Source organism: Diabrotica undecimpunctata, chromosome 1 (genome assembly GCF_040954645.1).
Source record: "Diabrotica undecimpunctata isolate CICGRU chromosome 1, icDiaUnde3, whole genome shotgun sequence".
NCBI lineage: Eukaryota > Metazoa > Arthropoda > Insecta > Coleoptera > Chrysomelidae > Diabrotica > Diabrotica undecimpunctata.
The window spans coordinates 35,430,640-35,537,076 of NC_092803.1; the positions used below are offsets into that span (position 1 = coordinate 35,430,640).

General features: G+C 32.9%; 2 protein-coding genes across 2 annotated transcripts; one reads left to right on the forward strand and one right to left on the reverse strand.

Moving 5' to 3' along the window:
* Nucleotides 1–8,068: 8,068 nt before the first annotated feature.
* Nucleotides 8,069–58,114, forward strand: LOC140438557 (lysosomal acid glucosylceramidase-like). The gene is made up of 9 exons (XM_072528221.1): nucleotides 8,069–8,182; nucleotides 13,513–13,846; nucleotides 26,042–26,192; nucleotides 28,478–28,762; nucleotides 30,169–30,282; nucleotides 34,340–34,487; nucleotides 36,274–36,350; nucleotides 42,370–42,647; nucleotides 57,949–58,114. Exons 1-9 carry the CDS (start codon nucleotides 8,074–8,076, stop codon nucleotides 58,052–58,054), a joined length of 1,602 nt encoding a protein of 533 aa, XP_072384322.1. The 5' UTR covers nucleotides 8,069–8,073; the 3' UTR covers nucleotides 58,055–58,114.
* A 33,377-nt stretch (nucleotides 58,115–91,491) lies between these two features.
* Nucleotides 91,492–91,911, reverse strand: LOC140437920 (uncharacterized). The gene has a single exon (XM_072527720.1). The coding sequence runs from the start codon at nucleotides 91,909–91,911 to the stop codon at nucleotides 91,492–91,494; it is 420 nt and encodes a 139-aa protein (XP_072383821.1).
* Nucleotides 91,912–106,437: the final 14,526 nt, after the last annotated feature.

Below are 106,437 nucleotides of genomic sequence, written 5' to 3' on the forward strand. Positions count from 1 at the left end.
AGGATTCTGACCGACTTCTATATTGTAAGGTATAGAAGTTGTGTCGCCTGATACAGATACCTTTACTGGACAGTCTTTTGCTAAGTGCTTGGTGTTTTTGTATATTTGGCAAGTCTGGTTATCTAAAGAAAAGTATATTCTATATGATGTTTCCTCATAGGTAATAACAAAAGAATCGGGTAAGGTATGGTTGATTAGAGGGGATATGTAGGTTTGCCGCCTGAAGCTTAATATATGCTGGAATTCAGAACTTGAAGTCCCTATCCGTAGAAATGATAGTGGTGACAAAAGTTTAACACCAAGTGCTAGGAGTTCAGATTCCAAGATTAAGTGTGGAATGGACGGACATACGTTAGAAAGTACCAGTCGTTAGCTGGGGGAGATTAGTCGACGTGCTTGCAAGATTTGTTGAATAATGTTGACTTTTCCGTGGTTGGTAATAAAATCATCGACCAATTTTTCATTTGCTAAGTAAATGCATATTCTGTTGTTGGATAGCCTTGAACAGAAACTAATATTGATTGGTCGAATTATTAGGCTTAAACTGTGAAGGTAATCTTCAATTTTAGTGTTGTCTTTTGCATCAAATACGATTGCTTGATTTCTTGACGGAAAAACACTAGTAGTTGGTTGTCTGGTTACGGAAGAGTAACTTTTAGGTTGTAGAGGTTGTTGGTCTGGTACAGAACTAGGTTGAGTTGACGTAGATGAAGATGCCATGATGTGAAAATTAATATTTTGTATGCCAATTGAGGCACTAATTGGGGCCAGAAAATACTTGCCTATTTAAGGTATCTTACTAATGTTTATCATTAACATAAAACACAGTCACCAAACGCGTTTTTAACCTTTGCAAGAACAGATTAACAAATAATTAGAATTTAACGTGTTTACTCGTTGGCTGTTCTGATAAGACTCCGTTCTTGAAATCTGATAATTAAATAGAACTATATACTACGAGTTTTATACGTTGAAACCAAACTACTAAACCCAAAGTATATGTCAAGACTGAAAAATAGGTCTGGTAGTACAATGTCGCCTAGGGCCTGTTTTAGCCTAAGGCCCCCACTGCTTAATTGCTAGTAAAAAAAGGTTACACCACGATGAATTGCCCTGTCTTAAGTCCTTGCTTAAGCGGATTCATCAATGTAGATGAGAAAACGTTTGCGTGGGTAGTTTCATATTGAAGGCAAAAGCCAAGTCTTTTGCACATTCTCTTGTGATTAAAGCATTTGCCGAACGGAAGGGATGGCTCCCAAATTTCAAAAACCAACCCGCCACTTATGACATTTAAAAAAAGTCTGCGGAGGGAACACTAGCTTGGTTATTTCCATTTGTTACGAACGGATTGACGAACCACACCAACTTTTGAATAGTTGAAAAATATTAAAAATCAACAATACCGGGGGTTTTTACTAAATGTCTCCCTGATTGCACTAAGCAAGAATAGAATAACTGTCCTTATTTCATGCAACACATACGGATCTTTTTATAGTGAAACCACCCAATACAGTAAAATCTGCGGAAACATGCTGCTACAAAAAAATAAAGTCACTGCTCACACCTTATTGGTTAATTATAATATTATAAATTACGACAGAGGTATTTAATGATTGGCTGATCTAAGTTAACAGTGACAAGAAGAAGTAAAAAACTCAAAATGTTGCTATTTTTGGATAGCCGCACTGTACATAATAAATCATTTTGTCTCGTAAAATGATTTTTTTTTTCAGCCAACAATATATTGCAGCTGCAGTTTGCAAAATACAGATTGCCATGATGATCGCCAACATCCGAAAAGAATAGGCACTACAAGAAGAAGAACAATATATCAAGCTTACAGCCATTAGACCAAGACGTTACTTAAAAGATTAAAACTCGCTAGGGTAAAGAAATGGGTTTAACAATAAACACGAACAAAACGAAGTACTACTACTAACGAAGCACTTTTTATAGAAAATGACGTCATCCAAGCAGTTAACGAATGTTTATATAAGTGAATATTTCGAAAGACAACTACTAAGGCGAATTTATGAAGGGCTGAATGACAATGAAGTGTGGAGAAGACGATACAACTTCGAACTTTATAGAATATACCATGGAACCAGCTATTGTAAAATATATTAAGATAGGACGTCTGAGGTGGGTTGGAACAAAATGACCCAGCTAGAAAAACGTTGCTTGATAGACCGATTGGTCAGAAAAGAAGAGGAAGATCAAAAACCCGTTCCTTGATAAAATAAATGCAGACGACAAATATGAAATATGGCAATAAGTGCTTGGCGGAGAATGGCGAATAGGAACGACTGCAAAAAAATTCTTGAGGAGGCTAGAATACACACAGGGATGTTAAGCACATTATTAAGCACATTAAGTCCATATTTGTGTTATCTTTGATGTTTGATGCTAATATCCTAATTCATAATTCATAACCACTAAATTTTACTGTACATATGTCAATGATCTTTCTAGTCAAAACACGATAACTTAATAAAAATTTAAATAGTTATTTAAGCAGTTATGTTAGAACATAATACCAATTTCATTAATAATTTTTTAAATAAAATGCTGTTTTTGGCTGTTTGTTTTTTGCTTTAATATTCATGATTCAATAAAAATTGATATCTTAAATACGTAAGGCATGAATAGTAGTATGAATAATCCTGAAATAATTAGCCTTATCGCATAGTTAAAGTTCAGGTTCGTACGTGTTTTGTTTTAGAAAAGAATGTCGCATCAACCACAGGATATTAGCAACTACATAAGATATGTTATACCTTGTGATTTAATAGGTATAGATTTAAGATTTAAGATTAAGTCTTTTAAATTCTCTATCGGATATATTTTATATCACCTAGCATCTCGGATAAATTGTTGGATAGGAGATACCGAGACCGTTGTTTGTTATATCGTTGGCAGTCTCTTAATATATGCTTGATGTTCAAAGATGTGTTACTATACACAGTTCGCACCGGGAAGGGTCACTCTTTGTGAAGAGGTATGAATGTGTTAGTCTTGAGTGTCCTAGGCGTAGTCTGGTTAGCACTGTTTGTAGACGACGGTTGTCAGTCCTTGACACCAAGGTATTATATCGTTTTTGATAGATCGAAGTTTAAAATGAGATTGGGACCACTAGCGTTTCCATAAGTATAACACTTTCGACTTGAGCAACGATTTTAAGTCACATGGTGAGTATTCACTTCCTATTTTACTATACTTACTCGTTGCTGACCTTCACGCACTCTTATCTGCTGCTTCATTACCCTCGATGCCGATATATAATGGCATCCATACCAATTTTATTGTCTTATTTGTTTACTGAGCAATTAGAAGTTCAGATTTAATTTTCTTTTCTATGGGGTGTTTCGGATAAAGATGTTGTTTGGCTGAGATAAAGCTAAGAAAATCGATAAGAATAAGAGCTCGTGGAATGTTAGAGGTATTAAAATATTTTAGAGCTTAGTCTAGCTGTTACTAGCAACAGAAATGGACTTCTGGAGAAGAGCAACAGGAAAATCAAGAAGAGATCGGATACCAAATAAGAGAATACAATAAGAGAATGATGTGAGTCAAGCATACAATAGTTGATGACATAAAAACAAAACAGTTAATATGGTACGGCCATGTACAGAGAATGCCAGAGGACAGGATTCCAAAACAGATTTTGACGTGGACACCACAAGGGAGAAGGAAAAGAGGAAGGCCGAGAAAAAGCTAAAGAGAGGGAATTGAAAAAGAACTAGAGGAAAGAGAAATCCCTCCAGGCCTATGGCTGAATAGAGAAGAATGGCGGTTAGGAGTCGGAACGCGTCGGAGAACGCTGTAAACCGATAGTAGTAGTAGAGCTTAGTCTATGGCACAAAGTTCTACCGTCAAGATGGATGTTTTTGTGGCAAGTTTGAACATAAGATTAGATTTTGGGAAAACTATAGCCGAGCCTACACATCATTAGATTTAGATGCGTCTGTTAAGATAGTAATAAAATTTTTATGTGCGTCTAAGTTATTTATTGAGCTTTTAATTTAAGTAATGGGAGTATGTATTACGTTTATCGAATTAAGTAAGAAACGACTCATAGTGGGGTGCTTTTACTATCCAGGGGGGAGGATGTTATTAGAACGATTAGGAACTAATGTTTAGGTAGTTGAGTGCTATCCTCAGCCGCTGGTAATATGGTTTTGTTGTTTGAGGTTTATTATCGTAGAGAGAAAAATGTGAGACTTATTACAGACAATTGAGGAGCATTATTCTCCTCAACATAAATATTGGAAAAACAGTTATTTACTTTTGTTTGAAAAGTTCTTTGTTTTAGAATGTTTTGGATGTAAGCTAAAGTATGACCTTTTATATTTTAGGAGTGTAGTTTTTCCAAAATATTATGCCTCCAAGATGTATTAAATACTCGTTTTAGGTCAAAAGTTATAGCAATACATAATTGTTTAATTGGAAACGGCTCACGATTTTTGCTCTCTTCTTCTTCTTGATGTGCCTATCCGTTACGAATGTTGGCGATCATCATGGCAATCTTTATCTTATCTGCAGCAGCATGGAAAAACTGCACAGATGTTGTATTGAACCTGATTCTGAGGTTCTTTAACCAAGATGTTCTTCTTCTTCCTAGACCTCGTTTTCCAAATATTTTCCTTGCAGGATGGCTTGAAGGAGAGCATATCTGGATTCATTTTGCATAATATGTCCGAAGAACTGTAACTTTCGAGATTTGATGGTGGTCAGTACCTCTCTCCTTGGCTTTCTTGGTCAAGGATATTGTCGATGGCAGAACGATTTTTTCGAAATCCATTTTGTTCCATTATTTAAAGATTTGATTTTTCCACAACTCCACAGTAGCCTAGAGTTTATTATTTTTCACAAAAGTTTTCCCGTAACGCAGATGAGAGAAATCTTTCTATAAGATTCTGGATCGAGACGAGTTTTGTTGGGTTTTAAAGTGCGAAAGATTATGGATTTGGTCCAGATTATTGGCAACCGCGAATTTAGCCAAACAAAGTTGAGTAATTTGGGAGGATAATGTTTTGAAAACGAAGAAAGGTGTTTTAAAAATATGACCGGAATATCATCAGCCGTCTACGTGAATAACACAATACTATACTACTTATGGTTATGGTTATAGGTTCACAGAATTATATAATCAGTAACTTAATTTCTGAGTATTGTTTATAAACAATTTTTAAAATCGTTATGATTTGATAAAGATCAGATAAAGGAAAGGTTAAGTTAGGAGAAGAACCAAAATGACTAAAATCATCGAAAGGATAAACAAACTAAAATGGAGATGGGCAGGACACATAGTTAGAATAACGGATGGGCGATGGAAAAAGAGGTTATTGGAATGGAGATCAAGCGAAGACAATAGCAGCGTCGTTCGACCAGCTACACGATGGGCTGACTATTTAAGAAGAAAAAAATAAAAACTGGATGAGAGTGGCGCAAGATAGAAGGGCTTAAAAACACGAGGAAGAGGTTAATGTTATGTAACAAAAAGAGTTTGGGTTGCAGTAAAGCAAAAAATACATACATTAAAATTTTTTTGTATGATGTCAACATTGTAGCTTTTTGTGATCTAGTTACTGGACACAGCTCACTGGGATAGGACCTCTATAAAACTTCTAAAAAACATATCATCTTTAACTGCAGGACAATTGTTTTGAAACGTCACGTTCAAGTACCTTAAACAGGCCATTTTAGAACTTGACCAGGTAAGAAGTATCTTTCCCTAACTGATAATAAGCTTTCTCAGAAGCCTAGATTTGTTGTGCTGACTCTTTTTATTTCCCTTATTATTTGTCTTATTTCCCTTATTTCTCTCTATCTTTAGCCTTAAGTAATTTAACTTTGGACATATGCCTCTCGCAAATCAATACAGTATTTTATATTTTGCGCCACTTGCTTCCAATAGTGTCCTCCAATCTTCTTAATGTCATCAACACATCTCATTTGTGGTCTTCCTCTGCTTCTCTTTCCTAGCCATGGTCTCCATTGTTGTATTTCGTGGTTCCACCTTTTATCCTTCAGTCGAGCATTGTGTCCTGCGAAGCTCCATTTTAATTGGGCAGCATGTTCTCCTGCGTCTTTTACTTTGGTTTTGCTTCTAATCCATTTGTTTGGTTTTTTTGCCTATAAGTCTCACCTCGAGCATTGATCTTTCCATCGCTCTTTGTGCCTTTACTATTTTATTCATATTAGACTTGGTGAGTGTCCACGTCTGTGAACCATACGTGAGAATAGGGAGGATACACTGATCGTAAATTCTGGTTTTCAAATATTGTTCTATTTTGGTGCTTTTCAAGATCCAACTCAGTTCCCAAATCCTGCCCACGCTAACTTTATTCTTCTGGTAATTTCGGCAGTTTAATTTTCTTTGTTAACTTTCATTATCTGTCCCAGGTAGATGTATTCGCTTACTGTTTCTAAATTTATGTCGTTCAACGTTATTTCTCTAATTTTCGGTATATTTGTCATTATTTTTGTTTTTTTTTTTTCAAGTTCTTCTTAAGACCTACTTTTTCCGAAGCTTGAAATAAAGGCGTCATCATGGTCTGCAGCCCTTCGAAACTTGTAGCGAATATTACAATGTCATCAGCGTATCTCAAATGACTCAGTTTTCTTCCATTAACATTTATTTCTTTATCTGCCCAGTTAATGTCTTTGAACACGTCTTCCAGTCCAAGTGTGAATAGTTTTGGTGAGATAACATCACCCTGGCGAACTCCTCTGTTGATTTTATATTATGTAATATTATGTATGAGCATTTTGTATCTGGAGTCTATCCTGCAGTTGTTCATAGCTCTCTATATTGCCTAAAGTTCTATGGAGTCGAATGCCTTTTCATAATCAACGAAGCCAATGTATAAGTTTAAGTGATATTCATTGGCTTTCTTTATTAGAGTTCTGCCTGTAAGAAGATGATCCGCTGTACTTTAACCCTTTCGAAATTCTGCCTGCTCTACCGGTTGATAGCTATCGAGCTTTGACGTTAACCTGTTAGTTATTACTCTCATAAACAGTTTTTACATCTGGGACAGCAGGGAGATTGGCCTATAATTCTTCAGATCTCCCCTGACTCCATTTTTGAAAAGAAGTATTGTCAAACTTTCATTCCAATTATCTGGGACTTCTCCTCTGTGAAGACATTCGTTGAAAAAAATTTTCAATTCTTCGAGAATAATTTCACTCCCCTACTTCAACATTTTCTACAAGTATTCCATCTGGGCCCGGAGCCTTATTATTCCTTAGTTGTGTCATAGCTTGTTTTATTTCGAAGGATTCTATGTTAGGGAGTATTTCTGAGTTGACATTCGTTATATTTCCCTTAAGATCTTCTTTTGCAGTGTTATCTGGGTTCTTGTTTGAGGAATATAAATCACGGTGAAATGTTTGAGTAACTTTTAGGATTTCGTTCTTTTCTCTTTTCTTTTCCATCTTTATACTTCAATGAGATTATTATAGGCTTTCCTAAGTTTGATCTTAAGCATTTCAGGCCTCGGTCCTTTCCTATTATTTTTCTATCTTGTTTTCATTGTAGATCCTTAAATCTTCCTTTACTTCCTTCTTTATTTGTTTATTTTATTCTTTGAAACCATCGGTGTTTCGCTTTCCTTCGCTTAGAAATGTGCCTCTCTTTTCCATCAACCGTTTTGTTCCATTAGGTACTTATTCTATCTTCGATATTTTTCGTTTTCTTGTTTTCTTTGCAACAGTCAGTCCTGCTTTCAAGAGCTTTCGTTGCATATCTTTATTAATTGTGTTCATGTCGGAGTATTCTTGTTGATAATATTCTACAAATTCTTTTCTTAAGACTTCTCTGTACTCATCTCCCTTCTATCGCATTTTATTTGTGACGTTATTTACGAATTATTATTTGTATGACGTTTCTTTTCCACTCACAGACCTTTAAACCATATGTCAGCCTGTTTTTCCAAAACTATTTATTTTCGTGTATGCAGAAATGACGATTTACGATTAATCGTCCTTTCGAATACGAATTCTTTTTTTTTGTCACGCCTTTGGTTTTAATATTACATTAATATTTAACCATATGAATATTAAGTATATATGTATTGTACAAAAGACCACAACATATGTTTTATTTTGTGTCTATGGCAAGTAACTAATATGTTGAAAACAGTATTTTATTTTCAGTGCATTTTGTTTGTTCAAACAGGTAAATCTTTAAAAAAGATCTATCTCTTAAAATTAAGAATAATTTATTCCATTTTCATTTTATTCATTTATAACATAAATGCCACAAGTATAGGTATCGTCTTTGTCAAGAAGCATTGATCACTGTAAAACCAATCAATGAAATATATTAATGGACAAGGGCGGATCTGTGAAAAAACGACCTAAGGTAGCACTCGGATTTTTGCAAAAAAGTTGTGTAATTACTTCAGTATATAATACAAGAAAAGAGAGGGAAAAAAGCCTTTTCTTATTAAATATTTTTCAACCATATAATTAAATTTCGCTTATGACCTTCATAATTCGGCTATAAAATATTTATAATATAATAAAACAGTTCATCAAGTTTTTATTTAAATAATATTTTGCAATCTAAATTTTTTTTTAAAAATTGAAATTTTTAATAATCTTGTACAACAAAAACTAGACCATATAGAGGTTTGACAATTTTTTTAATTATAAAAACACATTTAACTTATCTAAAGGCCCGTTTTCAAACTAAGTCTTATTGTACGTTTTGTGGGTCATATAAAACGTACGACAAAATGTACGTTTTGTCCAGTGTATACACACTACGTTTTTCCTTCCGTTTTCTACCTCATTTTTAATTCAGAGTCTTGAGTTGTGTGAAGTTTGTTTAGTGTTTTTTTTTATTATGAAGGAAACACGGCTGCTTTCTTTTATTTTTTCAACTATAAAGATACTACGACTCAGGAAAAAGGGAATGAAGAGGGAAAAGACAAGATGGTCAAGAGAGTGGGCTTCTAAAAAGAAGCCAGTATTCCCACGTTTTGTTACTAAAAGAGGCGAACCAGATGACTGGCGCAATTACTTGCGAATGGACACCTCAGCCTATTGTCAATTGCTAGAGTTGGTAACACCATACATATTGAAATAAGACACCTCATGAGAAAAGCCATTACACCCCATGAAAGATTCACAGCAACTCTCAGATATCTTACAACAGGACGCAGCGTCAAGGACTTGGAGTTCACAATCATAATATCCAAACCAGCGTTAAGCCAAATAATTCCTGAAACCTGTAATGCAATCTACTTGGTTTTAAAACATAACTACTTAAAAACCTTTAAACAATTCAATAAATTCCCCAAAAAATCGTGGGTGCATTGCTGCAAATCTGACACTATTAGGCTTTTTTTGGGAAAAATGAAACGAACTGCAGTGGAACTAGTCGTCAAATAAGTCAAGATCGGACGACTTGTCTGAACATGTATTTTCACGTAACGTTTTAGAATATCAGTTCTCGCAAAACTATGCTTCTCCTATCATTTCTACGATCTGACCTTGGATTTCATTTCGATTCGACAAGACGTACGTTTTGATGTTTACATGCCACGTTTTATTGTATAGGATTTGTCTTATCCAACAAAACGTACAATAAGACGTAGCGTGAAAACCGGCCTTAAGGAATGTTTTAAAATCATAAACAATTTTTTGGCTTACAAACAAATAGAATATATCGGTAATTATTAGCTCAAATTAAATTTAAAAAACAGCATTGAAAAAAAACTTGGTAAGGTGCTTCTTTTACAGAAAAATTAGAATTACAAGTAGGTAGTGGTTCCTTAGATACAACCTGTCAAAGTTGACCGCATTTGCAACGAAAGTAGAAACAATAAGAACCTTTAAACCTTTCGTTTTTTTTTTCGGAGTTCTTTCTGGATAAACATTGTTATCTTTAAGATATTTATAACATATATAAACTAATAATAACCATCGGTATCGCACGTAACAAATACCAAAAAAATTAAGTTGAAAAAATTGAATTTCAAAGTTCAAAATCGGTATACGTACAAAAAATGTATTTTTTTTTTCGGCTTCCAATAAAGCGTTTTTTTTTCATTCTTTTTTATTCCGATGTAACTCCAATACATACACCTAAAAAATGTATTGCTAAATCCTAAAGATGTCTTTTTCTTGTTATAAATAAATTAATTTATTTATACGCCAATCGTCAAAGACGAAAATGCCACTGAAGCTCTATTAATAATACCAACACGCTAAACTTTACTGAGAATGTAAATTTTTGAACCACAAAAAATAGGCAAAAAAGTTTACTACTCCTACCCCTCGGCTTTCCCCTAAAACCACCCCCTCGTAGGAAAGAAAAACGAAAAAAATATATTTACCTAGAATTTGTACGTCGTGCAACTTTTTTATGCAATTAAGGTCAGTTTCTATAAAAGTGTTAAATAAATAAACGTTGCGCGATTTTTGCCATTCGTTGAATTCTTATGAGATCTTAAAATTTATCACTTCAAAACCCAATAATGCCCAAAATTAAATTTTTATCACAACGAAATCAAAACTTCAGAATGAAATAGAGGTCGTTTTTAATAGAAATGTGCAAAATTTACGTTTTTTTTCTTTATAACTGTCTCTTTTAGACGTATGATATATCATAAGCTGGGTAATGAAGGACACAATATTTCATAAAACATTATTTATTTTAAAATTTGTATAATGTGTGATATTTGACAAAACATTACTCGGAATGAAGTCCTACATTAAATTTATTGCATCGATATTACACTATAATACACTTGCCATATTTGCCGCACCTTCGTTGTTTTTCAATTTTGTCCACCAAGAAATTTCGTCAGCCTCAATTGCCTCAATGTTGCGGTAAAGAAGCCACATGTTGACTATTGCCCCATTCAAGTAAAATATAAATATCGCCCAATGCCATTTGTTAGATCGAATTCAAATCCTATATAAACCTTTTAGCTTATCGAATAAGTCTACACCACCCATTTCCTTGTTATACATTTGCGCAACGTTTGGTTGAGGGACCGCTATAATTTTTCTGTCTTTTCTGGACCATCTGTCACAGTTTCCCATAGTAAATATTTCTGAAGTTAAAATATTAGTTGCTATAGTAACTTCATTATTGTCATTCCAGAGGACAAGAGTGAGCTGATGGTCTTCGCTATGTAGAGCGTGAGAAGTTCCACGAATTTGTTTTTTTATTTCTTTGATTAGGTCTTCTTCAATCTTGTCTTTTCTAATTGTGCCGAAAGAGTGTATCTTTTGATCTCTCAACCTTGTCAGTAAATTCAAAGATGTAAAAGAAATTATCTATATAGATAACAGATTCTTGTGGTAAAAACCCTGTACACAGCTTTTCCGGTATTTTCCGGTTACGGAACTTTCTAATGGATTACCCTATAAGTTATCTTATATAGGGATGAAATTTTGCAAGGTAACTATTATTGGTCGCAACGCACCAGAATTTATATCCGTAACGAATGAGTTTTCCTCGAATAAACTGCTTCATTGAATGATGTCCATTCTGTCCTGAGAAACTTTCGTTCACTGGCTGGAGGTAATGATGGAAACATTCATTTAGATGGTCAATTAGGGGTTGAGCTTTAAACGCTTTATTGGTTTGTTGGTACAACGTATTATTGTTAAAGTGTAATAATCTTTGAATCTGTTCAAATCTGTTTTGACTTATAGTAGTACTAACTAGATATGAGTGAGAGTCCCCTCGACATTTTTAATACATTCTCCTAGAAGGCAATGGGTGGTATCCAGAGAGAATAAGGATACCAAAGTATTTATATAAATCATTAACGGACAAAGAGAAAGTATATTTTGTGAAGCATACTTTACCGTTTCTTTACAAAGATAGTCCATGATTTTTTTAAAATAATTTAAACAAATTGATTGGCTTCAAATTGTGTTGTTTCCATTCATTTAGTATATGAGGTTTCCACAGTTCCATTCATTGTTTTTGAAAATATCATTTATGCCTCCTTTTTCCGGTTTTTTCTTCGTACTTACGATCGATTATTTTTATAGATTTTTTTCTGTTTGCAGAATATTGTGAAATTTCTGCAACCTCCCTTTTTCTTTTGTTACCTGATTCGCGAGTTTTAGTCATAGTAGTATTTGACAGCACTGTTTTTTCAATTGCTGTTATTTATTTATTTATCGTATGGCATACAATAAGAACACTTAATTAAAAATCAATAAAAAACGTTAGATGAAGTATTACAAACGAACATCTAGGGCCGATTGTTCGAACGCTAATCAAAACTTGATTGTAATCAAATATTTAATTGCAATCAAATACGTCACAGCAGCTGCCAAAATTATTAAAAATTGCTTAATATTGTTGTTATTGATTTGTAAATAAAAACATGAAATTAACATTAGAAAGAGTTTAATTATGGTTTATTTTAAATTAAAGCGTAACATAATAAAATTAAATAAAATAAATCAGTCAACATAACCTCAAAATGTGACGTATTCGATTTTAATTAAATATTTGATTACAATTAAGTTTTGATTAGCGTTCGAACAATCGGCCCCTAATGTGTTATTAATATAATGAAAAACATTTTCGGTCGCATTCAGGAACTTATTGAAAAGTCACCCAATCTTCTCTTCGTGAATGTATTTTCCGTGACCTGCAATCGTAAAAATTTATAAATTTATAAGAAAAGATATTAAAATATTTTTATAGAAAAAGAGCTTTAAAAGAAAAAGGTGATGGTTTAAAGATTATCATCCTATTGTTTATAACTTCGTCGCCAATGGCGGTCAACTTTGATCGGCTGTATCTCAAGAAATACTACTCGTAATTAACTTTTTTTTAAAAGAAGCGTCTTGCTAAGTATTAAATTGATTTTAATGAAATTTGATGAGCTGTTTTATTATATTATAAAGATTTTATAGACGAATTATGAAGGTCCTAAGTACAATCAAAGTGGTTGAAAAACATTGAACAAGAAAAGGCTTGTTTCCTCCTCTTTTTTATATTTATTGCTATTTTGCAGCAAGGGTGATAAATTAAAATATTTTTAATTGGCCATATCTTATAGAAAATTTAATTGCCGCTTTTTTTACGCTTTTGCTCCATAATGAATCGTTTTAAAGTTATAAGCAAGCAAAGTAGAAAAAAATCGATTTTTCCTGTAATTTTTAAATATTCTAATTTTTTAATTAATGTTCACAACCAATTTGAAAAGTAGAATTAGTCAATTATTATTACTGAAATTATCACAAAAATTTTTGAAAAAATCGGAATGTCACCTCTTACATCCACCTCAAAACAGATTCACCCTAGTCAATAAGGTGACAATAAGGTTTAAAAATCCCAACTTCTTATTTAATAATAATGATTCACTTCTGCTTCTAATCATGCTTCTTATCATACATTCTCTTCGGTTTTGTGCTAGAGCTATTATTTGGATCTTCTGGTATTTGAAACGATTCCCGTAGTTTTGTTAGTCAGTGATTAGGGAATATTCTCTTTATAGTATAGCTACGTACTTTAATTTTCAGGACTTTTTTCCGTCACAACCCAACAATGCATCAGCAGAGATTACGGCAATGGTGGTACAGTTTGTGTGTGCAATGCTACCTACTGCGAATTTTTACCAAAAATTCAACCTGTTGATAAGGCACGTTACTTGATATACACCTCAAACAAAGCAGGTCTAAGGTTCGAAAAAAGTGAAGGTAGTTTTTTGCCAGAACAAACAACATCTAAAACCAAAAAATTTTATGTTTATACCAAAGAATATCAAGAGATACATGGTTTTGGAGGTGCCTTTACCGATTCTACAGGGATAAATATCAATTCTCTAAACGAAGGGGCGAAAGAAAATTTAATGAGGTAAGCCAAGTTACATAACTATTCATCCATGACTTTAAAGTGATATTCCATAATATAATTCTAATATACATATAAAAAATATTTAAAAAGCACGAAAACGTTTTTCGATTAATCCTAATTGGATTTTTATAACCAACTTATCATTATAATGAGGGATTAGTTAGTAAAGAACCAATTTTAATTTTAGTGTAAAATTTGTCTTTGAAATATTAAAAAAAAAGATAAAAGTTTAGATACGAATTTAATAAAAATAATTATTGGCTGAATGTAAAACATAAAAATCTAAATAAATAATCCCGCAACAATTACAGCTTACCTCCGTCTTGAGATACATAAAATTATAAGTTCTTGTAAGAAGATAGTGAACATTTTGGTCTAAAAAACGACTATAGGTATACCTCGGAATCTCTAGCTGATCAAGAGGAAAAGATAATTAGAAATCAAATTGACTACGTTGTTAGTAATGAAATGTTTAGACAGTATTACATCCATTAAAATATATTCGATTTAAACTAAATCTAAAAAGAATAAAAGTTCCGACCACTCAAAAAAAAAGTTAATACTTATAATAAGTTTCATCATCATCACTGGCTCGACAACCCTTTTTGGGTCTTGGCCTGTTCCAGGATTCTTCTCCATTCTGATCTGTTTCGTGTTTTTTATTTTTAAGGTTGTTATATCATTTTCTATTTGTTGTAAATATCTCAGTTTCGGTCTTCCTCTTTTTCTTTTTCCTGCTGGCATCTGTTTGTATATTTTGTTTAGTATTTCGCCTTCTTCCATTCTGTCCTATATAACGCAGTCGTCCTATTTTAATGAATGTTATAATATCCGGATCCTGGTATATTTTGTATAGTTCAGAGTTGTATCTTCTTCGCCATATTCCGTTTTCTTTTGTGCCCTTATATATGTGTCGCAAGATTTTTCTTTCGAAGGTGGCTAACAACGTTTCCTCTCTTTTAGTGAGTGTCCAAGTTTCTGAGCCATATATGAGTACCGGTCTTATTAGGGTTTTATATATTTGGCATTTTGTTTTTCTTGCGATGTTATCTGATCTTAGTTGCCTAATTAAGCCATGGTAACATTTATTTGCAATAAATATTCGCCTCTTCACTTCCTCCGTAACGTTATTATCAGACGTGACTAGGGATCTCAAGTATATAAAGTTTTTTACCCCCTCTATGTTGTATTCTCCTATTGTTATATTTTGTGGCTACCTTATTTCTGGTTTTGTACTGACCTGCATATATTTTGTTTTGGTCTGATTGATTTTAAGACCACTATTTTGTGCAGCTCGTTCTATTTGGTTGTATGCCTCTATCATTTCTCTTCTTGATCTTGCGATTATGTCAACATCATCTGCAAATGCTAGTATTTGCACGCTTTTATTAATGATTGTTCCTCGTGTATTGACTGTTGTGTCCCGCAGTATTTTCTCGAGTACGATGTTAAACAAGATGCATGACAGAGCGTCTCCCTGGCGTAGTCCCTTTTTCACATCTATTGTTTCCGTTAATTTATTTTGTATCCGGATTCTACTTTCTACTTTTAGAGATTATTTTATCAGTTCTATTAGTTCTTTTATTAAGAATTCTCGGTTTATATTGTCATATGCGCTTTCAAAGTCTATGAAAAGATGATGTGTGTCGATGTTATATTTACTTGTTTTTTTGAAGATCTGTCGCAGAACAAATATCTGGTCTATTGTTGACTTCTGTCTACAGAAGCCACTTTGGTATTTGCCAACTATTTTTTCAGCGTGTGGTCTAAGTCTTTCATAAATGACATTGGAAATTATTTTGTATGCTGCATTCAGCAGCGTGATTCCACGGTAATTTCCACATTCTAACTGATTTCCTTTTTTATGTAATGGTACAATAATACCGCTATTCCACTCCATTGGTTGCTGTTTATTCGACCATAGCTTTGTTATCAATTCATGTATTGTTTTTTGTAGTGCGTCTCCTCCTTCCTTCAGAAATTCCGACGCTATTTGATCCGATCCCGGTGCTTTATTGTTCTTTAATTTGTCTACTGCTGCTCTAATCTCGGCTATTGTTGGTGGAATCTTTTCTCTGTTGTCTGCTTTGTCTAATGGTATGTCAGGCTTCGTCTCTCTCCGATCTCCTTCAAACTTTTTCGTAAAATGTTCTGTCCATCTACTTAGTATCTCTTGCTGTTCTGTCAATATATTACCTTCCTTATCTCTACACATCGTTGTTCTCGGTTTAAAGTCTTTTCTGCTTTTGTTTAGTCTCTGATAAAATTTTCTTGTCTCTGTTGAGTTACTTAGTTCTTGTAGTTCTTGAAGTTCTTTGTTCATATATTCTCTCTTTTTTCTTCGGTGAGTTTTCTTTTCTTCTTTGCGTAGTCGTTTATATTCTTTCTCTGGTTGTCGGGTTCTGTGCCCCTGTTGCATCAGTAAATATGCTCTGTTTTTTTGTCTGTTATGATCTGACATTCTTCGTCAAACCAGTCATTCGTTCTTGTTCTTCTTTCTCTACCTTCTATGCTTAGTACTTCTTTAGCTGCCTCTTTTATATTATATAGATATAATAAGTTTATAAAGATTTAATACAAGGATACATTGCAAAATTAAAACTTAATTCTTTAACTCCATAGATAGATGATAGATTTCCATACCATGCATAGAAGAAATCCTAGACGCTTTATCTGGAGCGACATATTTTTGCATTTAGATTAAGAAATAAAACTAGATTCAGACTTAAGACCATACAGGCATTTTCAACAAATATAGGCCAATATCAAATGACACGACTTCCCATGGGATTAAAGACAAGCCCGGGATGTTTCTCAAGAGCAATGACAATGGCAATGCCAGGCTTAAACTTCGAAAACATGCTCATATACCTTGACTACCTGATAGTATTTGGCAACAATTTACAACAGCACGACCCAGTAAAGGCACTAGAAAGACCGAGGAAGTTCAATTTAAAATTAAACCCGAATAAATGTAAGTTTGTAAAAAAGGAACTCTTATACTTAGGACACAGGGTATCGAATTAAGGGATAGTACCGGATCCAGAAAAAATGATAGCAGTGGAACAACATCCTATACCACATAAAACGAAAGAAGCAAAGATATTTGTAACATTTGCAAATTAAAAAAATATAAGGTTGAATGCTCGAATAAATGAACTTTAATCAGATAAAAGGCATATATCGAGCACAGTTTAATTTAATCTTGCCCAAGTACTTTCGATCCCTAGATCATCTTCAGGGGCATTTGCCGCTGAAATGCCATGACGAAATGCCCCTGAAGATGATCTAGGGATCGAAAGTACTTGGGCAAGATTAAATTAAACTGTGCTCGATATATGCCTTTTATCTGATCAAAATTTGCAAATTATTATAGGAAGCATATAAAATATTTCAGACAACTGAAAGAGAAGAAGAAAAGAAACATTTGAGAAGCTCAAGACATCTTTAACAAACCCCCCCAGGGATAGAATTCCTGGATTTATCAGCAGAAAACAAATTTATTCCAAGGATAGATGCTTCAAGATTAGCATTGGGAGCAACACTTTCAAATAGTAATAACAAACCCGTAGCATACGCTAGTAGAACACTCAACAAAGCAGAATTAAATTATAATACAATAGAAAATACATTATTGGCAATGAAGTATCTCCAAATGGAGGCATTCTCTACTACAGAAGGAATTTATTATTCTGACAGACCACCGGCCACTAGTAAACGTTTAAACGCCCAGGAAGAGATATAGAATTCGAAGGACGAAAGGACTGATCAATCGGACATTGTTCAGTGTTACAACATAGCTTGATTTATAAAAATATAATCATAGTTTCTGATTTATTTATACATATTACTCAATCCATAAATTAGCCTAAACTGGCATACATTTATTTTGTATATATGCCATTTTGCCCACGTCAACATATGCCATTTTATCCGGAATAGATCGTTTTCACATAACCCCACTTTTTAACTAACCAACAAATGATACAGATCTCTGTTAAAACACAACTTATACTAGAGCATGTGTTGTTGTGACAAATACGTTGAAAATTTCAACAAAACTTACATCCACCAAACAATTAGCTCGTAATCAAAAAGTGAAGGCAAACTAATTACTCAACTAATTATAAACACACTGTTATAGCACAATCTATAACCACTGAGACACGCAGTTTCAATTGTCAACAGTTCTACTAAAGAATATAGACGCTTCTATATTCTTTGGTTCTACCATTACGGTTCTGAGATAGAATGCAACTCCAGATTTGCGCGTTCACTCAAAACCGGTAATGCGCCGTTGTATCCAAGTATGCCGTTTTAGACCAGCCTCTCTTATTATTAACCGTTTAGAACTTTTGAACTGTTGTAGCTATATAGACGCACACAAAAAATATCGTGAACTGTTAGGCAGACAAATGACGCAGTTCTCAACAGAGCAGAAGCTACTGGTCAGTTGATTGATAGCTTCAAATGCAGGAAAATACCAAATATTTGATATAATGCGAGAAAAACATTTAATATTCTTCTACTAATTATTGTGGGTAAAATCAAAGGACGCAAAAGAATTGGTAGAAAACAATATTCCTGGTTAAAAAATGTCAGACTGGGATACGGAAAATCGAACAACGTTCAGAATAGCTCATGATATAGTCTCGTCTTGTTAATCGCCAACGTCAAGGAAACTTGATAAGCCACGTTAAGAAGAACAGAAAATATATAAAAAAATCGCGAAATATTGTCAACTGAAGGTATACATTGTTTACTTGCTTATTTTTGTAACCTATTTTGTAATAACACAGACATAAAATATAGAAAATAACTAGATATAGAGAGTGATCAAAATAGTCTACATTTCTTAATACGTAGCCCGATATAAAACTATATTGGAATTGTTATTATTTTAAAGGACTTTTTACTGTTTTTATTTTCGAATTGTTTTAAAGATGACCTTTATCCAAGTAGCTATGTCGTTTATTCCGTTATTACGATATTCATGATTTATTTTTATTTATTTATTATTACATATTGTAATAACACATTTTTTGTGGTTATATCACTACTTTCTATAATAAGACTCGTTTAAAACATAATGTTGCATCTTACTATAACAATAAACTCGAGGGTGTTTAAGTAAAGGTGATAATTACAGAACATATTGTGAGGCATAATCAGAATATAAACTACAACGACAATATAAAATATTGATCTTTTCGATACAAAGCTAAGACACTTAAACATAACAAACACAAATTAGTTAAAAATTGTATATATTTAGAAGTAATGGGTTTGCTACAAAGACGAAATAATACCTACATAAAAAGGTATACAAAGTTGTGCATAATATGCAATTTTTTGATTATTAACAAGATTATGACAAAATTAATTGGAATGAAATGGTTCTTCTTCTTCTTTTTATGTAGACATGATTATCTGTTTTCAATCTACCTGAAGTAAGTTATCGTTCCATCGTTTTCGCGGTCTTCCTACTGATCGTCTTCCTGTTGGGGAACCCTCTCTTGCCGTCTTTACTACTCTATTTATTGTTATTCGGCTTATATGATCGTCTTACTCAGTCCTTGAAATTCTACACCGTGCATCTATGTTGTATATCTGTACTTCTAGCTCTGTTCCATTCTGTTTTACCATCAATTTTTAATCTTTGCTGTTCCTAACATCCTTTTTGCCCTGTCTGTGTCAGGTAGTGTTTCTGCCGCGTATGTCATTATTGGTCTGATGATTTCTTTTTGGATATTTTTATTTCTCCATATTGTTTCATTCAGGCTACCTGCGGCTCTATTTGCTCTATTCACTTGATCTTCCACTTCTGTTTCGAGCTTTCCGTAGCTATATAATGTAATGGCCAAATATTTAAACTCCATCACTTGTTCTATTATCTGAGCTTCCAGGACCAATTTGCATCTTAGTAAATTTACTGTTATAACCATGCATTTTGTAATTAACATGTTAAATTTTCTGGCTGTTATATTGAATTGGTGCAGCATACGTTGTAAATTATTTTTACTTAGAGAGAGTATTTATTCGTCGTCTGTCTAGCAGATTGTTTTAATTTGGTTTTCTCCCATTTGGAATCATTTTTTAGTTCTTTCTTTTTTTATTATTGCATCCATAATCAAGTTAAACAATTGAGGACTCATGGGATTTTCATATCTTATCCCATCTCCAGCATTAATAGAGTCCCAATGGTATCTCTCTTGCGTACAATAAGTGGATAACGTCGTTTAATTTGACCCTGTCAAATGCCTTTTTAAGGTTTACGAAGTATAGATATGCCGGTTTGTTGCATTTAAATGATTTTTCTTGTACTTGCCTTATTATAAATATACCGTCCGTGCATGATCTTCCCAACCTAAAACCTTGTTGTTCTTCTGCTGGTATTATAATTTCTTACTTTAGCACCTTTAGGAAATAGGAATCGGAAGTAGTCTGTCCATTCTTCCTTCTGAATGGAATTCGTTTTTAGTAGTTCGCTTATCTCTTTTCTTTGTCCTATGATCCTATGTCCTGTGATGTTACGTAGAAGTCGTGTTCGATTTGTTTTGACAAGCTCTGCCAGTGTTCCGTTTTTATTTGTCTAATTAATGTATTCGTTTCATTTCTGAATTTCGTTTATAGTGGTTGTATGGCTATTGTCATGAATCATGATAATTGATAGAGCTAACAACAATCAAAATCATCTGGTCATGATAAACAATATTGCTGTTGTAGATAAATTTGTGTATCTGGGCTCATTAATAACCAACAAAGGAGGCTGTACTGAAGAAATAAAGCGGCGGTCAGCAGTCGCAAAAAGCGCTATGGCAAAATTAACAAAAATTTGAAAAAGCCATTAAATAACTACCGATACAAAAATGAGACTAGTAAGAAGTCTAGTTTTTCCAGTTTTGACTTATGCATCGGAATGCTGGACCCTTACTGGGTGGAGAAAGACAAAAAGAACATAGATGTATTTGAGATGTACTGCTGAAGACGAATGCTGAGAATACCATGGGTGGCAAGAAGAACAAATGAATCCATACTGGACCAGCTAAACGTAAAGAAAAGACTAAGAACACAAATATCAGAACAAATAATAAGCTATTTTGGACATGTGCTTCGAAGAAATGGTCTTGAAAAACTTACCATCCAGGGAAAAGTAGAAGGCAAAAGAAATAGAGGTAGATCGCCCACACGATACACGGACCATATTGTTGCTACCATTGGCGCTCCATTGTCAGAATGTGCTAGAATGGCAGAAGATAGAAAAACGTGGAGGAACATTGGAAAATTTAGCTAATAGCTTCATGATATCACGATACCTGCATCAGGTTTACGACTAAGAAGAAGAAGAAGATGCATATTGTGTTTGTTGTGTTCTGTATTGTAAAAAGGCTTCTTCTTTTCTTTACATTTTGTCTTCGCTTCCTCTCTAAATAATTGGGCTATTTTTTTATATGTTAGTGTTTGTTACTTTTCTCTCTCCAAGTGATTCTGTTAATAATATTATATTTAAGCTCTTTCCAGCTCTCCTCGATGTTATCGTTTTCTAATATTTCTTTCCCAACAATCTTGATGATATTCTTTTTCTGTTTAAATATTCCGTGAATTCCGTATTTAGTCCTTCGACTCTGATTTTTGTTTGTGTTGGCGCCGATCTCTTACTAGTAAAGTATTTCATCATGATTATTATTTTACATAATACTAGGTTATGGTCGCTACCTACATCGGTTGAGTTGAGGCATCTTACGTCGATTATTTCTGGCAGATGTCCACTGGTATTATTTAATGTATTTTGTGTTGGTCTTTGTTGTCAAAAAATGTGTTGTTTACTCCAAGTTCGTTATTTGTGCAGAAGAAAATGGTTAATGCGATGAAATGCTAAGAATATCTTAACAGGATTATACTGTAATGAGCTTAGAAAACACTCAGGACTAACTAATATAGTCCAAGCTGTAGAGACAAAAATGAATGATTTAAGCATTAATTAGTGAATTTTTGAAACCAGCACAGCGTTATGAAGGACGTCGCAATGCTGAATTGGCGACTCTCTATGGCACTGAAAACATCGTCAGATATATTAAAGCCAAGCGGATAGGATGGGTAGGTCGTGCGGTAATATCCGAGGAAGACAGAGTGCTAAAGGCAATGCTTTTTGAGAGACCAGGCCGTAGAAGATCAGTAGGTCGTCCTAGAAAAATGGGAAGATGATGAAGAAGCTATCTAGGATTTATCTAGGATTGGGTTACAACAATGGGAAATGGAAGCGCAAAATTGTAGAAGATGGAGGGCAATAGTCGATGCGGCGAAAACTCACCCCGAGTTGTAAAGCCAGTCAAGAAGAAGAAGTTATTAAGGGCAACGTCTGCAGTAACCGTCAAGTGTTTGCAACTCCAATTTCTTGGTTATAATTTTTTTATGACATTTTTTAAGTGGAAAACGGTATTTTTTTATTATTTTTATTGATTCAAATCAAAATTGTATGGTAAAATGAGTAATATATTATAAGGCTTCGTAAAAAATGGTTTAATTTGAGCTATGAAAGCTCAAATTAAATTGAAAAAAAATTATCATATCTCCGTTAAATACTAACCAATTTTGTACTTTTTGTTATTTTGGACAGCGGAAAATTTTGTGAACATTGACGATATTTTTTTTGGCTGCGGTTAAAACTTTAGTGACTTAACAGTTCTTTTTAAATTACTCTTGATCATCATATTTAATATTCCACGAACTTAGTAAAAAAAAGATTATATGGAAAAAACCAGTCTGATATATATATATATATATATATATATATATATATATATATATATATATATATATATATATATATATATATATATATATATATATATATATATATATATATATATATATATATATATATATATATATATAGGGCCTGCGTAGCGCAAGCGGTAGGATGCTTGCCTCGCAAGCCGGTGGTCCGGGGTTCGAATCCCACCGCCGGCAAGAACATCTAGACATTTTAAAAATGTCTATAGGCCCCAGGTCGACTCAGCCTGAATAAAAATGAGTACCTTGGGTAAAACCAGGGGTAATAATAGACGGTTAAAGCATAGCACTGGCCATGTTACCTTCCTTGTATACCGTAGGCCCTAGATATAGCAGACTACCCTGCTATACTCCCAAAGCCGCGACAGCGGTATAAAACGGGAGACTATTATTATATATATATATATATATATATATATATATATATATATATATATATATATATATATATATATATATATATATATATATATATATATATATATTGCGGTTACCATAACTCTTAAATCAATTAAAATCAAACAAAAATGTCATTTACCTAGATATGTTAACAAAATTTAAATTTTTACTCTTATAGTTGTAAGTATTGAAATATTCACTTTGTTTTGAAACAAAATTTAAACCTAAAGTTAATAAAGACCATCAGTCAAACGTTATTTATAAAATAAATTGTAAAGACTGCAATTCAACATATATTGGACAAACACACCAATACCTACATAGAAGAATTGTTCTCAAACATTCTCTAGAAAACATTCTCTAGAAAATAGCCATCCAACCTAGTACAGATTTTGGAAAAAGAACAAAATTACAACACAAGATCCATATTGGAGATGATTCACATAAAAAAAAGATCCAAATTCCATCAATAATAAGACTGACATCAAAGATCTTTCCAATATGTATCATAATTTGATAAATTAAGTTGTTTTTTAAATGTAATATAGTAGATATTTAAGATACGACCCTGAACCACTCCTATTTTAAGATATCTGCCAGATGTCATCTGTCAATGTCAGATACCAATTTATAATCCATGTTAAACTTTTTAAAAAAGTGTAAACATGAAATTTAATTGTAAAATGTAATGTTTAAAGTTTAATAAAGTGCTTATTGAAAATGGCAAATTTGCCGAAACGTTTAAGCAAAATCTAAATAGTTTTATTTACATCAGACCGACAAACCCTATTTTGCTTTTGGTAGTTAGGTTTCAAAGCATATAGTACCTACCTATGTAGTTCTATTTAATTATCGGATTCCAAGCGAAAATTGGAATGGTTAAATAAATTCTCAGTATTGTGTTTAAATTTGGGAATGTAGCAATAATATTATTTTTCTTAATAAATGACCACATGGATACAGGCGAAATATTATTTTCGTATTAAAATCTCTCTCTACTTAGTCTTAAATTGTAATATTTCATTTTTCAGTTTTTTTAGGTTTAAATCTTGTTCATAACATTTTTATTCCTCCATTAAAGAGTCACTAACATCACTATCATGAAAATTGTTTTTAATTTAATGTTAATCACAGTCAGTGAAGTTTACATGTTTTGACAATTTTTTGTGTACATTTTTCAAATCATTCGTCCGTTTTGTCATTAACGTTTGCTTGGAAAATAATTTACAGACCTAATAGTACAGTAAGTTGTTGATTTCAATATAATCCAAACAATCTCATTTAACTTTTTCTTCGCTATTCATTGTTCGGAAGAAGGAGGCAATAGTTAATTTTCTTGTTATTTGTTTTGAATAGAAGAACGATTTGTTACATCGAATAGATGTAACTAAAGATTCATTTATTGATTTTAATGTATTTTTTATATAATACTCTCACATGGCCGTATCTGGCCACAATGCAATGTCGTTTACAAAACTCTTCGTTTCATCATTACTTTGAGATGATTTTAAATTTATATTTCCTTCTTTTATTTCAGTTTCACAATCGGAATTGCTTGGTTTTTCCTGCTAGTCTTTTTGCAGAATAGTTTCGGACACAAATGATGAAGGTGAAATTTGTGAAAATGATGACGATTGTTGTAATTGTTCTCCATCTCCAGTTTTTCCAATTTTCCAACGTTCTTTTTATTTGTTTTGCCACTTTATCTTGATTTGCTTTTTGTTTAATTTTTTAACACCCAGTTAAATTTTTATAGGAATTCATTTTAAAGACTACGTACTAAAAAGAAAGAAGAACATGATGTTCAATTAAATTTATTTTACTCAATATCACACAATCACAATTTATGGTATTTTATATTATATATTATTTTAATTAAATAATAGAATACTTTTATAAAAACTTACATTTGTTTTAACAATTCGAAGATATTAATTAGTCCAACTACTTTTTCTTAGGAGCAGCAGCTTTTCTAGCCTTTTGGTGAACTTGCGGTAGCCTTGGCGGTTTTTGGGTTAGATGCCTTTGGTTTTTTCATAGGACTGCTTTTATTTGATTTTTCCGCTTTGGTTGGTGTTTTTACTTTGGCCTTTGCGGAAGTCGTAACTGAGGGTGAAGATGACACAGTTTTAGGAGCTAACGTTTTTTCAACTTTCTTCGTCTTGGCCGGCTTTTCTCTGTCTTTGATGGTGCTTCTTTAGCCTTAGTCACTTTCTTTACATATTTTACCTTTTAGCTGGTAGCAGAACGTTTGGCGGCGGTGAGTTAGGATCTAACTTGAAGATCTTGATGCTTATTTTTCCTTTGATAACACTAACGGTCCAGTTGCAACTGCAACTTTTAAATATTTTATGAACGGAGCAACTTTTTCCGCATCTACTTTGTAATTTGCAGCGATATATTTCTTGATAGCTTGAAGAAAAGAACTACCACTTTTTGAATTTTTTGCCTTTTTTTCATTTTTGAATTTGCAATAAGTCTAGAACTTGAGTCTTAATTGCACAATTTTCAATCAAAAACTTAATAAGATGGGATTGCTACAAGATTGATCAAACCAGATAAAACATGCTCTCTTTGTGTGTATAGGGATTTAAGTATTTGAAGTTTATTGCTCATGAAATTTGTTAAATATAAAATTGAAACACAACTTTTTTTCAACTAAATGTTTTTTGACTTTGTGTGGTGTGGTTATTACATAAATTTATTCACCGTGATTACCTTATTGATTTTACAGTTAATATTTTCATATTTCACATTCATTTTATTACATGTACTGTCATTACTTTTTTTATTTCCTTGTTGAAAGGTTGAAAATCATTAACTGAATTCTCACTTTATTGTCACTGAGCGGTATTAATTTATTATCTTCCTTACTCGATGACACAGCTCTCATCATTTATAATAAACATCAACTTATTCTCTCTTTACTTAATACCAGAATTTGAAAAGAATTTAATTATTTAGTAAATAGCCCATAATACATACTTTTCTTTATATTTTTAGGTCATATTTTGGAGAGGATGGCATAGAATATACATTAGCAAGAGTACCAATAGGTTTATCTGATTTCGGATTACGTGATTACTCGTATGCAGAATCCGAGGATCCTTCATTAAAAAATTTTAAGTTAGCTCCTGAAGATTTCCAATATAAGGTAATTATGTTTTTAATCTTAGTTACTTATACGTAGCTTTACCTAACATATTCTGTTTGTCTTGCCATGTATATTTTCTTCAGTTATGTCTCTTTCTTCCATTGTTGCTTTTAATAATCTAGGACGTTTTTTGCCTTCTATTGGGTTTTTGAGGGAGCCTTGTAACTGGCTTCCTACATTCAAGGGTTGGAAATCTTTTGATTTCAAGCCTTACTTTAAAGGACTTGTGAATGGATGTAGCTCCATAGGTTTGGTTCTTCAGTGACCGTTGAAGGATAAGGATTCTTAATATGAGCAAGTATAGCTCCAGAGAAATAAAATCACATTTAAGTTTATCGATTTATAATTAAATCTTTTTAGATTAAGAGAGGCCCAACACGGCCGTAGCTGACTATACAATATCAAAAAATTCTTTCTTTATAACACGTAAAAGAGAAAACCGTATGTATGAGAAAAATGCCCGATTTCGGCAGAGAGAAATATTTAATACGTGAATTGAGAGTGTTTAAAAATTCAATGCCTCCAGGGCGAAGTGTGAGAATGAACTGAACTGATAAAACACTACTTGATGCGTGAAGATTACTCCTATTTTATTTAGGTGTAAAAAAATATTTAAGAGGGTGAGGCGCCAATGAGTCGGGTGTCGCGAACAAATTTGATGAAGTGACTACTAGTTATTCTACACTAAGAAAAGTCTAAAGAATTACATTTTTATTTTATATTTTAAAACAATATGTTCATTTCTGGAACAGGTTTTCATGTCCAAATTCTCAGCGGTATTCTTATCTCGTCTATTCTTCGCATATGTCCATACCAGAGTAATTTTTGCTGTTCTATTTTGTCATTAGGTATCTTCTTTACATTAATTACTTCTCTAGTTAATCACTGTCCATTACTGTTAATCTACAGCGTCTTCCCCAAAGCATTATTTGCATTGCATTTACTCTGTGTTATTCTTTCATTTTTCATCCATGTCTATAAGCCATATAGTGAAAGGCTTTGCATTATTGTCTAAGTTTAGTTATTACGGGAGAGAGCTGACATCTGCACGGAACATTTCGAAACAACAGACCTGTCGTCATCAAATCTCAAACACACCTACTGGTTACGGTGGCAACATAGTAGACACATTAGATAACTCCTTCTCTCGCCTAAATACAATACATGCCAGTATTCAATTAACGATGAAAGTTGAGTCTGAAGCGTTTTTGCCATTCCTTGATGTTCTTATTTAGAAACACCGAACTCACAATTTTTCCTATTCCGTGTACCGGAAACCCAACCATACAAAACATTATCTCGATGCCCAGTCACATCATCACCCCGCGTAACTTAATTCAGTTATCAACACTGTTGTTTCCCGTTCCATAAGACTTAGCGACGACAATTACAGATCATCCGAAATCAGTTCAATAAGGCAAACACTCTTACAAAACGGCTACCACAAAACCCAAATCAATAGAAGCATTCAAAAACATATAAACCCTATTCCATCCAAAAAATCCTTGCCGCCTAATCAACCCAAAATTTTTCTATCGTTCATCAAAGGTGTCCCTTACAAGATCAGTATAACTCTTAGCCCTCTAAACATCAAAATCATCTTCACTACTAACTCCACGCTGTCCAATCTCGTCAGATCCGTAAAAGGTGCCTAGAAGATACCTTGTTCGAGTTGCTCATGAACATACATAGGACAGACATACCGACGAATCCACAACCGTATTTACGAACATTCTATATTTGTAAAACATTTAATAAAACTGTAAAATATTTGCAGAATGTATACCTTTAATTTTTTTACTTTGACACTTATACAAACGTAGCAACAGAACAAAGTTTACGGACCACCAGAAATACGACGTTGTTTTGTTTTGATTTTAGCTGTTACTGAAGCACAAGTTTTAGCTTTGTGGCGCTAAAAAGAGTAAAAATCGGTCACATATAGTCGTTAACGACGATCAAGGATAACTGAACTGTTAACAATGATGGTCTATGGCAAATCTTATTAAGTCACTCTACGTATTAAGTCACTCCAATTGACGGTACGACATTTGAATCGTGGTTACTGTCAAACGCGAAATTATTAATCGCGCGAAATTGAAAAATGGTAAAGTTTTCTAAATTTTTTCAATTTTCTGTGTATTCTTCTCTTCGTAAAAATCTTCTGGACAATATAAGAAAAATTTAAAAAGATGAATAAAATCATTTTAGTTGTTCTAAGTTATAGTGTGACAAATAAAAATAGGGATTCATTTTTATATAATAAATTAATATTTTTATTTTAGATACCATTAATTCTAAAAGCAAATGAACTTGCTGGTCATCCCATTAGATTGATAGGTTCAGCCTGGTCGCCACCAATATGGATGAAAATTATACCGAAATATGTCACATTATTTGGAACTTTAAAGTCAGAAATGTATCAACCATGGGCCAACTATCATTTAAAGTTTCTGGAAGAATACAAAAAGAATAATATTACCTTTTGGGGAATCACCACTGGTAATCAACCGACTATAGGTTATATTACGTTCAATATACCTGGATTAGCTATGGGCCCCGTGCAGTTGGTAAGATCTATTGAGGGAAAAAGTAATAAGTAAAACATAAAATATACAGTAACAGTTCGTAGTAAAAATTATGGAGAATGGATTTATTGCAGAGATTTTGTTGCCTCGTCGTACAAATTTTCCGGAATTTTATATCATATATTATTATGGGTTTTCCAGAAGGGTTCCCTTTTTCTGACAAAAAGCTTTTTTTAATACCTTTTGGGACCATCTGTTTTCTGTACAAATCCATGTAAAACGGGCCATTCTAAAATATTTAAGATATGCATTTACTTATTTTACTTTACTTATCCAATTTAAAAAATTAAATTTTGTCTATCCAGAGAACGGCTGTCTGAATGGTCACATAACTTACATGTAGGAGATCGTGATCAGGGCAAGTCTCGAACAGAGGAAAACTTAGTAGATGTGTTGAATCTTGTACCATCCCATATTCACACAGCGTATCGGAGCCAGCAGGTAACAGTTCCTATTTCCCCATGTTAAAGATTAAGAGATTAAGATGGTGAGGAACCTCTTCTTTCCATTTGGCGAGATGTATTAGGATGTATTATATATATATATATATATATATATATATATATATATATATATATATATATATATATATATATATATTATATATATAGTATATATATATATACATTTATATATATATATATATATATATATATATATATATATATATATAAATATATATAAATATATATGTATATATATTTCTGGTGTATAGTGCATGATATATGGCCAAAAAGCTTTTTCTAGAGTCACGAATCCAGAGTTTGTTTCTTTAGTTTCATAACTCCAGCTACTTGTCTTCATATATCAGGCATATAGACATCGTAGAGCTTATGTATGAGTATGGGTGTTAAATATTTACTGATAATTCTTGATTCTTATTGATATACAACGACGTGTCTGTTGGTGTGTGCTAATGCTTTCCATAATTGCGAGAAATATCGTCCCGGATATCTGGTGTCTTTCATACCCTTTTTCGATATGTTGGGTATCATTTAATATATGATCTTCGCGTTCTAAAGCCACTTTGTTTTTTATGAGTTTTTAGTTAATTCTGGATGCAATTTTCTTAAGGACCATGCCCAGATATTTTGAATAAGTAACAGAGCAATGATATTGGCCGATAGCTTTTGGAGTCGTTGGGATCTTTGTCAGGTTTAAGCAAGGCAAAAACGTTGGCTTCCGGACTTAAAGTATCTGAATAGTTACATGAATATAGCTGTTAATAATCTGGATGAGCCATTGTAGTGTTTTTGGTTCAAGCTTCTTAATTTGCTCTGTGTTAAGATAGACAACGCCAGGAGCCAATCCATATACTATGATTTTCTCCACACTCATATCAGTAACATAGTGACGATAAAAACAATATTATTTTCTTTTAATTTTAGGGAAGATGGATTTCGCAGAACTTGGGTCCAACACTTAGAAAATCTGAATTCTCTGATATAAAAGTTATCACATTAGATGACCAACGTATTTTTCTACCTTTATGGTTAGTAGATGTAAGTATAAGTTTTTGTATTATACCTATTTTCTAGAGTAATTTCTATTTCTTTGTATTTGCTAATGCAGTTCACTTTCGGTTTTCTTATGTTTATTAATTTTTTGTTAGAAATACACTATTGCACATAGTCGCCAATAATCTCTAACATTATTCCATTTGAACAATAAAAGAAACAAGTGGTTAATCGTTTCTTGTATATTTATCTCTAGTTACACTTTAGTTAGCTATTAAGGGACGCGCGCACTTGACCGAACCGGCCGGCAACAGAACGCACCCCGACGATCAGCAATTTAATGTGTTTGTGTATTTAAATAAATCAGCGCGCACTATACGTACCCGTAACACATCGATTTACACAGAACCTTAGAAAAAATTCACAATGGAAGACTTTTGAGGTTATTGTGTAACGTTGTGTTGCCTGGTAATTGGTTATGGTGTGCTCTACCACTACGGAACGAACCGACAAATAAAATGGTATAAGGAATTGTACGATTCTAATAACAAAAACGATTGGAAACAAAAAAGAAAAAACTACTATTGAGTACATAGACCAGAGAGATTAGCAAAAGAAGCATTTTTCGTCACACTCTTTAATACAGGTATTTAACAACTAATTTTGATATATTTGGTGATAACTAATGTAATAAACAAAATATGTAAGATATTAAACGTCCTTTTGAACTTATAAACAAAGTAAAATCGCTATTTGATTTTAAATACTAAGGGTGAACATCCCTAAATTATATTGAAAAGTAAAACAATTTTACTGAAAAAGCAAATCCTAAATAAGAGTTTTTTACTTAATCATCCATCAGTCGCGCTGTTGGATAAAATTCAACAAAAAATTATCCACTACACAAATTTTCTTCAAAGTTTAATAAATCGTTTCCAGGTTTCTGAACACAACACAACATAACACCAATACTGAACAATCCTAGAGTAATACACAAGAAGAAGAAGTTTCTGTTGACAATATTCCTAGAATTAAGGCTTGGAATAAGTGGTGCGAAGGGTTTTCGCGCTGTATCTCGTAAACTAGAAACTCTACTGGAAATTATGTTACACATTATTTATAGAAAATTAAATTGTTTACAGATTTTTTTATATTACTTTCTATGGTAAAATGGAAAATAAAAAAGTTATTACCAAAAATAACTAAAAACTATTCAACAAATTTTCTTTTCGGCCTTAATTTTTTTTTATTATTTTACAATATAATGATGTCAGAGCAATATTATAAAGGTTTTTGCAACGAATCATTTCACTGCAAATTTGTATCATTTCAATCATTTTTCTGGGTTTTACAGCGCTCCGAATTTGATTTGGTTTTTGATTACTCGTAAGAATACGATAAAAACGAACAATTACACTTAGTTTTATTTTTTTTTATTCATATCCTTTTAAATAAATTATTAATTTATTATCGACCAATTTCCCACTAAAAAACTTATCCCACCTCGTGCGCTTGCGTGGCACTAAAAAGCACCAATGGACAGAGATACAGCTAAATAAGAGCACCATAGCAATAATATTCCAAGATAAATTTCTTGGTAATAAAAAGAACAAACCAAACTTAATAGACCTTCTCAAAACTGCTCTATCAGAAAGGGGTTTTAGTGTCAATCAGGCTGACTGTAATGCAGATACAGTCATCATATGTTCTGCGCTTTGTGTACAGTCATCATAAGTTTGTGAGTGTCGTAGTAGAGGACATGAACATTCTTGTCTTGCTCACAGTATTAAAAAGGCAGCAGTAAAATGTTGTGTGTCTAAAGTGTCTAATTTTTTTAAACTTTCAAAAGTGTGTAAGTCGCACCAATTATACTGTCTTTCAAGTTTAATATATCACGACGTTATTGCAGTGAATTTGCTGTTTCTCCATGCTTTTTCAGGATGCGACATAACATTAGTAGCGTACAAGATCGGCAAACTTAAATTCATCAAAATTTTAGAGAAATATCCTGGCGGAGTTACCTAGTGGAACAGCATTATTTCTCAGTGAGAAAGCCAAACTATCTCTGTCCACTGTCGTAAGCGTACGTTTTTTCGTCTCTATATATGTAAATAAAGAAGATTATCTAACAGCGTGAGATACAAAACGATTCGCCAAGACAGTGACTAAAAAACATTTAACTTATCATCGATTCCTCCAACACAAGATGCAGCTCGTTTCCACAGTGTTAGAGTTTATCACCAGAAAATTTACCATAGATAGATAGATAGATATATAGATAGTTTATTTGACTGTAATTTACAACAAGGTTTACAGCAAGTCAAACTAAAATTATAAATATTAATTATTACAACAAAATGAAAACAATACATTAAAAATATTTAAAACATTAAAATACATATAAAACGTACAATATAGACATCATAATATAATTAAAATAACATTAAATTTGGTTATGTTACAGCTTGGGCATTCACAGATACACTCTGGTAATTTTCACCTAATGTATAAGGACACATGGTCACTAGGTACTCTTTGACTTGGTTTTTAAAAGCTGTAGTTGAATGAATGTTTTTAAATTTTTGAGGAAGTTGATTATACCTACAGTAGTAAACCACAGACAGTAGATGACTTCCTACTTATTTCTAAATGTCGATAGGGTACTACAAACTGTCTCTTATTTCTTGTGTTGTGTGAGTGAATATCACTGTTACATAAAAAAGTTCTTTTATTTTTATGAATTAGTACCAATAATTCCAAAATGTAAATTCCATACACTGTTAATATATCCATATTCAATTCCAAATTTGAATACCAATCCAAACTTTCAAAACTCCACCACCCCACGAACTTCTGAAATTAATTTTCTGCAGATACAAGGGAAACTGTGAAAGTATGTGTGGTTGCCGACAAGTAGACCTCAAATGCTCTGCAGTATGCCTCAATTGTTCTGGTGAAACGTTCAGTGACATTATGGAAATATTAAAATTATTTGAAAAATTTGAAGATAACACAATGACGCCAATTCTAACTTCCGTTCTTTCGCAAACATTCACCTTCGATACTGAATTATATCCTGAACCGCAACCTTGACCATCAAATAAAATAAAAAAACAGTAGCTGAACAACAACTCTTTAAATATATACGAGTACTTATGCTCAACCTTATCTCGCCTGGAAATTTTCAGTTAATTAGGCCTAATGGGGATATCGCTTGAAAAACGCGCCTCCAGACTGTACCTCATAGGTGGTCAGGAAAAAGACCGATAATAAACTGATAATAGGAACCATAGGAATGGAAACAAAATAATAAATTATATACCTAAATAAAAAAAATATTCAGTAAAAATCTAAGCCTAATGGTTCGTTTTTATCGTATTCTTAATGAAATGAAATTAATGAAATTAAACACATTTATAGTGAAAATCATTCCTTGAAACCCCTCTCTAATATTGATTTATTGTCTTTTTATTGTAAAATGATGAGAAAAAACGTTATAAGGCCAAAAAATATTTTTTTTAAACATTTTTAGTAATTTTTGTTAATACATTTTTTATTTTCCATTTTACAGTAAATAAAAAGTAATAGATAAGGTTGTAGAAAAATTTAATTTTTTGCAATAATTTTTTATAAAATTTTCTGTTGGGTTGCTTATTTACGAGATACAATGCGAAATCCCTTTGCCTCCGTTTTCCAAAATGGCGGCCGGGGACAGGGGTGGCAAACTTGAATATAACCTTATACTAACCGGCCCCACACAACAAAAAAAAAAATAAATTGCGTTCTCTTAAAAATGTAATCTCAATGTTACTTTTCAATGGACTAATGGGAAAATGTAAAATACTTATACCAGAGTTATTTTTAAGCATTTTTCTGGCGGAATATTGTTTCTAAATATTGAATTTTGTTTTGTAATATCGTTTTTTACGATAAATTAGAAAAAGTAAAGTAGTAAAATCAAATTCCGTGCTTCGCTTTTTACAAATTCCATGCACCCATTTATTACGCTTACTTGTTGAAAGTTTGGTCTGTGTGTTTGTGCATTCCGTTGCCGGCTGGTTAGGTCAAGTGCACGCATACCTTTAGTCTCATATTATTTTAGATGTTACTGTTTAATCCCGGAGCAAAACAGTATATTGATGGAATTGGAGTTCATTGGTATTTGGACTCAATTAGTCCAACTCTGGATTTAGATCTTACTCATATTTTTTATCCAGATAAATTTATTCTTGGAACAGAAGGTTGTCGAGGTAAGTGTTAACTAGTAAAAGTTGTGTTAAGTTTTAATTAATAATGGATTATATTTTTTATACTTGCTTTTTTAAACGTTTGGCGAATTTTTCTTTATACTGACCTAGATGTATGATTTTAGAAGTGATTTACCCGTCGGATCTTAACAGTAATTTAGTACCTAACGGTAATTTTCAAACAAAAATATTTGTGCAACTTACTTCTTTGTTTTTATATTTAATCTTGCAGTAGTCGCACGCGGAGTCTCGCTCGATGAAAAACCATTTTTTTGGATATTTTAATCGTTTCTCTCCTCCCGGATTTTTTATCGGGTCTAGGTATCTTCCGGCATTGGTACTGTCTTGCTTAAGTGGGTACCAAATATTCAATACATTCACCACTTCGAGTATTATTTATGCATTGCACAAGTAGTTGCGCTCACTGAGTACATAGAAAGAAACTACGAGCAAAACGGATCGCAAGTGTTTACGACATCGTAGACCACCAGGTACTCTTATCAAAGATTTTTAAAAGCACTAGAGATAATAATGTAACAAAGTTAATTGCATCTGTACTGCAGAACAGGTCGTTCTTCGTCACCATAAATGGTGAGCAAACTAGGTAGAGAAATCAAAAAACGGCTTGCCCCAAGGAAGTGTAATTGCACCAATGCTGCAATCAGTCCCCCCTGCCTACTCAAAACACTTCCTATATGTAGACGATCTGATCACAGCTGTTCAAGATGAACTCCTGAGCAGCAGAGACTAAGCTAGAAGAGGCACTGTCCATTATTATGAATTCACTTCCACTTACTGTTCACTGGTAGACATTTAACAAGTGGACCCATGCATTATTGTTCTGTACCTATTTAATTGTGATAGTTTATTTTTAATTATTACACTTTTTTTAATTAACTGAATTAATAGAACTATTCTTTTTTCTTTTCCAAACTATAATTTAAAGTGTTTCATATAAATTCTTATATTATATGAAACACTTCCCTAATTGACAGGTTGTTTCTGTGTTTTATCCAGTACACGCATCGAATTAATTCTAGTAGGCACCTTATTTTGTTATTACTTTGTGCATGTCCTGCTGCTGGTCTACCTTTTTTCCCATTCGCTTTTAATTGAAGTGTAGATTTCGGTACTCCATGCTCCATTGCAGCCTCCTTAAGTGAAGATTTTCCCAATATCACATCTCTTATTGCCAGTTCTAATGTTTCTTGTGAATACCTACTTCCGACACCACGATTAATAATATTTTTAATATATTTTCTTGGCATTTTTGCACCCACAGAATAAGTTAAAACAAACCAACCTAAAAACTCTTGGAATCACAGTTGCCCCATTATCGCCGTCCACAGTTGCACCAATCACGTGTCATGCCAGGGTAATTGTGGACCCCTTTTTAATTAACAAACTATTCTTCTCATACTCCGGTTACCGAGCCAGTGTATATAATAAATATAACAATGATTGTCATCTAATTTAAAGGTTCTTAAATATATTTTACTAGCTAGTTTTAACTATTTTTTAAATCGTTTTACTGATAATGGTCCGACTGGACCGAAAACGTTTTGGAATAATTTTAGTCCTTTTAGATAAATTTTAATTATTTTTTAATAAATAAAATAAAAAAATTCACCAGAAGTTTTTACTTCTTTGTAAGTTGCTTTGTAAGTTGCTTTGTATACTTGCTCTTTATGTAAACAGATTTTTATACTTTACAGAAGTATGTAACGGACACCTATATAAATTAATTATATTAAAAATATATAATCTATCCTTATATTCTTTTTTACAGGTAATATACCATTTGAACCAGATGTAAGCTTAGGATCTTGGCAAAGAGCCGAAGATTATGTGAAGGATATTATGGAGGTTTGTAGTCAGTATTACTTTAAAATGTTTTTATTAGCTATTACATTAAATATGTATTTCGTTAGGGCCCCTGTGCATACTATCAATTTTTAGTCGCACAATTATTTAGTTGTTTGTCAAAAAACTACTGGAGCAAATGGAAGCTCGCATACTATCGTCGAAATGGTGACTCGACAGAATAATCATAAAACCCCGTCGATCGCCTTTTGACTTAAAAATCGCACAACTATCAATAAGCACATCTCAATGTCCATCGTACTAGATGGCCTCACGCGTACACTCAACTCTAAACAGTTGAAATACATCATAACAGTTCTTTAAATCTGTTCGTATTGCCAGGGGACAGACCCTTTTGGGAAACAAAATAAAACGACAAATACTGATGAACATTTAAACCCTCGATAACATTTCTTCCTATCCACAAGGAAAATGGATTCCTGCAGCAGGCTGTATAGCATGAATGACAAAAAATCCTTTATAAAAGGTATATTAATACAAAAACCTTATCGGGCTACATCAGAGAACGTTTTCGAAATGACTATTTCATCATCAGTGTTTTCTAGGTTTACATATTTAAAGCCACTAAATACATGGGTAAAAACCCTTTAAGTATAGGTAAATTGTTTTAAATTACATTTTTGATGATAAAATACTAGGATGTTTAAGTAAACTTAAACATCCTTAAACGCTTAGTATTTAGAATTTTCTTTTCCTTTTTTTATTATCTTCCATGTAAAGTAATGCACAAGCAAGAACAAGTCGAGAACAAATCACAATATCCTCACGATTTGACTAAACTGTTTGGTATCGGGGTAGTGTATCGATAGTATGCGGGGGCCCATCTGCAAATATAAAATTCGCCAATGCAGAACTTAAAATAATGTTTGGAAGTATAATCACCAATGACGGAAAGAGAAACTTAGAAATATCAAATAGTGCAAAAAAATCTAATAAATTGAACTACGTGCTAGCTTCAATTTTAGGAAAAAAATGGATTTAGATACCCAAGAGATCAAGAGAAAAATATACAATATAGTATTGATACTATTATTACTATAAAATCTTTAGTGATATGCTAATACTGAATAAAATAACAAATAGAAAATAATGAAAATGCAAGTAGAATAACAATGTACAATAAAAATTAAAAGGAAAATTCCTAGTGGTTGGCTGTATACCATAGTTTTAAAAAACTTACTATGAAATAAAAACTTCTTGAGTAAATTGGTATAAAAGGGTATAACCGGATAATAATGTCATAACTGCCCCAGGGAAAACTTTACTCAAAATCTGTATGTATTGTTCGACATCACATAACATGAAGATTCACCAAATTTTAGCCCAACATAAACCTTAAAATTCCAGAAAACGTCAAAAATTGTTTTTTGGTCATAACTCACTTGAATTTTTACCAAATTAAATTTGTTTTTCTTATAATTAAAGGTATTTTTGTGCTCTACAAAACTGTTTGAACAAAAATGAGAGTTGGTGGGCAATTTATATTGATTTGAGCGTTTGAAAATTTCAAACGCCTATAAAAAAATAACAAAAAATATAGAAAGCTCGGTAAAAATATATATAATGTATGATAACTAAAACTATGTTCCAGATTTTTTTCAGAATTTTTAAACTGTTTACAAGGCAGTTAAAAATCGAAAAACCGGTTTTTGATGTTTATTCGCTGTGTATTGAGTTACATTTTTAGTTAGAGATGAGATATTCTTTTAAAATTATTAAAGTAAATTTTTCTTCTTTTAGTACCTTGTCCGATTCATATTGGCAATAATAACTTTGTTTACGGCGGCTCTAAATAAATTAGCGGTGGTCTCTTGATACCATTCTCAGAGATTTTGGAGCCAGGATTTTCTTCGTCGACCTGGGCCTCTCCTTCCGGCAATATTACCCTGTATTATGAGGTGTAGAAGGTTATACCTCTCTGGATGTCTCATTACATGACCGAAATATTGTAACTTTCGAATTTTTATCGTTTTTGTTATTTCTGTGCTCTTTTTCATTATATGTAAACCTATTTCATTTCTTATTCGATCAACCCAACGTATCCGCAATACTCGTCGATAAATCTACATCTCAAAGGCCTCTATTTTTTCATTAATGTCTCTGTAAGGGTCCAGCTTTCCATACCATACAGCCATGTGGAGAATATGTAGCAGCGTATTAATCTGATTTTAAGGTTTAACGTAATATCTCTATTAATTAGAATTTTCTTTAATTTATAGAAGGCGGCTCTGGCTTTTTCAATGCGTATTCTTATTTCTTTATTTATATCCCAGTTATCGTTAACGTTTGCACCCAAGTAGGTAATATTGTGGACTCTTTCTAACTCTATTCCATATGCTCTGATGTTCGTTGGTTGTAACTCCGTTTTGCTGACAACCATAAGTTTTGTCTTAGAGGTATTATTAAGAGGTATATTATATTATTATTAAGTTTTAGCCCATATTCATCACATGCTTCGATTACCCTGTTTATAAGTCGTTGCAGGTCTTCTACATTGGACCGTGTCGTCTGCATATCTGAGATTGTTGACATTAATTTCGTAATTTTCACTTAATGCCTGTATCTTCAACTAAGGCTTCTTTGAAAATAAATTCGGAGTAGATATTAAAAAGTAGAGGCGATAGAATACATCCTTGCCTCACTTTACGTCGTATTTCCACTGCTTTGGTCGTGTTGTGTCCAGCTCGTATGTTTGTACATAAATGCCACTACCAATTTTTGAGAATACAGAGGTCTCGGTCATCAATTCCCACCTGTTGCAAGACACCTATAAGTTTGTCATGGTTTACTCGGTCAAATGCCTTTTCGAAGTCGATAAAACACATATATATTGATTGTTCTATATCCATACATCTTTAAACCATGACCTGCAAACTGAAGAGTGCTTCTCTGGTTCCGAGGTTGTTTCTGAAACCAAATTGTGTTTCACTTAGTTGTACTTATATTTTGTTGTAAATTCTCGAGTGCAGTATTCTTAGGAAAATTTTCAGTACATGACTCATCAGACTGATAGTGCGATAATCACTACACTGTTTGGCATTTATTTTTTGTTGTTATAATATGTCCTGTTTCGTATATTTTATTAAAGAGGCTTAGAAGAGAATGTTTACCCTTAGTTATGGTCGAGTAGTTTGATTATTTCGCTTGGAATTTCATCTGGACCGGTGGCTTTCCTATTTTTTAATAGCTTTATAGCTCTTTCCATTTCATCAAGTGTTATGTTTGGACCAGTCGATATGTTTTTGATTTGAATTTATGTTCTATCGTCATCAAACAGCTCCTTAATATATTCTTTCCACCTCTCTAATCTGTCTTGTTCATTGACTATAATATTTCCTTGTTTATAAAGTAAACTACTTGCAGTTGATCTATATGTTCCAGTTATTTCTTTCACCTTTTTGTACCTATTAAACGTGTCATTCTTTTTCTGCAGTTCTTCTATTTTAAGACATTTGCTAAGTAAAAAGCTGACACCAATATCTTAAATTTGGGGTCCTGATGAACCATTTTGGAACCTTAGAATCAGAGTTATAGTGATTTAAAAGACGAAAATCTAATTATAACCTTCGGTTCCTACGGCGTTTTCACCGTTTTTATGCTGTCTTTGAGTTATACTTCAGTTAGAGACACGATACTCTTTTGAATATTATTTGAGCCATTAGCTGACATCAATATCTTTAATTTGGACTTTGAATGAACTACTTTGGACAATTAGAACTTGAGTTATAATGATTTAAAAGCCGAAAATCTAGTTTTTTCTCTTCGGTTTTCCGGATATTTCGCCATTTTTCCATTGGTTTGTGTTATATTTCTAGTTAAATCAATAGTTAGTTACCCTTTTTCAAAAACTAAAATCTAGATTTTAAGTTGAACGCTGGACTTAGCTCTCTTCAACTAAAAGTATAACTCAAAAACGGTGAAAACGCCGGAGAACCGAAGGTTTTAATCAGATTTTCATCTTTTAAATCAACATAACTCTGGTTCTGAGGGTCCAAAATGGTTCATCTGTGGTTTAAATTAAAGATATTGATATCAGCTGTTTTCAACTTTAAAAGAGTAGCGCATGTCTAACTAAAAATTTAACAAAAAACCGGTGTTTTTGATTTTTAACTGTCTGTACTACTCTAAAAACATAGTTTTGGTGATCGTACAGCGATCGATATTTTTTATTATTTTTTTATATGAGTTTAACATTTTCAAAAGCTCAAAAATCAATTTGAATTTCTCGCCAACTCTCATTTTCGTTCATAAAAAATTTTGGTAAAATATGTTTTGGTTAAAAATTAATTGAGTTATGTTATAGTCAAAAAACGATTTTTGACGTTTTATGTATGATAATATGAGATTTGTCTAGAATTGACCGAAAAAAGTGGATTCTAATAGAATTCAATGGAGTATTAATGGTTGCCTATGTGGGTGAATTATAATTAAGTAAATATTAATATGTCATGTACTAAGGTGAATACATATCATCGAGTTAGAATCTATGGAGAAGCTATGAGCATATTAACGTGTGTATTAAAAACGACGTCAGAAAGTGTGGTTAACGATCATACCAATATGGCGGTCGGATCAGGGCCGGACTCAATAATAGTAAAACTACTATACAAATATGACTAGTTATTCAGAAGATTTAATCATAATCTAAAAAAGTGCAATACATTTTTAATAAACTATGATTTATTTATCCCGCGGTAAACACTAAAAACACGACATATTATACATAAAGATAAATTAATACAATCAAATAACAAGTTGTATCTGAAAGAGATAATAATAAAAATAATATTGTAAAGGTTAAAATGAATATACGGTATGAAATAAAAGAAATACGTCCGTTTTACGACTTATATATTTAATAACTACAAATTAACTGACATCATAAAAAAACAAAATTGAATATCTGCCGAATATCACAATGGAAATACTGTGTAGAAATAAAAATAATTATATTGCAGTAGTTACCTAATAAGAAATTTTAAGATATTTAGTATAAAGGTATTTGAGTATTCTCAAGAATAGCACGATCTACCTTACTTATAAGATTTTTTATGAATACTATTAATATATTTTCTGAAGTACGGGCCATTACTTTGTTTACATATTTGTATACTAACCTGTGGAACGGTATTCCTGAAGAATTTTTATTAACATTCCTATTGTTACTGCAACTACGTTGAGAACAAGAAACCATTATTATGCACTATCACAATATAATATTACAGTTTTTATAAAAGTATTATAAAACTAAAAATATTCGAAAAACAAAAAACGTAAACAATCATACACGGTCTGTCAAAACAATCATAACAATATGGCCGTAGTGAGGTGGTTTTTAGTCACGTGATGCCCTCTCCATAGATTCTCGATGATACATATCCATGAAAGTACAAGTTCATAAGTATGGACAACCTGTGAAGTTTCAAAAAAAGATGTCAAAAATGTCAAAAGGATGTTTGTATATTGTGGGAAAATATTTAATAATATTTCAATTATTGTCGTCTGGAAGTGAAATTCAAAGAGCAGCTTGTAATGATTAAATGACTATATGGTTCAAAATTGGGGTAGAAATTATTCTGGTTTAATGCGCAAAAACGTGAAAGTAATGTGATTTAAATCATCTAAGGATGTATTTCATAAAAAGGGGAACATATACACCACCAACAAGAATGTTGGTTAAATAGTACTTTGGGCAATTTAAAATTAAATACTATTTAAAGATAATATCTATAAATTAGTATGCCAAATATGTTTACAAAAAAAGCAAATTATTAAAAATAAAGAATTTGATAAAACTTGCAGGCCCTATTATTCGGCAACAGACTGTGACATGGAAAAATAAGTTAATATTTTGCTAAATATCAGAATACAAGAGGGAAGAAGATAAATTTCAGATAAGATGAAAAAATTTAAGAAACATAATGAAAAATAGCACTGGATATAAATCAGGATACAATTGGAGACGATATTTAGGTTAATCTTAATTTTAGATTTTTTGTAGAATTTGCAACACTGGGTTACCGGTTGGATAGACTGGAACATGGCGTTGGATTTAGTAGGCGGTCCTTCCAAATACAATTCAAACGCTGATTCTCCAATTATTGTGAATAAAACTGCTGGGGAATTTTATAAGCAGCCCACCTATTATGCTATGGGTCATTTTTCAAAATTTGTGCCTCCAGGGTCCAAGTTTATTGAAATATCTCAATACGAATTGTCTAAAACAACTGTAGCGTTTAGAAGACCGGATGGAGGAATTGCAATACTAATAGCTAATACGTACGTAATTATATCTATTAATGTTTCGTTATAATATATTCGATGATAATTTGTCTACTATAAGATGTTAACATTTTTATTTAGTTTTTGTTCCCGATTTTCTTTCATTCTTCCATTCCCTCCATTTCTTCCATTATTTTTAATTTTTATCCTCTTTTAAATTTTATCTAATCTTAACACACTCTTTATTGATTTTGTGAGTCTTATTCGAAACCATTAAAAGTTACTTGGAATCATTTAATTAAACTTAAATCTTTTTTTGTTCCATTATACAACATTTTCAATTCTATACCAGATTGGACTTATTGTGCTTTAAAATATTGTTTGTAAATTAAGATTATTTTAAACTATAAATTTATAATCATTCATTTTAAAACCTTTATTAATAAAGTTAATTGTACCATTTGGTTACACCGCTTGGAGTAATTCCTGGATGTATCGAGTAGCTCTGCGATTACCACAACCACTACTACAAGTTTAGCAACCTATCAATCCAAAAACGATACTGCTTACAAGCAATGTGAAGCCTCGGAACCAATTTGATAATATGAAGACGACCACGGCAAGAAAAAATAACAAGAGAAAAATAACAAAGCCCCAGATGAGAACTACTACATAGATGATCATAATCTACAGTCGAGTAGCAAAAAACAAAACAGGGCAAACAAAATGTAGCCTTATTAGTACACCAAAGATACCAAAGTCACATCAAAAAGTGTCAATACATATCAGATGGGATTGTAACAATAAAGACAGGAATGGAGAAGGAAGACCTGAACATTATCGGAGTATATGGCCCAGAAAATAACGAGCCTCGAATAACAAGGAAAACATTTTATGACGAATTACAACAAGTAGTAGATCAAGTTATAGGGAAGATGATAATACGGAGGGATTTTAACGCTCGAATAGGCAACCAAGTAATACCCGATATTAAGGAAAAACATAAGCAGAATGTTAAAACCAAAAATGGAGAACTGATAATAAGCTTCTGCCTAAGTAACGACCTTAGAATAAACAACACATTTTTTGACCACAAAGACCAACACAAATATACATTCAATAACACCCGTGTACAAAGATCCATGATAGATTATGTTATAACTAACATCCATCGACGAAGATGCTTTCGTCGATTTAGCAGATGTAGGTAGCGACCATAGCCGATTATTATGTAAAATACGAATCATCATGCCATACTTCAAACCCAAAAGAGCAGCATTAACACCAACAAAAATCAGAGTCAAAGGACTAAATACGAAAACCATAAATAGTTATACAGAAAAATAATCATCGAGCAAAAAGACAAAAGAGGGAATCTAATCGTTATTAAAAGGAGACCAAAAAAGTGGCCTCTGATGGCGGACATATCCGGAAATGCGAATGCGCCAAATTTAAATTTCATGACACTACACAATAATCATACAGTGGTGTAGGGGTTCTAATTTATCTATTTATTTGTTATATTACATAATATTAATATTACATAATATTAATACATAATACACTTAAAATACTTTTTTTAACACTAGAACACAATAAAGTTTTAATTAAATAATAACAATAATAGTTTAAAATGTGAAACAATTGTTAAAAAACTTTAATACAAATACAAATAATGTTTCATGTGATAGTTGGGACAAACAATAACATCAACAATAACATAACCTAACTAAATTTGATTTCTTTTTCTCTCTTTCCTTGTTTAATGTGGCCTCTCAAGATGGCACTTCCTGTCTAACAATGTTTTTGCCCCCACTATTCAGAAAAATAAAAAGAAAATGCTGAAAAAGCTTCTTAAAACAGATGGAACACGACGTCCATGGAACACATAAAAGATTTGAAGAATAATTAAAGGACAAAGAAAAGTGATGAACGAACTAATGTAAACATATTTAGTAGGAAACATGGGTAAACTACTTTCTGTTCCTATTTGCTAAAGATTACGATAATATTTCACCAACATCACATGTAGTGACGACAAATGAAGAAATAAACATTGAAGGGGAAGGGGTGAAGGCAGCAATAAAAAAATAAAAAAATAGAAAATTATCAGGAAAGGAGAGAAAAAAAAATATAACAAAACAGAATACCTCAAGAATGGATTTCAAGCATACAACAGTATAATTAATAACCAAAGTGGTAACAAATAAACTGGGACATAGCTAGAAATACAAATATACAACGGAGATGCAAGGTGGAGTACTTCAAGGACTAAGTAAAAAACACAAGAGTTGAATGGATGTATCATATAAGCGAAATGACAATATAGAGACGGTTCCTCAATAGAAAGACGATCAGTGGGAAGACAACGAAAATGATGGAACTACAACTTACTGGAAGCATATTGAAAAAGAGACAGAGTCATGTCTACACAAAACAAAGAAAAAGAAGTGTCATTGAGTTTAGTGGATTAAAATATATTGTGTCACTTAGGCAACCAAATCTCTCTTCACTTTATCATATAAAAATCCTTTGTGGTTCAGCATTCTATAATTACTTTCATATGTTAATAAATCTTTTAATTTTATATGTCAATTATTCAGAAATTCTCTTTCTAGTAAATTTTATAATTTTGTATGATTTTAGTTCTGGAAGTATATGTTAAGTATTGCATTTGAAGTCTATCCTTTAACTGAAGAGAGTATATTGCATTCTATTTCTGAGTTTTCTATTAAATTAGTCATCGACTTAATCACCAGGTCATCCGGATAGCCCAGAACATGATTTTTGTCGTTACTGAATCTAGAGATGAACCCATTCTTCCTGCGCGGAGAGTTTCTGGTTACCTATGTTGACATTGTATCCCCTTTTTTAGTACTGTAGCCAATTGGCAAAATATTACTTTTATAACTGAGATTCATAATTTTAAAAAGTCTAAGTAAATATCTAAACATAAAACTAGAATTTTTTTTCCAAACAAACAATTTTCTTCTAAGTACATACAAGGTGGTCCAGAATTATGTACATTAATTTCTAGAGCTCATAGTACGTTCAAAAATAAGGGTACTTCTTTATGTACACTTTTTTATAAAACTGAATAATAAGGGAGATACAACCCTTTAAAGGGGTGAATTGAAATTCTTATTTTTTCAAATATTTTCCAAACGGTTTTGAATACGGAGTTCATATTTTGGGAGTGATTATAAGACATTAGGATAATTAATTTCATGTTACCACCTACCACATCCTATATTAATACAGGGTAGTTTTGGAGGGTAAGTGGGGGTTATTGCGTCACATGTTTTTTAATTTTTACATATTTTAAAAATTGTTTCCATAGACTTTTCTACGCAAAAAAGGTTCTCTTGTAATATTTCGATAGATATCACCGTTATCGATTTATTTAAACTCGAAGGGATACATGCATTTTATTGTAATCGTTACATTTCTTAATATTCATCAAGTATGCTTTGGAATTGTCACTTGTGTTAGCAATAATATTACAAATTAATGGAAAACTTAATTAATACTTAACATTTAATTAATGGCGAAAATAATATTTCACAACAACTGTTCAAAATGTCCTCCATTTTGTTGAATACATATTCTAATTCTGTTATTTAGCGAAAGCATTTTTCCATTTAATGTTACTGGATCGTTTTGTAAATCGGTAAATACTTGTTCAATTTTGTCTCTTAACTCATTTACTGTATTAATTGGAGTGTTATACACTTTTGATTTCAAATAACTCCATACTGTAAAGTCCATTGGATTAAGATCACAACTACGAGCAGGCCAATGAATCGGTGCATCCGCACCCCGGCCTATCCACCTATCAGGGAAATGTTCATGTAACCACCTTCTACAAATTCTTGTGTAATGTGGTGTAGCACCATCATGCATGAAAAACATGTTTCTTCGTATTTGTAATGGAATATCTTCCAAAATATCATGTAAAATATTGTCTAGAAAATTGTAATACATGTTACCATTTAAATTTCCGGGAAAGATGTGGTATCCTATGAAACTATTTCCTAAAGTAGCTGCCCAAACGTTTATCTTGAACGTGTGTTGGAAGTGAGTTTCCATTGTAGCCCTTGGATTTTCTTCAGCCCAGAAGTGCATATTTCTAGAATTGAACATACCTTGTCTTGTAAATGTGGCCTCGTCTGTAAACAGAATGTTGCTTAAAAAATTTGGTGCATTTTGAACTTTATTTTGCAATACTTCACAAAAATCAACTCTAAGTGGCATATCGTCAGGTAACAATTCCTGCACCTGTCGATAGTGGTAAGGATGTAATTGCTCTTCATGCAGAACTCTTAAAACATTTTGATGGGAAATATTCGTTCTTAATCCTAACCTGCGTGTACTTATTGTGGGGTCATTTATTACAGCATCCAATATTTGCTGTTCAACGCGAACATTTCTTGCTTCTCTACGACGACCAGCATCTGTATTCCTTCTTTGAAGACAACCGGTTTCTCTCAGTCGTCGTTCAGTACCTACAAAAGTCCTGGCATTGGGAATATTTCTGTTCGGATACTTCTTTCTGTAGCGTCTTACAGCGGCAGCAACATTTCCCGAACATTCCCCTAATACTAAAAGTATGTCTGTCATCTCAGAATTTGAATAGTGTGCCATATTGCGGGCAAACAAATTTAAAAATATAACAAAAGAGACGTGTTAAACAAATTTCACTGTCGAGTACAATAAAAGTGTAGACAAAATAATTTAATTGTTATTAAACGTCACTGACAATTCATAGACTACTTAAGATTAAAGTTTTTTTGCTAACACAAGTGTCAATTCCAAAGCATACTTGATGAATATTAAGAAATTTAAAGATTACAATAAAATACATGTATACCTTCGAGTTTAAATAAATCGAAAACGGTGATATCTATCGAAATATCACAAGAGCACCTTTTTTACGTAGAAAAGTCTAAGGAAACAATTTTTAATATATTTTTTTAAAATATGTAAAAATTAAAAAACATGTGACGCAATAACCCCCACTTACCTTCCAAAACTACCCTGTATTAATATAGGATGTGGTAGGTGGTGACATGAAATTAATTATCCTAATGTCTTATAATCACTCCCAAAATATGAACTCCGTATTCAAAACCGTTTGGAAGATATTTGAAAAAAAAAAGAATTTCAATTCACCCCTTTAAAGGGTTGTATCTCCCTTATTATTCAGTTTTATAAAAAAGTGTACATAAAGAAGTACCCTTATTTTTGGACGTACTATGAGCTCTAGAAGTTAATGTACATAATTCTGGACCACCTTGTATATATGTTACGCTCAAACTCCGAATTCGGACAATGCCCGAAATTTTCACTTACTTTGCAATGTACACAACATGAATTACCTAAGTCGCGTAGTGAGCATTTTATTCGGACATTGGCCGAAGATAAATACTCAGAACGCGTTGTGGGTAAACGAAATTACTCAATTTCCAAAATAAATACGTTCACCGGAGATTGAGCAAAACCATAATACCCATAACCCGACGTGTATAATCTTTTTTACCCACGTCGGGTTGTGGGTATTTCTAGTTTGCGCAAACGTCGAAATCTATTTCTCACGGTTCAGACATGCATGTCGAGACATGTCACCCCCGCTATCCTCACTGTTAGCAACGAATAGGCCTACTGTCTATTTTCATTGACATTAGTGCACTGTCGTTATACACAAGCATTTAAGTTTTTTTTGTTCTGTGCGTAAGTGCTGTGTGTTGATTAATTTTAAAGTGCTGTTGTGTTTTGTGATTTTGTTTGAAATAAAGGAATCATTTTACACCAAATTGAAAGACCCAAGAAAGATGTCCAAGAAGGATGGTCTCACAAGTTGATTTTATTATCGAGTAGCCACGCTATAAAGAAATTATCAGCGAAGTAAAGGAGGCAAAAGAGGAGAGAAAAAATGGCCAGTCCTTATTCTCTAAAGATCATCGCCGGTTTAATCGGTTTGATGTCATAAACAATGCCATAGAAACAATACGAGAAAACTGTGTAGCTGCATTAAAAAGTCAGTCAGCCAAAATTTTAAAGCTTACTGAAAGAAAATTAACCCCAATTTCAGGCGGCGATAATGTTTTGGTAAACATCTCTGATGTCGACCGGGGCCGACTAGCTACAGGAAATGCAATGGCTGTTGTAGTAAATAAGAACGATGATTCCTATATCCTTGGTACTGTCCTCCGGAGGCGTGTCAGCCGGGAGCTGACAGCCGTGCCGGACGCATCAAGGAATTTGGATGTCGGTCAAAATACTTGGGAATTCCAAGTTTGGCCAAATCCAAATTTCTAATTGATTCGATGCAGGGAAATTCCACTTTCGCTACGTAAAACAAAGGATTTGTTTTACATAAAAGCAGGTAGATTTTCTCTCATCGATCAGTCGAGCTTGCCTCTTCTACTGTAGACCTAGTCGGTGCTATTATTGTACCTACTAAGTTATTGTTTTATTTCTGATTTCCTATATACCATTTTTATTTTAGCATTATTGTATATTCAGACCTTTTCAGGTTAGAATATTACATTGATCTATATTTATTCATGTACTGATTGTTTGATATTTTATTTGATTGTTTATTTTTCTTGTATTTTGTGTCTAAGTTGTTCTTCCGTAAGTTAAGAACACTTAGAAATATTTATCTTGCTTTTTTTTATTTTATATTTTGATTTGTACTTTGTCTAAGTAGTTCTTTCCGGTATGTCAAAGAACTCTTAGAAATATTTCTCTGAATATTTGACTTGTTATTTTAATTGTGCGTCTAAGCCGTTCTTTTCCGGTAAGTCAAAAGAACACTTAGAAATATTTTCATAATCATTGTTGCATTATTATTTCCGATATTTTATCTAAGATATTTTCTTTATTAAGTTAAGAAAATACTTAATACATTTGTCTCTTTCATTTTCTATTTTATGCTAAGTAGTTTCTTCCGTAAGTCAAGAAACACTTAGCAATATTTCCACTTAGCTTTTCTATATTTGATTTTTCTTATTTTCTATTATAAGTCGTTTCTTCCGTAAGTCAAGAAACACTTAGCAATATTTTCACATCTTTTCTATATTTGATTTTTCTTATTTTCTATTATAAGTCGTTTCTTCCGTAAGTCAAGAAACACTTATAAATATTTGTGCATTTATTTTACTATATTTGATTCTCTTGTTTATTTTCTGTTGTAAGTTGTTTCTTCCGTAAGTCAAGAAACACTTAGCAATATTTCCACATCTTTTCTATATTTGATTTTTCTTATTTTCTATTATAAGTCGTTTCTTCCGTAAGTCAAGAAACACTTAGCAATATTTTCACATCTTTTCTATATTTGATTTTTCTTATTTTCTATTATAAGTCGTTTCTTCCGTAAGTCAAGAAACACTTAGACATATTTCTATAATCAGTTTCATTTTTGCATTTCTCGTTTTATATTTTGAGTATTTTATTTTTCCACTCTAAGTCGTTTCTTCCGTAAGTTAAGAAACACTTAGAAATATTTCCATATTTTACTCTCACATTTACATATTTCATTTATCTATATTTCTGTCCTAAGTTGTTTCTTCCGTAAGTCAAGGAACACTTAGAAACATTTTTCTTTGCATTATATTTTTATACCATTTAATTTACTTGTTTACTAAGTTATTCCTTCCGTAAGTCAAGGAATACTTAGATCATTTTTACCTATCTGTTTTCCATTTTTGCTCTGTTACTTTGTAACTGTTCCTTGGAATCGTTACCTATAACAGATATTTGTCACTGGAACTGTTATTTATAACAGCGGTGGTATTTAACCTTTCTACCAGCGACAAACCAAAGATGGTGAATACCCGATCCAATTCCGGGGATAGGAAGAAGCCCGAAGAGCCGGCGATGGGTCCTACAGGCCCAAATGCCCCCTCACGGCAACAGTACAAAGCATGGAGTTCTTAAAAAACAGTTTTCTAGAAACCAGTTCCAGGTAGCTCCTAATAAATTTATTAATAATATCGATGTACATGATGAACAGCTCAATGTCTGCATAGAAGCGATGATGTCATCCGGGTAGTCTAAATATCACGGGTAGTACTTCTTGGGCTATCAAGTAAAGTGAATATTTTCTGAAAAGAACTATAATAAACACTGAAAGTGGTACACTTCCCGTCATATAAAACTGGTACACTTTTTTTTCCCAATGTAAACCTGTGTTCAGACTGGACACAATGGTTCGTGAATCAATTCGTTGTTGCCATCACAGATAACGGAATTTCAGTAAATTTAAATAAAACTTAAAACGTAAAAAATAACGTTTAAAAATGTATAAAGTATTTAGATAGGTATTATTTTTATTATTAACAACAAAAAACCGTATCTAATAAATTTAATAACCAGAGAGAGGATTAAGTTAATGTCCAAAATGTTGAACGATATTTAAACGTAGGGTATTGGCACAGGAAACATTGGAATGCATCTACTGTAATTTTATACTTTACTTAATTACTTACCGAACACAAACTGTTGACTGCATGTTATGTCAATAAGTTTAGTAACAGGCAAACTACTTAAATTAATTTAATATTTTTTACATAAACGATAAATATGAAAAACTAACATTATACTTTATCCTACGTAGAAAAATGCTTTTCAAAACGTGACAGTATTACATTACAATTCAATATCTCACTGTAATGTTACTTATGGAGGTTGAATCTACACCCTAATTGTAATCCGTTTTTATCTATAAATAGACTATTACTTTTTTACATTATTATGTATAAAATGTAAACAAAAAACATTTACCTACCCATTGACATGCATATTTTTTTCAAAATTAAATGATTTACGGTGTATAAATGATAATGAGAATAAAATTAAGCGGAGTAAGATATCATCGTCTGTCTTAAAAAATCCTCTTATAACAGAACTGAAAACTTTCCGAACATACCCGAACGATTAAACATAAAAATTAAACATAAAAAATATTGCTTGCCATCAGTCACATTTGACAAGTTTGTCAAAATGAAATATTTGCACAAATTATAATTAAACACGAATCAATGTATGGGTACTGAGATAATGGAAAATTTCAAAATTAATAGAATTTTTTGAGATGTATGCTTAAATAAATGTTTAAATATAAATGTGACTGACTTATCGAGAATGCTCGATATTGTTTTAGATTTTAATATACTAAAAACTTGCGACCTGTCGCACAGCCCTGCTTTTAGCTGGTTTGATATAATATTTTCGTTGAACTGGCAACGTTGCCTTCGTAATTACAATGATACATGTGAAAAGCTCAATTTACACAACTTAAAAAATACGATTTTCGATTATAAGAGTTGTACCAGTTTTTTATGACGCGAACGGTACATACATCAAAAAGACTGATATAAAAGTTCATATGTATGAACACGTTTTTTAATTTTTTTTATTTCCAATAATAAAATACTTGTATATTACTGTTTAGTTTTTTTTTAAATTGAAATAAATGGAATTTCAAGCAAAATTTGATTTTATTTTACTTTTTATTATGGAATTAATGTAGTGTATGGTTGTGTTTGGAGGCTTATCGGCGTTTGCACAAATTACAAATACCCACAACCCGACGTGGGTAAAATAGATTGCCCACGTCGGAATATGGGTATTATGGTTTTGCTCAATCTCCGGTGAACGTGTTTATTTCGGCAATTGAGTAAGTTCGTTTACTCACAACGCGTTCTGGGTATTTCGCCTTGGTAATGTCCGAATAAAATGCTCACTCCACGACGCGAGTAAAAATTTCTAACATATGTACTAAATATGATAATAATTGTGATATTATTTTTTTTTGTTTCTTGTTTAGATAATTTGTCGACGATTTTTACATTTAACGTCTAATTAAAAACTTATTCTTTTTAAAATGATGATTACTCTCTTTACTTTAATGAATGTGGTTTCAAAATTTACGCAAGATTTGAATTAACCTCCATTTGTGCAGTAGAGTTGGCAACAAAAGAACAAAAACAGTTTGACAGCTGAAAGTTAGGGTTAGTAAAAATGAAGCATTACACGAGAGAATAATTTTCAATGCTGAATAATATTTTAAAAATAACGATAAATTTGCAGCCAGAGCTTAAAAATTTCGTACAAAATATGGTTAAAATACCTATTAATTTAACTTCCCCAACTGTAAAGAGAGTAATGAAAAAATTCGGAGAGACTAGATTGATTGATTGTGCCAAACATAATGGTTGTCCAAAAACAAGCTACTAAAAGTTGTGGGAGTGTTGGTGAAAGAAATATTAATTCGGCGTTATATACAAGAATTCCAAATTTCAAGAAATTCTGTACAAGTTTTACAACTCTACAAGTTCAATTAACTCAAGAACTGAAGGTAAACAACATTTTTACCTTGATTGCTTGGTTAATCGTCAAATTGCCGGATTTGGGTTTCTGGAAACCCACATGTGACTGCAAAAAAAACATACATCCACAATGGGTCACTGTGTAACGATGTGCATCGCCAACTTTCGCTATCGGCTTGTCACTGTTCTGCACGCACACACTTCCACCGCTACCTTCCACTTCCATCGATGCGTACTGGAGATAGATCGCCGGCAACGGTATGAAACGAGGTCCGCAGCAATAGAGAACCGAGTTCTACGAGAGTATTCTCCGTCACCGAACCGTCCCGCGACTACACCAAATTTAACTTAAAGATGCAGTAGAAGTAAACAAACCAAGACATGTTATCAACATTATGAATATTACGAGGAGCACTCCCAAATCACGATTTACAATGTATAAACGTACATAATATCCACCTCATAAACTATATAAATAGACATCGTATACGAAACTCAAGTATTTACAGCATACCATATCATTTAGTAGTCCTTGTACGCGGAAGAATTGCTATAACTTCATTGGACCACTGTTGTTCTAATGATAATATTTTAGCCAGGGCGTGCGTCAGGGAATACAGTGCTTGAATTTATTCATTTATATTTATAATAAATGTTATCATTTATATTTTATGATCAGAAGAATAACAAAGATAAAATTAAATTAATAAATGTTAGAATGAGGTTTTCCAACAACATAATATGCGAATTCGTTATTGTAATGCATTGAATTAATAAAATTAAATTAAATATGTAAAAATTGTTTTAAAATTAAATGTAATATCTAATGGCGGTTTCCCACCAAACGGACAAAATAAAAACAAAACACAAATTCGTGTCCAATAAAACAAAATAGCAACTTTTCACAAACTTTACTAAAGACTGGCGTGTTTTGAAACAGTTCGTTTTGTTTTTCGAGTCCCGAGTTTTTGAAACACGAGTCTGTTTAGTGGAAACGGTCAGTTGTGTTTATTAATGGACTACCTCACCTCTGACGTCACAATGGGCGGGGCTTCGAAAACCTTTCTAAACATTTCTACACTAAATACAAGATAGATCTGCACTAAGTATAAATAAACCGTCAACAGTATGAATGTTACGAGGGGCACTCCCACATAGTATGAAGTAGACATCGTAGCATAAGTCGTTCACAGGAATAACAGAACTGAAAATAACTGAATAAACATGTTAGAATGAGGTTTTCCAACAACATAATAATGTGAATCCGTTATTGTAATGAACGGAATTAAAATACAATTACATTAAATGTTTTAAAATTAAACGTATTATTTAAGGTTAAAACGGAGTTGAACTGAGCTCTTAATGGCACTCCATTCGTTGGTTTAAGGAAAACGAAATTTCAAAGCAAAAACCTATGCAAAGGTCAGAAAAATCTTGTCAAAAATAAAAACATTCAACATATCTGACTAATAAATAAAACAAAAAACTCAAAGTGTAACTTGGTAATATTTTACTCAGAATCTACCTCGAGTGCCTGTGAATACCTTCTTTTTTCTTTACCCATTTCATCTACAATATGCTTACAATAGTGTATTTTTTTTATGTTTATTCACAATAGTCAAAAGCTCGACTTTTAGAACTGAATTGTCAAAACTTTTGATCGCCGCAACTTTTGAATATCCGCTTTCTTCAACTCGGTTGTCCATATTTATTAAACGGGGAGTATATAACGAATATATTAAGAAATGGCGACTACCAAAATGGCACTACACAGGATCTTGATTATATAGAACGTATAGTTACGTACGAGATATCATAAGGCACTATGAATGGAAATAAATTTACTACAGACAAATTTTGATTTATTGACTTAAGGAAGGCCTCTGGCTGAGTTCAAAATAAACAACTGATTAAACAGGAAGCCCTTAGATATTAATACTCATAATTTCAACGCAATTTAAGAAGTTTTTACTTCTGGCGGCACTTCTCCAAGTGCAATACCTTATTTTTTTTAATACAAAATTTTCGTTTATGAAAACATTTTAAGTTAAGGTATATCTGTATTCAAATTTACGAAATTTATGTAAAATGAGATTTCAATTTCTGGTAACATTTGTAATCTGGATCACGTGCGTTTTATTGTTTTTCAAATAAAAACTGAAAACATAATAATAAGTTACTTCTTTTGAGGCGAACTAACACACAATTTACTTTAAAACATAAGTGTATTTGATGTTTCGATTTCGATCGTTTAAGTGTCAAAACAACGTTGCAATTACTGCTTTATTATTTTTGTCAAACCATAAGTTTCTTTTTATTTTACAGTAGTGAAGCTAATTTTGAATTTCCTTGAAAATAATACTAACAGTGTATATTTTATCTTCGTTGTTCATAGTAAACAAATCTTTAATTTTACATACTGTTTTATTAATTTGATAGGAAATATGAAAGCAAAACCGCACGCCTATGGAGTCTTACGTAGCATAGCCTGGTTTTGTTTACTTTTACTGCACGTCGTATTTGAATGAGGTGTAAGTACTAATTGGTCGCTTTTTGTATCTCGTCCGGATCGAGTTGTGATAGATTCGGTCACCTTTAACCCAGAATAAGTAGCGATTATTCCTTCTTTTGATGTTTAGGTACTGACTACTACATCGTCTTTTTTCTGGTATTGTCCGTATTTTTCGCAGGTACCAGCAGTGGATTATAACGTCGTCGATTCATTTATTATGATTGGTATTTTAGTTTTTTTATTGTAAAGGGTGTTTTTTTTAAAGGTGAAATTTGAAATGGAATAAAGATAATTTTTATAAATTGACATGAAATTGACTTTATTCGAAAAATAATCTTTTGGCATTATAATTTAAATATGACTTCTGGCATATGACCGTCATGGCTGGCTCTGACGTAGTCTAATCTAGAGGTCCAATTGTCGATCACTTTTTTTAAATTTTTTCGCAGTATACCGGCCATAAGACGGCGAATGTTGTCCTCCAAGTGGTCAATCGTTTCATGCTTATCGGCGTAGACTGGCACTTTCACATATACCCACAAAAAATAGTCTAGCAGTGTTAAATCGCATGATCTTGGAGTCCAATTCACGGTCCAAAACGTGAAACTATGCGGTTACTAAACGTTTTCTTCAATAAATCAATTGTGGCACGAGCTGTGTGACATATTCTGCCGTCTTACTGAAACGACAGCTCCTGTATATCATGGTTGTCAAACTGGGGAATGAAAAAGGCAGTAATCATGGCTCTATAACGGTCATTGACTGTAACGTTCTGGTCGGCATCGTTTTTGAAGAATTACGGTCGAATGATTCGACTAGACCATTAAGCACACCAGTCAGTTTTTCTGGATGTAATGGTTTCTCAACATACATTAAAGGATTATCTAAACTCTTACAGGGTAGTTTTGTTTGTTGACGTAGCTATGCAACCAAAAGTAAGCTTCATCGCTAAACAAAATTCGCTTATGAAAATCGGAATCAACGGCAATCTCGTTTTGGACCCACTCACCGAATTTACGAATCTACGCCTTGCTAGGTGATGATGTACCTTTAATTCTTGCATGAGTTGGATTTTGTAAGCACGTAAAGTAAGATCTTTCTGCAAAATCTTCCATAAAGTGGATGGACACGTATCCAACTGCTGTGCACGATGGTAGATAGACTAATTCGGGTCTTCCTGTAGGCTTCGCTCTACAGCAGCAACAACTTCTTCTGTACGCACTATACGATATGTTTGTGGATGCATATTATCATTTAGAGTAAACGTGGTGTAAAAACTTAGATTAATTATGTAAGGGAAGATACGAAGAAAGAGAAACCCAGGACGACGCAAAATATCCTGTCTAAGAAATTTGAGAGAATGGTTCGGTTGCAGCTCATTAGAATTATTCAGAAGCGCGGCCAATAAAATTAAAATAGCGATGACGATTTTCAACTTCCGATAGGAGAAGGAACCTGAAGAAGAAGGTGTAAAAACGTTCCATGTTTAATTAAATTACTTGCTCTGATGGACTATGTTGACCATATTATGGATGTAGTGCGCGATACATATTTCGAACAGAACCACAATTTTCAAAATAAATTTGGAAGCGTTGTTCAGTCGTCAAGTCTATTCATGCTGAAATGCCAAACCAAACTTAACATAAATCACTTACCAGCTGTCAAAATGGCGACAAGTACTACAACTTACACTTCTATACCTCTAAAAAACACCCTTTACATATTGCATAAAAGTTAATTTTATTTGGTTATTTATTTATTTCTAATATATTTTTATTTTAATTAAACTTGTATTTTACTGTGTCTGGTGTCTGACAAAGTTACCCATTATAACTGTTTGGTGCTGGTTTTGGGCTGGAGGCATCATTGGACCATACTTCTTTGAAAATGGGGCTGATCAAGCAGTGACTGTTCCTGGTGCTCGATATTGCAATATGATAACAGACTTTTTTTCTGCCTAAATTGGATGATATTAATGTGAACGACAAGTTGTTTTACCAAGACATGCTACACAGCCTGTGAAGCAATTCAATTATTGCATGAGATATTTCCTGATCTTATACTCTCTCGATTTGGTGATCAGAATTGTCCCTCTAGATCGTGTGATTTACCACCATTATATTTATTTTAATGGGATTATTTAAAGTTAAAGGCGTATGACTGTATGATAACAAGCCTGCAACCCCCCGTGCATTCAAAGAGAAACTTAAACGCTGCATCAACGACACTCAGCCACATCTATGCAAAATTATCGTGAAAAATTTCGACAAATGGGTGCCTATGTACCAGTAAAGCCGTGAAGGCCATTTGTCTGATGTGCTATTCTATACATAACCCTATCCTATGTACCCTAATAAGAAAATTAAAATATAAAGAAGACAAACAGTGTTAAATATTTAATTCAATTCGTACGTTAATTTTGGGACACCCATTATTTTTATCTCTTTTATATATGAAAACATTAATATGGTGTTAATTGCCACATTTTATTAAAATTTTAAATGGTTTTTAGAAAAGATTATGATATAGATGTAGCTATAATTGACAGAAATAAGAACAGAGGACAAATAAATATTCATCTAACAAGACATTCCTTATCGTCCATAGTTTACTGGTAACAAAATATCAATCTATACGAAGATTTAAATTGTATTTGATTTATTTATATGAAATAAAAATATATTTTAAATATTTGTCTTGTCATTATTAATATGGATTTTGATATTGTATAATTTTAAACAATTCATCGTCATATCTCGATAACAAGATAAATCTTTTTGGGTTGATAGTGTAGGTATATGGGAACTGTTAACTTATTCATCTATATTTGTAGTAAATTAGATTTTTGTGACTGGGGTAATATTTTTACACTACTTAGGTCTCTTGGGCCCAGCTAATTCAATCAACAATCAGGGCCGAGTTGTGCTGGGGTGTAAGGGGTGCGTGACACCCGGGCGGCGCTCGCTTAGGGGTGGCAAAATTTACCCAAAAATATAAAAATACAAATATCAAAAAAATAAAATCAAAACGGCAAGCAAGCAAAGTGCAAAAAAAATAACTGGCCAAATAGTTGCTATTAAGAAGATAGCGCGGCCTTTCCTTGTGATGTATAATATACATTAGTATAATAAAAACAATAGTACCAAAATTGTGCGTAGCTGACGCTAACCGATGGTATTACATGCAACGGCGGCGGCGTTAGAGAATTCTCCGATATTTTCGGGATTTTTGACAATGACAAGTTGTCTATTAATGTAATTTTTTTAAATTTATTTCTGTTAAACATTATATTATTACTGTTATCAGTGTATTGTGAATGGTAAGTTTATTCCAAATAGCTTTTTATTACCGACATATATTATACCATGCGGTCCATATATATGGAATAAATTCATTTTTAGCGTTATTATGTACTATCTGAAAAAAACCTGAAACAGGTCGATTTTTATTCTTATTTTGATAATTTACAGTATAAAAATATCATCCCCTTCCAGCACCCCCTCTGAACTATAAGCACCCCCTCGAAAATTTTAAGTAACAAAGGGTGTCGTGTGGCACCTTGTTAGAAAGGGATTTTAGTCCTCTGTTCAGCAATATATAGTTTTTTGAGTTTGTACAATCATAACTGAGACAATTGATTTTTACAATTAAATTAAATGTTCAACTTGGCCACCATTATTCACTTCTTGACAATAACCGAGGCAATTTTGGAATTCTCGTACAACATTTTGTATGACCTCGGGGGTTATTTTGTTAGTTTCTATCGTTATCCTAACTTTTAAATCAGCAATATTACCGGGTCTATTAAAATATACTTTGGAAATAATCACGTATTTTCGTATCTGTTCTGCTAAACATTAGATAAAAAACTGAAGATAATATATTAGTCAAAAAGCCAAATAAACAATTGATATGAATCTAGTAGGCTGCGGTCATTTAGGTATTTAAAGTTACTAAAAGACGTCAGTATTTGTGCGCGTATTAAATTTAATTATGGCTCATTTGTCCGAGACTCAAATAATAGACATTTTAATTATGATTGGTTTTGGTAATAAAACAAGAACTCAAAAGGAGGTTTGTGAAATGTTTAATAATAAATATGGTCAACAAGTTTCGCAGTCTACAGTTAGGAAAATTGAAAAGAAGTTTCGTTATACTGGACAGTAAAAAATATTGAAAAACCAGGTAGAAATGTTAAATTTACTGATGAAAAAAAGTTAGATGTACTTCTAGAGATTGAGAAAAATCCGCATAAGACAACTCGAAAGCTGCCCGCCGTCAATGATGTAAGTAAATCATCTATTTTGAGAGTTTTGCGTAAAGAAAAATACCACCCTTACAAAGTTCAGTTGGTTCAGGAGTTAAATAAAGATGATCCCGATAGAAGGCATGACTTCTGTGAAATGATGATGGACAGACTGAACGCAGATTTGCAATTCATAAACAAAATAATTTTTTCTGATGAAGCGACGTTTTATTTAAACGGAACGGTTAACAAACTCAGAGAAAATCCTCTCTTGGTATGTGAGACTCACGCAATAACCTAAAAAAATTAACATTTGGGCTGGTATCATTAACAATAAAATTATTGGTTCTTATTTTTTTGAGGGCACAGGTGATGGTGAGGTTTATCTAGATTTTTTGATTAACCTTTTAGTGCCTACATTACTAAGATTTTTTCTTGATGTCAATCATACAAATGAGATAGATCGATCTATTTACTACCAACCAGACAGATCTCTTCCGCATTTTGCACGTATAGTTAGAAATTATTTAAATATAATAAATATTATAGAAATAGGTTGATTATAAGACGTGGAACGATCGAATGGCCGGCTAGATCCCAGATTTGACTCCTCTCGATTACTTGTTATGAGGTTATTAAAAATCTAAAGTATATTTTAATAGACCAAACAGTATTGCTGATTTAAAAGTTAGGATAACAGAAGAAATTAACAAAATAACCCCCGAGGTCGTACAAAATGTTGTGCGAGAATTCCAAAATCGCTTCGGCTATTGTCAAGAAGTGAATGATGGTTATTTTGAACATTTAATTTAATTGAAAATTACATTGAAAAATACATTCTAAATATTATGTGACATTATTATTTTCATTCAACCTACAGTTTTGTGATAAAAAATTATCAAAATTTTACATCTTAAAAATCAATTTTCTCAGTTATGGTTGCACCAAACTTAAAAAACTTTATATTTCTGAACAGAGAACTAAAATCCCTTTTTAACAAGGTGCCAAACGATCTCCTTTGCTGTTTAAAATTTTCGAGGGGGTACTTATAATTCAAAGGGGGTGCTGGAAGGGGATAATATTTTCATACTGTAAATTGTCAATTTAAGAATAAAAATCGACCTGTTTAAGGTTTTTTTCAGATAGTACATAATAACGCCAAAAATGAATTTATTCCATACATATGGACCGCATGGTATAAAGTTAAAGTAGTATTTTGCACTTTTTAGTGATTCGATTTTTTTAGCATAAAAAATATCCGGTCTTTATTTTTGTTCAAATTATAAACTGTTATTTACTGATTTACTGATTTAGATGACTGATGGTAGAAGAAGACTTTCTGGTTAACAATATTGAAAAAGAAGAATAGAACAACAGGAAAACCACAAGCGATTAGCTGGCTCACTAAAAAAGATTTTTGTATCCACGACGAGTACGCAACCTCAACCTTCAACAAGCCAAGCCCTAGATGTTCAACCTTTTAAATTAAGTGAAAACGATGCAGAAGAACAGGACCAAAATAAATCGACCGCCGAAAACATTACACTGGACCAGGATACAACGAATACTCCTTCATCAAATAATACGCAAGGCGAAACCGTGGATATTGATGTAAGTGGAGAGCAATTTAAAGATCCAGCACATTGGCCAGAAGTATTGATAGATACTGTTAGACTAATAATTTTAGACATAGGTCCAGTACAATTAAAAAATATTATTTATCCTGTAAATAATTTGAACAGATCTTTTAGCTCTACTTACTTCGTAAAATGTTAACGAATAATGAAAAAGTACCTACAAACTGGCTTATTTACTCAAAATCTAAAGATTCAGTATACTGCTTTTTTGCAAATTATTTAAAGTTTCTTTTAATAGTTTTAGCGATAATAATGGTTTTAGGGACTGGCAACACTTGTCTCGGGCTTTAGAAAGACACGAAACTAGTAAGGTTCGAAAGTGTTAAGAAATGGGTTGAATTAAAAAAATCAATTGATAATATGCGAATATAACTGTCGGTTATATGAATTAAAATTTATTTCAAATAGAAAAAAAAGGATGAAGGTTTCTTTTTTAAAAAGAATTATTTTTGTGATTTAATTTTGGCTGGACAAAATTTAGCTTTTAGGGGCAACAGTCAAAAACTATTAGAAAAAGATAATGGCAATTTTATGAAATTAATTGGGGCAATTGCAAAATTTGATAATGTAATGGCTGACCATATCCGCAGGATTTAAAAAGATGGCAAAAAAATGACACATTATTTAGGCGACAAACTGAAATAATCACCTTAGTAGGAGAAAAAGTTATAAAAATATTATTGAATCCTTAAAAATGTGCAAATATTTTTCAATTATCCTTGATTGCACATCTGACATTAGTCATCAAGAACAAATTACAATTGTTGTTAGTTTTTTTTTTTGATGATTTTTTTTAAACTGTAGAGGTTCGAGAACATTTTTTAGGATTCTGCGAGGTTAGCAACACTACTGGTCAAGGTTTAACTGATTTGATATTAAATTTTTGAAAGGAATCTGGTATAAATATTGCCGATATGATAGGCCAGGGTTATTAAGGCACACAGCCTTAATTTAGTCGTGAATGATGAGGCAAAAAACTCGCTTAAGGTTACCAATTTTTGAAGCTATACTTCTATACGCGCGCTGGACGTTGGAAATTTGTACGGGAGTGAATCGGCAAAATCATTACATATGTAAGATATAGGTAAGAGAGAGACGGAAGATATATTTTCTCTTTCTTTCTCTCTCGAGAATAAAAATGTTCCTTTTGTAAATATATTTAAAATTTATTAATATTATTATTATTTTTTTATTAATATTATTATCATGGTAAATTAAACATATGCTTAACTAAGTTATGTATATTGTTATTTTTAAATACTATGAATATCGCATTTTAATTTGTATTGTATTATTATATTGAATTATGTTGCAGTGTATTTTATTGTATTTTTATATTAATAACAAAATAAACAATGAATTTTACTGCAGAGTATGTGTAAAATTTTTTTTTTGCATTCAACTCCTTTCATACATATATGAAAATAAAAATATACATTTTCATCAAAATTTTGATTCAATCCTTCATTTACTATACTCCTATTAAAGGTCACATGTTGTTTATATACAGCAAACGATGCACCATATACCTATATACCTAATTCTGTTTCTTTTTCTGCTCTCTCTTACCTATAGTAATGCCTATGGAATTACCTATGTAATGATTGTGTAGATTGACTCCCATATAAATTTGTAACGGCGAACGAGTGTATAGAAGTATAACTTCTACCGACAGTCCCACTGGACTGCCACACCCGTTTTTTTTATTATTTTTCAGGAACTATATGTCTCTTTTCGGCATTAACATATCGATGGAATATTCTTTTAAAATAAGTGGCTAGGTTAACGCTAAAACCGGTCTCTGATACCCGGTAGGAGAGTCGAATTGAGGCTGTAAAGACTCTAAATATGAATTGGAAAAAGTTTATGATGCACTGTTCGCCCTTTATAATGATACATCTAGAGATAATAACACAAGGAATACTTCAAGTTCCCTAATTAATAAAATAAAATCATTTAAATTTATATATTTCTTAGTTGCTTGGTACAATATTTTATTAAAAATTAATGTAGTTTGCATGCAGCAAAATCATGCAAAAATCTGACGTTATTTTACCAAAAGCTGTACAAATGTTGGAATTAAAATATGTTTAACAGACATGAGATCTGACAATTGGTTTATAAATTTGCTCAATGAAGCAAAAAAAAAGCTCAAGAAATGGGTGCAGAAATTTTCTGCAGTTCATACAGTTCCACTAAGAAGTAAAAAGACTTTTATGAATATGAACATAAAGATGAGCCAATTCAATCTCCAGACTTAAATTGTAAAGTAAATTTGTATTTTTAAATTCTTGATATTGCCATCTCAAAATTAGATGAGAGATTTCAAGAGTTAGAAACACATGTTGAATCTTTTGGTTTTTTAAATAACTTAATTGTCTTTTCTAAAGAGGAAGTAATGAAATATTATACCAATTTAGAAACTAAACTAACTGACCCGGAAACAAAAATTTAGATATAAATGCAATAGATCTTTACAATGAGATTGATATATTGTCTATTTACATTACTAATAAAAATAATACGTCATCCAAAGAAGTGTTAGTCTATCTCGTTGCTAACCAGTTAAAAGGAATATTTCCCAATTTATTTGTTGCGCTTAGAATATTTTTAACTATGCCAGTCACTGTAGCTCATGGGGAGCGATCATTTTCAAAACTTAAATTAATAAAAAAAACTACCTAAGATCTACCATGAGCCAATCCAGGCTTACAAATTTAGCTATAATGAGTATCGAGGAAGATATTTGTTTTAATTTAGATATGACTGACCTAGTTAGGGAATTTGCAATTAAAAAGGCATGAAAAGTCGATTTTAGTATTTAGACGTGTATACCTACCCAGTGTTGTATTTCTTTTTTCTTTGTTTTACTTTATTTTTCAGAAAATAGCTATGTAGATTTTTGTATTTTGGTTATATCAAATTATGTTTATGTACATAATATGTTGTATAAGCTCATATTTATATTATAGGTGTGTAGGGGAGAGTGTATGTGTTGTACCTTTGGGCGCTTGTACCTCTGGACAATGTCATTAAAATGAAGGCAATTTTTATCGCTCATGTGATTTATTAACCTCACTGCACTCGGCTAATAAACTCTACAAAATTAAACTTTAATGCTTTTTTACTTAAATAACAAGTAAACTGACACCAAACTACTTTACAGAAAAAATGCCACGAAGCAAAAGTGGAATAAAAAGAGACAAAGTGGATGTAGGTGCTTTGCAGAAAGCTGTCGAAGACGTCCTCGAAAATAAGATTCCGGTTCCACAAGCTGCCAAAAAATATGATATTTTTCGATCAACCTTATTAAATCATATTCAAATTCATGTAAACTCCGAACGTTCTACATTCGAATACAACGCGAACAACGATGTTAAAAAAGTGTTTTCAATTGAACAAGAGTCATAAAACAAGATAAAATCATCAGACAATTGGACTTCAAATGCAACTGCAGGCAAAGAATGGCTAAGACACTTCATGAATCGGCATCCATCACTGTCATTAAGGAAACCCGAGGCTACAAGCCTGGCAAGGTTAACCAGTTTTAACAAAGAAAATATCCAAGCTTTTTTCAACAATCTTAAATAAAACAGTAATGTCACGCTATAAGTTTTCCCCTGCCAATATTTCTCAGTTAGATGAAACAGGGAATTCTTCAGTTCATGCCCCACCTAAGATAATAGCCTTAAAAGGTATAAAGCAACTGGGTAGTATGACATCCGGAGAAAGAGGGATCAATGTAACTTTGATTGTTGCGGTTAATGCCATCGGTAAACATGTGCCGCCCATATTGATATACCCTCGCGTGTTTTTCAAGGACCACATGTTACATGGTGAACCACCGAGTTCAATTGAAGGCGCAAATTTATCAGAATGGTCAAACGAGAAGCTTTTTTTACACTACTTGCAACATTTTATAGTCCACGTTAAACCGAGAGAGCAAGAAAAAGTGTCCCATATTGCAGCTTCCGTGATTGACTTGGCGAAGGAAAATAATATTGTGCTATTAAAGTTGCTGCCACACACCTCGCACAGAACTCATCCTCTTGAAAGAACTGTTTTTGGACCATACAAAACCTACTACAACACAACACATAGCTAATGAGTGTGGATGATGACCCATCTGGACGTCATATAAGTTTGTATGGCGTAGGTGAACTCGTAGGCAAGTCATTTTCAAAAGCATTTACCCCTGCAAACATTGTCAAAGGATTTGAAAAAAACAGAATGGTCTGTTAATGAAAATATATTTGGCGACCTCGAATATCTGTCATCCTATGTAACAGATCGCCCAAATCCAGAATCAGAAGATAATCCTAATACAGCATCTTGCTCATCAAGCCTTCAACTATCTGTAAATCCATCAACATCAAACTTGATACCGGCACTTCCACTGCAAATAACGCTGACTTCAAAAGCCCGTTTTTAGTGCGCACATTCCCCAAAGCCGTAGCTCAAAAGACTTCTCAAAAGGGACGAAAGCGTGGTAAAACAAGAATTTTGACGGACACCCCGGAGAAAGAGGAACTATTGCAAAGTTAGGTGAAAAAACCAAAGTCAGTCAAAAGAAAGGTTCTCTACGATAGTTCAGATGAATCTGATGAAGAGATGAAAAATATAACAAAAGATTCAAGTTACGAGAATTTAGAAACTTTTCTGGCAAACGAAAATGAAAATTATTCATTAGAGCAACAGAAAAATGAAGAATTACTGAGCTCCTCTAAGTTAAAAGAAAGTGATTTTTTTCTCGTAAAATTGGCCAGAAAAAAGAATATTGCACACTATGTTGAAAAGATATTTAAGATAGTTGAAGTTTTAGATGACGAATACATGATCAAATATATAAAAACAGTTATTGGAAACAATAAATTTGTCTATTCAGATGAGGAAGTCTCTTGTGTCTCCGAAGGCGACATAATAAAAAACTGGCTTCACCAGATTTGGTTGGAACATCACAACGCCAACAAAATATGATGTCTTTTAATGTTAAATTTGATACATACAATGTAAAGTAATCATGTTTGTCATCTTATAATTCATGTAATAAATAAGATTCCGTTCTTTTGACTTGTTTCTTCTTAATTGAAGGTAATTTGTTCTCTGACCACAGGTACAACATAATGTGGACAAAAGTACAGTATGGCCCAAAATAAACAGTACTGAACTTGTAATTATTTAATTGTTTTGAAAAATACATATTATTGACACTTTATAACATGTTCTAAATGAGCTCCTCCTCTCTCAAGACAGACTTTATACCGATATTCCAGATTTCTCGTAATGTTATGGAATAAAGGTTGTCTCAAGTCCGCGAAGAAGGCTCCTTTAACTCATTGATGGTTTGTGGTGCCCGTTTAAAACGGCGGTTATAACCATGCGTCAAATTTATGCGTCTGGAGAGGTTAAGTCTGGAGACTGCACATTCTAGGGGAAGTCAATAAATCGTGAAATGAATATGTTTGGAAAATTTCCCTGAAGAAATTGACGAACTGTGACCGCAGTATGACAAGTTGCTCCATTCTGCTGGAAAAATTGGTCTCGAAAGGCCAAATTACGTGCACGACAAAATTGATGTAGATCAGGGATAAAGCGTGTTAAAATTTGTATGTACCTCTGTTGATTAAGTGTGACTTGCCTACCATTTTCTTCGATAAAGTTTGGACCAATGATTCCGTGTCCCGAAACTGCATACCAGACACTCACTTTTGCGCTATGTAAAGGAACTTCTGGAATATCTAATGTGGCAAAGCCCAGAAATCGATATGTGCGATGATTTACATGGCCTGAAAAATGAAAATGTGCTTGAAAATGTGTCTGAAAACCATACATTTTTCAAAAATTTAGGATTTTCATACTGTAATGCAAGAATTCTGGTATAATATTCCACTCTACTGTGATAATCCCTGGGATATCCCAGCTCCTTCAGGATTCTTTACAAGGAAATTCGTTTTAAGCCAAGATGCAACGCTGTTCTTGTCTGGCTGGCTTTCGGATTCTCCAAGATTCGCTCAAAAACACGTTCATGGTTATCGTTGTTGTTAACTGTCCTGGAGCGCCCTCAGTTTCATTTTTGTTGGCACCATACATTACCCGTATTTCTAAACTTTTCAACAACCTTCAAAATTACAGCATTACTTGGAGAACGTCGTTTATTAAACCGTTGTGTGAGTTAATCACACACGTATTGCAGACTTGCACTATTACGTCGGCCGATTCGTATGAGCGAAAATAATGCTCCACAAGAAACATTCTCTCCTGTGTACTTAACACCATTTTTAACAATTAGGCCTTAAGAATTAATTGTTTAAGGATTACTTGACAGGTCTAGACTGGTTAATTTGAATATGACAGCGCTCACAAAGAGATATCTATGTTTCAGTTTCAGTACTGTTTATTTTGGGCAATACTGTACAACACAGTGTCGTACCTTTAGACGAACTGTCAAAAAAACTTTGTTATTTATAGATAAAGGTTGTATCTACTTTTGTATGCTTAAATGGTCGCTATAAAGCATTTTTAAACATTTTGAGCCAAACGACATGAAATTTGCCCAAAGGTACAACACTCTTCACTATCTATTCGTTGACTTAATAAATATATTTTTATAATTTAAATGTTCAAAATTGTGTTTTTAATAATTTTCCCTAATTTGCTATGTTTTCTTATACACGTTTTCCAAAACTGCTGATGAGGTGGCAAATTAGGTTCTTGCACCCGGGCGGCAAAACCTCTAGACTCGGCCCTGTCAACAATTTCATACAAGCAACAAAGCGCATACAGATTTTACACAATATCATTACGTAAAGACAAATACAAAATTAGTAATGGGGATAAAAGTCATGAAGGAGTCAATACGAAAGAACAAGTACAAGATCAACATTTGTTGATCTTGAAGTAACAAAAAGAGGTGCTCATAATTTTGTAAATGCATCCGTTCAAGTCAAAAATACAAATCTAAGTAGTTTTCAAAACTACCGAGAATAAAATTTATATAACATTTTGGTTTATCTATTGTGCACAATATATCATAAAGCTATAAACAATTTGTTTTGTTATGAAAATTCTAGTAATATGTCCACAATTGTATAATATATTAGCTGTTTTACGTAATAATTTGGTACTTTGTATCCTGTTTTCAAATAAACAACAACACAGTTAAAAGAGATATTAATTTTTTTGTATTTAAGTGTTTACCAAAAAATAAATTAATCTGTATATTATTTCATACATGTAGTATCGAGAACAACAATATAAAAAAGTGTCTAAATTTGGCAATAAATATTGTAAATTAGCATGATAAAATTACATATTATTTACATTTTTTTTAACGGCTGATATATGTACAATGTACATATATATCGAGGTATTAATTAATCATTTTACATTATCTTACAGATGGAACGACAACTTTTAATTTTACTAATTAGAACTACACTAAATTAATAGTTTATTATTGCAAATCATATACCTCTATTTCAATCTACTTTATTTACTATCGTTAAATAAGTATAAGGTGTATAAAATTATTCTTAAGTTTATTAAAATGTGTAAATTAAAACTTTATTGCAGCTATTAACCCTGTTACCTTTGTGGACAGCTCACCTCACCTGACAACATCATAAGGAATCAGATAGATTATATAGCAGTACCAACAAGATATAAAAACATGATAAAATCATCAAAAACGTACCCAGGTGCCGATGTTCCTACGGACCACAATCTGTTGGTATGCAGAATGGTCATGAGAGTAAAACGGCTCGAGAAAAGATCTAATTTAAACACAATTGATATTAAGAAACTCACTAACCCAAAAACCGAAATAAAAGTACGAGAACAACTAGGAAAGAAAATAAACGACATTAACACGTCGGACATAATAGAGAGATGGGATAAATCGAGGGAAGCAATCCAAACAACATGCGGACTCTATTAAAGCGTGACAGACGGAAGAAGAAAGAATGGATGTCTGATGAGATAATGGATATGATGGATGAAAGACGTAAATTCAAGAATAAAAATGAAGAAAAATACCAGCAGATCCACAAAATCATAAGAACGAAAATTCGAGAAGCCAAAGAAAAATGGTTTTCCAACGAATGCAGGGAAATAGAACAATACGAACGAAAATACGACAGTTACAATATGCACAAAAAAATAAAATCAATGACAAACAAGAGGAAATTCAATAAGTCACCCAACAGCATAAAAGATGGCGATGGAAATCTTATCTCGGAGCCATCAACGATCTTAGAAACATGGAAATCATACATAGAAAAATTATTTGCATCTGACAGGACTGATGATCACCTATATGCAGAAGGAGAAACAGGACCTTCAATCCTTAAATCGGAGATAGAAGATGCCATTGCAGCACTAAAAAACAATAAGTCAGCAGGTCCGGACAATGTACCCTGCGAAATATTAAAGATCCTATGTAAATCAGACAAACAGTTCCTTGATAATCTAGTTGAACTTTTTAACAACATATATAATAGCGGTAAAATCCCGGAGAACTGGCTACAGTCAACATTTATTACAATCCCGAAGAAACCAAATGCTCAGATCTGTGATGACTATCGGCTTATAAGCTTAATTAATCATGTCACTAAAGCGTTCACTAAGATCATTCATAGAAGAATATATGATAAATGTGAGTCAAATATTGATAGATCGCAGTTTGGCTTTCGGAAAGCACTTGGAACTAGAGAAGCAATTTTCGCTCTCCAGGTGCTTATACAGCGGTGTAGAGACGTTGATAAGGACGTGTATTTGTGCTTTGTGGATTTTAGAAAAGCATTTGACAATGTCAATCATGAACAATTGATAGATATTCTGCGAAAGACAGGTATTGACGACAAGGACATTCGAATTGTGGCAAACCTATACTGGGGTCAAACAGCAAGAGCAAAAATTGGCAACGAACTCACTAAAAGTGTGCAGATCAAAAGAGGTGTCCGTCAGGATTGTATATTATCCCCACTCCTATTCAATATTTATTCCAAAGAAATATTTAATAAATGTATGGAAAATGTCATAAAAATAACATAAAACCGATACAACTACTAAAAAATGGTCGAGCTGCAGGTCCGGAGGGAATTCCAGCAGAACTAATCAAATGCGGTACTAACAAACTGTTTGAACGATTAACCTGGTGTATAAACCAATATCTAAACGGTGCACCAGTCCCGCATGAGTGGAAAGTATCCTTCATATCATCTATACATAAGAAGGGAAGTAAACTGGACTGCTCAAACTATCGAGGTATATCAGTAACCAGTACCTTAAGTCGCCTATATGGAAGGATACTTCGAGACATTATCGAACAAGAATATAAGGAACAAGAAGAAGAGGAACAATCTGGCTTTAGAGCGGGAAGGAGCTGCACCGATAATGTGTTTGTTTTGAAACAAATAATAGAAAAAAGATCAAGTACCAATCAAGAAACCCACCTTATGTTTATAGACCTTCAGAAGGCCTATGATACTGTACCCGCTAAAAAGCTATGGAAAGTTTTGCAGGAAACAAACATTAACCACACAGTAATTAACGCCCTTAAACAGCTGTATGAAGGATCAACGTCGGGAATAAAAATTGGAAATAGACTTTCAAAAAAATTTCCTGTAAACAAGGGACTCCGGCAGGGGTGTTGCATATCCCCCACATTGTTTAAAATCTACGTGGCGAAAGCACTGTATCAGTGGAAAAGAAAGTGCAGAGGAATGGGCATTGACCTGGGAGAAACTTGCCTATATACCCTACAGTTTGCAGACGATCAAGTCCTTATAGCCAACGATAAAGAAGACCTGACATATATGGCCAGAAAACTACAGGAAGAATACAAGAAGTGGGGTTTAGAACTCAATACACAAAAAACAAAATATCTCCCAATAGGCGCAGAACTATCCAACATTCAGATGGACACAACCGAAATTGCATTCTGCACTGAATATACCTACCTAGGAATTGATTTCGACACCACAGGCACAGACAATAGGGAAATTAGAAAACGAATAACCCAGGCCCGTAGAACAATTGGATGCCTTAACGGAGTTCTTTGGAGCTCAGAAATTGGTAAAAGACGAAAATACAATATATATGAATCTCTCATAAAAACCAGCTTAACCTATGGTACAGAGACATGGAGACTAACAGAAAGCAATAAAAGAAAACTCGAAGCAACAGAAATGGATGTATTTAGACGATCACTTCGAATATCTAGAGCAGACAGAATTAGAAACGATGAAATAAGAAATCGGATGGGGGTAGATGGATCACTGGCAACAGACATAGAAAGGAAACAACTTATATGGTATGGCCATGTTCAAAGAATGCCAGAAACAAGACTACCAAAAATCGCCATGAAATGGATACCACCAAATCGTAAGAAACGAGGAAGACCAAAAAGAACATGGAAGGAGGGAATAACAAAGGCAATGAGCTCCCGAGATTTGACCGAAGAACAATGGAATGATAGAAATTCGTGGAAATTAGGCATCGGACAACGACGCAAGACGTTTTGAAACCGATATATATATATATATATATATATATATATATATATATATATATATATATATATATATATATATATATATATATATATATATATATATATATATATATATATATATATATATATGGAAAATGCAAATGAGGGCATAAAAATAAACGGCGAGTTAACGAACAATATAAGATATGCCGACGACACGGTGATCCTTGCCAGTACCATAGACGAATTACAGCAGGTAATGGAAAGAGCTTATTCAGTTAGTGAGGAATGCGGCCTGAGCCTCAACTTCAAGAGGACAAAGTGGATGCTGATAAGCAAGAAGCAACAGCCTGCTCGACAGTTACGGATTACGGATACTAATTGACCATGTAGAATCTTATGTGTACCTTGGCACCAACGTAAATGCAAAATGGGAACAGGCCACAGAAATTAAGGCGAGAATAGAACGAGGTAGAGTAGCATTTAGCAATATGAAAAAGCTCCTCATAAGCAGGGATTTGTCTCTTCCCCTAAAACTACGTCTAGTTAAATGCTACATTTTTCCGATCTTACTGTATGGTGTGGAGACCTGGACGCTGACGGAGACGCTCACGAGAAAACTAGAAGCATTCGAAATGTGGGTGTACCGACGCATTCTTCGTATATCCTGGACCGAACATGTCACCAACACAGAGGTAATCCAAAGAATCGGAAAGGAGAAAGAAATCGTGAATACAATTAAACAAAGAAAGCTTGAATATCTAGGCCACATATTCAGACACGATAAGTACCTTCTACTGCAATTGATTCTCCAGGGAAAAATAGACAGTAAGCGAGGGCCAGGCAGGAGAAGACACTCGTGGCTCCAAAATCTGAGGAAGTCGTTCGGGCTCACATCGGTCGAACTATTCAGAAGCGCCGCAAATAAGATCAGAATTGCCATGTTAATAGCCAACGTTCGCAACGGACAGGGCACTTGAAGAAGAAGAAGACCTTTGTGGAATCGACAAATACACACATCATCTGGACTGATATGATGCATTGTCCATAACAATCACGCTATTTTCTTTTAAATTGGGGAGTAATTAACTTTTAAACCACGATTCAAAAAGCGTCCCTTCGATGTCTTGGTGGTAGTCTAGAGAACTGTCTTTAATACTTTTGGAACTCAACAATAACGCATCGTTCACCCATCCATGTTGTCCTCCGCAATGCAATATGCAAATTCGCTTGCTTCTAGAATGCGGCATCTATTTGGCATTTTCTTGTACCGTTTGTCCAGGCTTTATCTATCGTTTCGTGAGAATCAAACCAAGTCTCGTCCAAATAATAAATTTCTCGACACTCACTGCGGTATTGTGAAAGTTTTTCGATATATTCATTCCTCCATTTTATTAGGCGGCTACTTTCCATTATGGTTTGTCTCTTATTGACAGTTTTATATTTAAAACCATTTTTGGTCAAAAATCTTCCCAAAGTCTTTGTGGAACAATCATCAACAATATGTTTTTCTTTTAACTTTGCCATGATATTGTTTAGGTTAGGTATAACTTTAACTGCATACATATTATTATATATTGTCTTACTAATAGGTTCCAAAAGGTGAGGTTGAATTTTTTTAGAGCTTTTCAAATCCTTTCTTGTTGTTCTACTTATCGAACCTGTCTTTATTAAACGGTACACTATTGCAAAAGAAATTTTTGTTAAAACCGCCGTTTTCTTAACAGTTTCATATTTGGTCATTTTTTTAGAAAGTCCATCAAATACATCTAACACCATATTTTGCTCAGCTACACACAAATTCTTCCTTTGCTGAGTACTTGGTCCCACACTTTCATCTTCATCTTCTAAATTATCCGTAGGTTCATTTTCGTCAGGTAAACGCACATCACTTCCCCATGGCCGCCACATATTTTTCTTTGATAAATACTAAATATATCACATTTTTATATAACACTTTTTTTCGACAAACTCTGGCTGAAAGAACCACAAAATATACTGCTTAACGAAAATGTACTTATTTTGTACTTATATGTTACCGGAAATATCAATTTGTTTGTAAATTTGTATTTAGGTCAACCGCAGGAATTTCTCTTAAATATTTTTAAATGTTATAAAAAAAGACATCATATTTTTGATAACATTTCACAAAAATATTTAATGACGATGATTTGGAATAAGTTTTACTTCTCTTTGTGTATATTAATAATAAGTGTTGACGAACCCACAAAACAAAATGTCTATAGTAGAAACCCTCAATTCAAAAGAGTGATTTCATAGTTTAAACGCCGAATATCCTCAAATTTAAATGTACACAGCGGCCCTCGAAAACTGCCTGTTTTCTCGATTGCAATTTGCGTTTCAAAAGAAATTACAGAATATATAAAGTAGTATATTTATTTGTGCTTCTCTATAGTAGACTTGACCAGAAGTTGTCGTACAGTGTAGCCAAATCTTGTATACAAGTAGTAATTATGGTCATACAAAACCTGTATTCTTCCACGCACCGATTATTACCGTCATAAAAATACCAAAAAACATGATTTTTTCAATAGTAAAAATTAAGCACAAAATTGTAATAAAATAAATTTTATTTATATGTTCCGTTTCGTTACGAATTTAAATTTATAAAATAAAAATCGATATTTTAAAACATTATTTTTCAATCGTTTGGCAATGTTGGAATTAGCGAGGGAACTCGGTTTTACAATTCGGATCCAGACATGCAGTAAAACTAGTTTTTATTATTTTTTGCCGTAGAAATGAACGAAGAAAACATTGGTGTTTCTATGGGTAAATAGTGCATGTGTTTTTGTGAGTATATTTTATGTGATAAGTTTGTAAACTTATTGTTGTCAATACTGTTTTATCAATACTGTATTGTAGTATTGATAAAACGTGTTATTGATAATAAGAGTGTTGTAGTTTGTCGTTTTATAGTAAATATTTAGTTATATTCTTTGAAATTATTGTATATATAGTATATATCCAGATTATTAAAATACAATGGACGAAAAACCGAGTTGTTCCAAGAGAAGACAGCAAAATTCTGATGTTGATTCCAAGAATGAAAAGCCGCAAAAGAGACGGAAAATGTTAACGTCCGAAGAGAAGGTAATGATACGAAACGTTTATGAAGGAATTGTCGGCAGAAAAATGGCATTAAATGTTAGCCAAGCGGTCGACATTTGTAGCAGTTTAACAAAAGTATCCGTTAGCTGTATTTATCGTGTACTTAAAAATACACCGGAAAATAAAAAGCAAGAAAAAGGTAAAACTAGAGGTAGGAAAAGCATTGTTTTGGATGACTAGACAAGGAATATTATACGTCGAAAAATATTATATTATTTTCGGAGTGAAATTCCAACACTGAAAAAAATTTCTCAAGAGCTCGAAAATGATGACTCTTTACCCAAGATATTTCGTAGGATCTTAATCAGGACCATGCACAAAATGAACTTTCGATACGTAAAACGCAACAGAAAAAGTATGCTATTAGAAAAAAATGAAATTATTCTGTGGAGAAGAAAATATTTAGAAGAAATACGAAAAATTCGCAGCACTGGATGCAAAATATATTATTTGGATGAAACCTGGATTAACGAAGGTCATACAGTTGGAAAAGTTTGGCAAGATTTAAATGTAAAAAGTAAACGCGAAGCATTTATAGAAGGCTCCAGGATTAACGGCTCCATCAGGAAAGGGACGGCGTTTAATCATCACCCATATAGGAAGTGATACAGGGTTCCTTGATGATGGTTTGCTTCAATTTGAGTCGAAAAAAACAGGTGATTATCATGAAGAAATGACTTCTGAAGTATTTAAGCGCTGGTTTAAGCGAATCTTACCAAAATTGGAATCTGGGTCTGTGGTTGTTATGGACAATGCGCCATATCATAGCCGCAGACTAGAACAATTACCGACGACGGCATGGCGAAAAGGGAGAATTCAAGAATGGCTTACAGAAAAGTGAATATCTTAAATATGTTGTGGATGAAACTGCAAAAGATTATGGTGTTAAAGTTCTGCATCTACCACCTTATCATTGCGAACTTAATCCCATTGAACTTATCTGGGCGCAAGTGAAAGGAGAAGTAGCACGCAATAACAAAACGTTCAAATTAAACGAAGTTAAGGAACTTTTGATTCAAGCAATCCTCCATGTAACACCAGAGAAATGGGCTAAATGTATAGACCACATAATTAAAGAAGAATATCAGCATAAAAAAACCAAAAACAAAAAAAACGAGAACATAGTAAGTGTGTATAGTGTTTGTGTTTAAATAGAATAGTACAATGTTTTGTTACATCCAAAATTATTTTTATTTTGTTTTTATAGAATTTTATTTTGTTTTATAGGATTTTATTTTGTTTTTTTTTATACTGTTTAAGTGTTTTGTTTATTTTATTTAATATTCCGCGGCAGCCAGGTGGCATCAGTAAGCTTTCTGCAAAATTACTTGTTTTTTATAGCTTTTTGTTTGTGGCATTCTGTATTTTTAGAAGACTGTATGAAATAAGCCACAAAATATTTATTTATAGGTTTAATTTGTACAAATTAAATAAATACAAGTGTATAAGGTTATTATAAGTGTATTAGGTTTGTATAAATACAAGTGATTGTAATATTTATTTTTCTATGGCTTTTTACTTGCCGTTTTGTATATTTAGAAATAATGTTGGGAATAAGTAACAATATATTTAATTGAAATGTTTGATTTACTGACGTTTCGATCTCTATATAAAGAGATCGTTTTCAAATATACAAATGATAGCAATATTTATTTTTTTTGTGGCTTTTTGCTTGTGGCATTCCGTATTTTTAGGGAGAATGTTGGAAATAAGCCACAATACATCTATTTACATGTTTATTTTACTGACGTTTCGATCTCTATTACAGAGACCCTTTTTAAAACTAAGAAAAAAAAAAGAAAATAATATAAGAATATATAAATATATAATAATAAACAAATAAAATGAATATAACTATAATTTATATATTTGAAAACGGTCTTTGGATATAGAGATTGAAACTTTAGTAAAAACCTGCAGATAAATATATTGTGGCCTATTTTGAACAATAATATTTAAACAATATAATATAATTAACATTGAAATAAAAGTGAGTGAACGCCACTGGATTTTCATACGTCTTTCCTCACTTCTACGCCTTCAAACGATGACTCACTCTCCCAAATAGTGAAATTAGACTTTACTTATTTTCATAACTGAAAATATTTTATTTTGCCAGTCCTAAGTTGGATAAAAAAGATGAACGCAAGTATTTTTTTAATTGTATATTGCGAGATTGTTTAGCTAAAAACCATTGTTCGGATCAATTTGTAAAAACATTTAAACAAACTAATAATTCAAAATTCAACACTGCTCCGGTAATTTTATTTGAATGTTGGATAAAGGTAAGTACAACTCTGTAATGTCTCCCTAGGGGTCTGTTTTACAATAGATATCATTAGCAGATTATCAGCAGGTTGGTCTTTAAAATTTCGCATAGATCTTGTCCCTCACTATATTTCCTGTTTTAGTTCTTTGGGATCCTCTATGTTTATTTTTACGTCTGTCACAGTAACATTTCTCTCTGCCTTGTTGCTGTTCTAGCCAATTAAAGATTTTGTCCATTTCCCTTAATTTTGTCCGCATTTTTTTTTCATTTTATTTAGCTAATTTATCATAACGTATTACTGTTTTGCATTACCTTCATGCTTTAATTACTTTGATTCCTTTTTAAACGGTTTTTGCACCTTCTTTAGTTCTACTTTCTCATAGCTCATATCTTGATTGTTGAAAGATATTCTATAACGACATCAAATAAGGAAGAACTCTTGCTGAGAACCTGAAGATTAAGAAGGATTTGTGTTATAGTATGGTTGTAATTGTAATTGTAATTAGAATCTATTGTGCACTTCCTTTAGATAAAAACCAATTATTCGGATAATCACCAATTAAATGAAAGAAAACATCCGTATTCATAAAACACAAGACTTATTATTTAAATTACTGTAGATTAAAATTTTATTATTAGGCTCCCAATCAAAATTTTAAGTACAAAGTTTTTTCTTAAAAATATGGTTTTTTTATAGTAATGGTTATTAAAAAAAAAAGATAATACAGTAGACTATCGCAAAGTTTCATACTATTTTCTGTATTTTTAAAATTTAAATAATATTTTTAAGATTGAATAAAATAATTTTATTATTTATTTATTATTTATATTTTAAACAAATTATATTATATTTAAATAATTCAATAAATTATTGTTGGCACTTTTTTGGCCTTAAGCCTGGCCTAACCATTTTCTTTTCAAAGCCTTTCTGGGCATCTTCTTCTTTCTTCAGCGGGGTTCATGTGTCGCAATCATATTTCACATTTGGTGTAATTACTGTTTTGTACAATTGCATCTTCGAATTGTGCCCTAGAAGTTTAGAAGCACGTTTTTGTTTGCGTAATATGATTTGTTTCTTTTGTTTATTATGTTTCTTATTTCCGTACTTTCATCTTTACTTTCGGTTACTAGGGATCTTGCTCTAGATCTTTGCTCCCTTTTCAAAGCTGTGGAGACTTGTTTGGAATACATTTCTATTGCTTCGTCTTGCCCTTGAAGTAAAAATATATTTGGTTTCATTCTGATTTATCGTCAAATCAAATTCTCGCGTGGCTTTGTGAAAATCTTCTCCTAAAATGCTGTCTTATTACGACCAAGCATCATAACGGCATCAGCATATCAGCTATTTGCTTGCCTTGGTTATAAGGTTTTCGCGGATGTCAACTTTGGATATTTCTACATGTAGGAAAAGGTCGAATAATAGCGCTGAAAGGGCGCCTCTTTGTCTTAAACCCTTATCGATCTCAAGGTTGTTAATATTTATATTTAGTGCTAATACAGCCGTTTCCGTATCAGTGAGAGTAAGTTGTATCAATCTGACTAGTTTTTTGTGTGTATGCATGAGTACTAGGCTTTCATCTAGATTTTTCCTATTTATAGTGTCAAAAGCTTGTTTGAAATCAATAAATAGACTGTTTATGTCGATGTTATATTCGTGGCTCATTTCTAATACTTTGTAACGAATTATTTTGCCTACCACGTAGGGTATTACCGTGGGGGATTAAAAACTGGGAACAGAAGTTACTGGAAGCAAAATAAACGAAACTTATGCGAACGGCGCTCAGGGTTTATTTGGAGAACTAGATCGTGGATTAGTGAATGACAAGGGGATTGGATTGGGACAACTACAAAAAATGAAACAAAGGGGTACTTACATGAATCTCCTGGACAATTGGGCAAACAAAACAACAACAAGGATCTCTAGCTATTTAAAATGGACGCTGCTTCGAGGAAACTTCCGGCTGGATAAAAGAAAATGTTCTTTATTTTCTAAAATAAATAAACAAAATGGTTTAGAGAAAAAAATTAAACATTTTTACTGTCTCACCACAAACAGTTACAAATATAGACAATAACAAAAATATTATATTAATAGTTACAAACACTTACTATGTCCTATCCGTTTACAAACTCTTAGAAGTTGGAGATACTACAAAACTTTTTTCAATTGTGATGAAAGCAAATTATTATTAAAAATGTTTATTCTTCCTTTAAAAATCAAAAATAAAAGTTACCTTGATTTCTCTAAAATTACTTTAAATTTTCTGGGGCTAGGAACTGGAACTCAACTTCTCTGGCACTCTAACAAATTCATCTCCATACTTTGAAATTGGTTGAAATTGGCGGCACTGGATACAAACTTTAGACTGGCTTCTTAAAAAAAACTGGAACATGTGGGTACTTTTCAAATTTGTTGCAAACGCCGTTCTAGAAACATCTCATATGAGAGATGACTTTTAAACAAAAAACAGTGATTACTCGTTCAAAACTAACACATCACATTGAGTAAAAATCACTTTTCTTTACAACGTTGCCGGCTCCCTCCGACCAAACTAAACGACGTCTGTTCTCCTTGACCAAATATTCAAACCTTACTTTTACTGTAACTGAACTATTAACTGCCACAATACACTACATATTTTCCATAAAGAGGGACATAAAACAAGAAAACATTACAAATTTTACGTAAAATTTGGAAAAACGCTGAATCAACTGCCCCTGACAACGGCCTCAGCGAGAGTGTCTCAATTATATCTTTCCGGCAAAACCTTCTCAGCGATCTAAATGGATGTTTATTTGAAACGCAATATCGAGCGACTTCGATCAAAGAATACCGAAAATACACATCTGTGAAATATAAACAAACTTTAAAATGGTTTATTATCGACTCAGCGACGCAAAGAGGAATTAAAAGAATATTTCTGTGTTTTAACTTGTACGAAAGGAAATAGAAATACACTGAGAACTATTATTTCAATATATACCAAGTAATTTTAAAATGCTACAACTTGCCACAGCATGTGTATGTGGTTACTAGTAGATAGATCGGTTTTGTCGAAATCCGGACCCGTAGTCACCAGTGATATCTTTCGCAAAGGGTGCCAGTTTGTTACATATAAAAGAAGAAAACATTTTACATGATATTTTTGATAACATAAGTACTCTATAGTTGGAGCGTTCTTGCTTATTCCCTTTCTTTATTTTAATGGGCCCATTCACCGTCTGGTTTGAATTGATATTTGTGTACAGTCTCTTAAGCTTTTTGTCGCCTACCGTAGTGTGTGGTGATATATTTTCTCAGCGTTGCATGTGGCAATTCTTAAGTATTTTTGAAGTGTGTTCATTCTAAAAATGGTTAAGAATTAGATTAAAGAATAATGACTTGTATTATTAAGTTCAATATCATACTGTTTTGACTTTATATAAATAAATTATAAATTGCGAGAACATGTTCTTGAACTTGTTAAGCAAAGTAATTACTTGATATTCTATGTTACTCGTAGTATTATATTCTGCCCTGAGGTTGATTTGATGAATCATTACTTATTTATGAGTTTTAGTGTCTTTGGTTACAGGTGTTGGTTTTTTCTTTTTGGCATATTTGTTTTCTACTAGTTCCTCAAAGACCACAAAATCTTTGCAGCTAGCAGGGTAATCTTGTTGGTATAGTGCACACTTAGCCGAAGTTTTTCTAGGTTTTTCACAAGATTTTGTATCATGTTTGTAAACTTCTTTTAAAGTCACGTTTTCAATCCTATGCATGTAGGAATCTGACAGAATTTAGCTAATTTTAATAGTAATTATATTTCATTTTATTCTTGCCATTTGCTATTTGTTTAATTGTAATTTTGGTAAAATAATTGTCAAGAAAATTAAACCCCCTTTGATGTTTCTCTAATACCGGCTATTTAATACTCTAGTATATGGGATATTTATTGAAGATTTTATGGAATATTTCTGTAACATTTTATTGGAATATTTTATGGGATATTCCTAGAACATTTTATTGAAAATACTTTATGGGGTGATATGGGCCTAAACAGCTATCTTCAAAGCCTACTTACATACTTTGGAGCCGGCAACAGGACCTGTCCATATAATCTGCAGGCCACACATATTTAGAAGTAAGTAGCCCATCGATGCCACAAGTATCATTCAATTTTATTTAATGTAAAGCATTAGGCAGGATTGTTTTTGCCATTTAAATAATATTTTTTATGTGTTAAATAAATATGATTACTTAAATCATTGTTTTATTTACTACCAGCTAAATGTTCATTGTTTAACTTATAGTTTAAGGCAAGACGGATTCACACTTGAGAGACTGAGCTAGACGAAGCATAGACGGTAAGCTCTCATTGTGATTGAGATATTATTTTTATAACAGTGTTTCAATTCTCTTTGGTATTCTTATCGTTACACATTGGCACACATTTTTGTATCAGAGTATGCATTGAATTCTAGGTTAAATATTTCCTTGTTGTTACTCTTGGATTTAGAATCTATAAAGAATAAAGATAAGGATTCTTTTGTTAGTCTCTGTCGGATGTTAGATATATTGTAAACTGTATGGACAGATTTTTTAGCTTTTTTTTCTGTTCTTTTCTTCATATTAAAAATTAAACAATTAGAGAGACAATCGGAAAGGGTGCCATAGAAAACTATTTTGAACGACATTAAAAATATAAATATGACGTATATACAAATTTTTTAGCACTGTAAAAGATAAAAGGTATTTTACCTCTTGCGAGTAATAAAAAATAAAAATTACTACCTACTTAACATATTCATTGTTTCAAAAAAAAACCCAAATTTGTTTGTCTTACGGAATATATTTTTAACTAATTGTTGTAATTGTTTAATGGCACGTATTTTTAAAAGGCGTTTAAAACGAATAGCAATGAAATATTAATTTTTTTTTTGAAAGAACTATGCTTCAACGTACCTTATTTTAAGAACTGAAAGAGAATTATATTATGTAAATACTTTATACAAAGTTTGTAAATCAAACAGCTAACGAATATAGTAGGACAGTAATTAAATGGATGAAATTAAAATGGAGTTATTAGAACTCGAATAACATTATTTAATTGTTCAATAATATTAGAAAATTTCAGATTTTTTTTATTTAAACAAACTACTGCATCAACTACTGAGAGTTATTAGTGGGGGCACAAATTACAATTATTCAATTTCTTACAATGTGTACAATTTAATAAGTGTCAGTAAAAATAAACAACACCCATTCCGCTCATTTTAAAACAGAGGGAGGTGTCAGGCAGTGATGCATAATCTCGCCAACTCTGTTTTATATTTACAGCGAACACATTATGCGAAAGGTACTAGACGAATGGAAGGGTGGAATATCAGTAGGAGGTCAAAAAATCAGTAACCTGAGATATGCTGATGACACTAATAATCGCGGCAAATCAAGAAGAAATTGAAGACATAATGAAAAGTCTGGAGGAGAAAAGCAAAACATATGGACTAAAGCTAAATAGGAGTAAGACAAAGATCATGATAGACAGAGCTCGGAATAATCTTCAACACATTAAAGAAATTAGGGGCTTTGAAGTAGTAAATAGTTTCATATACCTGGGGTCCCTAATAACAAATGACGGAAGGTGTGACAGAGAGATACGTAGAAGGTTGACTATTGCTAGAACAGCTAGAAGCGCACTCATTTTTCCCATAGCCACATATGCATCCGAAACGTGGACTTTAAAGAAAGTGGATAAAAATAAACTAGACGCTTTTGAAATGTGAGTATACCGTAGTATGCTAAGAATGTCCTGGATTGATCATCGTACTAACGTATCGATATTAGAACAACTTTAAGTAAAGGATAGATTGCTTAAACAAATATAGCAGAGATATTTGCAGTATTTTGGACACATTGCTAGAAGATGGAAAAACTGATAGTCGAGGGTAAAGTTGAATGAAAAAGACCTAGGGGAAGACCTCTAAGCCGTTGGGTAGATCAAACAAAAATATTGATTAACCAAGGGTTACATGAAGCCGAACAACTAGCCCAGGTGTCACCACATCCCAAAAGGGATTAAGACTAAGGAGGAGTACAATTTAAATATATATATATTATTAGATATTGTATGCCTTTTAAATACACTCGCGATCATAAAATCCGGGTCAGCTTAAAAATCACCGATATTTAATTTTTAACGAGCTTTATCATAATTAATAATAACAAAAATATAAATTAATGCATGTTTCTGGGAATTGTTGTCGGCTTAGCGGTTTTCTTTGCAACAAAGAAGTAGTGCCGATTTCGCTGGAGAGCGCACACTTTCCAAAATGAATGGTACCTGTAACTGCCGCTTGTTTTAAATGTCTCATTTGAGCTTCGACTTTCTGTTCAAACGCAACCAACAAACGTTTATGATTGCTACCATTAGTGATTATTAGTGCCATTATTAGTGTTTATTATTGTTTATTTTTTGAAAAAAATACCCTTGACTGTTGTTGAAATGGCACAAATTGTTGCGCTTGTGAAAGACAGTCCCACTCAACGGCATGTCGCAAGAACTGTTGGCGTAAGACTTTCTACGGTTCAACGAGTGCTTCAACGCTTTCAGGAGAAGGGTTTGCTATCCAGGCGACCTGTCTCTGGACAAAGAAGAATAATCACGGTATAAGATGACCGTTTTCTTGTGTTTCAGGCTTTACGAAACCGGACCTCAACTGCGATTATGTATCGAAATCGTCTACAGGAAGTAGGAAATCGCAATGTTATCGTTGCAACAGTCAGGAGAAGATTTCGTTCTTTTGGACTATCTTCTCGGGTAATGGCTACAGGACCGCCACTTCGCCTGGCGCATCGAGTTGCACGACTAGCTTTTGCTCGACAATACGCGCATTGGGGAATTAACGATTGGAGCAAAGAGTTATTCTCAGATGAATCCCATTTCTGCCTAACTGGATCCGATGGACGTGTAAGAGTTTGGAGGAGAACCGGTGAACGATTTTCACAAGCTTGCATTGCTCCAAGAATGCCATTTGGTGGAGGCTCGGTCATGGCTTGGGGAGGTGTATCTTCCGACTTCTGCACAGAATTACCCTTTATCGAAAATGGGTCCTTAACTGCACGAAGGGACATTACGGAGATTCTGGAAGAACATGTTATGCATACTATGGCAAGGCTTGGAGAAAACGTCGTTTTTATGCAGAACAACGCGCGAACGCACGTTGCCACGATCAGTATGCAATACTTGGACGAGGTTGAAATTACGAGGTTACCCTGGCCAGCTAAGTCTCCAGACCTGCATCCCATCGAACATATCTGGGACGATTTGAAAAAAACGTATTCAACTCCTAACATCTCCTCCTAACAACGGACAGGAGCTTAAGGATCTGTTAGTGAGAGACTGGAATAACATACCACAACATGTAATACGGAGAAAAATTGAGAGTATGCCCCGTCGTCTGCAAGAGGTCATTAGAGCAAGTGGAGGCAATACACGATATTAGTCATTGAAATTTCACTGACATTTTACCACGTTCTGTATTTTTCATTTTTTTCGTATGCCTGTTTTATCAACAATTTGGTTTGTTTTCTGCTTTTTTAATAAAAACAATAAAAAACCGTTTTTTTTTCTTTCAAAACAAACATTGATGACAAATAAAAAATACGTTAGCCTAAAAAAAGGTTATTACTGCACTAGAGGCAAAAATATTCCAGAAACTTGAAATTTTCAAGGTGACCCGGGTTTTATGATCGCGAGTGTATTTCAGTACTTGTTTGAACTGGCAGCTTAGTAGTTCCTTCATGTTGGTAGTAAGTTTATTTTGTTCTTCTTTCGTGGATGTATGTTTTACATTCTAACGGGATATGTTTAACAGTGATTGAAATGTTGCAGTTGTGGCAAAAAGGGATGGGTTCATTTATTAAGTGGAGATGGGTTGATATAGTATGTTCTAATAGCAGTCAAGTTATTATTACTTGCTCACTACGTTTGAGTGGTAAGGTGTTGCCGACAGTTTCTAGAACATCTTTTAATTTGTTGGATGCAGAATTCCAGTTATTCTGTCATAAATTGGTAATATGTTTTTTGATAATGGCTTTATGGTTATTTCTTGTTAGCATCTTTGACTCAGGGATGCTTTCATCTAGTATAGCTTCATTTGCAAGTTGGTCCACTGCTTCGTTTCCCTTGATTCCCAAGTATGATGGCACCCAAGAAGTTAAGAAGTTATTTCTATATTTTTTGTTAATGGTAGTATAAGTTCATTTTTTATTAGCATTTTAATTTCATTTAATAGATATAATTGTTGTTATAGTCAGAAAAGCTGACCATACAATATACCTAATATTAAACAAAGACTAACAAAAGAATCCTCATCTTTACTCTGTAGATTCTAAACCCAAGAGTAACAACAAAGACATATTTAACCTAAAAATTTTATCTTGTCGAAAAAATATTATAATCTAATGCATACGCTGTCAATCATATGGCCATAGTAGACTACTATACTAAACTCCATTACTGTGTTAAATGTGGAGGACAACACGATACAAAATCTTGTTAAAAACCTAGAAAAACTCCGGCGAAGTGTACACTTTACAAACAAGATTGCCTTGTTAGCTAAAAGGATTCTGTGGTCTATAAGGAACACAAAAAGAAGACACCAACAGCTTGTAGCCAAAGACACTAAAACTCACAAATAAGTAATGATTCATCAAACCAACCATAGGGTAGAATAATCTAATACTACGAGTAACATAGAACATCAACTAATTATTTTCCTTAACTAGTTCAAGAACATGTTCTCTCAATTTATGAATCAAAACAGTATGATATTAAACTTACTAACGCAAGTCATCAATCTTAAATCTAATATTTAGACATAGTTAAAATTAACACACTTTAAACATACTTTTCTTTTGCATTATTCGATACTTAGAATTGCCACATGGAATGCTAAGGGCCTATCTAAACATAAGCAGAAGGAAAATATATTTTTAAATCTCGCAACAAATGACCACACACTATGGAAAGCGACAAAGAAGCTTAAGAGACCGTACACAAATATTAATTCCATTCGTAAACCAGACGGTGAATGTTCCTTATTTGTGTACCGTGTAGTTTCAGAACGTCGATTAGCATGTAGCTATCTTAATTTTATTCACTGCCACCCTAAATAGCATACTTGTATCAACACCATACCAATCTCGCAAGTTCTTCAACCATAAAGTCTTTCTTCGTCCTGGACTGCGTTTGACTGCTGTTTTCCCTTGCATAATATTTTGTAGCAATCTATATTTGGGACTTCCCATTACATGTCCGAAGTACTCCAGCTGTTTCTTCTTGATGCGTTTTATTATCTCAGTAGTGTTGCTGAGACGTTCTAGGTTGTGAAGTTTGGAGTCTTCAGGACTCCACCAAAGAAACTTACAAGCTAATTTGAAGTAAACTTACAAGCATTTAATTCACAGAAATTGTCATGTTATTTGTCTTTATTATTTTAATTAATACCCTCTGAGACTCTCTGTTTTTTTTTTTTAATAGCTGTTAAATTAACATATTAAATTTATAAATGAGATAAGCTTTAATCTCTATTTAATTTGTTTTATTCTAAATTGCTTTTTTAATTATTGCTTCTGAATATAACATGAACAATATTGACGGCAGCATGCACGTCAGACGGCGGTGGTCTGACATCTTTTTTCTTTATTTTATCTGATGCGGAAATGTTTATGCGTACTTTAGTTTGTTCCTAGTAACGACTGTGATTATTCTAGTACTTACTATTAGTCTGTAGTACTATATGCTTTTATTTTAAACTAATTGAAAAACTGATTTACGTTTAATTATCAAACAGCTTAATCTTATCTATAAAGAAACTTATGTCTTAGTTTTTATCTAGTCTTTGTACGACGTAAAACTACATATTGACGGAATAACTCGTCTGCTGCAACTTGCCACTAACTTCGCCCATCGCGAACAGCATAAAATGATAAATTCGACCAGTAATAAATCCATGGAATCTTCTCGTTCTTCTATATTCTTATAAAAAAGCAGGAGTAATATTCTAACTGAATCTTCTTCAAATCTGAGCCAAGTTGAAGCGTAGAACCACTGTGTAACAGACATTCTATATAATTTAATTTTACATTAACTTTCATTTAAACTTGTATAAAGAACCTAAACTTATTAAAATTCAATAAATATTATAATCTTTAACAACATGGAAAAAAAGATATATCAATTTTACTAAGCGCAACCGTCAAATTGACGGCGCTGGCCCTTCTAGTCTTAAAGGAACGACACTTTGTGGTATATACTCTGCGACACACGCCGTAACAAGATAATCTTAACTGAATTACAAAATTACTTACAAATTTATTTATTTCCTTATAATTTGTAAAAATCTTAATATTTCGGATTTTTTTCAAAGTGGCCAATTACCGGTTACCGGCCACCTGTACCCGTTACCATGTTCTTATTTCATGTCTTTTTACAGCCAACTGCTAAAATTGGTTTTCTAAATTACTAAAAACAATTTAGTTTTCTATGCTTTATATTAATTTTTGGGGACCAAAAAGTCATTTTCCATTCTTTCTCGTCAGCATTTGGTTTTATTCCCGTTTCTCCTGTATTCGTCACGGGATTCTGGTAGTCTGTTTTTCGATATATTGGTTACCTACAATAATGTTTATTAGATAAATATTGGACTAGAATAGTGCAGCAATTCAGATTAATTAAATCCAAACAAATTTAAAAAAAGGTTAATACTAGTATTTCTTTTTAATTTCATAATTATAGAAAATAGAATAGGTATTATATAGGAAGATATGCAAAACGTATTCAAAAATTATTCGATACCAATTTATTAGCATAATTTTTATGACGACTCAATTATGACAAAAAATGTTGATATGTGCATAATTACGATACTGATATTGCTTGTGCTAAATAGAATTTTTGACGTATGTAGCTAAATAAGATAAAAAATTGCCAAACTACATTACAAAAGCTGCAAACCCAATTAAATATTCACTTTATTAAATACAGTCGCAATTATATGTCATAAGAAGCAATTTTTTATCTTTTAATGTACACTTTAACCTGTATTTGTCTCTAGTTTTTTGTTTTCATTTCTTTATTCCTCCTCATACCTTGAGCGCTTGTCAGGGCATGGTGACACTTTAAATATTATTAGCTTGCAGCGATCCTGTGCTATATGCACGGCTTAATGTAGGGATTTTCCCACCAGAAGCTTCATTTGGTCTGCTTATCAAGATCTTCCTCTTGGTCTTCGGCCTTCTACCTTTCCTTTTACTACCAATAGTTTCATGGTCCCCGTTCTTCTAGTTATGGCCGAAGTAAATTAGATATGCTCGGTTTGTTTTTTTTAATAGTCTGTCTTTTATATAAAGCTGTTCCAGAATTGACAGGTTATTTCTATGTTCTGTCCAGTAGAGGGTTAGAACTCTTCTATAAATACACACGCACATTGAAGGTTTAGATCTTACTCCTATCGATTTTTTTAAGAGTCTGTGTTTCAGCTGCGTATGTAGCAATAAAAAAAATTAAAGCATTGACCAACCTGAGCTTAGTATTCCTTGATATTGTACGGTCTTTCCATATTTGAATTAATTTAGCTGTTGTGGTTCTGACCATTGCAAGTCTTCGCTTGATTTCTCAAAAGCAATCTCCATTGTTGGTTACAAGGCAACCCAAGTATACAAATCTGTCTACCACTTCGAAATTCGCCACTTGGTGTATTTGCGGTAAATTAGTATTTGCTCTGTCTACGATCATTATTTTTGTTTTTCTTGTGTTGACCTGAAGTCCCAACTCTTCACTTATCCGGCATAACCGTTCAATGATGGTAATTATTTCGACTTAATTCGCTTCTAGTCTAGGTATGCCATCTGCGTATCGTAGGTTGCTGATTTTTTTGCCTTGTATAGTGATGCCTCTATTCCATTCGTCGATTCCATTCGTCTAGTACTTTTCTCATTATACAAATCACGACATTGTTTTATTGACCATACAACACAATGGCAATCGCTGTGAGATATTACACGTTTCCACCTCTATATTCATTTCAGCGTAGGTAAGAATTGTCGTAAGTGTCACATTGACTTTCAAACGAAATTCTGAAAGAATAAACAACTAATTAATAAAATGCCTATTACGTTGTATACCGTCCAAGAAAAAGTGGTACTTTCAAGGTCATTCGATACGCGAAGTAATTGATTTATTTATTGTTGCCTTCGACATTAGACCCCCAGCAACAGTTAAAAATACCATTAAACATTTTCAAACTTCGGGATGGTTAAACAGTTGTAAAAAGTGTCATGAAGGTATTAAACCACGTGTTAGACCTGTCGATGAGGAGCGTCAAAACAGGGATATTGATATTTGTGCTTTTGTGGAAGCTAGAAGACTCTGCAATAGTGTACAAACTGCTAGGGAAGTTAACGTGAATGCTTGAACTGTTCAGCGAGTTCTTAAAAGGAATGAGTGTCACTGTTTTAAGATACAACCAACACAAGAACTGTTTCCGAAACATAACTTTAGGCGGATGGAGTTTGGTGAAATTATGTTAGATAAACAGAATAAAAATGTACACTTTTTAAAAAATATTTTATTTACTGACGAATCTTCATTTTCATTATATAAAAAATACAATTCATCCGTTGCAAGGTATTATTCTCGGAAAAATAAGCACCTCAGTGTTGTAGTGCGAACGCATCATCCGCAAAAGTTAAATGTTTGGACTGGGATGTTAGGCGACCATATTGTCGTCCCAACTTTTAGAGAATGAGATCATTCCGTCAGTTCGACGCCTTCCGGTTAATTTTCAGGAGGTTTATTTCCAATAGGATGGGTGTTCAGCTCACAACTCTAGAGCAACTATTGACTTTCTCAATCAAATGTTAACTGATCAACTGATAAGTACACGTGGTACAATTAAATGGCCCGCTTGATCCTGTGATATAGCGCCTAAAGATTTCTTTTTTTGGGGTTTTCTCAAAGAAAACATTTATTGGCATCAGTTTGAAAGGGCCACAAACCTAGTCGAATTAAGGGCAAAAATACTTAATTTCTCTGCAAGCATTACACCAGCCCTACTCCAAAGAAGAATATTATTGTTTTTTTTATTTTAAAGTACAAACGATTCTTATTTTGATTTTTTTTCTTCTTTCTTGTCTTATTGTTATAAGCTTTGTCCATAAAATTCTTACAATTTTCACTGTACAATACAGATTTCTTATTAGTTTAACTAGGTGGTTAGGTACTGCCATATTTTCCATTATACTTCAGAGGAGATCCCATTTTACTAAATCAAAAGCCTTTGTGTAATCTACGAAGCAGAACAGCATTGGTATGTTATGTTCTCTCGCTTTTTTTATCTGTCTGGTGTTTAGTATCTGCTCCCGTGTTTCTTTTCCTGGTATAAATCCACATTTTTCTTTATCTATCTCTGAAAGTATAAAGTTCTTTAGCCGTTCATTGATTATATGTAGGTTTTAACATACAGTTAGTGATCATTTTTATGGATAGGGATAAAGGTTGACTCGCACCACTCATCAGGCCATTCACCCACACTCACCGGCACGAAAAACAAAGCACTTGCGTTTTTAAAATAAAAAATTAAAAATTTAATTATATTTAACATTTAAATATTATAATAACGTAAACACAAACGAAACAAACTGTTTTAAATAATTTCTAACAAAAAATTAAATTTTGAACAAAGAACTATTTCAGTAGGTAACAATTTAAAAATTAAAGAAAAAACCGTAGGTAGGTAAATGTTGTAACAAAATGACGCCCAATTAATAAAAACTATAATAATTAATGTTTCCTTCACGTGCTCGAATTATTTCCTGAATTCTTCTTGGCATCTCTAAAATCAAATGAGAAATGTACTGTTAAGGAACAAGTTCCCATTCCTCTAAAAGGGCTTCTTGTAACTGATTTAAGGTTAAATAGGCAGGAACACGACTTCGTATCCTTCGCCCAAAATATTTCCAACAAAACCAGCATAAGGCTCAACAAAATCTTGGAGAATATCATTAGTGTACCTGGCAGCTGTTATGGATCCTATCGGAACTATGTAGAATTCCGTACATGCCTCTAGGGAAATTTCAGCTCACATCATAATTGAGCCCCCTTTATAGCCTATCCTACGATCGAAGGTAAATTCTGCAAAACGCACATGTGGTCTTTGCCATACTCTCTCACGGCTATCTGAAGACCGCAAGGTAAACCTGGACTCATCGGTAAATAAAACGTGCCTCCAATTATTTACAGTAATATAAGCATTGTTTCTGGCAAACTGAAGCCGCGAAACTCGATGCCACCTGAGAAGTTGTAGGCCTGTGCAGGTCTATGACTGCTTAAATTTGCTTCTTCAACCCTTCGTCTAACTGTTCGTTCACTTATGTTAGTATTCTGGACGTACTGAAGTTGATTTGAGATTTGTACAGCCGTGGCACGACGATCTAGTAGACTTTGTAAGAGGATGGAGCGATCATCACGTGCACTAGATCTTCGTTGGGGATCGATTCCAGGTCGTCTAGTATAAGCTCCGGTTGCCAAGAAACGTATAAAAATATGATGCACAGTACTATTGGATATTTGATAATTTTGAACAACATATTGCTCACTACTTTCATGCAACAGCAACGCAACAATAGCAGCCGCTGTTTCGGGATTTATAACCATAATTCTTGAGACTAAATCAACGCAATTCAACTTCAAATTGCGTTTGATAATTGATTCGACTTTACAGTTTACTCACATCAACAAGAACAAAAGGATAAAAATAAAATACTAACAGCTACCTTTGCACTTTTAAAATTGATAAGAATAGTGTATTCTTTATTTCTGATTCTAAATCCATTTTTTTTGGATAGGCACTTACGATTTATTAGAAATTACTTAAATTTATATCGTTTGTGTTAACGTTATTATAATAATAAAAGTTTAAAGAAAATTAAAATTTTAAAAATGCAAGTGCTCCCCCGTTTTTTGTGTCGGTGGGTGTATGATCCATGTCGTATTGCACATAATCAGTATTACATCTACGCCAATCGCGCCCATCGCTTATAGAGTCTCCGCCGGTATGCCATTAATCCCTGAAGATTTCTTATTTCTTAGTTGGTTGAGAGCCTTCTCTACTTTTGCTCGTAAGATTATTGGTTCTGCCTCTCTAAATGCATATTTCTTGAGTTCTGTATATTTTGAAGGGTCTGTGTATAATTTTGAGCTGTAACTTTTCCATGCCTTTGCAATGCTCTCTATGTCGGTTTTTACTTCTCCATTGTGGTCTAGAATGGCTTGAAGTTGTGGCTTGAACTATCGGGACAAATATGTAGCTTTTTTAAAAAGTTCATGACTTTCATTGCGGTTTCCATGTTGCTCCAGTTCTTGACACACCTTATAGATATGGTTGTTTTTATTTATGGTATACATATATTTTATTCTCTTGTTCAGTTCTGCTAAGTCTCCAATAATATACACTGGCTCTTTTTGTGGAATTTTCTTTAAAATATTTTCTATGTTGCTGTTAATGCCGTCAATGTCTTCATCTGGAGCATATGTTGCGGGCATATAATATACCTGAATAACATAAATATTTTCTGGTTTCGATTCTGTGCTTCTTTTGTTGTATCATATTGCCATATATGTTTCGATATGTTATTGTTTATAAGTATGGCTACTTCATTGTATCCCCAGATACTGATGTGTACACAGTGTGGTTGTTTGTTTTAAAATATCTTTGATCTCTTCAATGTGTTTCTGCTAGACCACAAATGTTTATATTTTGCCTTATTAGCTCTTTCTTTACTATGTGAAGTTTTCCAGTTTGAAGAAGACCTCTAACGTTCCACGTCCCTATATTCCTCGATTTTCTAGTTTGAAGCTTCTGTGTTTGGCTTTTTCTTCCAGTCGCTCATTTACCATAAATGGCCTGGTTGCTCGCGTGCTTGTGTCCGGTTACCCATTTCACACTATCTGACATGGAATCGTAAATCGTAAATCCTCGAATCTAAATTTAATATGTTTTTGGTTATCATGCGACTGTATTTGTTTTTATAAGAATATTAAAAGCTCAAAGAAATAATGAAAATTTTTTAATAAACTGAACCAACATACAACAAATATACATACCTTGGAACAATGATTAACTACACAAATGAATACTTCAAGGAAATTAAAATCAGAATAGAAAAGGTTAGAGCAAATTTTAACAAAATAAGAAGAGTGCTCTGTTCAATAGATTTAAAGGTGGTGCTAAGAGTTAAATTGGCTACATTTTCTCTACTTTGTTTTGTGGAATGAAAGCTTGGACCTTGAACGCGACCTCAATGTAAAAACTAGAATCATTCTAGTTCTGTCTGTATGTATCATTCGAGTCTGGATGTATAAAATAATATTGAAAATATCATGAACAAAAAGACAAACAAAGAGGTTCTGTGAAGAATGAATAAAGAAATGGAAATCCTAAATAAAATCAAAAACAAGAAAATTGAAATATCTCAGACATGTTAGAAGATATAACTTGCTTTTACTGATTATGCAGGAAAAGATCCAAAGAAAAGAAGCATATTCAGCTTTACAACCTTTAATTACTTTCCCTATATTTTAGTTTGTGGTATTTTTTCGTAGATAGTAACTAACTATATTGTTTCTGCTAAAGAGGATCACCAAACTGCATCTTCATCTTTATCCAAATAGATCATTTTTCTCATTTTATCAATGAATTTTAACTTTTGTTGTTGTAATTGAATTAATTATGTATGTATGTTTATTTTTCTGCTTGAACTTGTCTAGGAGCTCAAATACATGTCAGTCTGAAGTGTTCAACCATTTACTGAAATTTGGGGGAGAAAGTTTATTGCAATAGTGTTTTGTAGAATATCTTCAGCTTCCACATGAATCGCAGATGGCCACGTCATTCTTATGTTTAAGAATGATGATAAGAAAATATATTCAAATTAAATAGTTATAGTAAACTCACTCTGCTCCACACCAACACTTACTTTCCGAACAATCCGCTTGTTGTTGTTCTCTGTGCTCGGCGATGCTGAGGGGTAGAGCACTAAACTGTGGTGTACGGAAGGGACTGGTGACTAAAGATAAAGTAGCAAACGTTAAAAATTACTTCCTGGACAATTCGCGTGTTCTTTGTGCTCGAGAGGTGCTGAGCACTAAACTATGCACAGAAGAGGCTGGTGTCTCAAGATAAAGTAGCGATTTGCCAGCGATTAACAAACAAAATATAGAGATTAAGATAATATAACAGTAACACGTTAATGAACATAGACACAGAAAATAGCAGATGAAACATTTTTGTCTACTAAAAAATCCATGAAAAACTTTTTTCAAAACTTATATTCAAAGATCTTTACACACACCCACAACTTACCCCAGCTCCTAGTGACATGTGTGTTCTAATGGAACAGTGTGACACATGTCCGAAGATCAAACCGGTCACATTTAGTAACGGAGTGGTATCTATCTGACCCTCAAGCTTTAACCAACCACTCCTCCCCATCGCAGCACATAACGAATGAAGCGGCTTATGTACTGAACGTTACTTTGGATACCTTGGATAATGGGACATTCACTGTTTTACTTTCTGTAGTTAAGCCACCTGATTTTAGGGGTAGCTCGAAGAGCTTTTCTCCCCATAATTGACTGAATTTAATTTTTATATGACTTTCGGACAACGAGTCACCGACCTAAAGTGGTGACTCCCCGCTTGGATTGTGTGTGCTCGCTCATTTAGCCGCCGAATTGGCAAAATAATTTTTTTTTTGTCGGCTAAGCACCCCAAGAGTCTATCCATCGAGCCCACGTTAATTGGTACGTGACCTCAATGCTCAGGTTCTACGAGCTTGGTCCATTTTACCTACCTTAAGGTTATTAGGTGCCTAATTAGCGATTTATCTGCCTGTACAGTTGATGCACTAGTCTATTTTTAGTGGTATTGGCACTGTATGATTGCTCTAACAGAAGGTTATTAGTAAAGGGTTAAAAGAAAATTACAGGGTTTTTTGTTTTCTCTTTTTATGTAGTGTAAGTGGTAAGTAAAATAAAAATAGCCAAATAAAGAAATAAAATATAAGTATAGAGTTTTTTGGGAAAGGGGGAGTTCTATTACTGCGTACGTTCGACGATTTCGTGGCTATCTCATTTCTTTACTGTTCTTCTAAGTCTTCTCTGGTCTTTGTATCCAGCCGCTGCTGTCTATGCCGCCTATGTACTGTCCTCTGGTTTTCGTCATAGTCTGCCGACTCTCTTAGTAGTCTACTCGGATGGTTCCTAAGATGATTGAAGATCAAGTGTGCATTTTCATCCATAGTTGTCAAGATTCTCTTTTTTTCTGAATCCCTAAATTAGTACCTTATTGGAACGTAACTTCGGTATATTTAAAGCCTCTCTGATCATATGGTTCGGGACTATCTGTATTTTCTTCCTGTTGGATTTGCACGTGTGCCTACAGCCAATAAAAACACGTCATGATTTCACGGTCAATAGCCTCCACGTAAAAAAAATCACACAAACAGCAAACAAAGCGTTTGCTTATTCACGGTTTTATTTCGCACAGCTGACTCATTTTCTTTGTTTATATTACTAAAAATACCGTTATTGGATGATAAGAGAATAATTATAACTAAGAGATATTTTTATATATTTAAAAAAATTACCAGTAAAGATTAAGTTACGATGAATTGGGCAGTTTTTAAATTGTTACATGTGAATATTTTGCTTTAATGATTTCATAGATGGAAGAAAATGTGTTGTGTATCTCTGTTCACGCTTTCGAAACACAATTCTAATGCAAAGTTTACATAATATTACGTGTATAAAATGACATTTTGTCGAAACGTCTACGAACCTGTCCTTTCACCGCACGGTACCGGTCAGGCTCTTTCCGAGTTGAACAAAAACAAAGAAGACAATACATTGTTTCATAGGCTTATTCAATATTTACAAGATCATTTCAAAAATACTAAAACATTAATGAAATGCAAGAAATTTTTATAATATAAAAAAATTTGACTTCAAAACAGTGTGAGCATCAAAGTACCTGAATAATGGAAGACACTAAGGACAGAATAATCAGCAAGACTTAGATAAAAACCGAGTTAGATAGTTTCTTTTGACGAATCTGATTCTTTTGTTAGGACAGAATAACTCTTGATAAGTTTATAAGAAAAAATTGCTAAATCAATGTGAGAGGCCCAAATGCGTATCTGATATGGAACAAAAAAATGGCTTCAGAACGATTCGTAGTAGAATTAGCTAGACAACTCTCTTAAACATACGAAGAAGGAAATATCCAAGGAAGACGACCTACCTAAGTTCCTCGTCTCCTCCAAAATAAAAATTCGGACGCATTCCACTACAATACCTATTCCGTGAAATTGTCGCAATTTCACGGAATACAGTTATGAAAGCCATATAGCAAAAACACGTGTATAGAAAAGTAGACGAATAATATGTTAATAGTTGTGGTATAATGTTTTTTAGATATATTAACTAGAAGAAAAGCACCCAACTGTTGGAAGTGATTGGAAGGGTGACGACTGGTAGATATATCATGAACATTTCCAGGATATAATAGAGTTATATAAATGTACGATAATATGCGACTTCACACACGTGACGACTTATTACCAAAACTCCAAATAGATTGAAACTGAAAAATATATAGTTAATTAATAAAAGGAAAAAGAAAGTTAAGATTTGATTTCACGTATAGACGCACTATATCCGCTTATACGTATTTCACCCTAAAAGGGATCATCAGAACGGATATTTACAGACGCTCTGAACGTGAAATAAATGTTTCCTGTCTTAGTAGAAGCAACTCTAACGTGGCTTCGTATGAACGCAAATAGCGACATCTGATAATAAATCCGTAAACTAATTTTTCGAAACCAAATTCAGATTTCTGCTTTAATCTGTGTCTTCTAAGAATTGCAAGGCAAAACAGACGTTGATAAAGATGTTATTAGACACATGGGAAATCTAAAATTGCATTCCACAGCATATCTCCTCAACTAAGCAAAAATCCTTTGCAAATTGGTTTCTACTACTCATAAAGAGTATACCGGAATAAAAGGAAAAAGACAGTTAAGATTTGATTTCACGTATAGTGCGTCTGTATAGTTAATTATAGTTAATTAATAATTTGAATTTCTGTTTCTGTTTCATAAAATTTAATGGTTGCACTAATGATTGGAATCCATTTTTGGTCCATTACCGAAACATCTACGAAGCAACTGAAAAGGCATTAGTGAGGAGAGTTATAATCGAGTGCAAGCAAGCGGGAGATTTGATGTCCACATGCTATTGTTTTTAAGTAAACTTCAAATTTATTTTTTTAGGGTAAAAAGTAGCATTTAAAAAAGTAAAGTTAAATGATCTTAGGATTATCACAGTATTATTTTGTTTATTGTTATAAGTCAGTACGCCATGAAGCAAAAGTGGGAAAAAAGAAATTCTATCTATTCTAAGTTGAAACTATTACTGACATAAGGGATAATGTATTATTTCCAAAGCGTGATAAAAGAAGATGTTTTCAAAAAAATGTTGCAAGGCAATCAATCAACCAATCTTAACCAGTGGGACAATTTTAAAATAAGAAAGCTAATCAAAATAGTATCTCTATTGTATCTCCAGAGCAAATTAAACCTCACCCTTAAACTAAAAATGGACAAAAAGTAGTGCTACAAAAAGAAAGAAAACCTGGGTACCTGGGTGCCGATACTCCAGAAAAAGATAAAATTCTGGATAGATGAAAATCAAATTTAGTGTCAAAAACCTAAAAATCCCAGAAAAAGAAAAATAATAAAAAATTTGTGCTATTAACAAGTTGGATTTTGACAGTGAATCTGAAAATGAAGTTTTAGATTTCATTTTAGAAGATGTAGATAATGAAACTGACATATTGGATATAAAAAATCAGCAAGTAAATAAAGAGGAAGAAGAAACCAATTTTGAAAAGCTTACATTTGACGAGTGGTTATTTGTTTTGATAGGATTTTCAAAAAAAATTAACAAGTCCGTTATGTAGGTAAAATTATTTTCAAATATCAAAACCATTTTAGAAAAGGACAGAAAAGAAATAGCATCGCAGCATTCTTACTTTTATACCAAGAGAAAGGTTGTGGCTCTTGAAAAATGCTCTTATCCAGTTAAAAGTTTATCTAGCTTTTCATGTGCATGCTCTTATCTACTGGTTGTTGGTCCATTCTTTATTTATTATGGTGCCGAAGTAGTTGTAGTGCGTTACTCTTTCTACTAAGGTTTAGTTGACGTAGAGTTAACCTTCTGCTATCTTTTTCTTGTTAATTATCATAAGCTTGGTTTTCTATACTCCACGTTTGATTTTAACATATTCGGTGTGCTTACCTTTAATTCTGAGACTTGCGGTCTGATTCCAATAAAGGTTTCTAATTATTTTTGGATCTTGGTTGTTAATTCCTACTTCTTTTAGTATTTGAGAGCGTATCTTTATTTAATCAGACAAGCGTATACATCGCAGTTGACGTTTCTGCATCTTAAGAATAAGACTTAAATTGAGGACAAAGCCTCTCTCGTACCAACAATATTAATGAACCCTAACTGGTTGGGAGAAATTTGATTTTCACACATCTTGAAAATTTTCTTATGGATTATCTTTAGGAATAATTGTAGGATATGACTCACAAGTCTTACTGTACAGTATTCTTCGCATATTTTGGCTCCTGATTTTTTTTAAGAAGTGCAATAAACTCACACTTCAACCATTCTGCTGGTATTTATCCAGAGTTGTATATGTTGTTGAATATCTTTGTGATTATTGCAATTGATTCGGTGTTCATTTAGCTGTGTTATTGCAAAATCAACAGTTATTACTGTTGTAATATTCTTGGTCCATCATTTATGTATTGTCTTCTTCTAGCTCAAAGATGTTATATCTTTGGTCTTTAAATAGTTTCTCTAGCTATTCTTTCCACGTTCTTATCTTACTCTGTTTTTTTAAGATGATGTTTTCGTAAAAATCAGTTAGATTTTCTTTCTGTCTCCGTCATAGTCCACCTGTGAGTTCTTTAACTTTCTTATGTAAATTGTAGTTTCACTATCGCACTTTGACTGCAGAGTCTTAATTTCTTCGCATCTTTCCATTGCTTCCTTTTCTTTCGCTTCTCTGACTTTCCTCCCTATTGTTATATTTATCATTTTATATAACTCTGGGTCATTTTTAATTTTTTATTTTGTCCATTAATTTTAGAATCTCATCTGTCATTCACGATTTTTTCTTAATTAATTTATCTGCATTTAAGTTTTTATCCTTTACATTTTGAACTATTTCTGTAATCTGTTTAATCGTTTGTTCTTCGGTCGATTCGCCTCTAATTGAAATCACTTGCTCGTTTAACGTGGCTTGGACTATTATTTCCATATTATGGTCTCTAGCATTCGTAGATCATATGATTTTGATTTTCTTTTTTGCACTCTTTTGAGTTTAACTCGCAATATTCCCACCAGTGGAACGTGATCCGTCTCCAAGTGTGCTCTAGGATAGGTCTTGACAGATGTAAAGCGGTTTTGAAATCTTTTATTTACTAAAATATCTATTTAATCTCTAATTATTCTCCCGAGTGTTTCTTATGGGAATTTCCCCGTGTACAGCTTTTGAGGTGGTTATTGGTTGAATGTGATGTGACAACTAGGAGAATTTCTCCAAGAGGTCTCCTTTCTAGTTTGTGACTTCAACTCCATGGAATCCGATATACTGTCTTATCTTCAGATCCAAGTCCTGTCCTCTCATGGAATTTTCTGTATGATTCTGTTAATTTTTTGTTAAACTCAATTGCTTATTTTTCCTATTTGTCTCTAGTGGGAGCATATACTTGGATGATGTGATAAAAACATGATTAATGGGACATTTTGTTCTTTTATCGCAAAGTTATGAACACCGCAAAACAAGAAATAACCAATATATTAGAACAAAAAATAAAGTTAAAATCAGGCAAACAGGATGTATTAAAAACCGTTTAAGAAACAAAATTAAGTGCAGTAAAAACAAAAATAAGGGCGAATGACAAAAAAAATTCTGAGATTCATGAACTAAAGAAGAGAAGTCAGACATAAATATAAAAACTAACACAATAGAATCCATGCAATAATCAGACAGAAGATAAGACATGCGAAAACACAATTTTATAGTAAAGAATATAATTAAGTTATTGAACACTATATAAAGAAACACAGTACAGACACATTTTATATGCACAAGAAATTAAAAGAGATCGCCGAAAACTAACAGAAACAGCTCTCCCAAAGTTTAGAAGACAAAAATGGACACAGAGTATTATAAATCAATAAACAGTTAAAAGAATGGAAAAACTACATTTCCAAATTATTTGAAGATGAAAGAGTAGAACACTATAGACCAATTGCTATAACATGTCCATCTATAACATAAAGTGAAGATACACGAGCTATACAAACGGCAAACAATAGAAAAGCACTTGGATTTGATAAAATAAATCCTGAAATATTAAAATTAAAAAAAAAAGGTATTAAAGCACTGTGTACAGGGATATTATCCACTGATTGGCTTACATTTATCACAATATCAAAGAAATTTCTTGCAAAAACATGCAGTGGTTATCGGACAATGAGTCTGATGAGACACGTTTTAAAGATCATTCTGCGAGTCATACATAACTAAATATACACGATATTAGAGAAGAGAATTAGCAATACCCCATTCGGATTTAGGAGTGACTTGGGTGCGAGAGAAGCCTTATTCAGTATACAAGTACTGATACAGGGATGCAGAGACGTAAATGAAAATAATACATTTGTGCAATCAATTTTGAAAAGGCTTTTGACAAGGTCTGAATACCAAAATGCTAGAAATATTGAAAACAGCTTTATTGGACGATAAAGATTAACGAATAATTACAAATCTATACTGGCATCAAGTGGCAAGAATAAAAGTTTAAGTCGGATAAAATAAATATAAAAAGAGAAGTGTGAAAGGCTGTATACTTTACTCTTTTACTTGTATTCAAGGAAATATTTAAGGAAGCCTTAATAGAGACAATATAAAGTATTATTGTGAATATATGAGAAATCTAAACTAAAACTACAAAAAATTATATACAGTATGACGGTATAAGTGTCGTAGAGAGTAGAAAACTCTAGTATCTCGGCAGTAATATCATTGAGGGCTGGAATCGAACCGTAGAAATTAAACTTCAAAGTGAACAATAATCGAATAGATCTTAGTATTGATCTTCGCGTTAAAATGGCATATTGCTATATATTTCCAGTGCTACTGTATTGAGTGGAAACGTGGACTCGAAGTGAGGATATGCTTAAACGTTTGGAACACTTTGAGATGTGGACCTACATACGACTACTAAGAATAAGCTCGGTCTACAGAGTTAAAGATAAGGAGGACCCTATACTGCTGCACCAAACAACACAACTGGCCAATATAATAAAGGGAAGAAAGCTGGAATACTTCGGTCACATTATGATACACCCTGAAAAATAAGAACTTTTACAACTAATTATTCAGGAAAAGATCGAAAGTAAACGTGTTCCTGGTAGAAGAAGAACATCATGGCTGAAAAATCTCAGACAATGGTATGGAAAGTATAAGAAAAAAGAAAAATGGTCTTTTTCAATAATTAATCATAAAACAACAAAATGTTTATTACATTGTTTTCTATAATTTTTAACATTTAAATTCTAAAAAATAAAATACAAAAGTCTATAAGGATATTGCCATTATAAAATGAGACCTTTTCTGTGGTTTTATTTAAAAAATTGACTTATAAAAAATTAAAATATGAGCCAAGGTACAACAGTCTCCCCTACATAGTATTTATAATAATATAAAAATATGGAATTAAAATTTAAATACTCATCTTAGTTAACATAGAGGAAGAACTAGACGTAATTGTGTTTGGTATCGTATTTTTTGTTTTTAAATGAACGAGGTAGAGCATCAAAATACTGTTTATTCTCGTTAAAATTATAACCAGTTATCAGAAATTCTTGCTTTTATACACGTTTAACACTTTTCAACGAGTTTTGAACGTGCTAAATCATTACATTTCGCAAAGTGGTCGATTACTAATATTAAAAAGTTAATTGTAGTTGATTATTTAATATTAGAAACAATGTTTATAAAGGTCGTATCCTTGCACAAATGGAAGTCACCTGTAATTACTTATCATTAAAATTATTATTAATAATTAAAAATGTCACATATTTATTTATATTAAAACGTTATTTATATACAGAGTGTTAAAACTCAAAAGAGTGGTAATCGCCAACATATATTTGTAATAGTACATTTTATTCGGGGTTTATGGAACGTACCTAGTCTTTAAATTATTTGTTCCATATATATCTGCGGCAATCCCATTCAAACGATATGGGAGAGCGGAAGTAGCTTTTTCGCTTATATGACCTAATAATAGTCTGACACACTCACACTCACACACACACACACATATATATATATATATATATATATATATATATATATATATATATATATATATATATATATATATATATATATAGGTATATATATATATATATATATATATATATATATATATATATATATTTATTTATTTATTTATTTACAGGGCCCGACCTTAGATTAATGACACATACCTTTTTAAAGTTTACCACTCCCTTATGCTCTACATAAATATGCTATATTTGGATTATTTTAGCGAATTTTTTACATTGGTCCAAAATTTTGTCTTCTACAGTTTGAGAGGTAGTTCGGAGGCCTTTTTGTTTATTGTCCTTGTTACCCGTTTTTTTTTTTGTTTGGCTCCCAGCATATAAAAGATTGGGTCGTGTCGTCTTGTGTATTGGTCTTCTGCCTGTGTATTTTCTCCTTAAAGTACAATGTCGTTTACGGATTACCAATCCGTTTGCCTCCTTCTATTGGTTTATTCTTTCTATGAATTTTGTCATCATTATTTCTATAAATGTCTTTATCATAGTGTCTGTATGCGAACTGTTCTCTAATTCTCCTGCTGGGCTATTTCTATCATTCCATTTTTTGGTCTATTGGGAACACTGCCTGGGATGACTATCGAGTGGATCAAGTAGCTTGGTAGTTATAACAGCCGCTCCCAAGCCCAGATAAAAGGCAAGGTTAGCAACCTACCTATCTTAAAAATAAATCAGTGCTCAACGAACCGGTAAACAAGTCTCGGAGACAAGACGGAACCAAATGACAACGAAAACAGCTAGAAAAAAGACAACACGAAAGGATATGTTAAAGATATCATGTTGGAGTATTAAATCATAGACAAACAGAGAACAAGAAATAATTATGGAACTAAATACCTACAAAATTGATATGTGCGGAATTTCAGAGTCAAGAGAAATGGCAAGGAAACTGTAAAATATCCAAATTACATATTGGTATACAGCGGGAAAGAAACAGGAGAATATGTAAGCTCAGGAGTTGGAATATTCACCCACGAGAAATTTGAAAAAAGTATATGTAGATGGTGTACAATATATTAATCACAGAATACTTAAAATGACAATGATAATGAATAATACACTTAATAACAGAATATGCTTCAGATATAAGTAAGACCGAAGAAGAAACTAAAGCCTTCTACAATACATTACAAGATCAAATGAATACAATTAATATACATGAAAAAGTCTTAATATTACTCGACTTAAAAGCAAGAATATGGAACTGGGTATTAGAAGGAATAAAACAAAGTTTTACCGAAGAGACAGTAAATCCAAACGGAGAAGCACTGATTAATTTCTAAGCCCAGAACACCCTGAGAATAAATAACACATTCTTTCCACATAAATCACACCACAAATAGACGTTTACAAACACCCAAGGGCATGAATCAACCATAGATTATATGATAACGAGCAAGCAAATCCATCCTAAACAGGTATTAGATACCAGAACATTCATATCATCTAACGTAGGATCAGACCACATTATGAGGAAAATCTTCGACGAAATAACTCGATGGCTATATCAAAGACGATCGAAAGAAAAATGTGAAGAAAACGGTATATTAGAAGAAAATGGAGTAAATCAAAGATAAGAAAGAATAAAAAAAACATAATAACGCTGCTAAAGAAAGCATTGGAACACTGAAGGTTACTGTAAATGGCGAAAGAAAGATCAAAGCCAATGAGGGCGATAGCAGGTAAAATTTTAAGAGAGACAGTATCCCTAATACATAATTCAGAGACATACATGATATTGTCAGATGGGGTCAGAATACGAGAATGGAACCAACAGAAGAAGAGAGAGTAAGAATACTTACTCGAATAGTAAGAGATGGATAACCAGAAGGTAAACTACCACAAGGCAGAACCGCTAAAAGATAGAGAGATAGCTGGTAAACCACATCGTACATACTGCTAAATACTGCTAAATCACACCGGAAACAACAGGTCTTAAGGCATAAAATACGAAGCAGAAGAAGCAGAATAAGGTCTATTAGGATTTTTCTGCATTATCTGTAGCTAGTCGGGTAGGGTATTTCACAGTTTTCACAGTTCGCAGGTGTCGCGGTAGTATGCGTTATGTTGCTCTGTGGTTTCTAGCTTACTTTGCACGCTTAGTTATATCTGATGCTGATTTTTTCGAGTTTTCAGTATTTTTTTAGTATTTTATATAGGTCAGTTACACATACTAAGAATTATTCTTACATTGAGGCTATTAAGTTTACATATCCTAACGTGTGGGACAAGGGCGACTCAATAAGAGTATCTCCTCAGTTTTCCTCCTACTTATCATGAAAGGCGACTAAACCGAGAGGCAGTCGTGCTCTTGTCTAGCTGCGGTCGCCATTTTTTGTAAGGCAAAGTCGATAAGATAACGCTAAGATCGTAAGTGTGGTTGGAGACCGGAGTTAATATGCCCTGTCCCAACCAGCGATCATCCACTCTAGGTAAAAGCAGCCAATTCCAGCGCTCTGCTATATCTTGTCCCCTTGTTTCTTTTTCTATCTGATTTTATCACTGACCCTGGCGGAAATACAAATGGAAGACCTTTTAGCCTTCACTGTCTCATTTCCAGTCTACTACTCATATCGTCAACATATGGTCAACTCGATCAGGTAATATCGATACAACCAAGAAAGGAAGGAAGTTATCCTTCGTTCATTCCCTCTCTCACTTTACCTACATCCCTCAACACACAAGATAAAGGTGTAATTGTATCGTGTACAGACCTGTATGGCCATTGTGTGTCTAAATAGAACTGTCTGAAATAAACGACTATGGGAACTAGGCCGCACCACCTTTCATTTTAGACCTTATACCCTATAGGGAGTGCTGCAGACATATACCGACTATTTCTTACATACTCGTGTAATTAATATGAATTTCTTTTGCAAACAAAAAAAATAACCTAAGTGGACTCACAGAAGGACCCAAATAACTTTAATAATTCTATTGATGCTATTCGGCAGACTCTGGAAGAGAACAAACCCACGACATCATCTAATAATAATACTGAGGACGTAATGTAGACTCATTTAAAAGGTATCAAGTAGCTTGAGGTTTCTTTGCCAAAAAATCTAGTTTACCGAGGAGGATGTTTTGAAAAATAAAAAACCGGATATTAATAATTCTAAGGTCAAATTAGCTTATAAACCTCAAAATATTACTCCAGAGAATGCCGAAATTACACAGGCTGTTAAACAGACTGTGTATGATACAGGTAATTCCAAGGACAAATTAACAACATAGAGCAGAACTGCTGCTACCTCTTCTAAAGGGCTCTGCAACAACTACAAAGCTGCTCCTGTTGGGATAAGGACAATAGTCATTCCTAAAGAATGCCCAGATAAATCTGTGTCTAAGAGTGACGTTTGAGCAATAAAAGCTATCCTTAATAATCTTATCGACGACGCTCCTTGCACTTCTCGTTACGAATTAAATTGACTCATAGATAGGTACTATGAGTTGATTTATGATGACGAGGAAGCCATCAAGATTAGGAAGGGGGTTTGGGGAGAAAGTATGAAGCGAAAGATCCTTACGCCTAAAGAAATCCCAAAATTTATGCGAGTGCTGATGTATTTTCTAGAGACTAAAAATGAGAATCTAAAGGTACCATTGACACAAATTGATAAACAAAATCATGGATTTAGGACTAATCGTTAGGGGAAGTTAGAAAAAGAGCTCAAAAGGCTTCAATGGAAA

Excerpts from the sequence above, each read along its gene's own strand:
- LOC140438557 (XM_072528221.1), top strand. The coding sequence starts at position 8,074 with ATGTATTGTACAAAAGACCACAACATATGTTTTATTTTGTGTCTATGG. Across the intron at positions 13,847-26,041 it reads GCGAAAGAAAATTTAATGAG|GTCATATTTTGGAGAGGATG; the intron begins GTAAGCCAAGTT and ends TTATATTTTTAG. Across the intron at positions 42,648-57,948 it reads GCAATACTAATAGCTAATAC|AAAAGATTATGATATAGATG; the intron begins GTACGTAATTAT and ends AATGGTTTTTAG.
- LOC140437920 (XM_072527720.1), bottom strand. The coding sequence starts at position 91,911 with ATGGTTATAAATCCCGAAACAGCGGCTGCTATTGTTGCGTTGCTGTTG.